The 131,067-nt window shown below is 42.8% G+C and overlaps 1 protein-coding gene and 1 long non-coding RNA gene across 4 annotated transcripts; one reads left to right on the top strand and one right to left on the bottom strand.

Annotated features, from left to right (window-relative positions):
* Positions 1-18,971: 18,971 nt before the first annotated feature.
* LOC110971009 (filamin-B) lies at positions 18,972-114,301 on the bottom strand. 3 transcript variants are annotated; one of them, XM_051948224.1, is made up of 50 exons: positions 113,834-114,301; positions 81,000-81,109; positions 80,754-80,889; positions 80,102-80,199; positions 79,680-79,827; positions 78,240-78,358; positions 78,076-78,150; positions 77,019-77,181; positions 76,722-76,922; positions 76,508-76,645; positions 75,793-75,919; positions 72,936-73,072; positions 72,359-72,552; positions 72,122-72,235; positions 70,777-70,920; positions 63,640-63,763; positions 60,513-60,673; positions 60,320-60,410; positions 55,883-56,037; positions 54,402-54,519; positions 53,419-53,498; positions 53,099-53,284; positions 52,254-52,568; positions 51,703-51,820; positions 50,546-50,746; positions 50,292-50,465; positions 50,051-50,213; positions 49,239-49,399; positions 46,656-46,947; positions 45,983-46,136; positions 45,705-45,894; positions 45,382-45,629; positions 43,325-43,408; positions 40,489-40,579; positions 39,210-39,350; positions 38,599-38,727; positions 38,020-38,193; positions 36,912-37,070; positions 36,626-36,829; positions 36,321-36,473; positions 35,432-35,554; positions 33,775-34,029; positions 32,752-33,018; positions 31,534-31,671; positions 31,333-31,448; positions 23,309-23,441; positions 23,018-23,194; positions 22,479-22,697; positions 21,995-22,204; positions 18,972-20,420 (listed from the first exon to the last, which is right to left on the bottom strand). In XM_051948224.1, exons 1-50 carry the CDS (start codon positions 114,123-114,125, stop codon positions 20,233-20,235), a joined length of 8,088 nt encoding a protein of 2,695 aa, XP_051804184.1. In that variant the 5' UTR covers positions 114,126-114,301; the 3' UTR covers positions 18,972-20,232. The 3 variants fall into 3 exon arrangements, with proteins under 3 accessions (XP_051804184.1, XP_051804185.1, XP_051804186.1); XM_051948225.1 differs by lacking the exon at positions 33,775-34,029 and having other exon boundaries at positions 113,834-114,300; XM_051948226.1 differs by lacking the exons at positions 33,775-34,029; positions 43,325-43,408 and having other exon boundaries at positions 113,834-114,300.
* LOC127534031 (uncharacterized) lies at positions 104,264-107,567 on the top strand. The gene is made up of 2 exons (XR_007941953.1): positions 104,264-105,014; positions 106,900-107,567. It is a non-coding gene; the product is annotated as an uncharacterized LOC127534031 (long non-coding RNA).
* Positions 114,302-131,067: the final 16,766 nt, after the last annotated feature.

Raw genomic sequence — 131,067 nt, 5'->3', positions numbered from 1 at the left:
TAACTTAGCTCCAGAAGAACTAGAAAAACCCCATAACTTAGCTCCAGAATAAGTAGAAAAACCCCATAACTTAGCTCCAGAAGAACTAGAAAAACCCCATAACTTAGCTCCAGAAGAACTAGAAAAACCCCATAACTTAGCTCCAGAAGAACTAGAAAAACCCCATAACTTAGCTCCAGAATAAGTAGAAAAAACCATAACTTAGCTCCAGAAGAACTAGAAAAACCCCATAACTTAGCTCCAGAATAAGTAGAAAAAACCCAGTAGAAAAACCCCATAACTTAGCTCCAGAAGAACTAGAAAAATCCCATAACTTAGCTCCAGAATAAGTAGAAAAAACCCATAACTTAGCTCCAGAATAACTAGAAAAACCACATAACTTAGCTCCAGAAGAACTAGAAAAACCCCATAACTTAGCTCCAGAATAAGTAGAAAAACCCCATAACTTAGCTCCAGAATAAGTAGAAAAAACCATAACTTAGCTCCAGAAGAACTATAAAAACCACATAACTTAGCTCCAGAAGAACTAGAAAAAACCCCATAACTTAGCTCCAGAATAAGTAGAAAAACCCCATAACTTAGTTCCAGAATAAGTAGAAAAAACCCATAACTTAGCTCCAGAGTAAGTAGAAAAACCCCATAACTTAGCTCCATAAGAACTAGAAAAACCCCATAACTTAGCTCCAGAATAAGTAGAAAAAAACCCATAACTTAGCTCCAGAGTAAGTAGAAAAACCCCATAACTTAGCTCCAGAAGAACTAGAAAAATCCCATAACTTAGCTCCAGAATAAGTAGAAAAAACCATAACTTAGCTCCAGAAGAACTAGAAAACCCCCATAACTTAGCTCCAGAATAAATAGAAAACCCCATAACTTAGCTCCAGAATAAGTAGAAAAAACCCATAACTTAGCTCCAGAAGAACTAGAATAACCTCATAACTTAGATCCAGAATAACTAGAAAAACCCCATAACTTAGCTCCAGAAGCACTAGAAAACCCCTATAACTTAGCTCCAGAAAAACTAGAAAAACCCCATAACTTAGCTCCAGAAAAAGTAGAAAAAACCCATAACTTAGCTCCAGAGTAAGTAGAAAAACCCCATAACTTAGCTCCATAAGAAATAGAAAAACCCCATAACTTAGCTCCAGAATAAGTACAAAAACACCATAACTTAGCTCCAGAAGAACTAGAAAAACCCCATGACTTAGCTCCAGAATAACTAGAAAAACCCCATAGCTTAGTTCCAGAAGAACTAGAAAAACCCCATAACTTAGCTCCAGAATAAGTAGAAAAAACCCATAACGTAGCTCCAGAATAAGTAGAAAAACCCCATAACTTAGTTCCAGAAGAACTAGAAAAACCCCATAACTTAGTTCCAGAAGAACTAGAAAAACCCCTATAACTTAGCTCCAGAATAACTAGAAAAACCCCATAACTTAGCTCCAGAATAAGTACAAAAACCCCATAACTTAGTTCCAGAATAACTAGAAAACCCCATAACTTAGCTCCAGAATAAGTAGAAAAAACCCATAACTTAGCTCCAGAATAAGTAGAAAAACCCCATAACTTAGCTCCAGAAGAACTAGAATAACCTCATAACTTAGATCCAGAATAACTAGAAAAACCCCATAACTTAGCTCCAGAAGCACTAGAAAACCCCTATAACTTAGCTCCAGAATAAATAGAAAAACCCCATAACTTAGCTCCAGAAAAAGTAGAAAAAACCCATAACTTAGCTCCAGAGTAAGTAGAAAAACCCCATAACTTAGCTCCAGAATAAGTAGAAAAAACCCATAACGTAGCTCCAGAATAAGTAGAAAAACCCCATAACTTAGTTCCAGAAGAACTAGAAAAACCCCATAACTTAGTTCCAGAAGAACTAGAAAAACCCCTATAACTTAGCTCGAGAATAACTAGAAAAACCCCATAACTTAGCTCCAGAATAAGTACAAAAACCCCATAACTTAGCTCCAGAATAACTAGAAAACCCCATAACTTAGCTCCAGAATAAGTAGAAAAAACCCATAACTTAGCTCCAGAATAAGTAGAAAAAACCCATAACTTAGCTCCAGAAGAACTAGAAAAACCCCATAACTTAGCTCCAGAATAAATAGAAAACCCCATAACTTAGCTCCAGAATAAGTAGAAAACCCCATAACTTAGCTCCAGAAGAACTAGAAAAACCCCATAACTTAGCTCCAGAAGCACTAGAAAACCCCTATAACTTAGCTCCAGAATAACTAGAAAAACCCCATAACTTAGCTCCAGAATAAGTAGAAAAAACCCATAACGTAGGTACAGAATAAGTAGAAAAACCCCATAACTTAGCTCCAGAAGAACTAGAAAAACCCCATAACTTAGCTCCAGAATAAATAGAAAACCCCATAACTTAGCTCCAGAATAAGTAGAAAACCCCATAACTTAGCTCCAGAAGAACTAGAAAAACCCCATAACTTAGCTCCAGAAGCACTAGAAAACCCCTATAACTTAGCTCCAGAATAACTAGAAAAACCCCATAACTTAGCTCCAGAATAAGTAGAAAAACCCATAACGTAGGTACAGAATAAGTAGAAAAACCCCATAACTTAGCTCCAGAAGAACTAGAAAAACCCCATAACTTAACTCCAGAATAAGTAGAAAAACCACATAACTTAGCTCCAGAAGAACTAGAAAAACCTCATAACTTAGCTCCAGAATAAGTAGAAAAACCCATAACTTAGCTCCAGAAGAACTAGAAAAACCACATAACTTAGCTCCAGAAGAACTAGAAAAACCCCATAACTTAGCTCCAGAATAAGTACAAAAACACCATAACTTAGCTCCAGAAGAACTAGAAAAACCCCATAACTTAGCTCCAGAATAACTAGAAAAACCCCATAGCTTAGTTCCAGAAGAACTAGAAAAACCCCATAACTTAGCTCCAGAATAACTAGAAAAACCCCATAACTTAGCTCCAGAATAAGTACAAAAACCCCATAACTTAGTTCCAGAATAACTAGAAAACCCCATAACTTAGCTCCAGAATAAGTAGAAAAAACCCATAACTTAGCTCCAGAAGAACTAGAAAAACCCCATAACTTAGCTCCAGAATAAATAGAAAACCCCATAACTTCGCTCCAGAATAAGTAGAAAAACCCCATAACTTAGCTCCAGAAGAACTAGAATAACCTCATAACTTAGATCCAGAATAACTAGAAAAACCCCATAACTTAGCTCCAGAAGCACTAGAAAACCCCTATAACTTAGCTCCAGAATAACTAGAAAAACCCCATAACTTAGCTCCAGAAAAAGTAGAAAAAACCCATAACTTAGCTCCAGAGTAAGTAGAAAAACCCCATAACTTAGCTCCAGAATAAGTAGAAAAAACCCATAACGTAGCTCCAGAAAAAGTAGAAAAACCCCATAACTTAGTTCCAGAAGAACTAGAAAAACCCCATAACTTAGTTCCAGAAGAACTAGAAAAACCCCTATAACTTAGCTCGAGAATAACTAGAAAAACCCCATAACTTAGCTCCAGAATAAGTACAAAAACCCCATAACTTAGCTCCAGAATAACTAGAAAACCCCATAACTTAGCTCCAGAATAAGTAGAAAAGACCCATAACTTAGCTCCAGAATAAGTAGAAAAAACCCATAACTTAGCTCCAGAAGAACTAGAAAAACCCCATAACTTAGCTCCAGAATAAATAGAAAACCCCATAACTTAGCTCCAGAATAAGTAGAAAAACCCCATAACTTAGCTCCAGAAGAACTAGAATAACCTCATAACTTAGATCCAGAATAACTAGAAAAACCCATAACTTAGCTCCAGAAGCACTAGAAAACCCCTATAACTTAGCTCCAGAATAACTAGAAAAACCCCATAACTTAGCTCCAGAAAAAGTAGAAAAAACCCATAACTTAGCTCCAGAGTAAGTAGAAAAACCCCATGACTTAGCTCCATAAGAAATAGAAAAACCCCATAACTTAGCTCCAGAATAAGTACAAAAACACCATAACTTAGCTCCAGAATAAGTAGAAAAACCCCATAACGTAGCTCCAGAATAACTAGAAAACCCCATAACTTAGTTCCAGAAGAACTAGAAAAACCCCATAACTTAGTTCCAGAATAACTAGAAAAACCCCATAACTTAGCTCCAGAATAACTAGAAAAACCCCATAACTTAGCTCCAGAATAAGTAGAAAAACCCCATAACTTAGTTCCAGAATAACTAGAAAAACCCCATAACTTAGCTCCAGAATAAGTAGAAAAACCCCATAACTTAGCTCCAGAAGAACTAGAAAAACCCCATAACTTAGCTCCAGAATAAATAGAAAACCCCATAACTTAGCTCCAGAATAACTAGAAAACCCCATAACTTAGCTCCAGAATAAGTAGAAAAAACCCATAACTTAGCTCCAGAATAAGTAGAAAAAACCCATAACTTAGCTCCAGAAGAACTAGAAAAACCCCATAACTTAGCTCCAGAATAAATAGAAAACCCCATAACTTAGCTCCAGAATAAGTAGAAAAACCCCATAACTTAGCTCCAGAAGAACTAGAAAAACCCCATAACTTAGCTCCAGAAGCACTAGAAAACCCCTATAACTTAGCTCCAGAATAACTAGAAAAACCCCATAACTTAGCTCCAGAATAAGTAGAAAAAACCCATAACGTAGGTACAGAATAAGTAGAAAAACCCCATAACTTAGCTCCAGAAGAACTAGAAAAACCCCATAACTTAGTTCCAGAAGAACTAGAAAAACCCATAACTTAGCTCCAGAATAAGTACAAAAACACCATAACTTAGCTCCCAGAAAAACTAGAAAAACCCATAACTTAGCTCCAGAATAACTAGAAAAACCCCATAGCTTAGTTCCAGAAGAACTAGAAAACCCCATAACTTAGCTCCAGAATAAGTAGAAAAAACCCATAGCGTAGCTCCAGAATAAGTAGAAAAACCCATAACTTAGTTCCAGAAGAACTAGAAAAACCCCATAACTTAGTTCCAGAAGAAGTAGAAAAACCCCTATAACTTAGCTCCAGAATAACTAGAAAAACCCCATAACTTAGCTCCAGAATAAGTACAAAAACCCCATAACTTAGTTCCCAGAATAACTAGAAAACCCCATAACTTAGCTCCAGAATAAGTAGAAAAAACCCATAACTTAGCTCCAGAAGAACTAGAAAAACCCCATAACTTAGCTCCAGAATAAATAGAAAACCCCATAACTTAGCTCCAGAATAAGTAGAAAAACCCCATAACTTAGCTCCAGAAGAACTAGAATAACCTCATAACTTAGATCCAGAATAACTAGAAAAACCCCATAACTTAGCTCCAGAAGCACTAGAAAACCCCTATAACTTTAGCTTCCAGAATAACTAGGAAAAACCCATAACTTAGCTCCAGAAAAAAGTTAGAAAAAAACCCATAACTTAGCTCCAGAGTAAGTAGAAAAAACCCCATAACTTAGACTCCAGAATTTAAGTAGAAAAAACCCATAACGTAGCTCCAGAATAAGTAGAAAAAAACCCCATAACTTAGTTCCAGAGAACTAGAAAAACCCCATAACTTAGTTCCAGGAAAGAACTAGAAAAAACCCCTATAACTTTTAGCTCCAGAATATTAACTAGAAAAAACCCCCATAACTTAAGCTCCAGAATAAGTACAAAAACCCCATAACTTAGTTCCAGAATAACTAGAAAACCCATATACTTAGCTCCAGGAATAAGTTAGAAAAAAACCCATAACTTAGCTCAGAAGAACTAGAAAAAACCCATAACTTAGCTCCAGAATAAAAGAAAAACCCCATTAACTTAGCTCCAGAATAAAAAGGTAGAAAAACCCCATAACTTAGCTCCAGAAGACTAGAATAACCTCATTAACTTTAGATCCAGAATAACTAGAAAACCCCATAACTTAGCTCCAGAATAAGTAGAAAAACCCCATAACTTAGCTCCAGAAGAACTAGAAAAACCCCATAACTTAGCTCCAGAAGCACTAGAAAACCCCTATAACTTAGCTCCAGAATAACTAGAAAAACCCCATAACTTAGCTCCAGAATAAGTAGAAAAACCCATAACGTAGGTACAGAATAAGTAGAAAAACCCCATAACTTAGCTCCAGAAGAACTAGAAAAACCCCATAACTTAGTTCCAGAAGAACTAGAAAACCCATAACTTAGCTCCAGAATAAGTACAAAAACACCATAACTTAGCTCCAGAAAAACTAGAAAAACCCCATAACTTAGCTCCAGAATAACTAGAAAAACCCCATAGCTTAGTTCCAGAAGAACTAGAAAAACCCCATAACTTAGCTCCAGAATAAGTAGAAAAAACCCATAGCGTAGCTCCAGAATAAGTAGAAAAACCCCATAACTTAGTTCCAGAAGAACTAGAAAACCCCATAACTTAGTTCCAGAAGAAGTAGAAAAACCCCTATAACTTAGCTCCAGAATAACTAGAAAAACCCCATAACTTAGCTCCAGAATAAGTACAAAAACCCCATAACTTAGTTCCAGAATAACTAGAAAACCCCATAACTTAGCTCCAGAATAAGTAGAAAAAACCCATAACTTAGCTCCAGAAGAACTAGAAAAACCCCATAACTTAGCTCCAGAATAAATAGAAAACCCCATAACTTAGCTCCAGAATAAGTAGAAAAACCCCATAACTTAGCTCCAGAAGAACTAGAATAACCTCATAACTTAGATCCAGAATAACTAGAAAAACCCCATAACTTAGCTCCAGAAGCACTAGAAAACCCCTATAACTTAGCTCCAGAATAACTAGAAAAACCCCATAACTTAGCTCCAGAAAAAGTAGAAAAAACCCATAACTTAGCTCCAGAGTAAGTAGAAAAACCCCATAACTTAGCTCCATAAGAACTAGAAAAACCCCATAACTTAGCTCCAGAATAAGTACAAAAACCCCATAACTTAGCTCCAGAAGAACTAGAAAAACCCCATAACTTAGCTCCAGAATAACTAGAAAAACCCCATAGCTTAGTTCCAGAAGAACTAGAAAAACCCCATAACTTAGCTCCAGAATAAGTAGAAAAAACCCATAACGTAGCTCCAGAATAAGTAGAAAAATCCCATAACTTATTTCCAGAAGAACTAGAAAAACCCCATAACTTAGTTCCAGAAGAACTAGAAAAACCCCTATAACTTAGCTCCAGAATAACTAGAAAAACCCCATAACTTAGCTCCAGAATAAGTACAAAAACCCCATAACTTAGCTCCAGAATAACTAGAAAACCCCATAACTTAGCTCCAGAATAAGTAGAAAAAACCCATAACTTAGCTCCAGAATAAGTAGAAAAAACCCATAACTTAGCTCCAGAAGAACTAGAAAAACCCCATAACTTAGCTCCAGAATAAATAGAAAACCCCATAACTTAGCTCCAGAATAAGTAGAAAAACCCCATAACTTAGCTCCAGAAGAACTAGAAAAACCCCATAACTTAGCTCCAGAAGCACTAGAAAACCCCTATAACTTAGCTCCAGAATAACTAGAAAAACCCCATAACTTAGCTCCAGAATAAGTAGAAAAAACCCATAACTTAGCTCCAGAATAAGTACAAAAACCCCATAACTTAGCTCCAGAAGAACTAGAAAAACCCCATAACTTAGCTCCAGAATAAATAGAAAAACCCCATAACTTAGTTCCAGAAGAACTAGAAAAACCCCATAACTTAGCTCCAGAATAAGTAGAAAAAACCCATAACGTAGCTCCAGAATAAGTAGAAAAACCCCATAACTTAGATCCAGAAGAACAAGAAAAACCCCATAACTTAGCTCCAGAATAAGTAGAAAAAACCCATAACGTAGCTCCAGAATAAGTAGAAAAACCCCATAACTTAGTTCCAGAAGAACTAGAAAAACCCCATAACTTAGCTCCAGAATTAGCCACCATTCAGAGCCCACTCTGCTGCTGACACTCCATTACAATGTTCTGTTATCTTCTAGTGAAATGATTCATACATGCATGAAAGTCGTTGGCAGTCATGACTTTAAGAACTGATCATATCGTGATGCACAGAACAGATTTGTTTACATTTTTGCTAGAGTTCTAACTTAAAAAAATTGGACCTTTGTAGATCTATAATGGAGTCTAACTTAAGTCCAGGACTTCCTGTATCATCAGACATCCTGATAATAAGGAATTACTATAGTCCAATCTGGAAGTTCTAAATACATGGACTAGTTTCCCAGCATCACTGCCATAAGATGATCCTGATTTTTACAATATTAAACAGATTCAAGAAAGCTGTCCAACAGGCTTACTTTGTTTTATGTCTGTTGAACAACATATCCTGATCAAAAATAACTCCAGGATTCTTTACAGTAGAACTGGAGGCTAAAGAGATGCCATTTAGAGTAACTATCTGGTTAGATAGTGTGTTGCTGAAGGGTTTAGGTCCAAATCAAATAACCTCAGTTTTGTCTGAATTTAAATGAAGAAAGTTACAGGTCAGTCCAGCCTTTATGTCCTTCAGACATGGTTGAGTTTGACTGATTGATTTCAACTGGTTTCATTGATCTGTGAAAGAAATTAACTTGTCAGTAACTAACAATTTTGAATGAATAATTTCACAGCAAATTTCAGGCAGATGTACTCACGAAGCTCCTCTGATGTTGTGTCGTTTTTCATCATTGATGGATGAACATCAGAGATTACACAACCGAAACACAGACCTTTACCTTTATTATGATGTTTGATTACAGTCATATTAAAACGCATCACACACACAGATTTGTACATTACATAGACACATCAGTATATTTGAATACAGGATTCAAATCAGCTGTTTGCTTTGTGTGCACGTGTTTGTTTTGCTATTGTTCTGAGGACCAGCATACACCGTTGCAGTGAGGACAGATTTGCATTCCATTTTTAGTACAGATCTGTCTTTTATTGGACATTTATTGCATGGCATCAGAACTTCAGAGGTCTTAATGGTTGTAAAGTTTAATTTCAAAACAGTTAATTGCATAGATAAAAAACACCATATTAAATACAAGCAGGTTAAGAGAAACCATCATGAAAGCCTTAGCAACCAGCTACCATCAAGTGTACAGTCATCCTAAACACTCAACACCACGTCATGTCCTCGATAAAGTAAGACTGCTTTCAAAATCTAACATTCACTGTGTTACAAACATCTTCATAAAGTACTCTTCACTCATATAACTTGGTGAGACTCACTATTGACAAATGATCAAACCTGATGCAGTAAAACCAGAGAAAGCGTCTTGCTCCTGTTGAAAACATGGCCTCTTTATTACCCAGAATTCAAATGAACTGCCAGTGCTTGTGGCCACTAATGTGACGTGAAGTCTGATTCAGATTCATGTTAAGCTCCTGTGTTTTATTTGCTGAAGTATCCTAAACTTTGACCCTTCATCGCTTCAGCAACATGACAGCTTTCCTGCCCTGAGTAGGTACAGCAGAGGGGACACCAGACTGCTGGGAAGGCTCAACAAGTTCACAGTCGTCACCAGCAAACATCCAACGTGGTTTTCCAGCAGAGGTGACATGCTTATACCAATGGCAACAAGGATCCCAGCAAACCACAACCACACTGTGGCTGATATAGCTGTGATGGTGTAGAAAGCTCTTTGCTTTGATTGGTCAACGTGCCCCTTTTCCCCACCTCCATCACCAGGACCTGGACGAATCAGAACACAGAGAACCGACAAGCTGCAGAAAGAAATAACTATGATGGAAAAAGCCAAAACACACAGCACTGGGTAGAGGGTAGAGTTACGCGACATTACAGCTGTACCACCCATCAGACCAAAGCTCAGCAGCCAAACACAGCCAATACAGATGTTTCTGATCCTGACCCCACGATCATTTCTCAGCCCCAGGTAGGTGATGGGGTGAACAACAGCCAGGTAGCGCTCCACACAGCTCAGGATGTGGAAGAAACTCTCTCCATAGAATACAATGGAAGAGACACAAGTTCCTACTGCTATCACTAGGAAATGATTAGAGTATGAGCCACCAAAGTAGCAGAAATTCCCCAAGACCCCGATCAGCTCCATGGCAGCCACGTGGTAGGTGAAGATGTCAGAGTGAGTCGCTGCTTTAGAGGAACGCTGCTGCCGCCATCGATGGTGACCCAGGAAGAGGACGAAGGTGGAGACAGGGAGGAGGAGGAGGATTCTCAGCGCAGTGATGGAGGTCGACAAGTACAAGCTAACTTTGGCATTGGCACAGTCGTAGAGCAGGACACTGCCGAAGACTGGTGAGGAGTTATCAAACATATTTGCTGTCCACAGTGGAGGTCTGAGAAGAAAAAGAAAATAGAACGACAAAAAAGAGACAGGAGGTGCAGAGAAAGGAAAGGGGAAAGAGACAGACATAGTTAGGTTATATTTCATCTCCTTAAGGAGCTTTGCTGTCAAACAAGCCCTGAAGTTGAAGGAAACACTGGTTCATTCAGTATTTTACTCCACTTAGAAACAAGGTTTCACAACAATGTTGAAGACAGGAGAGCTGTAGAATTCAGTGTCTTACAGCAAAGCCTCATTCAGCTACCTGCAGCACCGCTTCTAAATATCCTTCACCCTACAAAATGTGTTGTTTCAGAAGTGGATTTATCTGTTTGGACAGCTGCTCAGTGGTTAACAAAAAGTTTTTTAGATGTAGTCTTATCTTTTGGGCACACTTTTTGGAGAAAAGCACAGCTAAACACATCTAGAGATTAAAGCTGAAGCAGCAGTGATCCAGGCCTGCACATCTTCATCCATCTGGTTGCAGCAGAGGGGTTTTATTCGGGGGTCTTAGATGTTTACAGACCTGGACTCTGATCAGATGGTGTACAGACAAGTTACACATCACCTGCTGTATCCACTATGTGGCGCTAGAGAACACTCACCACTTACATGTCATATTGCTGCATTTGATGCGTAGAACACCGTATTCATGTACATCAGATTATGTTAGTCATGACTACCTGTTGTCAGCAGGTGGCGCTGTGACTCAACATATAAACAGAAGCGTTCAGTTCAGGCCTTGCTGCTACAAACACACTGTTCACAGAAAGCTCAAATGTTCACATGTTAGCGTCATAAAGGTCTTTGATCAGAACAGCCAGTTATAATGTTGACTGGATTCATTCTGTGGGAGTCTGGAAAGTCTGGAAAACAAAAAAAAGCCTGGAAATGCCAAAACTGTGTCATGCTCATGGTTTGGATCCCCAACCAGATCAACTTCCACCACTTCTGGTGAGTCTTCCTGCATTTGAGAATTTTTCAGGCTTTTCTCATCCCTTAACCAGTTTTTTTGTTTCACAGCAAAACATTCAGAACCAGCACTTCATCAGAGAAACACCGGGCATCTCACGAGTTTCACAGTAAAGCATTATCGAGGTGTGAAGGATTTTCTCACCACGTCTGAGGATGATTAGATGTGATCTGCAATTAAATGCAACGAGCTCTGAAGAGGAAGTCACACAGAGAGAAAAGAGACTGTTAGAGAAGAAAAGGGTCAGTGGACAAAGTTCTGTGAACTATAATAAGTTACTGACAGAGGCTCAAACAGACCAACGCTTTAAAAAGCAAAGTTTAGAGATTAATTTCAGTGAGTTGTGGGACTAAATCAATTCACTAAATCAGGCACAGAAATGTTAATTAACAAGCAAACTATCCTGAAGAGCCAAAAACAAAAAAAACAGACAACTGTTGGACATAAGCAGCTGTGCTCCACCATCCATCCAGTTTAATATCAACTAGACCTTCTCAGAGGAAGTTTAAAAAACTGCAGAGATGAGACAAAAGTGTTTCTGTGATTGAAATATTCTCTGAAACTATGAGCTCATAACATTGTGAAAAACACTGAACAAAAATGGCATTTATAGTGTTATCATTTACCAGTTTGTCTCAGAGAAGTTCCATTGTTTTATCTTAAAATTACAACTTTAATCTCCTTCAAAAGTGAGAGCTTGTTGTCTCATTTGGTTTCCAGCCAACTCACTGTTCAAAATTCCAGTTAGTTAATAGATTTTGTGATTGTCTGGAAGACTCTAAACTTGTCAGTGACAGTAACTAACAATTTAAACTTGCCTTCATCACCAGGAATCCAGAGTTGAACTTTCAGTGATTCACAGATCTGAAATCACACTGGAGACCCCAGCTCCTTCTGAACACACCTCCACTCATAAAATGATGCCACGATAGTGAATATATTAGAAATAACTCATAGTAATTACTAAGACAAGAAAACAATATGCCACAAACAGTGCATAAAGAGCTCAATGTTCTGACTGGAAGTACAAGCTGAGAAAGATGTGAATGTAAACAGAATGCATTCAGAAAACACCAGCAGTCTATTCAGATGTCTTTAAACAAACTTTAAACAAAAGAAACAGAAAGAACTAAATGTTCTCCGATATTGTTCAAGAAACTCACCTGTCAGCAGAGTTCGTCTGTGTGAACCGACTGAGTGCTTTTCACTGGGATTTGGTTCATATCTGTACATTTTACTATGTTTGCTCAGAGCAGGTGTGTGCAGCACTGTGAAGATGCTTTGCATGAAAACCTGGTGCAGATTCTCTGATTTCACGGTAAATTACAGAAGGCAGATGTACTTACGAAGCTCCTCTGATGTTGTGTCGTTTTTCATCATTGATGGATATCCACATATCCTGTCATACATGTATCCAAATGTGTGTTGTGTTTTCCTTGCTTTCCCACCCCTCCCTCTTCTCCCATCCCTCCCCCTTGCCCTCTTCTGTCCTTCTCAACCCGCCCGGCCAGCAGGCAGATGGGTCCCCCCTATATAGAGCCGGGTTCTGCTCGAGGTTTCTTCCCTGTTAAAAGGGTGTTTTCTTGCCACTGTCGCCTTTGGGCTTGCTCTGGGGGTCAGGCATATGGGTTCTGTAAAGCGTCTTGAGACGATGTGACTGTAATTGACGCTATATAAATAAAATTGAATTGAATTGAATTGAATGGATGAACATCAGAGATTACACAACCGAAACACAGACCTTTACCTTTATTATGATGTTTGATTACAGTCATATTAAAACGCATCACACACACAGATTTGTACATTACATAGACACATCAGTATATTTGAATACAGGATTCAAATCAGCTGTTTGCTTTGTGTGCACGTGTTTGTTTTGCTATTGTTCTGAGGACCAGCATACACCGTTGCAGTGAGGACAGATTTGCATTCCATTTTTAGTACAGATCTGTCTTTTATTGGACATTTATTGCATGGCATCAGAACTTCAGAGGTCTTAATGGTTATAAAGTTTAATTTCAAAACAGTTAATTGCATAGATAAAAAACACCATATTAAATACAAGCAGGTTAAGAGAAACCATCATGAAAGCCTTAGCAACCAGCTACCATCAAGTGTACAGTCATCCTAAACACTCAACACCACGTCATGTCCTCGATAAAGTAAGACTGCTTTTAAAATCTAACATTCACTGTGTTACAAACATCTTCATAAAGTACTCTTCACTCATATAACTTGGTGAGACTCACTATTGACAAATGATCAAACCTGATGCAGTAAAACCAGAGAAAGCGTCTTGCTCCTGTTGAAAACATGGCCTCTTTATTACCCAGAATTCAAATGAACTGCCAGTGCCTGTGGCCACTAATGTGATGTGAAGTCTGATTCAGATTCATGTTAAGCTCCTGTGTTTTATTTGCTGAAGTATCCTAAACTTTGACCCTTCATCGCTCAACAAAGGGACAAAGCTTTGTGGTGTCAATTTAAATGCCCCAAAATGGAGTCCTGTTGCCTCCTGTAGTGGCTACTATTGCAAGACATGGCTGACAGTATCTGTTTTTGGTCAACATCATCCTGTCTGTAGCCAAAATATCTCCATGCATTGCGGAATATCTCTATCAGCATATCAGAATGTATATTGTTGACCCAGCAGGTTTGGTCATATTTCCAGAAGACCTGTAACAAACCAAAGGAAAGACCATAATGCATAGTTGTTTTGTGACACAAATGCATGTGTTTCAATGATTCCACCATAGAACATTTAGAGCTGATTGAAAACACATGAAGAGCCGGGTTCTGCTCCAGGTTTGTTTCCTGTTCAAGTGTGTTTTTTTTCTGCCACTGTCGCCTTTGGGCTGCTCTGGGGGTTCATATGGGTTCTGCAAAGCATCTTGAGACAATTTGACTGTAATTGGTGCTATGTAAATAAAATTGAATTGAACTGAATTGAATTAATGAGCATATTTTAATAATGTATTAATTTCCATTGTCACTCAGTTGTATTTATCTATGAAGCCAGATGAAACTAATCAGCTAGCCAGACTGCTAGACTGTCTTAAGGATATAAAGACCTGGATGACCTGTAATTCCCTACTAGTAAATTCAGACCAGACTGAAGTCAATGCATTTGGCCCCAAACAACTTAAACTCTCTTTCAAAGCAAATAGTTTCTCTGGATGGCATTTCATTGGCCTCCAGTGCTACTGTAAGGAACCTCGGAGCTATCTTGGACCAGGACATGTCCTTTAACTCACACATAAAACTAATCTGTAGGACTTCATTTTTTCACCTGAGAAACATTGTAAAAATCAGGAACATCCTGTCTCAGAGTGATGCAGAAAAACTAGTTCATGCTTTTGTTACTTCCTGGCTTCCATCCATCCATCCTCTATACACCGCTTTATCCTCACTAGGGTCATGGGGGGTGCTGGAGTCTATCCCAGCTGACTCGGGTGAAGGCAGGGGACACCCTGGACAGGTCACCAGTCTGTCACAGGGCTACATATACAGACACACAATCACACTCACATTCACACCTACGGACAATTTAGAGTAACCGATTAACCTCAGCATGTTTTTGGACTGTGGGAGGAAGCCGGAGTACCCGGAGAAAACCCACGCATGCACAGGGAGAACATGCAAACTCCATGCAGAAAGATCCCAGGCCGGGATTTGAACCGGGGATCTTCTTGCTGCAAGGTGAAGTCCTAACCACTTACACCATGTTCGGATCAGCAATTTCAGTTAAATACATCATATAGCAGACGAACACAGTGATATTTGAGAAGTGAAATGAAGTTTATAGGATTTACAGAAAGTGTGCAATAATTATTTAAACAAAAGTAGACCGGTGCATAAATTTGGGCACCCCAACAGAAAAATGACATCAGTATTCAGTAGATCCTCCTTTTGCAGAAATAACAGCCTCTAAATGCTTCCTATAGTTTCCAATGAGGGTCTGGATTCTGGTTGAAGGTATTTTTGACCATTCTTCTTTAAAAAACATCTCCAGTTCAGTCAGGTTTGATGGTTTCCGAGCATGGACAGCCCGCTTTAAATCTCACCACAGATTTTCAGTAATTTTCAGGTCTGGAGACTAAGATGGTCATTCCAGAACGTTCTACTTGTTCCTCTGCATGGATGCCTGAGTAGAATCTGAGCAGTGTTTAGGGTCGTTGTCTTGTTGAAGCATCCAGCTCCGGCACAACTTCAACTTTGTCACTGATTCTTGAACATTGTTGGCAAGAATCTGCTGATACTGACTGGAATCCATGCGACCTTCAACTTTAACAAGATTTCCAGTACCTGCAGTGGCCACACAGCCCCACAGCATGATGGAACCACCACCAGATTTTACTGTGGGCAGCAAGTGTTTGTCTTGGAATGCTGTGTTCTTCATCCACCATGCATACCGCCCCTTATGTCCAAATAACTCCATTTTAGGTTCATCAGTCCACAGCACCTTATTCCAAAATGAAGTTGGCTTGTCCAAATGTGCTTTAGCAAACCTCAAGTGACTCTGTTTGTGGCATGTGCAGAAAAGGCTTCTTCCGCATTACTCTCCCATACAGCATCCCCTTGTGCAAAGTGCACTGAATAGTTGAACGATGTACAGTGAATCCATCTGCAGCAAGATCATGTTGTAGGTCTTTGGAGCTGGTTTGACTGTTCTCACCGTCCTTCATCTCTGCTTAGCTGAGGTTTTTCTTGGTCTGCCACTCCAGGCCTAAACTAGAACTGAGCCTGTGGTCTTCCATTTCCTCACTATGTTCCTCACAGTGGAAACTGACAGCTGAAATCTCTGAGCTAGCTTTTTGTTTCCTTCCCCTAAACCATGATGCTGAACAATCTTTGCTTTCAGCTCATTTGACAGATGTTTTGAGGCTCCCATGTTGCCACTCTTCAGAGAAGATGCAAAGAGGAGAACAACTTGCAATTGTCCACCTTAAATACCCTTTCTCATGATTGGCTCCACCTGTGTATGCAGGTCAAAGGTCAATGAGGTCACCAAACAGATTTTATGTTCCAATAATTAGTCCTAAAGGTGTTCAAATCAGTAAAACAACAAGGGTGCCCAAATTTATGCACCTGCCTACTTTTGTTTAAATAATTATTGCACACTTTCTGTAAATCCTATAAACTTCATTTCACTTCTCATATCACTGTGTTTGTCTGCTACAGTGCCTATCATAGGTATTCACCCCCTTTGATGTTTTATCCTTTTATTGCTTTCATAAATCAATCATGCTCAATAAAATTTAGCTTTTTTAACAAAAAAATTTATTGGAAAAAACTCTTTAATGTCAAAGTGAAAACAGATTTCTATAAAGTAATGTTAATGAAAGAAATTATATAAATGAAAATAATTGTTTGCATAATTATTCACCCCCTTCAAGTCAGTATTTAGTAGATCACCTTTGGCTGCAATCACAGCAGTGAGTCTGTGTGGATAGGTCTCAGTCAGTCTGCACATCTGCCCACTGCAATTTTGCTCCATTCTTCTTTGTAAAACTGCTCAAGCTCTGTCAGGTTGTGTGGGTATCGGGCATGAACAGCCCTTTTCAAGTCCAGCCACAAATTCTCTATAGGATTGAGGTCTGGGCTTTGACTCGGCCACTCCAGAACATTTACCTGGTTCTTTTTAACCATTCCTGTGTAGCTTTTGCAGTATGTTTTGGATCATTGTCTTGCTGGAAAATAAATCTTCTCCCAAGACGTAGTTCTCTTGCAGACTGAAAAAGATTGTTCCCCAGGATTTCAGTGTATTTTGCAGCATTCATTCTGCCCTCTATCTTTACAAGCCTTCCAGGTCCAGTTGCTGAGAAACATCCCCACAGCATGATGCTGCCACCACCATGCTTCACAGTGGGGATGGTGTGTTTTTGGTGATGTGCAGTGTTTGGTTTCCGTCAAACATGACGTCTTGTCTGATGGCCAAAAAGCTCAATTTTGGTCTCATCAGACCAAAGAATCTTCTTCCACTTGACCATGGAGTCTTCCACATGCTTTTTGGCAAACTCTAGTCCAGATCTAATATGACTTTTCTTCAACAGTGGCTTTCTCATTGCCACTCTCCCATAAAGCTTTGACCGGTGAAGAACCCGGGCAGCAGTTGCTACATGCACAGTCTCTCCCATCTCAGCAGCTGAAGCTTGTAACTCCTTCAGAGTAGTTGTAGGGGTCTTGGTGGCTTCTCTCACTAGTCTCCTACTTGTAGGTCACTCAGTTTACGAGGGCGGCCTGATCTAGGCAGATTCACACAAGTGCCATATTCCTTCCATTTCTTGATAATTGATTTCACTGAACTCCGGGGGATGTTCAGTGCCTTGGAAATGTTTTTGTAACCATCCCCTGAATTGTACTTCTCAATAACCCTTTCCCTGAGTTGCTTAGAGTGTTCTTCTGTCTTCATGGTGTAATGGTAGCCAGGAATACTGATCAACCACTCTCTGGACCCTTCAGACAGATGTTTTACAACTCAATCACTTGAAACACACCCACACCACTCAGGTGATCTTCATTTCACTAATTGTGAGACTATTGGCAACAATTTGATGGACCTCTATTGAATTAGACCATTAAATTAAAAAGGGGGTGAATAATTATGCAAACAATTATTTTTATTTATATAAATTTCTTTCATTAACATTACTTTATTGAAATCTGTTTTCACTTTGACATTAAAGAGTTTTTTCCAATAATTTTTTTGTTAAGAGAGCCAAGTTTTATTGACCATGATTGATTTATGAAAGCAATAAAAGGGTAAACCATCAAAGGGGGTGAATACTTATGATAGGCACTGTATATGATATATTGAACGGATTGCTGATCTGAACAACCAGTGATTTATAAAGGAAAACCTTGAAAATTATCAGGGATGCCCAAATGTTTGCATACACTGTATGTAGTGTATTTATTGCCAGAGCTGTACATCATAACAGTAAACTATGAATCAGTTTGCCTGTTAGCTTCTACTTTGTACGTATCATCTGTGTTACTCTGATCATGCATGTATCCATCAGCAGCAGATGTTCCCCCACAGAGTCTGGTTCTGCTCAACGTTTTACTTTCCACTGTCTCCTTAGGGCGGATCTGGGTTCCATATTGGTTCTCTAAAGCGTCTTGAGACAATCTGACCTGTGATTGGCGCTACATAAATAAAACTGAAAAAAACTGAATTAAATCTAGATTAAAGTTTGTATACGTGTTCATTATTTATATTTGTACCCATTCTGAATCTCATTGATCTCTGTCTTTGTCCGAGTTTATCTGAAACCGTTTATGGTTATACATGTAGTTCACATCTAATTATACACAGTTTTTAGTTTTCTCATGATTTTTCATGACTCTCTTTAAATATTTGCTCACCCATAATCAGAGACAATCTGATTCAGAATCCATGACACGAAGAGAAACAGAGTGAAACTTTCATGCTTTGGTCTTTAAGATTTCCAGAAATCTTGTTCTTCAAACAGCCTCAAATTTCAGTTTAGCTTCTTGTTTTTAGATCTCAGAAAGCACTTGATGAATTGATCTAAAACTTCACAGATACCAATTCAAATATTTAAAGTTTATGACAGAAGGTTCCATCACATCAGAGATGGGTGAGTGGTGGAAGAACCTGGATTGGTTTCAGGTTTTCACAGTATCCGGATCTGTGCTTCCAAACTCGGTGTCTGAATGTAGCTGGGAGATAAAACATCAAAGCAAATTAAAGACTGAACTCAGTGTCTGAATTCCAGCTGATTTTAATTATCAAATGTACATCATCTCAGGGTTTTGTTTCATGTAGCACAGCCCACTGCCCAGTACAAAATGAAGCGTTTCTCACCCCATACAAAAACCCAAAAGTATCAAAAGTAGCAGTGATTAGGAGAAAACCAACAGGTAAGACACCATTCCTTCAAGATTCACACACAAACTCAAAGTCTGACCTCATATTCCAGTTCCTATCTGATTCTGAGTGTTTTTTAACGCTTTATGCAGTGATGTGTGCATCACTCATGGATCATCACACTCTTTATCATCACATCAAATCTGGTTCATCAGCATCTTCTGTCCAGGCAGACTAGAACAAAGTCAGATCTGTTTATGTGAAAACAGAGGAAAAGACAGCAGAGAACAGCAGTGAACCCAAAAGTCCAGCACATCATTGAGTAGTCTGTTGAACAGTGCAGGAGACAGTAGTGTGAAGGCAGCTTTACCCGCCGTCGCTTCATTATGGCAGCAGGAAGTAGTGGGATTCTGGTAGCTCCAGTTCAACAACAAGCATCAGTAGTTTCATACAGTTTGACACTTCCTGTTCGTGTAAACAGAGCGTCACACTGACAGAACTCCAGTTCTTCTAACTGAGATGTTTAGTCACTTTTCCGTTCACAGCGCTTTGCTGCATAGGTCTGCTCTTTACTGCTGGTTCCCTATGGCAGCGGCTCATCTGGCTCCCTCATACACAATCAGACATGAAGACACCTCACAGAACTCTCTGCTTTATTCCTGGCACTGTTCTACTGAAGGAAAGCGCTGTATCATAGAATTCCAGTTACATGTGAAAGGTCTGACCTCACTCATTTCAGTCCAAACCTTTTCTCAATCCAGTTTCACATTCTGGAATGTGTAAAAACAGCATCTCTAATCCACCAATTAGGTATGAAAAACATCAACTGTGAAGTTTAAAATTCCATGGTAGCAGTAATTAATAGGTTAAACCTCTGTCTCCATCTGTATGTCTTCCACAGTTTAACACAGAAAAGTAGCAGGTTTACATTCACTGATGTGGTCTTTATGCTACCCTTCAATGCTTTTAGAATTTGACACTTGAGTCCCTCTATTAAGGGCAGTTTGAGAAACATTACAACATGCAAATCAGTTGAGGAAGGCAGAAAATCCTTAAAACATCAGATTTTTACAGAGTTGAGCAGCTTGTTCATTGGACAGTGTCCACTGAAGTGTCCACTTTAACTGGGATGTGGAACGGAGCAGGAGGAGTGACAGCATCAAGGAACAGCGACGTGGAAGGGGGAGCCTGGGATGTGGTCATCGCCCCATTTGACCACCAGCATGTAGTTGCCCCGCTCCTTCAGCACGTAGCTGACGTTGTACTGCAGGTTGCCCAAATGTTTGACCAGAACCTCCTCACAGGGAACCTGAGGGCCGTACACACCCACCAGGAGCATGTTCTTACCTGGGTAGAGGACAGAAAGACAGCAAGTAAAGCAGTAGCTGGATGTGGGGGGACCCTGCCGTTAGGACACATTTCCAGTCTCTGGGATTGACATCATTTTATAGCAAAGGCTCACAGTAGTCACCATGTCCAACAAGCTTCTGACGCTGCTGCTAAAGACAGAACATCACAAACGGTCAGATATTAACTGTGATTAAATCACCTCAAACCTCTGAACTCCAAGCAGTTTCTGTGCTTTTGCTCCTGTTCCATTTCACTGTAATGTGAAGTTCTGCATCTCTATGAAACAGAACCGCCATGACCAGGACAGAGAGCTCAGCATGTTTGTGTGCAGCGTCACACAGGAAGCAGAAAACCTAGAAATGGAAGCTGGTCTGCTTTATTTCACAAAAGCTGTTACCAATACTGGAGGGAAACGGTGGCTCTACAGATAACTCACCACTCACATGTTCACTGTTTCCACAGTAAACTCTGTCTGGTTTGTGGACACACTGCCTGCAGTTCAGCCCAGTTCAAACCAGAACAAAGTGGGTCTTTGCCACATGACTGCTGGCTGCAGGAAGTCACAGTTCCAGCCAGGAAGTCTGGATTTAAAGCTGAAGAAACAGCATGTTTCATGTGAATGTTTAAATGAGAGGAGAGTTCAGAGTAAAGCTCCACTACATTCTTAATTATTCTTAATACTATTTTTAGTGTGCATTTTTCACGTTTTACCTTTACAACTGAACTCCATCCTTCTGTCAATCTTTGAGCCTAATCAATCAGAATTTGATTTCTGAATGTTTTCTAATAATCAAGTCCATTTTCTAACCGAATCAGTAACTTGTCTTTTTTCCACAAGTTTCCATGTTTTTGCAACCAACCTTTGAGTCTGCGCAGTGTAAATAGTTCTATTGTTTGCAGAAATGCTTCGGTCCTGCAGAAACACTTCAAACAGCTTCTGGACAGAGTCAAGGTGACTCGTTTTGATTTGTATCAACTTGCAGCATGTTTTCTGTTCCTTCTGATCCATATGAACAGCTGGTGTTGGTCCGGTCCAGTCAGAACATTCTGCTGGCTTAAGGAGCCACTCTGCAGAAAGGACAGAAGGTGTGTGCATTTACGGCTCATTGTTCATTTAAAGGGAGGATTTCTGGCAGTCTCCAGCTGCTGTGAAGGTGAAACTACGATGGTTTAATCTGTGGTGCTGCATCCAGCTGTTTCAACCTGCAGTGTTTCTGTGACAGAAGTTCTCATTGGTTTATTTAGGAGTTCAGGAACACAACACTCAGCCAGTCAGAGTTCCAACCGTTAAAGAAGGAACCTGACACAGCTGCAGTCATCCTGTCTGTCTCAGTAACAGCTGCTGGGTTCCTCTACAGCACCACAGACTGAACCAGAGCAGCAGAATAAGAAGCAAACAGCTGCAGCTGGATCCTGTCCTTCAGCCTCTGCAGGCTGGAATGATGAGCAGGTTCTTTCTGTAACCTCTGCAGAGTGTCTCCCTCAGCTGGCAGTGTGTTTTCCCTGGACCAGAACCATGTCATTGATCCCAGTGATCAGCAGCGGGTTGTTCATCGGCCAGCCTTCCTCACCAGCTTTGCTGCAGTCGACAGAGAAGCTGCTCCTCTGACCCACGAAGGCCTTGCTGAGTCCGGTTCCTCGGCTCTGCACCTTACTGGCGTCAGACTCGGTCGGTCTGGGCATGGCACTCTGAGCGAAGCTGCTGCTGGATGCCCGAACCGCCGGATCCACCGTCAGGGTCGACGTCTGGCTGGCGTTTGTCACGTTTACAAGGCGAGGACCTGAGAGAGGAGGAGGAAAACATCAGGGGGAGTCATATTTGACTAAACCTGACTGTAAAGTAGGCAGAATGATGCATCCACACGACGGCTTACCGAAGAATTAAACTCAGTCCACTGCTTGATCTTACCCTGAAAAAGTCTTTAGATAAATGTTTGTCTCTACAAAACTCAAGCAGATGCAGCTGCCTTCATTGTAGTGCTACTTTCAGCACTCCTCTGAACAGCCGGTCTGCAGGCTGAGCTTTCAGGAGGACAGTGACGTTCAGCAGCGTACCTGTGACTTTGGCCTTGAAGGGGCTGTCAGTGATGTGGTTAGGTCCTCCATATTTGATGCTGATCAGGTAGTTTCCAGGTGCCATGGGGGTGTACAGCACCTTGAAGCCCTCTGGAACCTCCTGGCAGTCCATCTTCACGTTGGACGGACCCTCGATGGTCACGGCTAAGGTCCCAGGGCCCGCCTTGGTGTTGTTAATGATGAACTCTGACTGGGTACCTGCAGGGGTGAAAGCACACCGTTCTTGTTTTACAGTGGCTGTTCCCCAAACCAAACTGACAAAAGTTCAATCAGATCAGGAATCAGAGAGATGCAACTTTATTTATTTATTTTGCAGATAAATAGTACTTTAGCTTGGATGATTTCCACTGCGGGACTTTATAGTGCAGTAAACATGAAGAAAACCTGCACGGGGTTCTGAGCTACACAATCCTAAAAACTGAAGAATTAATGAGTGGGTTGACAAAAAGGGTTGTGGTTTATTTTGTGTAATTTTCTTATTTTCTGGGGTCACATGTCATCAGTTTCAGGTAACCCACCTGTCGTGCCTCTCTCCAGTCCTGATCCATACGCCGTCACCAGGCTGGGCTCTCCAGTCTGTCCTGGTTCTCCAACTCGGACCTGGAAAGGACTTCCTGGGATGTGAGAGCCGTTGAACTTGACATCGATGGTGTGAATGCCGTTCTCCCGGGGTATAAAGCGGACAGCGTATTTGTCTGGATGACAGCAGAGAGCTTTGTTAACACACACACACACACACACACACACAGAGTAGGAGTTCAGGAACGTACGCTGACATTTCATTTTCAGACACACACACACACACACACCTCTTTCCAGCTCTGAGACGACACACTTCTGCACAGATCCAGAGGGGCTGTGGACTTGGGCGTCCATCTTACCCTGCGCTCCATTCAGAGACACCGCAAAGGATGCTGGGTGATTCACCTTCAGACCAGACTCCTGCAGAGGAGAGACAGCGGGAGAGACAGCGGGAGGGACAGCGGGAGAGACAGCGGGAGAGACAGCGGGAGAGACAGCGGGAGGGACAGCGGGAGGGACAGCGGGAGGGACAGCGGGAGGGACAGCGGGAGGGACAGCGGGAGGGGCAGCGGGAGGGACAGCGGGAGAGACAGCGGGAGAGACAGCGGGAGAGACAGCGGGAGGGACAGCGGGAGGGACAGCGGGAGAGACAGCGGGAGAGACAGCGGGAGGGACAGCGGGAGGGACAGCGGGAGGGACAGCGGGAGAGACAGCGGGAGGGACAGCGGGAGGGACAGCGGGAGAGACAGCGGGAGAGACAGCGGGAGGGACAGCGGGAGGGACAGCGGGAGGGACAGCGGGAGGGACAGCGGGAGGGGCAGCGGGAGAGGCAGCGGGAGGGACAGCGGGAGGGACAGCGGGAGGGACAGCGGGAGGGGCAGCGGGAGGGGCAGCGGGAGGGACAGCGGGAGGGACAGCGGGAGGGACAGCGGGAGGGACAGCAGGTGGAACGACATGGTAAACACAAACACTGACATTTTACCAGCAGATTCCAAGTCTCTTCTCCTTCACATTCTCTGCCCTGGTTGAACAGTGAACTCTTACCTGAGCTCCTGCTGGTGCAGCTCCAGCAGACAGACTCAGGATGCCACAGTAAAGCTAGAGTAAGCTACAATGACCATGTACTACATGCTATGTACCCTACTGCGCATGTTTATTGTGAGTGTTATGTACCCTACTGCGCATGTTGGAGTTGTGTGTTGCCTGTGTGTGAGTAAAGTCGTGTGTAACTTTCAGTCGTCGTCGTCGTGATTATTCTGAGCCAACATTGGTTGCAGAGGATGGCCGCTGGTAATTATAAAGTTCCGCCAGAGTTTGATGATAAAAAAATCTTACGAAAGCTGGAAGAATGAAGTTGACATCTGGACATTTATAACGGACTTGGACAAGAAGAAGCAGGCACTGGCGGTTGCCTTATCGCGAACAGGAAAAGCGAGGGAAAGTGCACTGGAAATAGCCGCAGCGGATTTGAACAAAGATGATGGAATGACTACACTTATGAAAAAGTTGGACTCTGTGTTTTTAAAAGAAGAAAAGGACCGTCAATACGAAGCGTACACGGAGTTTGACTGAATAAGTAAGAACGATCACGTTTCAATGGCGGATTACATTATTGAGTTTGACCGAAGGTACAACAGGATCCGGCAGTTTCGAATGGAGCTTCCCGACGCAGTGTTAGCATTTAAGTTGCTAGACACTGCAGGACTTACCATGAAAGAGAAACAGTTGGCCCTTACTGCTTGTCCGACCCTTACTGTTGATGACATGAAGTCCGCCCTAAAGAGGATCTTTGGCGACAGTACGCCGCGGGGCGGCGCTGATGCAATGCAGGTGAGCGGAAATACAAGTGAAGCTGCTTACTATACAAAGTTTGCCGGCAGAGGAGACAGGAGGTCAAGACTGCAACACCAAGCAGCTGCTCCAGGTACAAATCCACTCGACAGACATGGCAGAAGAACAAGATGTGCCATTTGTCAGAGCTTGTATCATTGGGCGAAGGATTGTCCCCACAAGAATTAACATGCTAAAATGACAATAGATGAGAGCACAGAGCTTGAAGAATGCAATATTACTTTGTTGTCAAAAGAAATATTGTCTGACACTGAGGTGTTCATGGTGGAGTCTTTGGGATCTGCAGTAGTTGACACGGCCTGCACCAGAACTGTATGTGGTAAAAAATGGCTTGATCATTATATTGATCAACTCACACCTGATGAGTTACTGAAAATGACAAAAGCAAAAAGTGCTATTGAAGCTGCACAAGCAGTTTGGACATGTCTCTGTTGACAGACTGCAGAAGCTACTGACCTGCTCAGGTAATAATGACCAGGAGTGCATCACAATTCTGAAGGATATTGTAAAAAACTGTGAGACATGCATCCGATACAGTAAACCAAAGCACAAGCCAGCAGTAGGTTTACCCCTGGCCTCGGCCTACAATGAGACTGTAGCTATGGACTTACATGAACTAGAACCAGGAGTGTGGTATCTGCATGCCATTGACCACTTCACCAGATTCAGTGCAGGAAGCATTGTTACCACCAAGAAACCCAAGGAAATAGTGAAGCACTTCATTCACTGCTGGATTAGTGTTCATGGCCCTCCACACAGACTGTTAACTGACAATGGGGGTGAGTTCAATAATGATGAAATGAGAGACTTGGCTGAAAACTTCAACACTGAAGTGAAAACAACTGCAGCTTATAGTCCATGGAGTAACGGCCTCTTAGAAAGACATAATCAAACCCTTACGGAAATCTTGCTGAAGATAAAGAGAGACAACGGATGTGACTGGAAGACAGCCCTAGATTGGGCACTGATGGCAAAAAATTCTATGCACAATGTGCATGGGTACAGTCCCTACCAGCTAGTGTTCGGGCAGAATCCAAATCTGCTGTCAGTTCTCACTGATAAACCACCAGCTCTAGAAGGGACTAGCATGGCTACTTGGATAGCTCAACACATCTCACCACAAGAAGAGCGTTCACAGAAGCAGAACGCTCTGAGAGGATCCGAAGAGCCCTTCGTAAACAACTGCGACCCACTGATGACCGCTATGAAACGGGGGATAAGGTCTACTATAAACGAGTGGATTCTACAGAATGGAAAGGCCCAGGTGTCGTCATCGGCCAAGACGGTGTGGTGATATTTGTTCTATAGGGGGCACCTATGTTCGTGTTCATCAATCTAGACTTCAGAAGGTTGATGGCTCTCAAGTTATGCTGAAAGAAAAAGATAATCAGTTGGTGGGAGCTGGAAATGCCAAATTACCAGACTTAAGACCACAGAATGATGCTTTAAATGAAAGTGATGAAGAGACACCCTCTGATGATAAAGATGCTGAGGATAACAATGAGCCCACTCACAACTCAGCACACTCAAACACTACCTGTGAAGGACTTAAGCTGAAAATTGGACAAATGGTTACATACATAGATAGTGGAAGTGGCCAAGCACACACTGCAAAAATCCTCAGTCGGGCAGGAAAGGCCACTGGAACGTACAGAAACTGGTACAATTTACAGTACATGGAGCCTGAAGAAATTGCTGGCACAACTGGATCAGTGGATTTAGGACAAGTACACAATCTTCAACCGGGTCCATCTGAGCATGCTGAGTTATATGCAGACTGCCATGAAGATGATGTACTTGTGACTGATGATGCCTTTATGCCTGCCAAACACGCTGAACTCAGCAACTGGAAACAGAACGATGTGTTTGAAGAGGTGAAAGATGAAGGTCAGAAATGCATCTCTACAAGGTGGGTGTGCACACTCAAGGAGACAACAGATGGTGTCGTACCTAAAGCCAGACTAGTTGCAAGAGGCTTTGAGGAAATGAACACTGAGGAGCTTCCAAAAGATTCACCTACATGTGCCTCAGAGTCTCTGAAAATGATAATGGCTGTTATATGTCAAAAGAAATGGCAGCTAAACTCTATGGACATTAAAGCAGCCTTTTTGCAAGGTAAAGAGTTAACCCGAAATGTCTATATTCGTCCTCCTCAAGAAGCTCAGAGTAAAGGAACTGTGTGGAAATTGAAGAAGTGTGTTTATGGCCTGGCAGATGCTTCCCTGTACTGGTACAATAGGGTGAAGGACATTATGCAGCAGTCAGGAGGTACTGTCTTGAAAGTTGACCCAGCAGTGTTCTACTGGTTGGATGACTGTTGCAATGTGACGGGAGTCCTTGCTTGTCATGTGGATGACTTTATCTGGGGAGGTTCAGAGACATTCTCCATGACAATCATCCCTTACTTGAAAGCTGCTTTTCAAGTTGGCCGTGAAGAGCACAACAGCTTCAACTACATTGGAATGGAGGTTCTCTCTGTGGAGAATGAAATACAGGTGCAACAGCGGATGTACATAAAAAAATCTTCAACCCATTCCTGTGGACCCCACCAGAGCTACACAGCGAGAAGCTCCCCTAACAGACACTGAACGTGATATGCTTAAGTCAAAGACTGGCCAAATACTGTGGGTGGCAAGGAAGAGCAGACCAGACAATGTATGACATATCCGTTCTGGCATCCAGTACCAAGCATGCTACTATTCAGACTCTGCATTGTACAAACAAACTTGTCAGAAAATTGAAGTCAGAGGAGGTGACTTTGAGGTTTCAGCACTTGGGAGAGGACAGCTCCCTGAAACTGGTAGTATTCAGTGACTCATCCATGGGAAACCTTACAGATGGCGGGACACAAGGTGGGGACCTAATCATGCTTATGGGAAAGGAAGGAAAATTCTCACCTATATGTTGGCAGTCAAAAAGGATCAAAAGAGTTGTTCGAAGCACTTTAGCTGGAGAGACCTTGGCACTTGGAGATGGCGTGGACAGTGCAGTCTTCTTAGCTACACTCTATTCAGAGCTCACCACAGGTGACTGTACATGCAACAAGTTGCCTATTGTGTGTGTAACCGACAACCACTCTCTTTTTGATGCTATCAAATCCACCAAATCAGTCACAGAGAAAAGACTCAGGCTAGAGATCAGCAGTATCAAGGAACTCATCAACTCTGGGACTATTCAGCAGGTCATGTGGTCAACAACGAAGGAGCAACTCGCTGACTGCTTGACCAAGAAGGGGACATCTGCCCTAGTTTTGCTGAGGGCCCTCAGCGAAGGTGTATGGCAGCTTAAAAACTAAATGGAATGAACAACAAAGACTTTTTCCTTACTGTTCGGCATCAAGGTTGAAACTTTAGTCTGGTTACAGTACATGTTAAATTGACTAAAAAAAGGAAAAAGGAGGAAATGTTTTCTTTACACTGTTTTTCTTTAAAGAGAAAAGGGGAGTTTGTTATGTACCCTACTGCGCATGTTGGAGTTGTGTGTTGCCTGTGTGCGAGTAAAGTCGTGTTTAACTTTCAGTCGTCGTCGTGGTCGTGATTATTATGAGCTAACACTACAGTCCTGACAGTGTGTTAGCACACTGTTAAAGCAAGCAACATAGCTTCTAAACTAGCCCTAACATTTCTGCACTGACGTCTTGTTACTCATAAATCACCACGTATGCTGGACGTGATCCTGCAGAGATGAACTAAAACAACGCAAACATTCTTCTCATTACTGTATCTGCTGACTGTCCTGTAGGATCCAGGATGAAGTGACTGACAGAGGAGAGCAGACTCATAGTAGAGGTTCATCTACATCTAGAGTTGTTGAAGAAAGGTAAATAAACTGGTGAAAAATGGTGAATTAAAATTAAACTGCTACACTGCAGTAAGGGGAGAATTAAAAACTACGCCACTCTCATGACCAAGAATATCTGCTGCATCTAATGTTAATGACTGCAAGAAAAATGATAACAATATGTTGGCTGAAACCTGAGCCACCGACAATTACACAGTGGACACAAAAAACTAGACAAGTTTTCTTGATGAACAGCTGACAGCACAACTGCAACTAAAAATCCCTGTTTTTGAGAGGAAGTGGGGGCCAATGATAGAATTCCTGTCGTAGGACTCAACCTATGCCTGTATTTTCTTTTTCTTCATTTTGTATCTGATTTTGTATTTGGTATGATGCCCAGTCTCAGGACAATGTTAATGTTTTTGTTTATTTCATTGCCCTGTTATATGGCAATAAAGTTCTAAAAAAAACAAAAAAAAACTGCGCCACAGCTCAAGGTCCAGATAAAACTGCTGAAGTAGAAGTAACATGTTACACGGCAGTAACAGCAGAATTCTGGCTCAGCTGTGACACAGCAGAGTTCTGTGAGAATGATCTGGTTGATTATCTGGATGTCAGAGGGCAGTCTGCCAAAGCACCTGGTGTTTACCGACAAAAACTGGTAAAAACTGGTTTTAGCTGGCGAGGTCATGTCAGGACAGGGGGGGGGTTACCTTGGGCAAACATGTATTTGCTGAAGTGTAAAGAGTAATAGAATTGATCTGATGAGGTTCCTCGTGGTAATGTACAGCTCTGATTGGTTGGGCAGTGAGCCAGTAGGAGGGATTTGGCACACCACCTGGTGGAGCTGATCAACTATTGATTTTTGTAGGAAAGTACCAGGAGATCAGACACTATTAATAAATGATGTAATGGTGTCAGACAAGGATGGACCTGGAGGCGTGGAACCCCAGAGCCAGAAAAGTATAAAACACAGGGCATCAGAGGGCAGAGCCAGACTTACCCCGGGGTATCTCTCAGAGTGTTTGGATCTGTGCACGGAATAAACACTTTATTTTGAATCTGAAGACGGCTCCGAGACTTTTCTCTGTTTTTCCTTGGTGAGACTGCTGCAACTATTATTTTAACTGTGTATATTTTTCACTGATTTGGAACCTAAAACTGAGACAGAAGACTTAATCTGAGAAGACAACGTATCCACTACAGAGTCTGTGAGGACAGCAGTCTGTCTGCTGCAGCAGAGCACCCAGGGAGCCGATGATGATGATGATGATGATGATGATGATGATGATGATGCTGTTAAAAGCCTTTAAGTGAAACACAAGAGAAACACCAGGAGTTCCACACCAAACAAAAGAAGGGATGACCAGAGCCAGGCAAAGCAGTTTAGGGAGCTCAGATATCAGCCTCTGACAGCGCTGTGAGAGACTCTACTGACCATTCTCCAAATCTACTCATACAATTTTTCAAAATGTGACACATTAATGAAGAGCAACTGCTGGCAAGTTTGAAGGAAGTTTAAGAGGAAAATGTGTTGCATCCAGAGGATGAATCCTGTTTTTGGTGACCTTTCCTCCAGTGTTAGGATCATCTAAAGCTCATCAGTGGAGTGTTCAGAAAAGGTCTGATACTCAACTGACATTAGCTTTAATAATAAAAAAATCACTTGGTGACCAAGTGAAAGAAACTCTAATTGCTCTGAGCTCCTGTATGCTCATTCCATTTTCTTTTCTATGTTGCAATAAATGTAGTATTTGGGGCTTTAGTTGGTCTTATTGATCAAAACAAACAGTTTCTGGGTAAATAAACAGGGATTTTTTTTCTTGCAGCTGCTCTCAAAAACAATTAGATCTGTGTCCAAAACAGATCTGACACTCCATCACTTTGCCTGGCAGCGGCCATGTCCATGAGGCCAGGTGCATAAAGGAAATTCAGGTACTTCAATGGGATAGATTGATCTCTTTGAAATGAGTTGTCTGACGTACTCGTCCATGGTCTGGTAGTAACTTGTAGTAGATGGTGTTCTCCCAGTTAGAAGATAGAGAAGAGCTGGTAGGAAAACTGAGTGAAACAGAACTTAGCCACCAAAACATCCGTGAGTGAAGCGTACACTACATTTAGAACATTCACACCACTTTACCTTGCTGTCAAACAGCGCTTTACTCTGGCACCATAAACCCACCTGCACCATGCTATGTCCTGAACTAGCAGCAGTTTAGTGTCTGACACAGACGGAGCACAGAATACTGGAACTCATGTAGCACCAAAGGAACACCAAGGTCAGTCTGGTAGAATGTTCTACATGTAGTGTTTATTTTAGTGGATGTACGATTTTAATGTCTTCATTTTTAAGTGGCTCGGTTAATGTTGTGAAGCTGACCGTATTCACACAGAGCTTCCATATCAGCTGTTCTCTCTGCTTCCTCTAACTGAAGGGATGCTGACGCAGTCTACTGCAGGAAATAGACTGATAATGGATCCCAGCTCTTTGTGTTTAAATCCAATTCAGAGTGGAATTTGGGGCTAAAATTAGCATGTTGGGTCTTCAAACAAAAGACCGAACCAGATGAACCCTCCACCCAGGTAATCTATCCTTGAACAGAACGTTTTTATGCAACTGTGCCCCAGAGCCCTTTAAAGCGGGGCAGGTTGGGTGTGGAGGTGTCTCCTCATGCCTCACCTGAAGACCGGCAACAGAGAGACGACGGGCGTCGTTGACTGGAGCCACCACAGGAACCAGGTAGGGGCTGTCAGGGATGTGCTGCTCATTAAACTTGACAGAAATCTCATAATCACCTGGAGAAGACAGGAGAGAGTCAAACCGAGTGTGACAGAGACACGTTAGTGAACAGAGGACAGGTAAACGGTGTGCGTTCTGTACCAGGCTCTTGAGCGACGTAGGAGATGCCACAGGATCCGTCTTTGCGGTCGTCGAAGTCGATCTCTGCCCTGCTGGGTCCCTCCACAGCGATGGACAGACCTCCAGCCCCCGCCTCTCTGGCCCAGATACTGAACTCAGCTGCTCAGAGAGAGGACGGAAGAAATCAGAAAATACACAAAACACAAACCTCTTGCCAGCCCAGTAGTCCAGGCCTTCAGGAGTTATTCTGCAGCAGAACCATTTACCAAACAGCAAGCATTTCCTGTTATCCAACAGTCAGCAGTTTGAAACAGTTAGGAGGAAGTGTTTCATTTGTAAACTCTACAGTTATCACTAACAGGACACATTTATTGCTCTAGTATCTCCATTAGCAGGACAGTATGGGTGGAAGCAAACTAGTGTTCACAGTAATATCTGAACATGAAGGCCAGATGACCAAATACAGCATCAGTGGAGGCAGCTCCTTTATCATAACATGGTATTTAGTGCTATGTTTGAGTGCAGATGTTGTTGCAGCAGATGAGTACTGGCTTTTTTCTGGATCTAATAAAGCGCTACAGTCCAAGTCTGTGCTTCACCTGAATTTGGAGACATCTGGAGCTCTGATGCACAGAAGAGTTGTTTGGATGCTTTCAAATTATTTATGAAGCACGCTTAATAGAGCCGAGGAGCCAACCTGCTTCTATTTCCTCATTCACTGGAATAGTTCACCTTTTCACAATAATCAGTGATGAGCGGCAGCAGGACATCAGAGTTTTAGGTCACGTATGAATGTTAGAGTGTGTGTGTGTGTGTAGGTGTGTGTGTGTGTGTGTGTGCGTGTGTCTTTGTGTGTGTGTGTGTGTGTGTGTGTGTGTGTGTGTGTGTGTGTGTGTGTGTGTGTGTGTGTGTACTTGTTTCTGCTATACCGGTGGGGACTTTGACCTGACTATTTGCTATAAAGGTGGGGACTTGTCTTACGGTGGGGACCTAAAATGAGGTCCCCACGGGTGGCAACACCGTTTTCTTGGCCATATTGTTGTTAATAAAAAATGTAAAAGTGCAAAAACGTTTGTTTAGGGTTAGGCATTGATTTGGTGATGGTTAAGGTTAGGGTTAGGGTAAGGAGTTAGATATGAATGGGAGTCAATGGTAAGTCCCCACCGGTATAGAAAAACAAACATGTGTGTGTGTAGGTGTGTGTGTAGGTGTGTGTGTGTAGGTGTGTGTGAGTCATACCTGGCTCTCCAGCCTTTGCTCCCTCCAGTCCTGGACCTCCTGCTCTCACCTTGGCGGCCCCTCCCTCCCCCAGTGGTCCCACAGTGAACTGGAAGGGACTTCCAGGCACGTGCACGCCCCTGTACTTTACACTCACGCTGTGCACGCCCATCTCTGTGGGGACGAAGCGCACGGCGTAGGTGTCGTTGCCCATGGCAACCAGCTCAGCCGGCTGACTGGCTCCAGACGGTGAAGTGACCTCAGCCGTGACGTCCTTCATGTCGATGGCTGCAGACAGACGGATGGAATCTGCTTTACTGCTTCTGTGTTTGTTCACTGAACTGATTTAGCATTTTTAAGCACGTTCTTTATTAGTCTTGATCAAACTACAACACTAATAAAGCTCTAAAATATAAATGAGGTGAGGGTGAAAAAAAAACAGAAATGCCAAGTAAAAGAAAAATAATCAAAGGAGAAATATGAAGACGTAAAAATTTAGGTTTCAGTTAAAAATAGTTCTCTGGGGTTTGTGCCAGCATGATCGACTTTTTGGAAATTAAATTCTGAGGAATGAGTTTAAGTTTTTAAGTGCAAAAATTGAGCCACTCCAAAAACTCTGTTCTGTGATTTACTCGTTTCCAGCAGTTTAATCTACAGACGTTTCTCTGCCGATGCAGACAGAAAGTCAACAGCAGTGAAGCGCTACAGCAGGCTGAGCAGTCAGGGGACGTCTCTAGAATGTTAGTTCATGAACAAATGTGCCTTTAAGTTCATGAAAAAAAGCAACAGTGACAGCTCCACAGAAAACACAAAGCTGGAATTTTTATCACAGTTCTGAATGTTTTTGTGAAGAAGCAGTTTTAGTTTAGAGTTTTTTATCTTTCTAATCACTTCCACATGTTTATACTTAGATACTGTATTAGTCAGGATTACTAAAGTTCCATCTTGATCAGTGTGCACAAAGTGAAGGGCTCCAAACACAAAGCAAAGCATGGTAAGTGTCCATCCATGCTGTGAATCCCAGAAATGAGCTCTCCTACCCACCCTCCACCCCAGCTCTGCCTGCCGGTCGGTGGGCATCAACCACCCAAACACCCCCTGCTGCTCTCGCTTCACCCGCCAGGACCAGACCAGAGAGGCCAGAGATCAGACAGACCCGTCCAGGGGAGAGGCTCTGATCCCGGGGAATGGCAGAGGGACGAGCCGCACCGGATCTTCTGGACCACCGAAGGGAGCAGTAGGAGCGGGAGGAGGAGTGAGAAAGGAGCTGCTGAGAAGATACCAGGAGGAACCAACTTACTGGAGGAGAGAGAGCAAGAGAAGGAGGAAGACACACAGGGGGAAAGGAGTGAGGAGTAGGAGGAAGGCACAAGGCAGAGGAGGAGACAATGAGGAGAAGCTGAGGAGGAGAACAGACACGATGGAGGAGGAAAGAAACAAGACGGACAAAGAAAAAAGGCAGAAAACCATTGAGACAGAAGATCAGAACAATCAGGCCAAAGACAGAGTGCAGTCAGTACAGAGCAGCAGATAGAAACCAGAGAAACCTAAAGCCTCAGACAGGAAATATGCTTAGAAAAGTAGGAGAAGCAGCAGCTCTGATGATGAAGGAGTTTTAGAGTCCGAACCAGAAGGTCTTAAAGGTCACACACGTTTTCCTTTTGGTGGTTAGTATGAAGGAGGTGTCTGGCTGTCATAGACCTGTTCCAGATGAACCACACCTCATTTAGTCACCAACTGGGATCCAGTTGGTTCCATTTCTGTCCAATCTGATCCCAACTTATTCTGATTTCATGCGACAGTGACATGGAGAGATCTAAACGGCTGGAGGTTCTGTATCCAGATGTGTCTCTCCAGTGATGATGGGAAACATCTGGCTCGTAGCTGATTGGTCTAGATGCAGATTCTCCAATATTATAACTGAAAGAAACTTTTCATTTTAGCTGATTTCCAGAGATTTTAACTTGTCTGAATGTCAGGTTTATTCTACACATGTGGTTGAAGCCTGAGAGGCTGAATACGTTTTAGTAGTCTGTGTGTTCTGTATGTTCTACTGCAGACTCAAGGCTAAAGGAAACTGTCCAGACTGCATATTTTGCAGTTGAAGCCTAATCACAGATGAGACGGCATGAAGAGGAACAGCAGCAGAACGTTTGCTTTTCAGACAGAACAGCCTGCTCAGAACCAGAGCTCCTGGTCAAATTAACCATCTTCAGGACACCTTTAATGCTGAAAGAGTTCAGGAATCATTTGACCAGCCACAGCCTGCCTCCATTGTGACTGGTGCAGTGGTCAGCCAATCAGAAGAGCCTGAATATCAGCACAGCCAGCTTTTGTGTTCTTGTACTTGCTACATGGTGAGAACCATTTTCTGCATTTAACTATCAAAGTGAGGACATTTTTACAAAGTGAGGACATTGTGGCCGGTCCTCACTTTGAAACAGCCATGTTTGAGGGTGAAGACTTGTTTTTAGAGAACAGGTATGAATTGAGGTTTGGTTAGGGTTAGGGTAAGGATTAAGTTTAGGCAATCAGTTGTGATGGTTAAGGTTAGGGTAAGGCTCTAGGAAATGCATTACGCCTATGGATGTCCTCACTAAGATAGAAGTACAAACATGTGTGTGTGTGTGTGTGTGTGTGTGTGTGTGTGTGTGTGTGTGTGTGTGTGTGTGTGTGTGTGTGTGTGTGTGTGTGTGTGTACCTGGTATTTTCAGGCTGAGGTCACACACACTCCCCACACTGGCCACAGATGCCGCCTTCTGTCGTCTGGTGATGCTCTCCCGGATGCGACCTTCGCCGGTCACACGCACTGAGAACGGACTTCCTGTTGACAAACAAACACGTCAGATTATTTGTCTGAAACTACGTCTGCTATCGTTTCCTGACCTTCAGGCAGTTTCTGGGCATTTTTACTCACTGCAGGCTCATTTTTCACTGTAAGAACTTAAAAATGTCTTTTGTGGAGTATAATACAGTTCTAATGCCATCAACCATCAATAAAGTTACATTTCTTTAATTATTTTATGAACATTTAAAAAATCCTTGAATCCAAGTGTCCACAGGTGCTACCAATAGTGGAACAGAAATGCTGGGCCTGTGTACTATACATATTTAGAGCTAGTTTCCATACTATTCTGTCTGTTCTGGTCAAACACTGCCTGCAGTTCAACTGAGAAGTCTCTGAATGTGAATGTTGGGTGCAGCTGATTCATTAACGGCTTCATCATTTTTGCTGAGGTCAAATTTGCAGATTTTTTAGTGCAAGCTGTTTTATTTTTGGTGCCCTTTTAAAGAAGACATGCGCACTAACATGACTGATGAAAGGTCACGCCCAGATCTGCTTCATTTTCTCAACCAAAGGGAAGAAGAGTCAGGAAATTGAAAAATCTGACGGGTCTGTTTTTACAGCATCTTGCTGTGATAATAAATCGTGGAAGTTTACAGATTCTTTAAAAATAAAAGGTCTTTGAAACTCAGCAGCAGGTTCAGGGCTCCTACACATCCTCTACAGGATTATTTTACCTTTCACAGAGCTCCACTCATACATGCTGTGACTGATAGTTTCGTCTTTTTTCTGTTCTTCTTTCTACCTGGGACGTGTTCCTCAGAGAAGCGGACTGAGACGATGTAGTTTCCAGGTTCAGTAGGACAGTAGGAGACTCCACAGGTACCGTCCTCCAGGTCCTCTGTCTGGATCTCCACCTTACTGGGACCTTCGATGGCCAGAGCCAGAGCACCAAACCCTGCACACAGACAGTCCGGACTGGTTTGGAGATTCTTTTATTTCTAGTGACCGTTTGAGTTAACGCTCTGACTCCAGTGTTATTACTGGTGACTTATGGTCTACGTGTGAATAAAAACTAAAAACGAGGCCCGTGTCTGCTGCTGTACTGACCGGCCTCGCGTGTGTCGACCACAAAGCTGGAGTTGCTGAAGGTGGTTCCCTGGACCACGCCGTCACCATAAACTCTGACTCTGCTGGGGTCGCCGATCTCAGACTGGACGACCATGATGGTGATGGGACTGTTGGCCACGTGGCAGCCGTTCTTCATGATGCTGACCTGGTGCTCGCCGACCTCCCGGGGGATGAAGGATATACCTGGAGGGAGAAGGAAACGCATTACAATAAACCTTATTAAAAAATGAGTGCTTCGCTGTCTGTTCTTCACTCTGTGCGTTACCGATGTGGTTGTTTGCCATTCTCTTCAGCAGACAGGGCTCGTCACGTCCAGAGGGCGCCCTGATGCTGGCCGTCAGCAGGCTGAGGTCCGTCTCACTGATGTCCAGAGAGAAATCTGCTGCAGAGCCCAGTTTGACCTGAGAGCGCCGCGTGTTGTCCTCTGAAAGACACGAGTAAGATGAAGCTACGTCCAGCTATGTGGTCTGTTTTAATGCTCTGTGATGAAGATCACCTCCTCCCTGAGCTGCCTGTCTCTCCATCATCATTTTCTTGACCCTGTGCTTCTTCCTGTCACTAGCAGAGCAAACAGTGACTCCCAAATCACACCTGATGGTCTCACCAGTCGCCTCATTCATGAACATGAGGCCAACATGATTCATCACATCAGCTCGTTGCTTCTGCGGATTTCCTCGTGTATAAAAAAGAGTTTTCATTAAAAATAAAGAGTACTGAATTGTAAACTAAAGTGCTCACCAAGAACCAGCTCTTTATTAAATATAAAGCTTTAGATCTTTTCTTGTCCAAAACAAGTTTTTACATGAAAGAATCAAAAAGTTGGTTTAAATGAAGGGACACTCTGGATTGAGAGAAACATGAATTTCAGGATTACTGAGGAATAAAAACTACTGCACTGTTTTTATTGGAAGTAAGTCATTTTACATTGGCAGACTCAATTTTTTGATGGAATTAAATTTTAAATTTTTGTGCATGTTTAGGTTGATGCAGGCGACGGATAAACACTGGAAACTGTTCAGATCCACTGTAGCTGAACAGAGGAAACAATGACTGTTTAAGCCTACAAATAGCAGTTAAATATGTAGAAAGTAGCACCAGTTCTGTAGTTCTAAATGTCACACTGCAGTATTTTAGAACCGTGGAGTCACTGGAACCATAACCTTCATTTAAATGTTAACTGGCTAACAGCATGAATGATGCCGTAGAATTATTATACAAACGCATTCATCATGTTTGCTCGTCACATTAGATTAGTTTACTGTTCTACTTTTCATTCCTAACTGTGTTAAAATCATTTAGAAGCTGTAGAAGGCAGAACTGTTCATGTGCATTATTAAAGGGTCTGTGTTTGTGATCACTGATGCTTTTCTGACCGACGATCCTGGCGCTGAAGGGGCTGCCAGAAATGTGCTCATCGTTGTATCTGACGTGGATGTTGTAGTCTCCAGGCAGCGTGGGCAGGTAGGACACGTTACACAGCCCGTCTTTGTTGTCCACACAGGTGATCTCTGCTTTAGATGGACCTTCAACGGCCAGGTCCAGACCTCCTGGATGGACGGACAGACAAATGATTATCTTATTGTAGGTACAAATGTTACCCTACTCACTTCCTTCTTCTACCGCATTTATCCAGAAACATCTTCATGGTGAGGATTTTATGTTTAATATCAATGAAGCTACATTTTTCAAACGTTAGGCACGCTGGTTTGACAAAAAAGAAACCTTATTTAAAACATCTGATAATTTAAAGACAAAACTGATCAAGCAGTCAAGAAAATGGCTGCTGTCATCAATCAATAATAAAAGTAGATCTTTTCAGCTGTTACTTGTTTCAGATTCAAATATAACACCAACTGGTGTTGCTGAGCTTAAGAACATGTCCTCGTATGAAACTAAATCAGAGGAAAAGTTTAAAAAGCCTTTTAGAAATGGCTGCTCGTGTCCACACATACCCTCAGGGGCGTCCTCAGTGTAGACGGTGAAGGTGGCGGTCTTGTTGGCCACGCCGTAGCTCAGACCAGGACCGTAGGCGATGACGTTGTGACGATTGGCGTGATTCACGTAGAACTGAAGGGGAGACTCTGAAACACACACACTATAAACATGAGCACATCTGTGTGTTTGGGTGGAATTAACCTCGTCTTTATTTGTCTCTGACCAGCCTGGTGGTGGGGCTGCATCCATCCTCCTCCACTGGTCATCCATCTACCAGCCATCAGCCAAACAGCCCCTCAGGCAGGCTGTGATTGTGTGACTTGTTTGTTTTGATTCAGTGTAATTACATTTAATTTAGATAGCGCCAATTAACAGATATGTCATCCTAAGGTACTTAACCTCATGAGGTGAAGACCTCATGAAACTATACAAAGAAACCTAACTAAACCAAAGTCTCCCCATCTTTCCTTTGAGCAAGAATTTAACATCAATAGGAAGAAAATCCCTCGTTTAGCAGGAAGAAGAACCGGGCTTAGGGAGGACGGTCCTCTGCCTCCAGGGAGCTACATGCTGTCTCCAGGTTAGCTTTCTGACTAACAGCACTGGTGTTGCTCAGGCGTGTGCGTACCTGGGATATGTGTGCCGTTGTATTTGATGTGCATTTCGTGCAGGCCGGCCTCAGTAGGAGAATACTGCACTGTGACCGTCCCATCCTGGTTGTCTGTGATGAGCGGTGGAGCAGATTTACCTGAAGGCATCAGCACCTCACCTGAAAGAGACAAAGAGTGAGAATCAGAGAGAGAGAAGGTCGTTTCTCATCTTAATCCCACAGGGGTGTATTTCCCCAGTTTGGGTAAAAACCTGCCCCCTACACGCCTTGTTTTACTGTTCCACTGGTTGCAGATGGAGTTGTACTTCTTCTCAACGTTACACTTTCTCTTTGATGAAAACAGTCTGTTTTCTGCCATCTTTTCGTATATATTTCCATTAAGTTTCCTTGTTCTTATTGTTTACTCTATCCTTCTTTTATTTCTATGGAGACTGCATCTTTTTTTTTTTTTTTTAACTTCTTTTTATTTGGAAATGTACACGCTCATAATGACAAGATGCTTACAATACATATTTCCACTTTTTTTTATAATGAAACAAGGGAACCCCCCCCCCCCCAAAAAAAAAAAAAAAAAAGAAAAAAAAGAACACAAAAGAACAAAAAAAAAAAAAAAAAAAAAAAAAAACCCAGGACACATAATTCAATGTATAAAGGTTGGTATGACAGAGATAACAACAACTAAGCATTTTCAGGTGAGGATACACTATACCTTATTTTATATATACAAATATGTGTGGGATATAACTGTTAAGTATGCCAAGTATACATAAATAATAAAGAGTAAGGTTATAAAACACGACATGTACATACAAGAAACAGATATAGATAGAATGTTGAGATGGACTGGGATTGGGGTAAGACAGGTATCCCTTACAAAAGGAGCCAGCTAAATGCTGTCAGGTAAGACATCTAGTCCCCCTACATATGATAGAATTGGGTCCCATATTAAATTAAATTTACTCTTAGGAGACTGCATCTTAAGTCCAACTAAAACCATTCCTGGTTTGCCGGCCTGATGTCAATAAGCCTCATAGAAGTCTGTGTCATGGGGCTCTTTTACTCACTAAGCTCCCACAATGCTCTCTGGTTTCAGCACAGAACGGCCTGCCTCCTGTGGCTGCTGCAGTATTAAGCAGTAAGCCAGGTACTCCAGCTGTTCTACAGCAGCTGTATATTAGAAATATTAAATGACTCGGATTGAAACGGGAGCCAAAAATACTTGACCAGGCCACAGCCAGTTTAGGGTGGAGACTGAGAATGGGCCAAAAACCATCCAGACCATTAACGTGTCCCTTACCGGTGACTTCTCCTTTCCTCAAGGAGAACGGTATGACCATGTCAAACGGCCTGAAGCCGCTGCCGTTGACGCCATACTTGTCTGATATGACCTGCAGAAGAAGACAGACAGAGAGATGGAGTTTATGGTTTGTTGAAGCTGAAACATCAACTCTCAGCGACCTGCGTTGCAAACATGCTGCTGCTGCATCCAAACCCCGCCCACACAGGGGCATCCTGGGAGGTGCAATGGAGCAGTAAGGAGGAAGATGATGATGATGATGAGGTAATTCTGTGATGCAGCCACAGAGATGAGCAGTGCACTGAGAGAGAGGAAGAAAGACAGAACCACTACAAAACCCCTGCAAGGAAAAACAAAACCCTCAGAACACCCATAACCATAGCAACGCTTTCTGGGGCTTACTGATTTGGTGATGTTAGAAGTTTACTGTGATTCCATTGGCTGAGACAAAAAGAGAAGCAATGGCGTGATGGAGGCGGTGAAGCGGTGAAGCCAGTACGATTTAGAACAGAGAGAGAGAGAGGTCAGGTTGAACCAGCAGCCATTCACCTACAACAGAGAGGAGCGGTGTGTGTGTGAGTGTGTGTGTTAGTGCTGGTTAAAGGTCAGTTTACCCAAACCACAGGAACACAGCACATGTTAAAGTCTGTGTGTCTTTTTGTGTCATCTTTTCCACAGTACTAACTAGTAGGGGGATCGTGAGCCCTGTTTCGTTTGATGAGTTGAACATTTCGTTACACCTCTAGTAACTTGTAGTTTATCTCCACAACACCACTTTGATCCCACATGAAGGTGTTTTCTGCTGCCGTCTCCAAGTTTAACCCTCAAGCGACCAAGTTATTCTAGCGACTAAAATGACCGACTGGGGTTATTTATGACCCACTATATGTTACACAGGAATACGTCTGCTTTAGTGCCTCTTTTTGAGCTTTCTTACCTATTCCACTCCACTGCAGTTTAAGATGGATATTCTAAAGTAACCTTCTTTTATTATTCATGGATTTTAATCATTTTGACTCAGAGCTAAAGTAAAACCAGATGAACAACATGATGCATTGTAAGAACACAGTAACATTTATTTAGACACACTTTGTCTGCCACTTCTTTTAAAACTTTATTCCTTTTGTTTCCTCAATAGTAAATCAAAAGTCCATAAAAACAAAATGTACACAAACATCTTGTCTGTATGTGTGCAATGTAACATGCAGAGAAGTATTTAGATTAGGGGCGGCTGTGGCTCAGGGGGCAGAGCCGTTCGTCCAACAATCGAAGGGACAGCGGTTTGATTCCCTACCAGCTATAGTGCACTGCAAAACACTGAAATACAGCGATTAGAGGTAGAAATAAATAAACTAGAAAAGCACTCAGAGAGTGCAGACCTCCGCCAAGAGGAAAACAGGAAACCCATGCAGTAAAGGATCATGAGCTGGAATCAAACCTGCATCTCAGACACAGTTCTGTTTATGAATCACCTTCTTAACCAGTTGATCTGGACACCTTGCTCCAATTTGTTGGACGACACACTAACCTATGATGTTTTTGTCATATTTTGGACCACATACTAATTTAAAGTGATCCAGAATCCAGGATCCTTTCCGGATTGCCACCAAAATTAAATCAGCTCTTCCTCTTACCATAGTCTACATCCCCTCAAAATTTCATGTGAATCTGCCCAGGCGTTGGTGAGTTATCATGCTAACAGACAGACAGACACACAAACGCCGGGTGTCGCATAACCTCCTTGGTAGAGGTAATAAAACTAAAGCCTACAATAGTGAAAAACCTACACATCTGTCTGGGGTCATAAGTGACCCCAGATAAGTTTCCATTATCCTTGTCACACCAGTTGGCCGATCTCTACAAAAAACTATGAGCAGCTGTATTACAAGTGGACTGACAAATTCATGGCAGGAAACATTTTTCGGATAAAAGATATAAAAACGGCAAATAGAATTATACGGCTGGGGTCAAAATGACCCCACTTGGTCGCTTGAGGGTTAAGGTAAAACACACCAAATGTTCTGAAGAACTGCTTTTATTTTTGATGCTAGTGTCCTCATAATGATAAGACAGTCCTTAGTGTTAACGAGGTGTGGTGCTAATGCGGCTAATGTTAGCATCAGCTCTGACAGGAAGCCCACAGTTCACAGCTCTGTGCAGAGAGATGTTCAGAGATGGTGGGAGCTTTAAATCAGTCTGAAACCAGTGAGCAAGGACTGGGTGGGTTTCTGAGTCGACTGATAATTCATCAAGTCTGGACCCGAGTATGCTAAGTGCAGGGAGATGGTGTGTTGTGAATCTGTGCTATAGAAATAAAACTGAATTGACTGTTGTGTTTCAGTGAAACCTGAACTCAGCCAGACTGCTTATGTCGCTATGGCTGTGAGTGTGTGTGTGCATGTGTGTGCGTGCATGTGTGTGTGCATGTGTGTGCGTGCATGTGTGTGTGCATGTGTGTGTGCGTGTGCATGTGTGTGTGCATGTGTGTGTGCATGTGTGTGTGCATGTGTGTGCGTGCATGTGTGTGTGCATGTGCATGTGTGTGTGCATGTGTGTGTGCATGTGTGTGCGTGCATGTGTGTGTGCATGTATGTGTGCATGTGTGTGCGTGCATGTGTGTGTGCATGTGTGTGTGCGTGTGCATGTGCATGTGTGCGTGCATGTGTGTGTGCATGTGTGTGCGTGCATGTGTGTGTGCATGTGCGTGTGCATGTGCATGTGCGTGTGCATGTGTGTGTGCATGTGTGTGCGTGCATGTGTGTGTGCATGTGTGTGTGCATGTGTGTGTGCATGTGCATGTGTGTGTGCATGTGTGTGTGCGTGCGTTCTGGGATACCCATGGCTGGAAGCCTGCTCCGGGGGGAGCGGCCTGCTGCTGTAGAGACGTCTGCTCTTTCATCATGGGTACCTCATCGGTAGCCTGAAGACATGACAGTAAGGGTCAGCGTTACACACTGAGGTTTGTCCACATTAAAGCTGCGATTCTGGAGAGAGACTCTTCATATGTTGGTAGTTAACATATTTAGATCGTTAGCATGTGAACAGATTTGTGGTCGCTTCTTCACAGCCACCAGCAAGTTTGGAGGAAAATGCATCCGATCTAAATCCCTTTCAAAGTGGTCTCCTTGTGCAGTGATACAGCTTTGTATCACCCCTCTGGAGGTTCTGTTCTGCACCATCTCTGATGAGCCCAGAATCTCTTAAAGCGTGTCAACATGACAACCCTTCAACTCGAATTTCATTTCAAGGAAGAGAATAAAAGGCAGAGAGTCAGCTCTGGTGAGTTGAATGGGTGGACAGCCACGAGTGTGTGGTTGCAGCCAAACAATGAATAACTAAAAATATTATCACATGTAATCAGCACACTATGGCTCAGAGCAAAGTACAGCACAGCCTCCACAGATCAGGTCATCTGTGCTGAACGTTCTCCCTGAGAAGTTCATAGCACAACTTGTCCTGGACAGTCTGACCCTGGTGGACAAGTTCACGATGCACAACTGCATGGGTGTCGAAGGTAACAAAGAACCCTGTGGTTTGGGAACTGCAGGTTCTCCACTGTGAAATCTGGTGTTCCTTCTGTTGGTGGTAGCTGCAGACCCACCTCTCATCACAGTGGTGATCCTCCATATGAAGGACGGATCTTCCGGCTGCTGAATGTAAAATTTTCTTCTCTGCTCCAATTTGTGGTTCATGGAGACATTGGTAATACGCACTTCTAGTGATCATAAACATGTGTAACCCTGGTAGCACCATGACGGTTACGGCTCGCATATCCAACACACACGTCTAAACTTTTTGATCAACACTCCCACAGTCCAGCTTTCTACCAGCACAGCTTGAATCTCAGGAAAGCTGAAAGGTAAACTACCAATTTTATGCCAGAATTTTACGTTGTTTGGCCATTTTTTGTTGTAAAATAAGTCTAATCAAAAACCCTCTCCTGTGAAAACTAGGTTCAACTTGTCAACATGTCCATGTGGTGTTTTATATACAACAACCAGTCTAAAGTTTTACAACGCCCCAATTTTTCCAGTTTTTAATTGAAATTCAAGTAGTTCCAGTCCAATGAAGAGCTTGAAACGGTCTAAAGATAAGTGGTGAACTGGCAGAGGTTAAAAAAGGTCAGGGTAAAACTGAAAATAATGTACATTACAGAATTATAGAAAAAGGCCTTTTTCAGGGAACAGAAATGTGCTAACAACTTAAAGCTGTTCTGCAGCAATGCAGGTAGATCACACCTTGAAAGTTGGAGCTACCAAATCCTACAGGAGTCCCAACTGTTCTAGAGTCAGTTCCATCCCCTCTGTCTGCTTAAAGTAGTGCTGGAACACACCGTGGAACCCTCCAGAACGTTATTTGAACGTAATTAAAAGTAATTTGTTGTTAGGTGAGTAAGACAAAAAACTGAAAAGCAGAAACCCTTCCACTGTGGCGTGACTTCATGAGGAGTGAACCATACTGGCAGACAAACAAACAAACACAGAGAAAAACAATAGAAACACATTTTATCCATCTGTGGCCTCGTGGGTAAATCCTGGTTTGTAACCTAAAGGCACAAGAACAACGTTTTACTGCAACCAACAGCCTCACTGAATGCCTTCTTTATGTCCATAAAGAAGGATGGCTGAACTCAAGCAAGTTTTAATAGTTAGTTCATAGATAATTCATGTGGTGCACTCATGAATGGAACCAGCAGCTGACTGGAAAGAAAAAAATGTAGAGACCAAATATGCAAGATTTGTAGTTAAGCAGAGAAAACTTAACACTAAATGTATTTTGGAAATCCAGTCAGACTACAATAAGGCCAGACAAAGTGCCATCCCATCAGCCTCCATGTCTTTCAAGGCTCATCGAAACCATTTTGGATCCCTGAAATCAGAGTTCTTTTCTCACCATGACATTGAAGGGACTGCACGGGATGTTTTTCCCTCCAAAACGGATGTAGATGGCGTAGTTCCCAGGCGCTGGTGCGGTGTAGAAGATGTCAAAAGTGCCGTCTTCATTCTCCACCACCTCAGCCTCCACCTCGCTGCCGTCAGGCTGCACCACCACGCAGTTCACCTTCCCCTTCCCAGCACCCTTAGTGTTCACCACCAGGCCCAGCTCCTTGCCGATGGCCACCGTGGGACCCACACCTGGACCTGGGAGGGGACATGCCATCAGCTCTCTTTGCTTCTCCTTATGTATTTATAGGTGTTTTCTTAGCTGTCATTTACCAGTGACGATGCATTTGCTGGCATCTCCAGTTGCCGTGGCGCGGACCTTGTAGGGCGATGCAGGGATGTTGTCACCGCCGTATTTTACAGAAATAGTGTAGCGGCCTGCGCGGTCAGGGATGTAAGACACCCGATATGTGCCGTCACCGTTATCGTGGATAGTAGGCTGCTTAGGGACGCCATCCTCATCCTAAAGTGGAAGGAAGAGAGACACGGTTTAAGTGTGATGCATTCCTTTCATGTGTGTGTTTAATTACAGCTGTGGGTGTGGTACTGACTGTAATGAGCACGCTCAGTTGGCCCTGGCCGGCATCTTTAGCATCAATATTGAACTCAACAGGAAAGCTGGCGGGTAGGCCGCTGGTTAGCCCGGGGCCGCGGGCACGAACTTTGCTGGCATCGTGCTGAGGAAGAACCTGAAACTTGAAGGGACTGAAGAGACCAGAGAGAGTTACTACAGACACTGATGGTCAGGGCCAACAGGACAGTGCTGACACTAGTCTGCTAGAATGTGTCATTTAGTTGACAACTATTTGACCCAAATGAATGAGCTCAAAGACAAAAATCTGAGCCTAGTTTTCAAAGGAAACAGATGTGGTTTTGCCTCGTCCTCTGTTGGAACATAGGGTTTCACTCCTGTTTTTCCCCAACATACAGTTGCATGCAAAAGTCTGTCAACACCTGAGCAAGCAGTAGATCTTCATTGAGTTAACTAGTCTGGTTAAGTGTTCAAATGTAGATGAAGTTCTGATGACTTCTGCAGTCTAAATGGATGAAAAGTTGAGGCTGTTGGGAGTATTAACATTATCCTCAGACATTAATTTAGGGGGAAAAACACAGAAACAGCTGAGTTTAAACACATTTTCAAGACAAGCTGAGATTGTGTCATCAAACTGGTCTCTTGGTGGATCTGTTTCTTGCTAAATTAATCTAACATTAGTTCTCCTGTACCTGCTGAGGACGTCTTCGTCTCCATACTTCACAGCTACAGAGTACGGTCCTTCCACAGCAGGAGTGTAGGACACAGAGTGAGTCCCGTCCCCGTTGTCGGTCACCTCTGTGGGCTCTGCCACGCCTTTAGGACCAGTGACTGTCACAGCCAGCGGGGCCACACCTGCCTTCCTGCAGTCCACCTTGAAGGATTGTGGTATGTTGGCCCTGACCTCTGACCCCACTCCAGGACCAGACACCTTGACCTTAGTGGGGTCCACCACGTCTTTAACTGGGACTTTAAATGGACTTCCTGGAAGAACAGTGCAAAAACAAACAAATATGAACCAGAAATCTGCTAAATGACTGCCACAGATCCATAGACTGTACTTCATGAATAGATGCATCACCCACTGGGTTGTGGATTACTGTACTGAAGCCATGAGTTTGGGATTTTGACCGTCCTCATCTTGGTTTGTTGAAACCAGATGTCATGAGTGAGGCGTGGATCTGACACAGAACCCGAGAATCCAACATACACAGTAGTACCCTAAAACACACAGCTTTAGTCTGTTCTGTTTGAAATGGGACCAGAATTTACACAATGCCGGACTGAAGGAGACTTGAAACTAGCAAGTGAGACCAAAACTCAAAAAATGTTTACTGAGCTAAAGAAGTAGGACCATTTATTTATAGATTTCTGTACAATCAGATTTCTTTCTGCAGCCAGAGATGTCGCCCCCTGCTGGCTGTTAGAAAGAATGCAGGGTTTCAGCACTTCCACTGTAAAGGCCTAAAGGGTTCATCCCTCTTAAAAATACAGCCGATGGTTGGGCAGAACGGGGCAGTATTTGTCAGATATGTTACACCGATGTTTTAGTTTGACTAATTTAATGGCTGCAGTAACCAAAAACCAACACAATGGGAACCGTTTTTGGTACACAAAGCAAATAAACCTAATTTTATTGAGGCTGCTTTACTTATTATACTTCACTGAGTTAATGCATTTGAAGACAGCAGATACATTTTATTTAAATGGTATTTTCCAAAAGAGTACTTTAGGCAGTTTCAGTGTGTTTTAATGCAACACAATGAGCATGATCACACAACAATGTTTAGTACTCAGTGCAGAAAATATTTCATTTTTATTTAATCATTATTTGCAGGTACACAGTTGATCAAAATACTGTCACCAAGTTCTCCTCCTGTAGTAAATCTGCCTGTGACTCCCAAACGTACGATCCTGAGACTAATTTACTGTAGCACAGAAGCACAAAGCAACACCTGTCTGACAGGTGTTCAGACCCTCCCACTGAGCCTTTCCTGAACCGAGTCAATTAAACTGAGCTGCAGCTTTTTAACTGGAGCCGGTAACTTCAGCCACATCTTGAAAGCATTAAGCTGAAACTCTTGACAAATCTTTTACCAGCCAATAACATAAACATGCATTTAAGATCAACTGAAGAACATTAAGCACCTCTTTCAACATCAGCGGCCGTTTATAGATGGAAATGACAGAAAAGTCAACAAAATCTAATGAAAGTGGCATTAAAGGCCTTTAGGGGCTAAACACAGACAGTGGGTCTGTAGAAATGTATTTTACTGCTTATTATTCCAAGTTAATGAGAGATATTTGATCAGATTTTTGCCATGAGCTTTCTCACTCTACAAGAATTCATCTTCAGGTGTTATTCTGATCGGATTCTTCTTGTTAGAAGTCAGAAAGCATTTAACGAACAAGAAAAGCACTCAGAGAGCAGTACTCCACCAAGACTGCTGTCGTTGGATCATTTACAACGACTGAAACCTTTAATAAAAAATGACCTTGAGCTGAGTACAGGCGTGTGTTCTGCATGTGTACGTTATGTACGGATACTGGATCATGTGACCTAAATATGTAGCAGAATTGATGGGACTCAGAAACACCCCCACAGTTTAATCAGCTGTTCCTTGGATCATTTCTGATGGATAAGTCCTGATAAGTCCTCAGAGGTGGATTTGTAGTAGGATCACAATCATGTGATCGTCAGCAGACAGATGATATTTCTATTTCTCTATTTGGTAGGGAGAGTGCACATTAATGAATGCACATTTGTTCAGAAATGGGCGTAAATATGCCAGATTATAGCACAAAGCTAATTTACATCTGCACAGACGTAGTGTTCACTGGTTGTCATGGCTACAGTGATGCCGTGCCACTCGAACTGACACAGAAATCTTTAACTAATCCGTGGATCCAGACTATAAGCTGCATCACTGCTAAAATCTGATCACTTGGTCCATGTGTCATTTCTGATCTTCCCTGAAAATTTCATCCAAATGTTAGTCTGTTTTAGAGTGATGCTGCTGACGGACAGACGGACGGAGGCTGATCGTTAAACTCTGCTGTGTTCCTGTGTCAATAATAAAATACTACCAGACTTTTCCTTCTGAGTGAACGTGACAGTACAGCACACACAGCCATACTGCTTTACTAATAATCTTAGGAATATGAGCTAGTCAGGTTTTAAGTGTCTTCGAGGAAGACGTGTCTGTGCTGCAGCTCATCCCATAATGCAGTACAACCAACAGTAAAACAGTGTAAGAAAACAGCCTGAATCCCACCTGGGATATGTTCTCCTCCGTAGGTGATGTTGACGTCGTAGAGGCCGGGTTTGTAAGGAGTGTACTCAACACTGCAGCTGCCATCTTTGTTGTCTATGCAGGACATCTTGGACTCTGATGGACCCTCCACAGTGATGCCCAGATTGCCAATACCTGCCCCTCTGGTGAAGGAACAACACACACTAAATCAGCAACAGTTCAAAACCTTCAAACACAATCAGTGGTTTTCCTCTTTCTGACTCAACAAAGAAACTAATTGGTGGCATTTGTCCAACAACACAGCTCTTAGAAACACTAAGACGTACAGGGAATGTGTGACGGTAAGGGCAGTAACTCTCCAGAGGCAGTATTCTGTGTGACAGCATCACACACATTTTTGTGACCAACTGAAGCTGTGATTCTGCACCAGCTTCCTCACCACTACGACCCAATCATTGCTCTCCACTCGTCCTGCTTGGTTGACTTCTTCACAAAGGTAAACCTCAGGCTGATATTTTGACACAGTTTTGGAGATTCAGGGCTCATTACAAATAATGCTTGACTTGTTTACAGGATAATAATCCAAAGGAGTGTTACAAATGTTCCAGCAGTACCAGGAGCACTCCTTCAAAGGGATAGTGGACAATTTTAAATCAGGTACGGTTTTAAAACTTTAGACACACAAAGTCCAAAGATTCTGATCACATCTTAAACTTTGTTCCTCCGTGTACAAGCAACCTAAATGGGTCATATCATCACATTTTTAGAAAAACTTCTGAGGACTATCTCTGATTCCCCTGAAATCTCTATAATATCGAGGTCAGGCTCAGTACCTGGTGACGACGCTGACGTGGTTGGGCTGCTCGCTCAGGCCTTGTTGGAGTCCAGGGCCGGTAGCCACCACCCGACTGGCCGAGCATCCCTCCGACACAGAAACCCTGAACGGGCTGTTGGGAACCGCAGTGTCGTCATACAGAACCTGGACACTGTGGACACCTAACAGTCACAGAAAGAGCCAGTTTCATCTCAGCCTGATCAACATGTCTGTTCCTTGGTGACTGTCTCGGTGCATACCCTTCTCAAAAGGAGTGTACTCCACGCTGTACGTCCCGTCAGCGTTGTCGGTCACCACACAGTCCGTCATGGCTTTAGACGGGTTCCTGACGTTCACCTTCACATGGTCTCCTCCTCGTGGAGTCAGAGGACGGGCGTCCACAGTGAAATCTGTGGTGGCTTCTAAGAAAACAGCTGGAAGAAACAAAACAGCGTTTCACAAAGGACCTGTTTCAAAGCGGACAGAGATGCTGACTCAGCGGACCCTACTGCACCTTGTCCCTCCACTCCAGGTCCAAACACTTTGACTCTGGAGGTGTCCACAGCAGGGTCCACCTTCACTTTGGCAGGGAAACCAGGCACAGTCTTGCCTCCGTACTTCAGCAGCAGGGTGTACATGCCGGAGGTCAGGGGGATGTAGGTCACCGTGTACGTCCCGTCTCTGTTGTCAATCACCTCCGTCTTTGCTTTCATACCTTCACCAAAGGTGGACTTTTTACATTTCTACCACAGAACTGAATGCGTAAATGTGTACAAAAAGCTTTTTCAAGTTGGAAGAACTGCATCCTCAACAAGAGAAATTATTTCTAAAACTAAGATATTAGGGGATATTTCTATATAGATTATGGTATTTTCCTGTGTGGCTGACAAACACTGAAGCATAGAGCCGCTGCTAATCACAAATCTGACATGTGAATTAATAAGAAGAAGCTTTAGAGGTGCTGGTGAGGTCAGTGTGTCGTCTTTGGACAGAGTATATCCATATGCAGAGGCTAAACAACGGTGCAGTGTCTGTAGTGACATTTGCTCAGATGATCTCCATCTCGACACCAACTGGCTGCACTTGTGTTGAATTATGTCAGTTACTTTACAGGGTGATGAATATTTATGCACTACTTCTTTAAATTTATTACCTTTCATAATTAAGATCTACTAACCAAGAAGTGAGAAGGAAAAGTTGAACACTTTATTAAAAGCAGACAAAATGTTCACCGCAGCACAATTCAAATCTGATTTGGATTTTCATAGAGAGCATCTGTAACCAGTGGCTGTATTTAGTTCTTATTCCAAGATATTTATTTTTTAGGGGCATGCTGATTGTTAAAATAATCAGAATTTGGAAAAGATATACATTTGTAGTAAAAATAAAATCTTTGTGTCAAAATTGAGAATAACAAACAAATTTAAACTCAAAACCTAACTGAAATGCATTCATTTGTGTTTCAGACATTTTAATCAAAGGAATTTTTCACCGTTGATCCTTCAGTGCTGATGATGTGTAACTAATCAGACAGTGTTGTAGGAGGACTGTGCAGCAGCGTATTCTGGATTTAATTACTTTATCAGAAAGAAAGAACGATTTAGGTAAAAAAAACAAGACTGACAACTGTAAAAAGCTGAATACTGGATCCAGTGACTGCCCTGGTGTTACCTGAGCCCGGTGCAGAGCCAGTAGGGCTGGATGGAGGGGAGTCCAGGGCCGCCTCCAGGCTCAGCTGACCCGGTCCGGCCTGAGAACAGTCCACATTCACAACGCTGGTCTCTCCAACCTGCACGAACACAAAAAGCTGAATCCCACTGTGTAAACTGTTCCATCAGCTGCTGGTTGAGCCTTTAGCCGTGGGCTGAAGAACACGAGAGAACTTTTAAATATCAGTGGAGCTGAGAAGTGAGAGGAAAAGGTTTGATATATAGAGCTGAGTTTCTGTCTAAATGGAGCATTTTGACCGAAATCCCAAAAAACCTGTTAAAGAAAATGCAAACTGATGTTATGTTTTACTTTGTATTAGTTTAACTTTGTCACTGAGAAATCCCATTTGGCAGATGTCTCCACCAGCATCCAGAGGCTGAAACCTGAGCACTCAGAGGCTTGGCTGGTACAATCAGGAGCAAAACAAGACGACAGTGGCAGCATTTATCAAAACTGGACCCACCAACTGCTTAAAAACAGCACAGACTTCAGTTCTTCAGGTTGTGTCTCACCTTGCCTCTCTTCAGGCCAGACCCTGAGGCCACCACCTTGGAGGGATCAAAAGGCATCTGGATGTCGGCTCTGAACGGTGAGCCCGGGATGTGGACGTTCTCAAACTGGATGTTGACCAGGTAGTTTCCAGCTTCAGTGGGCAGGTAGGAGACAGAGCAGGTCCCGTCTCCGTTATCAGAACATTCGAGTTTGGCCTCGGTCGGCCCCTCCACTGTCAGACCCAGACCTCCGGTGCCGGCTCCTTTGGTGTCGATGGTGAACTCAGCCGGGTTCCCAACCAAACCTCCCTTCAGACCGGGACCAAACGCCTTCACCTAGAACACGCACACAAATTCAGACTTTTTTTGTCCCCACACCAATAACAAATAAAGTGTGACATGGTTCAGATGTCAGGTCTGCCCTGCTGATGTTTGTCTGGGTCTCCTTTGGATCCGACACAACTGTAGAAACGAGGAATTACACGTACGCCTCGTTTATGACAGGAACTTATTGTTCTGTACACAAGTATTCTAAATATTGAAAACTGTCTAAACTATTTTCTTTTCCAAGTCTACACAGCAGGATGTCAACAGCAGCATTTGGTTAGAATTTAATTTGAGCACTTAAATAATTACAGCATTTTCTAAAACACATAAAATCTCTCATCTCTGATTAACCAAAAAAATAAAGACAATAATGAAAATTGACATTTTACATCGATATGTTAAATTAGAGATAAAATGTTGTGAAAGATTTTCTGTCAGCCCCCAGATTGTCTTTGTCCTCCTGCTAGCTGTCGGAGCATTCAGAGTACAGAGCTCCAGGAACAGTCAGACGGATGTCCTCTTCAGGGATGAGAGGTTACCTTGCTGGGGTCTGGAGGTAGCTGGGCCTCCACAGGGAAGGGGCTCCCAGGGACCGGGTGTCCGTCGTAGGACACGTTGACAGAGTACACCCCCTCCTCTGTGGGGGTGTAGCGGACCCGGCTGACGTCTGCTTTTCCAGGCTGAGCCTCCATTTTACACGGTACGGCCCGCTGCCTGGGACTCAGCTGAAAACAGGATGAGGAGCACTCACTTTGTTACAGGACACGTTTTTACTGTCATTTTCTGAATTCATAAAAAAGGCTAACAGTGGACTGAATCTGAGAATAAATAAAACAACACAGAGCTCCCTGACACTCACCACCGCCACCTCCAGGTGGCCCTGGCCTCCTGCACCCTTAGTATCCACCACAAACTGCTGCTCCTGATCCACCTCCACTCCTGAAACACATTCAGCAGTTCAACACCTCCCTTCAAAGCCTCTGGAAGGTCACAGATGATGGAAAGAAGCTCATTTCTCCGTGGGATATCTTGGAAATTTATGCATCAGAACTGAATATTTTTTGTTCTTAGGGTTAATCTGAAATCATCAGGGGGCTTCATCTTGAGCAGTTTTACATCATACATGATGGATGTTTAAAATTGTGCAAAAGTTTAGATTGATAGATCAAATACTTTCCAAGATTTTATTTTATTTTTTAATGCTCCTCAAAACACTTTCAGCAAGTTCTCACACATTTTAATTTCAGGCTATTTGGATTTCAAATACGGTCTTTGAAATTTAAATTTAAACAGACAATCTTTAACTTTCAGAAATTTCTCATATCTTTATAAATACCCATATTTTATGATATACAAATGTGGTCGAGATGCTGAGCGGAAGTCGTTTTAAATAATGAATGATTTGATTCAGAATGACCTCCAAGTACGTAGAGCAGCTGCCTTTACAAAGTCCATACTAACCCCACAGGGACAATAAAGTCTAAAGTAAGTCTAAAGTTTTCTTGATTTTTTTATCTGGAGCCTAAGAAACCTTTCTTGGTTTTACTTCCACAGGTTCCACTATCCAACATCTCTATTTGCTCCAGTCTTCAGCTCTGCCAAACCAGTTATTGATGTAAAGAGCTACTAGCACACCACCAAGGGAGTGTGACCACAGCGGCCTGATTTAAAGCTCTGCTATAGTGTCATGGGTTTGGTAGAGGCTTAATCAGCGCTGTGTGAACTTCTCTGGTTTGAATGTAACAGACGCTCATTCATTCATACAAGTACTGCACTCTCCCGTTAACACTGCCATTTCTAAGTGGATGAAAAGCTCACTGGAAGCAGAGAAAGGTTTCTTACGTCCATCCAGGTTGTCCACGGTGACCTTGCTGAGGTCCAGTGGGGCAGCCACTCCGACCGTGAAGGGGCTCTTGGAGATGGGATCCCCTCCAAACTTCACCACGATGGTCATCTCTCCCTGCAGACACAAAGCAGCAGCTTGACTTTCTAATTAAACACATGAGATGAGTGCTGCTGCTTTGCTTTGTTTTCAGGTTAGGAAAGACGGCAGCTACTGTGTTATTAGCTTCTGTCACATGTTTACTCACTGTGGGTTCATTTTTCACTACTATAATAACTCCTGCACCTCTGTGGAAACAGGACCATGAATACAAGCACAGAGAACTCAAAGTGTTCTGTGCAGTAAAACAGTCATAATGGCTTAGACCATAAAAATAAAAAGTCACAGTTCTTTGGGTACAGATTTTACAAAAATGGGAAAAACGTATAAACATGGAAAACATTTAGCAAAGAGCTCAAGAGTGTCACCAACACTGGGAAATAAAATGGTGCTTCTACATATGATGGATACTTTACTACTTATTTTTACATTTGTTTCCAAACTGCTGGCAGTTCAGCTGAAGAGTTCCTAGATTTTTTAGTTTTCTAAAATGGATTTATGTTTGTTAACTGAATCCAGTTAGAGCGAGCCGTTTATTCTGTTTGGGAGGATCTTTGCATGAGACATGTCGAAAAAAGCGGCTTGGATTAAATACCACGATCCAAACGTCACCAATGAATTAACATTCTGCCAGTTTGATAAACGGTGAGATTTTGGCACTTTTTAAAAGGTAACGTGCTTTTTGAAGCCACTAGTGGGCTTTCAGAAGGTCAAATACGTGTTTATCGACAAATCTGTTGCACAGCTGTGAATTTAATCGACATTATCTCAACTGAATATTGACACTTTTCAACTTTAATTCCAACTGCGAAAGTTGTCCAAGCTTGTGGTACTCTAAACTTATCTGTCTCTATGGATCATGTTGGGATTGTACAGTCAGGGCTGGTGTTATGACTGTTCTTCAGGTGCATCTCTGACATACCTGCTGTGCTATTTATACACCATTTTTGGCGTATCAAACACATAATTCCTGCTTTCTGGTAAAGATTTACGCACCAATAAGCTATTTCTGCAACAATTAAAGGTGGAAATGTCTTAATTTTGCAAAGGAAATAAAATTCAAACCATGATGTAAATTACCATAATAATTACATATTCCACCTTAGATTCAGTGGGTGGTTGAGCTGATAATTCTTATTTTGGAAGTTAAAAAAAGACCCAGTTCTGAAGAACATATGAAGTCTTGTGCTTCTTGCATGTTTTTACTTGACAGGGAACAAACATTTGTTCTGAATACTGAGGGGAACATATCCCTGGTGTTCCCTGGACGTCCACACCTGCAGAGGTGTTTATTTGATGTTCATGATTAACCTCCAGAACTTGTTTAGATACAAGCTGGATGGTGATGCTATGCAGCTGCAGAGGTGTCTGTGTGGCGTACCTGCAGCCCAGGTGTGTACTTGACCGTCTGAGAGTAGTCATAGTTGTCGATGATGTCAAAGTCTTTTACGGGAGACGAGAAGGAAACATCCAGCGGAGCTTTTCCAGCTCCTTTAGTCAACACTGTGAAATGAGTCGGCTTCCCGCTCTCTACACCTGCCCAGGTAAAAAGAAAAAACAAAGAAATTTAAACACAATAAACAAACATTTGAACATTTCTAAGAAAAGCGTCATCTTGGATGCGAGTCTCATTAATGGTAAATGTCAATGTCAGTGAAACATGAAGATCTGAACACAATACAGACTGAAAGTGACACAGCTGGAGCAGCTAAAGCAGGAAGGAGACTGGACTAGTAAGCTGCTTACATGTAGGTTCAATATTCTGCTTAACTACAATCAAGCGTCACAAGATTGTAGAGCAGAATAGCAGCTGTACTCCCTCTATGCTGCCTACAAAAAGGCAAATTATTTCACGAATAAATAATCCAGTAATTACAGAAACAACTATTTTAATGGTGACATGGAGGATGGATTTAGTATTCTCACATTCAGTGTCATTCCTATGGCTGTAAGACACTGTAAAAGTTGTTCTTTCAGCTGCAACCCTGGCAGTGTTTCAGGAGCAAGTAAGCAACATCCATAAAAACAGAATTCAAACCAATAAGTAGACTCACTGCAGCAGAGAAAAAAGACAAGGCTTTGAAATCCACTGCAACTCTAAAAACTCTTATCAGTCCCTCCAGAAATTCATGATGTTGTGATCGCGCAAATTCACATGAAATCAACCAAACTCTGTGAATTTTGCGCGGCCTTGCAGTTTTGTCCAATCACTACAACTTTCCCACAACTTTGGCCCGCCTCCCGTGAGTTCCACCAATCATAGCAGCTCCCAGCACAAACCTAATCGTACGTCACTGAATTCACTTCCTGTTTCTGGTTTGAAGATGCAGACATGTGAGATACTAATGTCTCTGATTTACCAACAAAAATTACTGCTGAAGACCGTGATAAACAATTAATTCACTGATGTTCTTCACCAAAGCGGAGATAAACTGTTTTACACCCGTGCAATACTGTGGTGGAATACAAAAAAGAAAATCATGGATTGATACACTTAAAAAAAAAAACATGAAACATATCAGAACGACTGAAATGATCAGACAACAGACCACATAAATCACCATGATGGAAACTGTTGCATCCAGATCCATTAGAGCACTGAAAGAATGAAGGTAAATTAGATTAATTATTCCACCAAAGAACACAGTGGAGTTATGTGACGATCAGCGTGTGTGAATCCTTCCTCTGTTACCAACATCACTCAGAAACAGACTCAGAGATTTAAATGAAATTTTCAGGGTCGGTCAGAAATGACACAAGGACCAAATGATTAGACTTCAGCAGTGATACGGCTTAAAGTTTGGATCCACGGATTTGTTAAGGATTCATAGCGGCACGGTAACCATGGCAACAAGTGAACGCTACTTGAGCAGCTCGCTGACGATCACATGATTGTGATCCTGGAGCAAATCTACCACTGTGGACGAATGGGAAATGATACAAGGAACAACTGATTAAATTGTGGGGGTGTTTCTGAGTCCCATCAATTCCTGTCGTCCGCTACATATCATACAATTCGATGTCTGTACATAATGTGCACATGAATAACACACACCTGTGTTCAGCACAAGGTCAGGTAATGAACAGTCTTGGTGGAGGACTGTGCTCTCAGTGCTGTTCTTGTTAGTGGATGTGAAGCTGTGTGTGTGTGTGTGTGTGTGTGTGTGTGTGTGTGAACACGTGTGTGTCAGGATGTGAAATTAACTTTTTAAGCCACTGACAGATATGTCCAAATATGATTCATTCAATAGTAAATTAGCATTTAGTGCCTTTAATCTTACAGCCACTTCATGTTAAGCCAGTATCAGGCTGCTGCTAGTTTTCCATTGTGGTGTGCCAGCTTTTGTGGAAATGAGTTGGAACAGTTGGAATAAATATTGTCAAATACAGTGTTGAAACATGTTCTACAAGCTGGAAAAAATGCAGCTTTTTAGCAGTTGTCACTGTCTCCCATAATTTCATCACAACAAATAAGCTTAAAACATCACAACTTTTATCACACTTTTTTTTAGAAAAGTTGCCGCAAATTCAAGCATTTTCGGCCGCAACAATCACGAAAAACGCCCACGAAATCCTGGAAGGACTGTCTTATCTTCCCCTCTCACTATTTGCACTTTGCAGAATTTTCTATGAATGGTGATGATATTTTCCATGAGAATTGACTGGTGTTAGGTGTCTAGTACACACTGATCAGGTACAACATCAGGACCACTAACAGGTGAAGTGAATAACTCTGATTATCTCCATCATGGCTCCTGTTAGTGGGTTGGATATATTAGCAAGCAAGAGAACATTTTGTCCTCAAAGTTGCTGCTAGAAGCAGGAAAAATGGGCCAGCGTAAGGATTTGAGTTTGTCTGACAAGAACCAAACTGTGATGACGACACGACTGGGTCAGAACATCTCCAGAACTGCAGCTCTCGTGGGTGTTCCTGGTCTGCAGTGGTCAGGATCTATCAGAAGTGGTCCAAGGAAGGAACAGTGGTGAACCGGAGACAGGGTCATGGATCATTGATGCACGTGGAGAGAGAAGGTTGACCCGTGTGATCCTATCCGAAAGAGGGGCTACTGTTGCTCCAATTGCTGAAGAAGTTAATGCTGGTTCTGATAGAAAGGTGTCAGAATACACAGAGCATCAGTTTGTTGTTTATGGAGCTGCAGAGCTGCAGACCAGTCAGGGTGTCCATGCTGACCCCTGTGTACCACCGGAAGACCAACAATGGACACATGAGCATCAGAACTGGACCATGGAGCAGTGGAAGAAGGTGTCCTGGTCTGATTAATCATGTTTTCTTTGACATCACATGGACGGCCGGGTGCATCGTTTACCTGGAGAACACATGGCACCAGAATGCATTATGGGAAGTAGACAAGCCAGCGGAGGCAGTGTGATGCTTTGGACAATGTTCTGCTGGGAAACCTTGGATCCATTCATGTAGATGTTACTTTAACACATTCATCCTTACCCAAGGTATTCCCTAATGGCTGTGGCCTCTTTCAGCAGGATAATGCTCTGTGCCACAAAATGAAAATGGTTCAGGAATGGTTTGAGGAGAACAACAACAGTTTGAGGAGTTGACTTGGCCTCCAGATTCCCAGATCTCAATCCAATGGAGCTTCTGTAGGATGTTCTGGACAAACAAGTCTGATCCATGGAGGCCCCACCTCACATCTTCCAGGACTTAAAGGATCTGCTGCTAATATCTAGGTGTCAGATACCACAGAACACCTTCAGGGTCTAACGGAGTCCAGATACCACAGAACACCTTCATGGTGTAGAGGAGTCCATGCCTCAATGGGTCAGGGCTTGCCTGGAAAATCCAGACTGACTTTATTTATGTATTAATATAAATAGAAATAAAGGCAGTCTGGCATTGTGATGGCAGGAGACGATTTCAAAAAGGAGGGGCTAACGAATGCAGCTTGAACGAGAAAGAACCAATCAGCGTAACACGGATGTGACGCACAAACAAATCGACCTTGAAGTCCATGTAGTCCAAACAACAACGGCATGCAGCCGAGAAAGCGTCGCGGTGAACGATTACTGCCGTTTTTGTCACAAAAATCTGCGAATACATGGGGTACTCTCAAGTACAACACTTATTTTTGAAAAGGCTACGCAACAAAAGACTCCTTAGAACGATTAGCGGTGTTAGGAATTACTTTAAATCGGAGCCAAACCAAGTCAGTGCGTATGTGTAAAAGTTGCTTAAATTTACTCACATGTTTGGAACGGGATTTTCCTCTGTACAAACAATGGCAAGAAGCCGAAAGTAACGAGCCATCCACTGCCTCCTCATCGTCGGAAACGTCAAGTGAAAAAAGGCAACGACTAACGCCATCCAAAACGCCAAGAGACCACAAAAAGATTCGCTTTGGCCCCCCTCCTCCTCCTCCGGCGCTGAAGATGACGCAGCATTAACTCCCGCCTCCCGTGCTATGATTGGTCGTACCAAACTTTCCCGGGAGGGAAACGCGATTCAATTCGCCCAATGCCAAACTGATTCTCCTGTATCTCCTAACATGGAGATAGGAGATTACATGGAGATTCAGCTTGGATTTTCCAAGCTAGGTCAGGGCTGTTTTGGCAACAAAAGAGGGACCAACACAATCTTAGGCAGGTGGTCATAATGTTATACCTGATCTGTGTAAGTTACCATGGTAATGTACCAGGTAACAAGTGAACCACGATCGTAGTCCTGAAACACAGACTTAAACCTGAAGTTACCTCACTGACATCAAACAGTGCTTCGTAGTACCGGCCTCAGGGAACAAGCTGAGCTAATGTCATGTCCTCTGAAGTGGTGTGTGTTTCTCACCAGTGCGAGCCAGTCCAGGACCTTCTGCTTTCACTTTTGATGCATCATGGGAAGGATCGACTTTAATGCTGAAGGGGCTCTGTGGAACCTCCTGTGTACAAAAAATCCACAAGAACCAACGGTCAAGATTTGTTTTTCCCATTAAATCCAGTTGAGATATAAAAACCACCAAAACTTTGAGCTCTTCATGTACTTTGTCGGTGAACAGGACTTTGACTGTGAGTCTTCCAGCAGCAGGAGGGACGTATTTGACCGTGAACGTGTCGTTGGCGTTGGGGATGATGTCAAAGTCCACATCAGCCTCTTTGTCACCGACCATGTTGGCGTCACACTTGATGCCCACGCTGACATCACCTGGATGGACAGAACAGGTGAGCGTGTCAGACGTTTATGAATCAGACAGCCTGGAACATTTTTCAGTCTGAGGACCTCAATGAAATATAACCTCAGTATAATAACCAGCATTATTTTCTAATGTTCTACCAGCCTGATTTTAGCTCATTTGTTTTATTTCAGTAACGCATCATGCTCAAATCTTACAGATTTTCTATTGTTAGGCGCTGCATTATGTGAAGTCATTTAGCTTTTTTTTTTTTTTTTAGCAATATCTGGCACAACAATGTCCTGTGGGATTAATAAAGTTGTGTCTGATCTTAGACTGTGATGATTTCAACGTAAAGACAACGGCTGCCACAAGGGGATGCTGAACCGTTTCTGTTCTCTCCTGACTTTTCCTGGGGGGGGGTGACTTCATGCGTCACTCTCCCAGGCTCAAATGTAAACTACGAACCAACAACGCAGCTCAGACTGCATTACCTGCAGTCATCAGTCACAGCAGAGGAATTCAGAGTCCGATAGGGACCAGATAAGAAACTGTGTTGAGCAACAGAAACCACTGACAACTCTCTTCCTATATGGGTGTGTCCACAGTTCAACAAGCAGCATTTCTTCAACCATTTCAACAAAGTAAAACCAGCAATAAACCAGCCTTAAATTAAAAACTACTCCATTATATGGTAAAGTCCTTCATCCATTCATCTGCTATTCTACAATAACAGTCAAAAATAGAGCTCAGGCTGTCTAGGGTTTGGAGTTCCAGTCTGAAGATGATTCTTAAACTTAGGAAATGTAACCGAGGCCACAGGTTCTGCTGAGGAATGTAGGATTGACCGTTTTATGCAGTTTTAAAACCTTACAATAAGGCTTAAATTTACAGCCTACAACTTAGTGTCATGCTATCATATATATATATATATATATATATATATATATATATATATATATCAGCATTCTTACTCTTCTTTGGGAGTAGAGGTCTCTCTCTTCCCTGCAGCAATGATGTACTTTTATTTCCATATTACAAACTATATCATATTTTAAAGGTTGCATTCTTATTTAAGGTTGGGACCTTGGCGTGTTTCCATGACAACACTAAAGGCACAGTATATTTTATCAGATAAAGTCAGCATTGACAATAGTGATGACTTCTCATACGACAACACAAAACACTAAAATAAAACGCCTTTTAAAACAACAGGACAAAATAATAACAGTTTGTAAGATCAAATCCTAAAATGAAATAAATAAAAAATCATTACAGTTAAGAACTGGCTTAGAGGTAGAAAAACTAAATAAAAATCTGTACAGCTAATCTGAAGAACTGATAAAAATGCATGTAAAATACTAAGACAAAAAGGAAAAAAATTAGATCTATTCCTAAAATAAAATAGAATTTTCAGCAACAGACAAGCCATTTTTTGTGCTGATAAATCAATGGCGCAGTGTCTTTATCACACTTTACACTGGCCTGTAGAGATCACTGCAATAGTAGAGTTTACTTCATTTCAGAAAAAAAAAAAAAACTGCAACAATGTTTTTTGTCATACATCCATATGGTGCCATAATTGGGTCAAAAGTCTCACGCGCGCGAAACACATACCCCGCGCGAGCGGAAAAAAGTCTCCACGGGCGCACAAAACACTCTGCGCGTGCGTAGCAATGTCTCCGCACGCGTAGCAGGCTCCTACACGGCCATCAAGTCTCGTAACACAAAACATACACTCAGGAAACGAGCTAACACCATGAAAGGAGCTAAGCGCGGTTAGTAACTAACACCATAGTCCATGTAGTAGCATTTTACCACGATGTTAACAATCTCACTATTCTCTGGACGCACACATCTCCGAACACCACACGAACGCGACGATCTCCGCCTCTGTCTCTCCGCGACGCAGTCTGCCGTCAACATCAGAGGTCCAGCTTGTTGGTGCCAGCATAGAGCACAGTCCCAAAGTGCCCTCCAGTGGATGAGTAAAACATAGCACCAACCGCAGTCCTCTCTACTGTGACAGGTGACGTCATTTCCTCTCTTGTATACAGTGGCATACCATGTGGGGGGTGAGTTCTTGCTGTCGCAGACAGCCAATCATAGGGAGGTTGTGGCGAGCACTGGTATCCGCCTACAAAGGGTCAAAAGTCTTCTCCCCGCGCGTGTAGATCAGAGCTCCATGCACGCAGGAGGACAGTTTCGTGAGACACTGTGCACGGACGGAGCTTGGTCTGCACATGCGTAGCAATGTCTCCGCACGCTTAGGAGGCTCCTCGCGCGCGGAGACATTGCTACGTGCTCGCAGAGTGTTTATTGCGCCCGTGGAGACTTTCTTCTGCTCGCACGGGGTACGTGTTGCGCGTGCGAGAGTTACGTGTGCGTGACTTTTGACCCAACTATGGCACCATATATCCAGTTCATCCTCTCAACCTTTGATCCATATCTCTCATACTGACAGTTGTAGTTGTCTCTGCATCTGTTGAGTCTCACCAAACTGTTTCTGTTTCTGCATAAAAGTCACTAAAAAAAAAGTGTCTAGATTTGAATGTAGTTTAAGAACAGAAATAGTTTAACTTAATTTCCAGAGTCGCAAACTGTAAAACTCTGCACAGTCTCATAAACACATACATTCACCTTGTATATAGCCCACACACACAGACACACACACACACACACACACACACACTCACAGACACACTCACAGACACACTCACAGACACACTCACAGACACAGACACACACACACACACACACTCACAGACACACTCACAGACACACTCACAGACACACTCACAGACACAGACACTCACACCTTCCCCTGGTATGTCCTGGTGATGATCTCAAGGCAGAAACATCCTGACAGGAAATCACTAACTCTCCTCAATAGAACAAAAACACACCATCACCTACCTACACCAGCACAGTACAAGAACACACGTGAGATTCAATATGTTCCGCTCACATATTAAGGATTATTTGGTTTGTGTGTTACCGTCTCCAGCTCCTGAACAGTCCACAGTGAAGTGTGTCGGCTCGTTGGCCTTCAGTCCACTCCTCTCCACTCCAGGACCAAACACCTTCACCATGTTGGGGTGGCTGCCTTTCCCCACATTCACCTACAGACACACACACTGAATTATTGTCACGTAAAATGTCTATTTAAGGAACACACATGAAGGATTTCAACACTCAGATTATGGGATGTTTAACTCAGCACAGCAGGTAATCAGTTTCGTCATTTTTATCATTAAAAAAAAATGACTATAATGACATGGAGTTCCACAAGGCTCTGTCCCGGATTCACACTTGTCCTTTAATTCTACTTTACTTATGTCTTTGAACATTCAAACATATTTCCACTACAATTTGAAATATGCCGTTTTACCAAATGTACCTTAATCTCACTGTGACAGTTCAACCTCTATGTCAAGTTTAGGATGGAATTTTGGAATTTGTGTTTCTGGTGGAACTGCAATAAACCAGGTTTCTACTTAACAGACTGCAACTTACTAGTGCTCCCAAATGTAAAGTTGCAATTAATATATGCATCAGAACTTAAGATATTTATCGATAGGGAGTCAAAAACCAATGAAACCAAGATGGCATTTCAAGCAGCTCCAACAAAGACAATAACCTTTGCAATGTCGGTTCAATTGTGAGCTACAGCTATTAAATCTGAAATAAAGTATGTTGTGTATGTAAAATATATATGGTGGCAGGATTTACACCCAATAGCAGTTTGTAAGATTGGTCATTTCATCATGAACAATAAATTAATGTGATCAAATAAATACAGTAGAAAGAGGCAGAGGTTTAGAAAGCAGAGACCATGTGGAGGTGTTAAAACGACATACAAACCATCATCTCAACCTCATTCTAAATACATTTCCAAAGACAGGTTAAACTTCAAACCAAGTCACAAATATACACACGTGGACAAAATTGTTGGTACCCCTCAGTTAAAGAAGGAAAAACCCACAATTCTCACTGAAATCACTTGAAACTCACAAAAGTAACAATAAATAAAAATTTATTGAAAATTAAATAATCAAAAACAGCCATTACTTTTGAATTGTTGATTAACATAATTATTTAAAAAAACAAACTAATGAAATAGGGCTGGACAAAAATGATGGTACCTCTATAAAAGATTGAAAACTATTTGACCAGAGTGACATGATTAACTCAGGTGTGTCATTTAATTGACATCACAGGTGTTTCCAAACTCATAATCAGTCAGTCTGCCTATTTAAAGGGAGACAAGTAGTCACCCTGCTGTTTGGTGAAAAGGTGTGTACCACACTGAACATGGACAACAGAAAGCGAAGGAGAGAATTGTCCCAGGACATCCGAAAAAAAATGATAGACAAACATCTTAAAGGTAAAGGCTATAAGACCATCTCTAAACAGCTTGAAGTTCCTGTGACAACAGTGGCTCATATTATTCAGAAGTTCAAGACCCACGGGACAGTAGCCAACCTCCCTGGACGTGGCCGCAAGAGGAAAATTGATGACAAATTGAAGAGACGGATCGTTGGAATTGTATCCAAAGAGCCCAGAGCAACCTCCAAAGAAATTAAAGGTGAACTCCAAGGCCAAGGTACATCAGTGTCAGATCGCACCATTCGTCGTTGTTTGAGCCAAAGTGGACTTCATGGGAGACGACCAAGGAGGACACCACTGCTGAAAAAAACTCATAAAAAAGCCAGACTGGAATTTGCAAAAATGCATGTTGACAAGCCACAAAGCTTCTGGGAGAATGTCCTTTGGACAGATGAGACCAAACTGGAGCTTTTTGGTAAGGCACATCAACTCTATGTTCATAGACTCAAAAACCAAGCATACAAAGAAAAGAACACTGTCCCTACGGTGAAACATGGAGGAGGCTCAGTAATGTTTTGGGGCTGCTTTGCTGCATCTGGCACAGGGTGTCTTGAAAGTGTGCAAGGTACGATGAAATCTGAAGACTATCAAGGCATTCTGGAGAGAAATGTGCTGCCTAGTGTCAGAAAGCTTGGTCTCAGTCGCAGGTCATGGGTCTTCCAACAGGACAACCATCCAAAACACACAGCCAAAAACACCCAAGAATGGCTGAGAGAAAAGCGTTGGACTATTCTAAAGTGGCCTTCTATGAGCCCAGATCTGAATCCCATTGAACATATGTGGAAGGAGCAGAAACATGCCATTTGGAGAAGACACCCATCAAACCTGAGACAACTGGAGCTGTTTGCTCATGAGGAGTGGGCCAAAATACCTGTTGACAGCTGCAGAACGCTCATTGACAAATACAGAAATCCTTTAATTGCAGTGATTGCCTCAAAAGGTTGTGCAACAAAATATTAAGTTATGGGTACCATCATTTTTGTCCAGCCCTATTTCATTAGTTTGTTTTTTAAAATAATTATGTTAATCAACAATTCAAAAGTGATGGCTGATTTTGATTATTTAATTTTCAATAAATTTTTATTTATTGTTACTTTTGTGAGTTTCAAGTGATTTCAGTGAGAATTGTGGGTTTTTCCTTCTTTAACTGAGGGGTACCAACAATTTTGTCCACGTGTGTACATGCAGAACTTCATGCAGATTTTCCAACTTTAAAAACTTGTCAATATGCTAGATTTAACACCGTAAATATAAATGCTATCATCTCTTTTTGGTCAAGTGACGTCAAATCCCACATTGAACTTGAGATACACTACTAGTCAAATGTTTGGACACAGCTTCTCATTTAATGTTTTTTCTTTATTTTTATGACTCTTTCCATTGTAGATTCTCACTGAAGGCATCAAAACTATGAATGAACACATCTGGAATTATGTAGTAAACGTGTGAAATAAGTCAAAACATGTTTTAGATTTCGGATTATTTGCTTTTATTCCTGCTTTGAACACTTGGCATTCTCTGGATGAGCTTCATGATGTAGAACCTGAAATGGTTTCATTTCACAGGTAGTTCTTGTCAAGGTTCATTTGTGGAATTTCTTTCCTTCTTAATGGGGTTGGTACCATCAGCTGTGTTGTGCAGAAGTCAGGTTAGTCCACAGTTGACAGCCCTATTTGACAACTGATAGAATCCAAATTATGGCAAGAACCAGTCAGCTACGAGAAACGACAGTCCATCATTACTTTAAGAACTGAAGGCCAGTCTGGGAGCTTTCAAGAACTTTGAATGAATCCTCAAGGGACCATCTAGGAACTACCCAGGAACCTACCATGAACCATCTAGGAACTACCCAAGAACCTACCAAGAAACCAGAAATGGAAAGTTAACAGCAGCTCAGATTAGAGCCCAGATAAATGCCACCCAGAGTTCTAGTAGCAGACACATCTCTACATCAACTGTTCAGAGGAGACTGACCAATCAGGCCTTTATGGTCCAACAGCTGCTCAGAAACCACTACTAAGGAAAAGCAACAAGCAGAAGAGATTAGTTTGGACCCAGAAACAGCAGGAATGGACATTAGACCAGTGGAGATCGGCACTTATGTCTGATGAGTCCAAATTTGAGATCTTTGGTTCAACCTGCCGTGTATTTGTGAGACCAGAAAAGGTGAACAGATGGTCTCTGCATGCATGGTTTCCACTGTGAAGCATGGAGGAGGAGGTGTGATGGTCTCTGCATGCATGGTTTCCACTGTGAAGCATGGAGGAGGAGGTGTGATGGTCTCTGCATGCATGGCTTCCATCATGAAGCATGGAGGAGGAGGTGTGATGGTCTCTGCATGCATGGTTCCCACCATGAAGCATGGAGGAGGAGGTGTGATGGTGTGGAGGTGCTTTGCTGGTGACACTGTTGGGGATTTATTCCAAACTGAAGGAACCCTGAACCAGCATGGCTACCACAGCATCCTGAAGCCACATGACATCCCATCAGGTTTGGTTTAGATGGACCATCATTTATTCTCCAACAGAACAATGAGGCCAAACACACCTCCATGCTGTGGAAGGACTATCTGACCAAGAAGGAGATGATGGAGATGACCTGGCCTCCACAGTCACCTGACCTGAACCCAATCCAGATGGTTTAGGATGAGATGGACCACAGAACGAAGGAAAAAGGACCAACAAGTGCTCAGCATCTCTGGAACTCCTTCAAGACTGTTGGAGAACCATTTTAGGTTCTACCTCATGAAGCTCATCCAGAGAATGCCAAGAGTGTTCAAAGCAGTTATCAAAGCAAAGAATCTAAAATACAAAACATGTTTGGAATTATTTCACACTTTTTTGTTTACTACATAATTCTATATGTGTTCATTCATAGTTTTGATGCCTTCAGTGAGAATCTACGATGGAAATAAAAAACCATTAAATGAGAAGTTGTGTCCAAACTAAAGACTGGTAGTGTACGTAAAATAAAAATAGTTTGAAAAAAAGGAGCAAAAAATAGTCATTAAATAAAATAACTTACAAAAACATCAAGGTTATGCAAGCTGACAAACTGCAAAGCAAATGAACCAAACAACACAGTAACACATTTAAATGAAATGTCAGAATTTATTTTGAAATCAAACCTAATATAAAGTTGTGGTGACTAAAGTTAGTATCTTTGGATTTTAGTACAGTTTGTGAGTTTCAGTCAACATGTTTGTCACAGATTCACAGTGAGACAATCTATTAAATATGCATGCACAGAAATTCTGAACACAAGTTTAAGAGAACCTCTTCTGACAGATTTTAATTTGAAATGATTTTAACATGTTACAGATCAAATGTCAACAGACTCATGTGGAAGTGCAAAGCTTCGAAACAGCCATCTTCAGTTTATCATCTGTCTTCCAAACACTGTTCTTTAAGTTTGAAATGAAGATTTTCTCCCCAAACCCTCCAGATCAAGATGCAGAGATGTACAGTGACTGCCTATGAAGAAACATAGTGGTGCTACAGCTGACCAGACCACCAGTGGTAGTTAGAACTCTGACCAGATTTACGTTGTCTCTAATACAGTCCAGTAACTGTGCTAGTTCTCCAACAACTACCTGATTTCAATCTGTAATTTCACTAAGATAACTGCACGTGACTAAGCCTATTTGAATGCAAAGAAGAAATAACTCTCTGCTTCAGGTGTAGCTTTTAAATGGATTACAGCCTCGATGGACTTCTATGATTGCACAAACATTAAATGCATTCTTGTTTGCAGCAGACAGTTAGGATAAAGTCAGGCTTCCACTGTGAACCCATTTTCCATACTGGCTTCTTATTGTTCTCACCATTCATTAAAGGTGTCACTGCTGTATCAGTGCTGAGAGCTGGGTGTGACCGTTTGCCTTCTATCCATCTACTGGATCAACAATGAAGTTGCAGAAAGGTGCCGTCAGTGGGAGCAGCCTGCAAGCTGCAGCAGCTCACAACACGTCTGCTGAACCACCACAGACGCTCAGCCAGCTGGAGTCATCTTTTTAAAATCTACAGCCTTCTTTCAACCACTTGAAATGATCTGTGGACTGGTATAAATCCCTTCATTGTTGAAAATGTAAGGACCTTTGTACAAATATTATGAAGCAGTGGCTCAGATCTAAGCACCTAATTTTAGCAAAGTCTCTTAAAAGTGAACATTTTCATTTTGTTTTGCATTTCTTAAACACTCGGAGGTGCAAAAGGAAATCTGTAAGTGTATGAAAACACTACTGCCATTCCTTTATTCACCCCTCATCTAGATAGCCTCCAGCTTTACCAGCTAGTTGGAGTTAACAGCTTCATTTGCTCTGTAGCAAATGTCTCAGAGCTCACCAACTGTTCCGAGTGTTTCCAATGTTCTGCTGCTGGCTAAGAATGAAACAAGAGTCTTCATGCACTCACTGAACCTCCAGTGGATTACTTTTATTTTTGATGGCATTGGTGCCACCACAACAGGAAAGTCCTCAGTGTTGTGTGGCCTCTAGCTAACACTAGTCTGACTGTGTTCTCACGTCAGAGCTCTGTGGAAAATGCAACACTGGAAGGACATTCAGAAATGGACGAAACTTCATTTAAAACCTATAAACAAGGACTGGTTGGGTTACTGTCTTCATGCATCAGTTCAGATTAAATTCAGTCGCTGTTTATATCCGTTAGCTTCTCTCCAGCTCTCTGTTCTCACAAATATGCATTTATACAGCTGAATTCAAAATAAAACTGAACTCATTTATGCATTTTTCAGTTTCTGTTCAAACAAATATGGAATAAAAATGGCACGTTAACCAGCAGTCATGCTCTGCTCCACTAAAATACTAACTTTAGAACCACAACGTTCTCTGACAAAGGTTAAAAAGCAGCATGTATACTTCAGACAGGTTTCCATGTCTGTCAATCACACATGCAGAGAGTTCTTTCTACAGAACATCTAAATCTACAGATACTGAAACAGCTCGTTGTGCAGTCACAGTGAAATGAACCTTCTTTGGGGTATTTTGAGCCGATAGACTGAGGGACATGTTCTTGGGACTTACAGACTTTAATTCACTGAGAAGGGCCACAGTGTGGGACCTGTAAAGCTGTTTGAAACCGTCTCAACTTGTCTTGTCTGAGCAAACGTCTCTGCCAGCTCCTGATGCCTGTTGGCATCATCATAAATTCCTGAACGATCCATAAATGCCTATCCAGACAAATCTGAGAAGATTTATTTATCCTGTAGATGAAACTCTAAACAGCTAGCAGGGAGAGGTGAAGGCAGATGATCAATGCCTTTTCATGCTCAGACTTTGAAGTAGCTGCTTCAGTTTGTCTTTTATTGTGTTGTAATTTTCTGGTTTTGTTGTATTTTTTCTACTATATAACTCTCCAGCACTTTGTTTGACCTCATGTTTAAAATGTTTGATAATTAAATGTGAGTTTTGGAACTAAAACCCTTATTTTTTCCTGTTATTTATTTCTGTGTAACTCAGCTAATAGTTGTATCTCTCCTCGGTATATTTTGTGATGATAATCAGAGGCTTCCTGGTTTTTCTGCTTCCAGCTGGACGTTTCCACTCCACCTCCTTGAACGTTTCCTCTGCAACAGTCGACTGCGATTGGGTGATTCTGATGCTTTCCACCTTCTCTAAAGGCTGTGATTGGACAACCCTGCATCTTTGTGCCTGGACCAGGTCCCGCTCAGATTTGGGGGGGACAACATGACCTCCTGCAGTAACGGGGTGCTGTGATTGGCTGCTTACCCTGAAGGGGCTGTTGTGGACGCTGACTCCTGCCCAGGCCACGGCCACGGTGTGTTTGAGGGGAGAGCTGGGTGTGTAGGAGCAGCTGTACATCCCATCACCTTTACTCCTCACCTTCACCTCCACAGGAAGCCCCTCTGCATCCTGACAAACAGGAAGACGGTTCAGTTAGAGCCACACGACACAGAAGAAGACATTAAGCATGAAGCTGCACTGAATGGTTTGTGAAACAAACGAAGTGGTGTCTGCCTGTAAAACAGACAAGTCCAGCCTCAGTAACACTACTCATTTCTAAACTACAAACCCTGTGATCAGTCAGAAAAACAACAACCATGAAGGCTGACTGCTGTGAAGAGCTGTAGAGTGAAAGTTGTTTTTTTCCAGTGTTGTAACATCTGTGAGCCCTTGTTGTACACGGTGATTACAGGTTTCTCAATTCTGTAAAATAGGTAATCAAAGATATTCAACTTTTTTTCCTTTTTCATGATTTATGCAATTATAACTTTGTTATGCTTCAAAAAAAGAGGAGTTCTCTCTCCTAGTCAGGTCTGAACCGTTTCTATGGACTTTAAAATGCACAGAAAAATGAGTCCACAGTGAGTAAAAATGTGTTCAGAACAAAAGACATCCAGAAAGTGGTTGGAGTTCAGACGGTTCACAGCCATTTACAGACTCTGTGGGCTAAAACTCACAACAGGAGTGGCATCATAATGTATGCCTCCTCAAACACGCCTCTGGAAATCCCTGAATGGCATAAAAACCAAAAACGGTGTTGATGTTTTGGCTTCTTCAGATATAAAAGGATTTACTTGTCTTTGTCTTATTTCCACACAAACTGAAAACCTTGACTCTGTTCAACCAAATAATACCAGCAGAAGTCAGACGTTTTCCCAGAGTCCTCAATCGTTTTCATCTCTGAATGAGAAGCAACATGATTCTCTTTGAATGCAGTCTGTCAGTGTGTGCACTCAGCTTTAAGACTCTACAATTCATGATCAGTCCAGTGACGTTCAGCACGGCAAACTCCATCAGAAAGTACTACCAGATGATCAGATTATTTGCCGCCTGGATCCGTGGTGTGACTGAACTATTCTCACATACTATGTTACTGACTCTCTGCATACATGAGCTCACACATGTTTGTGGTCATTAATTCTGCAGGAACACTGACATGAAGTTTCAGGGCTCTTGGAAAGGTGGAAGCAGCTGGTTATTTCAGCTTAGAAACTCTACAGCTCTACATTATCACAAACATCTCTCCCATGTCTTTTATGAGTGGATCAAACTCTCCTGGCTGTACAAGGAGTGCATGTCTGTAGGAACATGATGGATTTCTGTCCCTAACCTGAGCTGTGATCTTCAGAGCTCCTTTCCCAGCATCCTTAGCGTTGACAGTGAACTCAGCAGGTTGGTTGACCAGGCAGCCACTCTTCTCCAGTCCTGGTCCGTACGCCTGAACCTACAACCACGAAGACAGAGATCATTATAAACCGGCTTCGGTCATATTTATAGCCTATCAAATGTCTGGACACAAGTCAGCATCTCTGCCCAGAACCAAGATGGGATCCCGGTTCTTCCTCACCTTATCCGGGTGGCTGCTGCTGCTGTTAGGGACGATATAAGCCATGAAGGGGCTGTGCTCGATGTCCTCCTCATCGCAGGTCACGTGGACGGCATATTCACCAGGTTCTGTTGGCCAGTAACGGACATCACACGACCCGTCGTTTTGGTCCTCACACTCGATTTTGGCCTGTGAAGGTCCTTCAATGGCAAAACCTGAAGACACAGCAGATTAGATCAGACAGCATGGTTACGGACAGGCGGTGTAGGTTTGGAGAAATTAATGTGTCATCTGGAGGTCGACCCCCCCTGCTATGTGTGCGTATGAGGGGAGGGGAGGAGGAGCAGTTCTCTCCCTGACTGCTCAGCCTGTTTACACAGAAGCCGAGGCAGAGGCGCGAAGAACAAGGAGCATGATGCTGAATGCAGCGTTTAACCGACTAGTAAAATACTAAACGTTTAATAAATGAGTAGGCGGTTAAACGATTAAACAACTAGTCGCCCACATCCCTAAAATAAACAATGCTAACATTAACCGGTTCAGCAGCAGAAGACCACTCTCAGCCTGATAAATAAACCTGCTGTGATTAGAGACTCACCCAACACTCCGGCGTCGGTGCCGATGGACTCCACCACAAAGCTGGCAGGTTCACACACCACACCTCCCTCCAAGCCAGGACCCCAGGCCCGGATCTGCTGAGGCCCTGCCTCCTGACCAACCACGACATCGAACGGACTGAAAGAGGAAAGTGGTAATTTTACAACATGTGTATGTATAATACAGGCATAGGTACCGATTGGGCTGTTTTAAAGCCTCAAGGTTGGAATTTGCCCATCTCCATCTTGTGACTTCTTAACCTTTAAAAAGCCGGGACAGAGTATACTCGTTCACGCTTACTCTATTGGGCGGCATAGCTCAGTGGGTAGAGTGGCCGTCGTGTAACTGGAAGGTTGCAGGTTCAATCCTCGGCCCGTTGTGCTCATGTCGAGGTGTCTGAGTAAGACCCCTAACCCCTAATTGCTCCTGATGGGTCGTGGTTAGCGCCTTGCATGGCAGCTTCTACCATCAGTGTGTGAATGGGTGAATGTGATGTATCATGTAAAGCGCTTTGGGTACCTTGCAGGTATAGTAAAGCGCTGTATAAATACAGACCATTTACTCGAACACACAGCCGAAACCGAACATTCTCGGCTCAACACGTGTGACTTGTTTATGATTGCTAATTAACATAAAATATGCACACAGCAGATCTGAAATTTGGTAAGATATAAACATTGGCCCCAAATTTGCTTATTTCAAACGATAAAGCCGTATGAGCCGTTATAACGAAGCCACAATTACGAAGCTCTTATCGGGGCCGCGTACCGGCCGAAATTCAAAATGGCGGACGTCTACGACAATGCGACCTCCTTGATTGGATTAGGGGGTTTTAGTATATGTACTTCTCCAGAAACATTGCCTTGTAAGGGTTAATCACCAGCTAACCCTGCACTGAAACATAACCCATTTTATCACATATTCTACTATAAATACTATAATTTACTAAATAAACATATAGAATAATAATAATGGATTAGATTTATATTGTGCTTTTCAGGGCACTCAAAGCACTTCACAATGGATCCATCATTCATTCACTCACACATTCTCACTCTGGTGGTGTTAAGCTACATTTGTAGCCACAGCTGCCCTGGGGCAGACTGATGGAAGCGTGGCTGTGAATCCACGCCTACGGCCCCTCTGACCACCACCAACATTCATACACCATACACCAGTGTGAGAGCAGCACTGGAGGCAAGGCGGGTAAAGTGTCTTACCTAAGGACACAACAGCACAGGTCAGAGTGGGAATCGAACCGCCGACCCTTTAATCATTGGACGACCCGCTCTACCACCTGAGCCACAGCCGCCCAATAGAGTATCCAGAAATAGGCCAACTCAAATATCATGATGCCAACAGATGATGCTAGTAGGTAGATGCTGAAGGAGATTTGAAATTAGCAATTCAGACCATAAACACATTAAGGCAATGTTTACTGAGGTAATAAATCAAGGAGCAGTAGGCTCCTTTTCTCACAGACTTCTATAAAATTAGGCTTATTTTTGTAACCAGAAGAGCTGCCCCCTGCTGGCTGCTTTAAATAATGCAAGTTAAAGACACTTCTGCTTCGGGTGTCAGACCTGGAGGCTACGTCCATCTTCTATGTAGAGCCTGTTGTTAGACACAGTAGTTCAGTATTTATCAGACATTAAAGTGTTCCATCAACAATACAGTTTCATACTTTGATTCCAGGGAGTCATTCTCAGCATGTCAGCAAAAATTAGATGTCTTTTCATAGCCGAAGGAGTCAACCCCTGCTGGCTGGTAGAAAGACAGGTTTAGCCCTTTAAGCTTCAGTCAATTCCAGCCGTTTTCAGTACAAAAAAAAAACGGTAATATTCTATTTTTAAATAAAAAAAATGACGAAAAATACGGGGAATATTGGACGCACATTGCGAGGTGCATTTCCTTGAAAACGACCGATTCGTGGATTTTATACCGACTTCAGGACATGTTTTGGATAAAATAGTTTACTGGCTTGTGTCATCTGGATGTCCAAGGTTGGATTATGGCCGTTTTTTGTGGAATCTTTTTTTCTGTGTGTAATAATGAACCCGGAAATGTGAGTCGCGCTGTGTGCGTTGAAGCCGTGTATAGAGAACGGATGGATGAATATTTGTTTTTGTCGGACAAATGTGTTTTTCTCACCCGCTGTGGTAATCGCATCTGAAAGTGGTTTATACCGGCGGATTCATGAGAATCTAAGCTTTCCATCGGTGTATAATGTTTGTATAATCGGGTTTGCAGCCTTCGGACATTCTTGAAATTCCTATGCAAATTAGTACGACGCACTGAAGCGTAAAGGGTTAAGGCACTTCAACAGTGGCATTACTTTTCAAACCCTATTCAGACTATGTCCACTTTTTAAAATATACATCTATGACTACATTTTCCTGCATAAAACGCTCATTTCTGTCCTTTCACTTGCTGTGTGTTCCATTAACTTGGTGAGCTAACAGCCAGTACTGGATGAAATAAAACAGACTTGCTGAAGGAGACCCTCTGAAACCCCTGAAGACTTAAACTGTGGCCTGTGAGGACATCTGCAAAGGTTCTGTTCTGGATTATGATAGAACCGCATACAGTTCAGTGTTGTTCTTGCATTTTAATGTATGATTTCTGAGGACGGTTCTGTTGCTCCTGCTCTGGCTCGACTCTCCTGACTTCTCTTCCATATCCGTGTGGCTGCTCAGAAATATGGGGAACCCCATGTTCTAAAGTTCAAAACACACTATCGACTCTGCAGAGAGGTGACAAAGAGAGCACGAGATCCAGGCTGAGAGTCTTAATTTCCTTGTGGATCCAACCATTCAGATCAGATGAGGTAATGCACTGAAACACAGCGTAGAGCTCACCTCTTTGGGATGTGCTGACCCCCCCAGGTGATGGAGACGGTGTATTTCCCCGGGCTGTTGGGGTAATACTCATACGAGAACACACCGTCCTGACTGGAGATGTGCTTCACTGGCTCTTCGATGCCCTCTGGACACAAACAAACAAACAAACAAACATTGTGTTAATTCTGCATGTCAGATCATTTAGGGGCTTTTCCTTCCATCAATCCAGGATTTAAGGACAGACTGTGTTGCATAGTTTACAGATTGTAAAGCTTCTTGGGGCAAAGTCGTGATGTTAAATTACAACAAATAACCCTCTGAACCCCAAAACCTGCCAGCAGCTTTGCAATGCATGTTATTAAAAAATATCAATAAAAACACAAAAATTTTATCAGAGACTAAAACTGGAAAAAGGGAGACAGTTGTAGGATGTTCAACTCTCTGATGGTCCCAAAACCTACAGGTAACTTTCTGTTTTGTCCAACAAATCACGACTTTTCATCTTTTTTTTTTTTTTTAAATGGCAAATAGAAAGCCTTTGCATCAACATGATTCTGTTCAACACAAAATACTGTGCACTCCTCAGCACAAACATGAAGTCTTCAGCTGGAATAGACCCCAGCCCCCATGACCCCACTGAGGATAAAGATGACAGATAGATGGATGGATGCACTGGTTCTATAAATTCAGAGATCTGAACACTTCCTCTGATATGACTGTAAAGGTCACTCACTGGGTCCTTTGACGAGCACCTTCAGCTCTCCACTGCCGGCGTTCCTGGTGTCCACCTTGAAGTCTCCGACCTGTTTCACCCTCAGCCCGGACGGCTGGAGCCCCCGGCCCGTCGCCCGGCACGCCCCCGGCATGCAGGCTGACAACAGAGACAGTCACATGAACAGGCTGTGGTTTGTAGATCATTTACGGATGCATCTGAAATCACAGCTCACCTGGTCCCACGTCTACGCTGAAGGGGCTCTTAGGGACTCCCGCCCCCCCGAAGGTGACGGTGACGGCGTGCGGTCCGGCCTGGGTGGGTCGGTAGGTGCAGCGGTACATGCTGTCGCCCTTATCCTCCATCATCACTTCCACAGTGTTCTGGCGGCCCTGAGGGTCTCTGATCATGGCTGAAACGTCTCCGGTGCCGGCGCCTACATGGAGCACAGAGAGCAGAGCAGCTTCAGTTGTATTTTTGTGGCAGTACAACACTCCTCCTGTCTTTAATGAGCTCTGTTGGGTTCTCCAACCTGCAGTGTAGATGTCAAAGTAGGTGGCTTTGTTGGCGATGTTGCCCACAGGTTCGATTCCCGGTCCTTTCACTGTGACTTTGGAAGCATCGCCCAGCGCCTTGTCCACGTCCACCTCAAATGGACTTTTGGGAATCTGCTGGCCTGCAAACAGCACGGTCACCTACAAAACAAAGACGCCTGTCCTGACTTAGAAGCACGTCATCCCCCCTTCATCCGTTCACTCATGAAATCATACAACATCCAGGAAAGAGGGATTCTACTTTCTGGAGGTTTTCAGTTTCCTCCAGTGCGTTACAGAAAGTCTAAAAAAGTCCTTACGCTGCCTCAAACACCACATTTTAAGTCCCAGCCTCTCTTCTGCTACTTCCTAGTATCTGCATCACCATGAAAGACTTTTGCATAAAGCAGCAGCTCTCAAACAAAGAACAAACAGCTGCCGTACAGTTGGTCATTGTCTCCTCACCCAGGCTGCTTTGGACAGAGCTGCAGCCCCATAGTCATACATTCTGGGCTGTAGTGCGTAACTGGCGTTGCCTCATTTTCATCAGTCTGGTTGACCAATCAGAGCAGACTGTCTGGATGCACAGTAAAGTCCAGTACGGACAAATCATGTGTTGTTTGAGCATTAAAGCATGTAGACATGTTCTGTTAGAGGATATGTGATCGCTAACAGAAATGACTTCAGAAAGCAATGGATTCAGTGACTTTGGTGTAAATTAAATGCTCCCAGCACATGTAAATACATTTCACTGCACGCTCATGAAATCTGTCACGTGAATTTCTTCTTTGATCAAATCAAAGTTTAAACTCTAAAGAAAGACACCGGAATTCAGCACCAAGGACTGAAATTAAGAAAACATGAGCAGAGCTTGTTATGTTTAAATATACTAATCAGATTTACTATTGAACCTGATATTCAGAATACTGAAGATGGTTATCGGTCTACCTCATTACAGATAATCAGCCCTGAAATAAAACAATAGGAGTCTTTTAAAGGTGCATCTAAATCAATTTCACTTTTATCATATACACGCTGACAGATAAACAAGTTCACCTTGTGAGGTCCCATGACTTGAGGGGTGTAGGTGACGGTGTACGTCTTCTTGCTCTCATTGAGCTCCGTTTTCAGCTGAATGACACACACACACACACACGTTTTATTCAAGCTGATGCATAAACAGGTGTTCCATTAAACCGTTAGGAGGACTGGGTGCGTACCTCCTCTCTGGTGCCGTCCGGATGGTCCAGGTAGACGGTGACGGGTCCCTGTCCTGCGCTGAACGTGTCCACGGTGAACACAGCAGGACGCAGCACCCTGTTCCCTGTGGGCTCGATCCCTGCACAGGATCACATCAGACTGTTCATCGCTGCAAACTAACCACCATGAGCACACTTCTGAGCTCCAAACAGATTTAAGCTGGATTTATATGGATATACATCTACTTTTCTCCCTTTAGTGACAAACTGCCATAATTCTGTGTGGTGCAACATCAGCCCATTCAAACCTGTGTTAGGAATATTCTGTACATTTAACAAACTCTACATACAAACACCACCGTTCAAATGCCTGCAGTCACTTAGGAATGTCCTTATTTTGAAAGAAAAGCAGTTTTTTTTCCATTAAAGATAGCAATAAATGAGGGTAGACATAGTTAATGTGGTAAATGACTATTCTATCTGTAAACAGCTGATTTTTAATAGAATATCTCCATAGGGGTACAGAGGAACATTTCCAGCAACCATCACTCCTGTGTTCTAATGCTACATTGTGTTAGCTAATGGTGTTAAAAGGCTCATTGATGGTTAGAAAACCCTTGTTCAGTTACCCTATTTCACCAACTAAAGCTCAAAATCCAGAAGTCTGAAGGATTATCAGCCTCCAGAACACTTCACAGTGGTTAACAGTGCTATGAAACAGGATTTACAGATCTGCACACACATTTTTAGACTCTGGCATCAGGTCTCATTGAAACCAGTGAGCAGAGGCAGTGAAGCCTGTTTAATGCACGCTAAAAACAGCTACAAGCTGCTGAGAGTGTGTGTTCTCCCTGCAGTCATTTCCTGGTGTTTTCCACCTCAGGGTTACCTCAGTGTGTCTGCCTATTGTTCACACTAACTGCTGCTCACTTCCTCACATTGTCAGACCAGTGTTCCCAGTGTTCCCAGTGAGCATTAAGAACAACAAGCCTGTGCTGTGCAGTCAACAACCAGACGGCCAAGGATGTGTTCTCACAAATACAGTAAAAGCTATTCAGACATTAATCAATAAATAATGACATTACACCAGTCACAATCCAGAGAAACACGTTTGGAGTGTGTGTAGCTGATGTTCATATCAGTCTGAGACAGAAAACTCACAAAACTGATAGAAATCTAAAATGAACAAGTCAAAATGATGTCCAGCAGAGAAGGGAAATCTCTGCTCAGTGTTTAAGGGTTTGTGTATTTGTCTTTGTGTCCTAAAACGTTGATGCTAGCTGGTGTATTTGGTCAGTTTGTGCAGCATTTAAATTGGTTAGTTTGTAGAATTGTGTCTAATATTTAATGTGTCATGACTACATCTAGAAGGTTCATGTAAGACAGTGCAAGTAGACGGAAACTGAACTGCATGTGCTTCAATGTTTGTTTGTGTGTGTGTGTGTGTTTGTGTGTGTGTACCAGGTCCGTATGCTCGAGCCTTCTTGGGGTTCAGTTTGGGCTTCAGTGGAGCTCCAGGCTTCAGCTTGGCTTTGGGGAACTGGGACAGGTAGGTCATCACCGACTGTTCATCCACTTTGGGGTCGATGATCTCCTCTGGAGCGATCACCTGCACAGTTCACCCAAAAGGTTAACCAGCCTGATGGCTCCCGGTGTGAAGACAGCGTTGTGTAAAGGGAAGGATTTATTAGCTGTCAGAGGTTCTGACTAGATGTGGGTCCCATTAATATCTGTGACTGTGGGTGGTAATTCAATAAGATGATTATGTTCACCATGAATGCTTCAAGCACCAACTTAAACAGACCCACAGCTCCAAACCTCAGATATCCCTGGATTATTATGACAACAGTTAAAGGTCAGAGCAGTGTTGGAGGGACTCAGACCTGTGGGATTCCCAGCCAGTCATCAGCCAGCTGCATGGCTTCAGTGGCATTCTCTACTGGTTTCACTGGATCCCAGGTCTCCCAGTCTGGACACAGACCTGCAAACATCAGGAAAAACAACAACAGGTATGAGCTGAGCAGGATGGTACAGCAACGATAAGTGTGAGTCCTGTACAGAAAGCCTTATGACCAACAGAACAGAGCTCCCTCCTGGTGAAGTGTTCAGTGATAAACCAGTGAGCAGCTCCAGGTGTCACATTAACAGGAACATCTCCGTTTAATACATCTGATCAGAGACACTGGATGGTAAAATGCACTCAGTCACCAGCTTATCGACCACATGTAGCTCAAAATAATGACTTCTGAGCTGATTGTATTTGGTTTGGGAATATGTAACTGAACAGTGTTGAAATCCAGCATTTCATTATTCAGGTGTAATGTTTCAGTATCACACATAATACCTGATTATCAGTGGTACCTCTTACTGTTCCATTCTCCTCATACTTTTCTTTTTTCTATGAGGCGCTGCACTTTCTCTTCTTCTGTAATATAGTTTACTGAGCAAGTATTTCCTTCAGGATTATTACAGTTCTGTCCTCTCTGGTGCTTCCACATTAATACTGTTAGACTAATGAAAAGACAAACGGTGTACCTGGAGCACAGCTGTCCACCAGTGCTCCCAGTGCTCTGCCGTTGCTCCAGTCCTGGCTGAAGTTGGTAATGGGCAGATCAGGGACTTTGTGCTGAATCCAGCCCAGCAGACGCTGCTTCGGTGTCTTTGACTCTGACTGAACACAAAAGCACAGTAAAACTCAGAGGAAGCTCTCATGTGGCAGAGTTTCAGGACAGACGCTGTGAGATCAACACAGGTTCATGAACATGCTGATGAAGACGTTACCTCTTCACTCTCACCCTCCCACATGGGCATGGAGATGGAGTAGTGCAGGATCAGAGTCCAGATCAGACCCAGGATCAGCTTCAGGTTCCCGTCTACAATGGCTTTAGAGTCTGAAGGACAGAAACACAAGGTCTCACGTCAGATTCAATCAGCAGTCAGAGCGGCTGTATTACTAAACCTACTGGAAAGGCCAAGAACCTGACACCGAAAGGAAAAAAATGACCCAAATCAGAAATATCAGAGCCACGACTGGAGACCAACAATCTGTGGCTGATAAGCTCATCAAAGTACTGAAGGACAGTGAAGGCCTCACAGCTGTCCCTCTGCTCAGACTGCTTTAAAATCAGACAGGTGTAGTTTGAACCTGGAACAGTTTCTATGGAACGTGTGTGATTTTAAAGCAGTCTGAGCAGAGGGACAGCTGTGTGTTTGTGTCTCAGACAGCTCTTACTTCTAATTCCAGGTATCTGGTTTAAGCATTTATTTTATGCTGGATTTCAGACTTTTCTTCTATTCATAGAAAAAAGAGAAGGGAAAAAGACTGACACGCTTATATTCTGTTTTTCATCAGCAGTATAAAAAACAACAGACTTCACCAGATAACATGAACAGCTATGAAGAAAGAATTACCATGACTCTGTAGCATCTGCATGGAAATAAGACGTTATTTTAAAAAAGAAGGGAGACTTTTCTCATCTGATGTGAAGGAAAAGGAATCCAGAATTGTTTTATTTATTTTGCTTTGAATGGTTTTCAGATCTGTCAGTAAACTAAGTCTTGGAAATAAAGTCAAAGAGAACTCAGTGTATCCAAGAATTCTTAAATGGGAATAAATTATGTTCTGAGACAGACTTCTGGACAAAAAACATTCTCGTGATTTTTTTGTATCAAGCAGCAAAATAAAGTAGTATCATGAAATGTGAGTAAACCTGAGCTCATCTGCTGTGAGCTACCGCCTGCTACAGCAACAGAAGCAGCTGTAACGCAGTGAATCAACCTGGATTCACTAGCACTGGCTCCAAACACACAGATGTGTTCACAGCTTAACCTATAACTGAACTTTAACTGCACGAGGAGACGACACAGACCAAACAACCCTGAGCCAGGAGATTAATGTGTTCAGTGAGCCTGCAGACAAACTGCTCCCACATCACTGTGTGCTTTTAGCAGAGCTGCTCAGGAGTCAGAGCTCTCTGTACCAGCTGGTACCTCACACCACAGAGCTGGATGAGCCCATATCTGGCTTCAGAGCCAAGCAGACACAACCATCCAGAATCTCTCTCATTGTTTCCTCCTGCAGCACTCTCAGGGTTTTTGGTAGAAACAATGATGGGGAGAAATGTCAAGGATTCACTTATCACACCTTCTGTTAAACCAACCAAACCTCACATGGTTTTTAGGCACAACATTAAATAACAGGTGGTGCTCAGTCAGAGAGGACCGTTAGAAATGATGCAGAAAGGAGGTTAGAATAAAATAAGACAAGGTGTAGGCCTTTTCCTTTACCCAGTACAAAAACACATGACAAACCGTTCCTCGTCAGACAGATAATCCATCATACAGATTACACCTCTCACACTGGAGCTGCAGAACTCATGAGTTTCTGTTTGGTGTAAAAGTTCCCAAAGACCCAGAACATCAAATGATCAGAGTAAGAAAGTGTTGTGTAGACTGTGGAAACCTCTGAAAACACAAACCGTTAACTCCTCTCTGCTGCTCACATATCTGTGGATTTTAATCCAGATGAACCCCCAATAAAGCTGCTCTTATTCCTGTTTCTGCTGTCAGATGGAAGAACGTGGATGAACCAGCGACTGAAACTCGGTTCAGTAACACCACATGTTCAGCTGAAGTCACTTCCAGGCGCATGCGAAGCAGCACTGCTTTTAGAACACACACACGTTAAAACCTAACTTAACTACCACCAGAATGAGACAACAACTCCATGATAAGAAGGAAAGGAGCTGTTTTAGCTGCTCTGTGCTTGGACAGGATCGATCTGCTGGAGGTGAACTACCGACTAAAACAACACAACTCACTGATTTTGATCATGTCTGAGCTTAAACCTTTGTGCTGTGTTATATGATTACACACAGATTGTCAAGATGAATGAACTTAAATGTGTTTATTTTATTCAAAGCTTTACTGAACCAGGTATGTCCACTTCTCATTTACAGCCACAGTGACCTGGCAATGACATTAGATTGTCATTTGGCTTTTCTGGGGGACATTTATGATTTAGATTGACAGACTAAACACTGACATAGGAAACAGATTAACTGGTAGAACTGATCACTGATGGCAGCCCCACTTCTAAATCACAGTTTATCGGCCTCTCTTGTCCATGCAGCTGTAGGTCTGTAAATCTGCCAGTCTGTTGAGTTGAGCGGCTGACTGCCTTGTCGCCACGCTGTGGGAAACGCTGCAGCTCTGCTCCACCGTCATCCGTGCTCCAAACATGTTTGTGCAGCTCAGGTTTAGGTGGAGCTTTTGGCTGCTGCCTCATCCACTGACGAAACACTCCGTTCACACACAGACAGGAGAGGAGACGCATCCTGCTCTCTGCGTTTACCACCTCCCTCTGGTCCAGAACCTACTGACTCGTCCCTCCTCCAGGTATTTCCCTCTCTCCACCTGTTTGAATTCTTTGTGCCTCACATCACTGTAAAGCCACACCTGTGTGAGGTTGTGTGTCTACCCCCACACATCCAGCCTCAGCTCATTCATCTACTAATCCAGAGAAGAACCAACAAACCGTTAAACCTCTGACATGGCTGTTGAGTTGGTGCATGAGGAAGGGATGAAAAGTGGACTTTTGTACCTTAAAGCAGCTACTTTTCCCCTTCAGTCACCTCCAGTGCACCAAGTTCCAGCTTTTAGAATCATGAATGCTGAGGCAGATTCAAGCAGTGCTTTCAAGTTCAGGAAGTAGGAATGACATGCCTGTTTTCTTCTCTTTTATTTCAGCCTGTTGTCTGTGACCCGGTGAGTTTTCCCTTTGGAAGGTGACTGAGTCTGCGTGACCTTATTTGACAAAAATTATTCTAACCATTTGATCAACAAAATAAAAGAAGCTCCAATTAACTGAAGTGGTTAAAAAACTGAATAACTGTTTTTATTGTCAGTGCTGGTTTACGTCTCAGTGGGTGAAAAATGACCGTATGCAGGAAAACTCATGTTAAAGTGCGTTTGTGTGCGTCTCCATGCCGACACAGTTTGGTGAGTTATGAGGCTGCTGCCATGGCAACCTATTGTTCACTGACAGGTTGGGGGTGAGCCACAGCAGCGATAAACAGGACTATTAGCGGCATTTACAGAGGTTTGGACAGCTCCACCAGTCTGCTGCTGTAAGCCTCGTACTGATCTGACCCGCTCTGCAGATCCCACATCTCTACGTCCTCCACCACAGAGAAAACCAACATTTTACACAACAAGGCCTCAGCGAACAGCGCTGATGTAATGTTTTGGGTTTGGTCCAAAGAAAACAGCCATAAATCCTCAGCAGCTTGCCAACGCACACACCCTGAGCAGGTAAAGACAAAACGTTATCAGCCCTATCCTCCACAGCCTCAAGGACCGACTGGTCTGCAAAAACCTGACCGCACCCAGCTCACATAGTTCCAGAAAAAAACAACTCTCAGACAGCACATGAACACAGCACTGCTGTAGGACAGAACCGGGGTCAGATACCAGCAGACTGTGTTGGTTTCCTTCACTGTGGAACATTCTGAGAGCTGCAGATTTATCATTTCTTTCTTCCTGCATCCAAGGAATTGCCGAGGAACAGGTATCATTTCAGCTGAGCAGGATTTTCTTTGGCTGAATAAAACAGTGTGTCTGTGGACCAAAGCAGCCTCGATGTGTCTGCAGTCTGAGTACAGAGGTCAGCCTCACAAACATGCAAACCAAAATGAGCTTAGCTTACACTGGTACACACGGATTGTCCACAGTATTCTGATTTTTACACATTTCTTCTTCTACTTTTTAAAAGAGACTGTGAATGCACTGATTATGACAAACTAAGTCTATTCTAAAGGACAGCTTGTCTTTAGGGAAAATACATTCAACAATTAATGATTTGCTGTAAAAAATGTTGATGTTTCTCAAAAAAATAAATTCAAAATCAGTGCACAGCATTTGCTGTCATGACGCCACAGTTTCATCTACAAATAAGATCTCTTCTTACAAGAAATATATGGGTTAACATATCATTTTTGGACTTTTTCCTCTCATAGCCACATTTTAGCTGTTTTCAGGCCTAAAACCAACATGGCCGCCTATAACCAAACACCACATGGCATTTTAGAGAAAGATTCTTCTAAATATTAAGTATACAACGGAGTAAAATTGAAATGTAAAGTTATTTCTAAAGATATTGTAGTAAATCTGTTGACTGCTTTATATTAAATAAGTCAGAAAGCCTTGGAGTCTGTCCAGTCTCTGTGCCTGCACCAGGAATTTGAAATGAAGAGCCACTGTGGCTCACTATAAGAACAACAATGAGCCACAATGAGCCACGCATTTATGAGTCAGTGATAGCAGGAAAAAATGGAGTCATTTTCCTGCATTCTGGTGCATTTTGAGGTAAAAAAAATCCTCAATTAAACAGTTCTATTTTATTTCTACTTATATGTATGTATGCTGTTATTTTCATCGTTTTTACACTCCTCCTCCTCGGCTGCTTAATTCTAAGTCCTGAACATAAATATCATCACAAAGTGTGAGTCTATGTCATTTTGCTAAACTTTCAGATCCAAATTTAATGTTCTTTTGGTAAAAACAGGCAGTCAGGGGTGAAGACACATTCCCATGTATTTGTACATTTGGCCATTTAAGAACCTGTACCTGAAACATGTTCATGATCAAAACTTTTTGACCCATAAAAATATTAATTTCATGTCCAGTTTACCTTCTTTTCCTCCTATGTCCAATTCTTTAACCCTCACTATGAACCATATCTCACAACTGTAGCATAAACTCAACAAAAACCTCCTCTTTCTTTCTCGCTTTTCCTGATCGCAAATGACTCGCCTTGTGGCACACCGTTCAGAGATTTCACGCAGTAAAAATAGCATGCTTTTCTGTGATTGGCCGAGAGCGGGTCATGACACGGGGGGGGGGGGGGGGGGCGTGATCAAGATTCGTGTGGCTCCGCCCATTTCTGACGCCTGCCGAGAGAAAACGTTTGTTTTTCTTATATTATCGCTCGGGCGTTTCGAAGAAAAAGTAAGTCGAACCCTTTTTTGTTGCTTTTTACAAGAAAAATAGAGCAACACTGTGGCTCACACGGTTCAGAATGACTGCACCATCCAGTAAAAACGATGCGCCAATGGAGCTGTGGAGATCAGCTAGCACAAGCCTAGAGCCTTTACTTCAGGAGGAAATGACATCATGTGGAGCAGGTCATGTGATCTGGAATTAACACACTTCCTGGAGAGGAGTTTTTTTCTATTGGGGAGCTTAGTGGAAAGTGATTTAATTTGTTATTTTCCATATAAAATTTGATATATTACCAAAAAAGAAATCTCTGTCATGATTACGTTAACTTAATAAAAAGAACACAATCCAAACTATTTCTGAATAAACTCATTTTATTATTGTTTAGCTCATTAGAAGGTGGTTGGTGTTAAATTATTTAGTTGGTGTTTTAATTAAATCCAGTCACTTTTTATCAGTAAGTGATTTGCTTCCATAATAATTATAGAATTTGCAAAGACATGATCAAAATTAACATAAAAACGCTAGTTTTATATGTATATATATTGACCCATTTCCTTTGAGGGGAATCCAGGTAGTCAAGACACCGCCCTGAACTCTCTCCACCTGCTGTAGAACACGTTACAGCCAATAAATCCATCCTGAGAGCTTCTCCTCACCCCTCAGCAGCTCTGAACACTGCAGTCAGCCCCTTTCATTCACACATCTATCTGTCCTCAGACCTATTCACTTTTAATTCAGGCTGGATCTGCGTCACACAAACACTGTGAGCCTCTCAGTGAGCCTCTCCGTGAGCCGCCATCCCTGCAGATACCTGCTGATTTGTTGACCCTGTCGCTATGGAGACGCAACAATACGGCAACAACAAGCACACAAATGGAGAAGTGGGCGCTGGGAGGGTTAAAGTTTGCTCTGGGAGAGACAAAGAAAGAGCGAGCAGCACCGGAAAGTGAGAGGCAGATAAAGAGTGTGGGTGTGTGAGCAAAGGTGAACTGGAACCAAATGAGTCCTTATCAGCGTGGCACACCCTCACTGCTGCACAAACTTACATAACGCTGCCCCATTCTCTACAGAAATACCTGCTCTATGATCCTGAGCTAAACTACAAACCCACTGACCGTCAGTGATTGGTTACCTCAGACTGGCTGCTAACCACCAGATCAAACAACACCTTCAGCTACAGACGGGACGAAGTCAGAAAGAAAGTCAACACTTCATGTTTCAGCCAAATAGGATGAGCTGAGCATTCATCCAGAGCTGTGAGGGAATCAAACACATTCAATGGAAAATCCTCAGAATTCAAATGAATAATTTAATGATAGATAATTCAGGGTTTCAAAAGACTTAATTCTCTGAACCCCAAAACCTGCCATCTAGAATATTAAAAGAAAACACTATTTGTCAAAGCTAAAAATAGTAGAAACAGAAAGAAATGTCTGCTTGTCAACTTCCCAACAGTCCTTGAATTACTCAAAGCTTAAAACTATGCAACAATGGTGAAGGAATTAGGAACAAAAATACCGACAGGAGACAAATTAAACGTAAGTGGTAGAATGTCCTTAGGATGTAGGGTCAACGTTCCTCATGTGGGATCAGTAGAGTATATAAAATAGAAATAAACGTAAACAGGAAGCTGTGTTTTGGGTTGAATAAACCTGGAAAACCATAACTTGTTCGTTACAAAATATTTAGGTGGCACAAACTTTAAAAACTGTAGATTAAAAAGTAGCATTTGAGGCGGGATTAATCATCAAATCTAAACGTGTGCCGTAAAAAGTGCTACTGTTGTAGAGCAAACTTTAAGCTATACTAGAACAGTCAAACTTCCAGAATGTGGCCGTACTTTAGCCAGGCAGTAGGGTGTTAGGAGTGTGGTCCTGAAACTGCTGCCCCCTGGACTACAGACACATAATACTGGAGATGGAAAAAGAGCCTTTCTGACATGTGAAGAGATTTTAAAAATAAAGAAATCACGTTATACAGACACTAGGCCTCTGTGTGAGTTTTATTAATCCAGGTTTATGTCTTAACTCCCACTCAGACTTCCTGTCTTCAGAACTGGAAAGATTCTCCAAGGTTATGCTCGTCTTAATGGACGTTTTTAATTATTTGATTCTTGAGTAAACAGCTCAGTATTTCCTTTTGATAGAACACAGCATAGCAGGTTTGAATCTGGTCCTGGGATCTTCCTGCATGGAGTCTCCATGTTCTCCTGTACATGTGTGGCTTTTCTCCAGGTTCTCCAGCTTCCTCCCACAGTCCACAAACATGCTGAGGTTAACTGGTGATTCTAAACTGTCTGTAGGTGTGATTCTTCTGTCAGGTAACTGTAGTTTTAATGTTTCCTCTCTCTATGTCTGAACTTCTGTCCCACTTCAACAGCTGTTCTGCTGGATGACGCCCCACAGAGACACATGTTCGGCTTCCTAACCAACAATTTACAGGAGAACAGTACAGAACAGTTGATGCCTGAGGCAGATCATCGCACTGATGTCAGCTAACATACAGCTGACCACGCCCCCCCCTCCCAGAGAAACAAAAACCACATCCTGCACATCCTCACAGCTGTCTGCTCAGTGATTTCTAAATGAAATCAAACTGTGTTTAATGTCTGTAATTCCTGATCATATATGAGAGGAAGTAAGTATAGATTGAGCTCCATTAATGATAAACGCATCAAATATAGCAGCAGCTTTAGAAAAATCACAAACCAAAGCTGTTAGAACCACTAGGAGATGCACTAGAGAACAAAAGAAAAACATTAACGACTAAAATCACAGAAAAACTGTGTAACTTTAAAAAAAACTGGGTGAAAGTGTAAATAACTTTCACATCAAAAATCTGTATTTTCAGAAAAAGTATTTTCTTTTGTACAATATTTGATGGCGAAATAATTCTCTTTACTGCATTTATATCAGCTAAACATCTGATTATTTGACACATATGTGCATTATTTGAAGGAAAAACTGTAACTGCTAAATCATTTTTAATTTGACAGATTTTTACCATTTTGTTAAATTACAGATAATATCTGGTAAAAATCACAAAAAAGGAAGAAATAATTTACAGGACTGCAAAAAATATTTTTAAAAAAATGTTGAAGGCTGCAAAAAGTTATTTTACAATGTTTGACCATAAAATGACTCTCTACTGTGTTCATGTCATTTTTTTACCATTTGACATGTTTTAAAGGAAAAGCAAAATGTTAAATCATTTTTATTACACTTTACACTTTTATTTTACGCGTTTTCACAAATTTCTTGAAAAAGGTAATTTGAATAAAATGTTGGAAAAAAAAACTGGTGAAAATTTTAAATAATGTCCAGATCAAAAATATGTATTTTTACACGTACAGATGTATTCTTTCATAATTTGTGACTGCACTAAAACATTTTTAAATATTTCATGGTATTTTCACAGACTTAAAACTTCACAGCAATCCATCATTTGGATTTTTTGCAGCACTCACTGCCAGATTTCCAGCTTTATTTCTTTAAACGTGATTGTTTTTTCCCGTTAGTTTCCTTTTATAGTTCTTCAAAAAGCTTCCTGCACAGCATGAGTGCCTGAAAGTTTGGAGAAACAAACACACTACAACACCGACACGCCAGAGTGAACAGAAATTGTTGGATTTTTTTTTTCAAAATTCAAATTAGGAAGAAGTGAAGAACAGAAGGTACCTGCAGCGGTAAACAGTGTGTGTGTGTGTGTGTGTGTGTGTGTGTGTGTGTGTGTGTGTGTGTGTGTGTGTGTGTGTGTGTGTGTGTGTGTCCTATGGTACACACAGATTCCTCGGTGGTGAGATCAGAACCCCTCACCCGTCTCCCCTCTGAATGGTGGCTGAGGAACAAAAGCCACACAAACAAACACTTCAGACATGACTTGAACGCACACTCAGACTGCAGTCACATCTTTTACTGCAGAAAAAAGACACACCCCACACAGAAAGCCACACTCCCCCAGAAACATGACATCATTCCACTGTTCTGAGAAGCCAATCGCATGTTAATAAAGTAGACCATCATCATCAGGGTTTGGTCAGGAGGTCGGCTTTAAATCATCAGTGTTGCAATATTCAGAAGTGTCGTCTGGCTTTAACTTCTCCAGTGTTGGTCACATAAGACAACCAGCTGGATAAAAAGGCAGAATTCAGTCCCCACTGTGGATTGGAGGATCATTAACCAAGTCTAACAATCAATAACACTAAAGTTTTTATGGAACAGCTACCAAAATATTGAGCGCAGTGTTCACTGAAAAAAAAAATCTAATTAGGAATGATACCAATTCATTATTAAAAGATTATTGCCTTTAATGGTTTAATCAATTCAAATATTAACCAGGAAGGCAGAAGACGAGGGACATGCAGGTTAGAACATGTGCCACAGTGTCTGGAGCTTCTTCTGTTAGATAAGAGAGTTAAAGGTGTGTTTGCTGAGCGCCTGTGAGGGTCAATAAAAGCAGCGCACCCCCCTGCTGTCTAACTGCCAGTGGTGTTGATGAGCTCTCCATAAAGTTAGAAAAAGGAGTCTGGTGGCTGTCTGATGTTCATGGCAACTCTAAAGGAGCATTTTTAACTTTTCAAAAACTGAACTGACCAACTACTGCTGCTGAAGCCCAGACTACAAGCATGGAGCTGTCAGAATCTTCAGCAGAACATTTAACGCTCCTTTAATATGATGGAGAAAAAAGGTTCTCCACAGAGGATAGTCTGAACCCAGCTGACCTGTTCTGTGGAGTAATGATGACTCACATCGCTTCAACCTCCACTGACCTCTGGGCGGATCTCGTGTCTTTCTGTTTTTAATAATTGACCCTTTAGGCCTCCAGTGCGCTTTAAAATCTACGTTTAAGGTCCAACATTGGATCTGAACATCATATCACCACTCCCAGACCGTGGCACCCACTGATGACATCACTGCATGATGACATCACTGCATGATGCATGGCTGTAACAACACGTCTTAGTTAGAGTCACATGAGTCACACAGCAGCAGCTCAGAGGGGACGACCCCATCAGGATGGAAAAAATCCAGATTACAGACAGAGAAGAAGCAAAGAAGCTCCAAGTGTCTCTGATCAGGTTAATGAGGGGTGAGATCCAGTCTGTGCCCCTCTGTCCCCTTTAATGGGGCGGCATGGATCAGTGGGTAGAGTGGCCGTCTTGTAACTGGAAGGTTGTTCATGTCGAGGTGTCCCTGAGCAAGACACCGAACCCCTGATTGCTCCTGGTGGGTCGTGGTTAGCGCCTTGCATGGCAGCTTCTACCATCAGTATGTGAATGTGTGTGTGAATGGGTGAATGTGACGTATCACACACACATATCATGTAAAGCGCTTTGGATAAAAGCACTATATAAATACAACCATTTACCATTTAATCTGGTTCTGCTTGGATAGATGCGGACTCAGTGAAAGAAGAAAGAAAAAACACTTGAAAAGTGATAAAAATTAGAAGGTGTTGAGTGTTGGTTCAAGGGATGAGCCTGCAGAGGGTTTACAGATCAGGAGCAGCAGAAGACTTCTGTGTGAAACCCGAGTCATCATGGGTCAGGATTTACATGGTGTATGATATATAACATATAATGTATAACAGAGCTGTAGAGTCCAGGCTGACTGGTCACCTGGCCTCATCTCATGTTCTCCCTGGGTGTACAACCATGAATGTTACTGTCAGCAGGAGAAAAGCATGACATCAACAGCATGGAGATGAACCCAGTGATTCTGGTGGCAGAAGAACACTTTGACCTGACCCAACCTACCGGACAGCAGCAGGTCCAACTTATCTACTGTTTATCTGTGTACCTGACATCAGTCTGGCTGAATTTTGTTAAAACAGATGGTCACAAAGCTGTGAGGAAACTTTGCAAATTAGGTGTCGACTGAAAAGCTTGAAATGGTCCAAAGATAAATGGTGAAGTGCCAGAGGTTAATTAAAAAAAAGGTCAGGTTACCCAAAACTGAAAAGTAATGTACATTTCACAAACGCATAAAACACCTTTTTGAGGAACAGAAATGTGCTAACAACTTAAAGCTGCTCTGCAGCAATGGAGGTAGATCACACCTTGAAAGTTGGAGCTACCAAATCCTACAGGAGTTCCAACTTCTCTAGATTCCTTCCAATCCCCTGTGTCTGCATAAAGTAGTGCTGGAACACACCGTGGAACCCTCTGGAGCATTATTACAACAGTACTGTACTGCAGAAAGTGGTGTGTTGCTATAAATATGGAGTGGAAAAGAGAATCAACAATAGAAGAGAGACAGACCATCAGAACACTTAAACATGTAGAGCTTTCCTACAGAGAAACTGAAGAAAGTCCAGGTGTCAGTGAGTCCAGTTTTCTTCACCATCAAAAGGCTCAGAAACAGGAGGAAACTGACAGGAAGAGGTCTGGAAGACCCAAAACCACAACAGAACCAGAAGACCAGTTTGTAAGAGTCAACAGCTTGGAGATAGGAGCTCACAGGACAACAGCTTCAACCAGCTTCATAGTGGTCGTAGGAAGAAGTCTCAGTTTAACTGTGGAGAGAAGACTTGGAGCTGCAGCTTTGACGGGTGGAGCTGCAGCTTTGACGGGTGGAGCTGCAGCTTTGACGGGTGGAGCTGCAGCTTTGACGGGTGGAGCTGCAGGTTTGACGGGTGGAGCTGCAGCTTTGACGGGTGGAGCTGTAGGTTTGACGGGTGGAGCTGTAGGTTTGACGGGTGGAGCTGCAGCTTTGACGGGTGGAGCTGCAGCTTTGACGGGTGGAGCTGTAGGTTTGACGGGTGGAGCTGTAGGTTTGACGGGTGGAGCTGCAGCTTTGACGGGTGGAGCTGGAGGTTTGACGGGTGGAGCTGCAGCTTTGACGGGTGCAGCTGCAGCAGAAAGCCGTTGCTAGACGTCAGAATCAGAAAAAGAGGCTTGTCTGGACCATGAAACACCACCAATGGACTACTGAAGACTGACAGAAGGTATTATGGACTGATGGATCAACATTTAAATGTTTGGTTCATCAGGATGTTTGTAGCCGTCCAGCAGGAGAAAGGATGGTTCCTCAGTGTGGAACATCGACTGTCAAACATGGAGAAGGAAGTGTGACGGTCTGGGTCTGTTCTGCTGGATCCAGGGTGGGTTCTTGTACAGAGTGAGAGGAGCCCTGAACCTAAACGGCTACCACAGCATTCTGCAGCTCCATGCACAATTTACAATTTAAAAATTTGGAAAACCTGTAATGTCCTAAAACTTTTGACTGGTAGTGTACTTCTCCAAAACATTCTGCTGCAAACTTTTTCTGCCACAGTCTGTAATAGAAAATGAGCCGGTGTGTCTGTGTGACCTCAGGTTGTTTATCCATCACCACATGTGCTGTAGATGGACACAGGACCGACCAGAACAGCACGCTGCTCTGGGCTACTATGAAGAATGGAAGCATGGATACTGTAACATGTTCACAGACAGAGACAAAGGAGCACATTTAAATTCATTGGAAACTGTTTTAGAAAATAATAACATACCAATAATCAAGAAATTGGCAATATTCCATCCAACACAGCCAACTTCTCTAAAAACAGCCGCTAACTTGTCTGAGTTATAGTTTTTATTAGATCTTGTTCTGGGATCATTAGATGATGTTCTATTTTCTGAAATCATTTACATTTGGGTAGCTGGTCTCTCTGTGAATTTAAAACAGGTTAAAATGATTTAATTTACTGTAAATCCTGACTTTTTGTATACATTATTCAGGCTACTAAGACTAACAGGTACAGTCCCTTCAGTGGAAAACGTCCATCTAGAGACGGCATGCAGCAGATTTACTGGTTGTATGATTTCAGTCCACCAAGACGTTCTTTGGTTGAACATGGTCCTAGAAGTACAGAGCTGCAGCAGTTCTGACAAGTCTGAGGCTGATGTCAGCGGTGGGTGGTGCTCAGAAAACAAGTTAAAACACAAAAGCTCCAGATGGGTTTATGGTAGAAACAGGATTGGAAAGCGCTATCAGACGTAAAGAGAAGCTGCTCAGGACACCTAAACATGACTGTAGCATCAGCAGAAACCAGGATGGAAAACATCAGTTCAATCTGAAGAATAAAGTCCTGTGAAGGCAGCGGATGCAGAAACATGAGAGCTGAGTAACCAGCCCAGCGCTGCCCTGTCATTACCACACAAACATCTGGCATGACGTCTGCATGCATAAACAGGACACACATGACAAACACTGCATGGCCTCACCCCGCTGTTCCCAGGCTATGATGTCATCACAACCAGAAGCAACATGTGGCGAGGAAGAGGAGGACGAAGAGGAGGGGAGAATGATAGAGAGGAGAAAAAAGAAGCTTGTGAAATGAAAAATACCAAAGAGCAGTGGAGTAGAACAGGAGGCCTTCAGCCAGCATGAAGGAAAAGGAAAACTAAACCCTTTGGTCAAATCAAACTAGAGTATAAAATGTTTTATCACATCCACATTTCCTCTGGGTCCAGAAATAAAATACTTAATGTCGCTTCATCTTGATGGATTCTTTTTAAATTACAGTCGACATCGGACAACAAGCAAAAAGAAGCAAACATTCTCTGAATTCAGCAACTATAACTAAATGTCTTGGGTTTTACACCAGATTTCTGCTTTAATTTGTGGTGTTTGTTTAGACAACTGTGAGCTGACTAACAGAGAAAAAGGTTGCTGGTGATAACAGTTAGCTGCAGCCTTTAATGATTAAATACTTGATTTAAATCAGGTTCTATCCAACCAGAGGAGCACCTCAATGCACCGTCTTTGTCTGTCCTCTTTCTCTCCATCAGGTTTGTCTTTTCTGTGTAATCCTGCTGACAGTGATGCAGAAAAAACAACTGGCAGAAGCAAAGTAAGATTATAACTTAATGGCACCCACAGTGAATAGTTCCTGTAGCTGATCTGCCACGCTGGTTACTGACTGCACTTACTGGATCCCTCTGGAACATCTGCAGCTACGCCGATGACTCTGAGGGGCAGGTTTGGAGTAAAACTTCAGTACATTTAAATCAGTTAGACCGAGAAGTTTCCATTATGGGATTTTCATGGGTTGATTCTGCTGCAAAAATAACCGATTAAACCTGGACGACTGTTAAAGTAGAGCTCTTCTCCTAATGAAAGCAACGGTGCTGAAGGTGGGACCGGTTAAGATCCTACTGACCGACCAGCCAAACAACGTGATAAAGGAGGAAGAGAAGAAGAAAGTCAGAGTAGCAGAACATGAAAGCAGAGTGAGGAAGAGGGTGGTGTTGGAGATGTTTGTAGCTGGGCCAGGCTGCAGGAGGTTCACCGCTGTGATTATCACTCAACGATCTTCAGAAAACCGCTGCAGCCACAAACACGTCTGCATTTCCATCTCTGTGAGGACCCTCACTGACTCAGTGCATTCCATGTTCTCTTTGACATCACAGCTGAATGCCTGACCTCAGCCCTAAACCACACACACACACGTTTGTTTTTCTATACCGGTGGGGACTTACCATTGACTCCCATTCATATCTAACTCCTAACCCATACACTAACCCTAACCCTAAACAAACGTTTTTGCACTTTTACATTTTTTATTAACAACAATATGGCCAAGAAAACGGTGTTGCCACCCGTGGGGACCTCATTTTAGGTCCCCACCTTTATAGCAAATAGTCAGGTCAAAGTCCCCACCGGTATAGCAGAAACAAGTACACACACACACACACACTTCTATCTTAGTGAGGACATCCATAGGCATAATGCATTTCCTAGAGCCTTACCCTAACCTTAACCATCACAACTGATTGCCTAAACTTAATCCTTACCCTAACCCTAACCAAACCTCAATTCATACCTGTTCTCTAAAAACAAGCCTTCACCCTCAAACATGGCTGTTTCAAAGTGAGGACCGGCCAAAATGTCCTCACTTTGTAAAAATGTCCTCACTTTGATAGTTAAATGCAGAAAATGGTTCTCACCATGTAGCAAGTACAAGAACACACACACACACCTCAGTCTGTGTGTTTTGTTGGACTGTCTCTATCATTTTCCTGTCAGTCTGATCATTGTCATTAGCCAAATATTTAACAAACAGCGACTGTCCTGAAGTCTGTCACGTCTGCTGCCTCTGCAACGACAGAGATGTGATTCCAGACCACCACATCAAGAGACAAAAAGACGGCTCAGCACCGACGCACAATGACAATAATTCAGCTTCATAAAGACAGAAATGACAGGCAGTGGCAGCAAACAGAGGTGTGTGTGATGTTGTAACACACAGTAAACGTCTGTCTGGTTTCACTGTACTTGTCTGGAATCAGCAGAAATCAAAACCGAAACTACCCTACCCTGTTTTTACATCATTTAGGTGAACTGAGTTCACCAGACCAGTCAAACCACAGCATAACAACCTTTAAATAACCACAACTCCCAGTGGTTCCTTTGTTTTAGAGCAAAAAGGTTCACATTTAATTATTTTACTAAACATCATGAACAACCTGAAATTTATGAAGAAAAATAAGTTCAGTTTCATCCACATCCATCCTCAGTTTATCATTTCCACATTAAACTTCCAGATCAGAGTGTCTACAAAGAAACACATTTAGTCACCTGGACCTGAACCATGGAGGATTTACTGGAGGATCAGAACCACAGAAGAAGACAAAACATGAACAAATGAGACGCAAAACGACAAAAGAACAATCTAATATTTTCCTTTATGACCAAACAAATTGTCATGGCCTAGAAATGATTTTAAGTTTATACTTTTACTAATTTACAATCTGCAGTTAATGTCTTCTCTGTAATTTTTACACTTTGAGGACCTGATGGACCCTCTGGAGGACCACTTTTGGACCACGGGCCTCATGCTGGACACCCCTGGTTTACAGTTTGGACTGGGGCTTTTCGTTTGTTTTAAAGTGTAAATTAAAACTTTTTGCTGATTGTAGCGAACATGATGTGTAATTTGATAAAACAAGGGAACGTGTGAATTAAGAGTAAAGCGTTCAGAAAAAGACAGAATTAAAAACTGTTCAGCAGAGTTTCTACATCTTCAGCACTAAGGTCCTCCTGTAATGACGCCTCTGAAGGTTTCTGAAGACGATCTGAGGTCACATTTGTTCCTTTACACTGGGAAAAGGTGAAAAAAGCTGCTGCATGTAGAGCTGAAAGCAACAAAGAGGCTTTCTGTGCAGAGGAGGTGCATGTTGGTGTGTAAGTCTATATCCTGGCCTCTCTCAGGTTACCTTTCTGCAGCAGCACGGAGCCTCTCACAGCCCGTTAGCGTGGGAGGGAAGACAAACAGCACAAAGCTCCAACTCTGTGTGTACATTAAACATGGTGGAGTGTCCAGTCTGAGTGCTTTCTGGTCCAGTCACACCTCAATGAGGCTTTTGGCAGCGGTACTTCACCTCTGAGCTCAGCGTGCTGCTTTCAGGACACTCTGGACCTCAGAAATAAAGGATTTAAAGTGATTACAGCTGACTGAGGACAGAAGAGCTGCAGCTGTAGGACAACATTTACTGGGTCAAAAATGGACACAGTTTTTCTAGTATTTGGTTGAACATCGTTTGGCCCTCATCACCTGAAATAGGCACAAACGTCTGGCAAGTTTCTCCCAATTCCATTATCAAGACAAAACAACTGTGTTAGAAAACATCTGGTTTTAAAACAAAAGTCAAACAAGTTGGGTACCAAACTGAAGATAAAACCTTCAGGTGGAAGGTCAGCTGTAGCTCCAGAGGTGCATTTTAACAGGAAACATCCAGCAGCAAAGTCTAGAGTGGAAATACTGAGCTAAAGCACACTAAAGGGTCCCAACGATGGATTTTTTTTGGCACATTTTGAAGTACTGCACCAGAAAAAGATCATGGAAATTTGAAAAAACATTCACAACTTTGCAAAAACTGTTTAACGCTTTTTAATCAGAGATATTTTGCTTGATGGAAGAAGGAAACACCTTTTCCCAGTCAGAACAAGTACATCTTCAACAAAATGTTGTAGACAGACAAGGCAACAGAAAGTTTGTTTCTCCTTTGTCATGGATTTTTTTGCTGCTTCAGATTCATTCAGAAATGATGCAGACACACATTTATGTCATTTTACTGCTGAAATCCATGAAGAACAGCAGCAAAGGCTCATGGGGAGTAAGGTCTGGCTCAAACAGACAAGCAAAGCCTGATAAACAGTTTAAAGAACTAAAAAGGTATCATCAGAACTCCACAAGCTCATCACACATAATTTAACTGAAATGATGGATGGACAGACCAGCGGCCCTCTGTGGTCCCCAACTAAACCATTACAGTGCCTATCATAAGTATTCACCCCCGCTGATGTTTTATCCTTTTATTGCTTTCATAAATCAATCATGCTCAATAAAATTTAGCTTTTTTAACAAAAAAAATTATTGGAAAAAAACTCTTTAATGTCAAAGTGAAAACAGACTGAAAACAGATTTGCATAATTATTCACCGCCTTCAAGTCAGTGTTTAGTAGATGCACCTTTGGCTGCAATCACAGCAGTGAGTGTGTGTGGATAGCAATAAAAGGGTAAACCATCAAAGGGGGTGGATACTTATGATAGCACTGTAAAGCACTGCTGTATCCATTTCCTGAAAACGTCTTTAAATGGCTGTTTCTGTATAAACGGCTGATTAATTGTTCTTGTTTAGACTAAACACTGTTTGCTCTGTAAATGAACCAGTAATGGAACAGTGTGATGTGTTTACATGCTGCAGGATAACTGGATTTAAGCAAAAAAAAACTCAGTACACAGGATTTACAGGAGCCTGAAGGAAACCATCAAATCAACCACAGAATGAGCAGCATGGAGGGAAATATGTTGGTGTTTGTTGCACTGATGGTTGACTGTGTCTTTGCACGATAAAGACCTGAAAGCAGTTCTATTTCATGTTTGTTCCAACGTCACAGGTCCACTTTAATTCCTGCAAAACACCCAAATGAGCTGCAGGAGCTGTGTGGGCCCGTACGTAAAATCTGACTTTCTAGTTTTGATTCTATTGCAGCTGACATGTTGTGATTCATGGTCTGGTTGCACGTTTGATGAAACGCTGATCACGGCTATGAAGGAGCTGCAGCTCATCTGGACAGCATGTTTACGGCCTTCCACCAGCTGAAGTCGGTTTGAGCTGCCTTAGCAACATTTGCAGTGAAAAGCGGCTCTGGAGGAGTGAAACTGAAGGTTTCAGTGAGAACAAGCAAAGACAATCAGACACTGCAGCCAGCTTCACTGCTACTGATGGGGACCTTTAAGACACAGGAGCACATTTATTCTAAAGGAAATAATGATTCACAACCTTAAACAAAATATTATTCAACCTTTTCCTTCAGACTCCTAATTAGTGTATTTTATAATGTGTTTACTGAGCTCACACTAAGATGTGCACATGCATGCAGCAGGCTTGTGAAACCCTACACAGCTGTAATGTGCAAACCTGAAGGCTGGATTGATCAAACACTGAACATGAACTTATGGCCACACAGGAGTTTGAAACTAAGGCCCCATCCACACGAAGACAAAACGCTTCACAGTTTCAAAAACGATCGCCATAAAGACGAAGGCGTCTCAGAAAATGTGTGCGTCTACATGAATGCACTGGATACGCATGGAAACGCTGTAAAACACGTGTCAGACCTCTAGGGGCGCTGTAACGATATGACCGAAACGCGCAAACAGAAGAAAAAAATAGTGGGCATGCGCACTTGCAGCAAAAGTTGCAAACAGAGACCAAGCCGGGAAGCATGAGTGGGCCGTAATGTGTCCTTGATAATTGTTTGTTCACCACCGTGGTGATTGAGAAGAAGGAGATTTTGCTGCAACAGGGACAGTAGGGTCACGAGCTTCATCAGCACATTTGCTCCACTGTACGCCGCCATTGTTGTTGTCGTTGCCGCGTGTGGCGCATGCGTGTCAATGAAGTTATGAAACTGCATGCGTGTCGATGAAGCTATGAAACTGTGCATGCGTGTCAATGAAGCTATGAAACTGTGCATGCGTGTCAATGAAGATATGAAACTGCGCATGCGTGTCAATGAAGATATGAAACTGCGCATGCGTGTCAATGAAGATATGAAACTGCGCATGCGTGTCAATGAAGCTATGAAACTGCGCATGCGTGTCGATGAAGCTATGAAACTGCGCATGCGTGTCAATGAAGCTATGAAACTGTGCATGCGTGTCAATGAAGCTATGAAACTGTGCATGCGTGTCAATGAAGCTATGAAACTGTGCATGCGTGTCAATGAAGCTATGAAACTGTGCATGCGTGTCAATGAAGCTATGAAACTGTGCATGCGTGTCAATGAAGATATGAAACTGTGCATGCGTGTCAATGAAGCTATGAAACTGTGCATGCGTGTCAATGAAGCTATGAAACTGTGCATGCGTGTCGATGAAGCTATGAAACTGTGCATGCGTGTCGATGAAGCTATGAAACTGTGCATGCGTGTCGATGAAGCTATGAAACTGTGCATGCGTGTCGATGAAGATATGAAACTGTGCATGCGTGTCAATGAAGCTATGAAACTGTGCATGCGTGTCAATGAAGCTATGAAACTGTGCATGCGTGTCAATGAAGCTATGAAACTGTGCATGCGTGTCAATGAAGCTATGAAACTGTGCATGCGTGTCGATGAAGCTATGAAACTGTGCATGCGTGTCGATGAAGCTATGAAACTGTGCATGCGTGTCAATGAAGCTATGAAACTGTGCATGCGTGTCAATGAAGCTATGAAACTGTGCATGCGTGTCAATGAAGCTATGAAACTGTGCATGCGTGTCAATGAAGCTATGAAACTGTGCATGCGTGTCAATGAAGATATGAAACTGTGCATGCGTGTCAATGAAGCTATGAAACTGTGCATGCGTGTCGATGAAGATATGAAACTGTGCATGCGTGTCAATGAAGCTATGAAACTGTGCATGCGTGTCAATGAAGCTATGAAACTGTGCATGCGTGTCAATGAAGCTATGAAACTGTGCATGCGTGTCAATGAAGCTATGAAACTGTGCATGCGTGTCAATGAAGCTATGAAACTGTGCATGCGTGTCAATGAAGATATGAAACTGTGCATGCGTGTCAATGAAGCTATGAAACTGTGCATGCGTGTCAATGAAGCTATGAAACTGTGCATGCGTGTCAATGAAGATATGAAACTGTGCATGCGTGTCAATGAAGCTATGAAACTGTGCATGCGTGTCGATGAAGATATGAAACTGTGCATGCGTGTCAATGAAGCTATGAAACTGTGCATGCGTGTCAATGAAGCTATGAAACTGTGCATGCGTGTCAATGAAGATATGAAACTGTGCATGCGTGTCAATGAAGCTATGAAACTGTGCATGCGTGTCAATGAAAGCTATGAAACTGTGCATGCGTGTCAATGAAGCTATGAAACTGTGCATGCGTGTCAATGAAGATATGAAACTGTGCATGCGTGTCAATGAAGCTATGAAACTGTGCATGCGTGTCGATGAAGATATGAAACTGTGCATGCGTGTCAATGAAGCTATGAAACTGTGCATGCGTGTCAATGAAGCTATGAAACTGTGCATGCGTGTCAATGAAGATATGAAACTGTGCATGCGTGTCAATGAAGCTATGAAACTGTGCATGCGTGTCAATGAAGCTATGAAACTGTGCATGCGTGTCAATGAAGATATGAAACTGTGCATGCGTGTCAATGAAGCTATGAAACTGTGCATGCGTGTCAATGAAGATATGAAACTGTGCATGCGTGTCAATGAAGCTATGAAACTGTGCATGCGTGTCAATGAAGCTATGAAACTGTGCATGCGTGTCAATGAAGCTATGAAACTGTGCATGCGTGTCAATGAAGCTATGAAACTGTGCATGCGTGTCAATGAAGCTATGAAACTGTGCATGCGTGTCGATGAAGATATGAAACTGCGCATGCGTGTCGATGAAGACACGAATCTATGACGCAAGCGTATCTGAAAAGCCAGTAAACAACACGGAGCTGCATAAGCGGCGTTTCAAAATCTTTCCACTCTGGAACCTGGTTTCAAAAATGATCGTTTACAGACCCCCAAAACGCCGTCTTCGTGTGGATGATACGCAGATTCAGCAAGAAACTTGTGCGTTTAGACCTCGGTTTGTCTTCGTGTGGACGGGGCCTAAGCTGCAAACTCAGCAGAGACAAGGTGCAGAGGTCATACCAAGGATTCCTAAGCAGACACCTGAACTGGAATCACATTTGAAGATAGATTGTTATTGAAACCAGAAAGTTCTGGTGATGCAGCAGTTTTTTAGTCTTGTGTTTTTAGGTTCAGTCTGTTTTTTTCTTGATGTCTTAGGGTTTTCACAATAGTTGACAATTGAAGTGTTTTTCTATTCAACTTTTTTGATTATCTTGGAGGAGTGAGAAGAGGAAATGGAGCAGAAAAGACCGTTGATCAGTGGAGTTCTACCAGCCGGCTGTTCTTTTCATCCACTTCACATCTGCCTCAATGAACAACAAAACATCAGTGGACGGCTCCTATCCATGTGCTGCAGGACTGAAAGATTCAGGAAATCTTTCATACCATCAGCAGTCAGGCTATTCAATTTAAAATTAAACAGACAAGAACCCTGACATCTGGATTTTCCTTCGGGGATGAATAAAGTGATTCTGATTTACTCCCAACAGGAGGCTCTGATCCCACTGAATTCTAAAACCACCAGGATGTTTAGACATGATATTCTAGAGAAATTACTACAGAAGAAACGTAGAGATGAGCTGGAGTAAAAAGGACCAGGAGGAAGGAGGACAGAGCTTGGAGAGAGGCTTAGACGGTTCTTCCATCTGTTATTGGCTCTTTGGGTGAAAAGATGGAGGAACTGAGACACTCATCAGGAGCCAAAGACTACCAGGAAAGCAGCCTCATGTTTACACAGAAACATGGCAGAAAGACTGATTACCCAGAATACCACCAGAGTCAGAGGCTTCCAGACTATAGAGCAGTAAGAGGAGAGGTGGAGGACTTGGTCTGACGGTGGAACCCTGCTGTAACACGTTACCATCAGAGAACAGATCTGCAGCACACACTGAACTGTTAGCAGTTAGTCTGAGATCATACCATCTGCTGCAGACGTTCACTGTGATCGTCTCCATTCCTCCTACTGCACACGTCCACCATCTCCTCCAAACCAGACTTCTACCTTCATCCTGTCCAGCTGCCCCTCCCCTACAGCTCTGGGACCTCCATCAGCTCAGTAGATCATGATGCAGAATCAGACGGTCATCTGCTAGTTGTAAAGGACAGACACTCACTGGTTCACAGTTTTAACATGGAAGTTTGATTGCAAAGCTCCGTCACTCATTGACAGGTACTGGGTGTGTTCTTTTTACTCATTTGATCTGTTAAACCCCTGGGTTTAAAGACACGTTCAAGAACTGACAAAATTCCAGCCAGAAACAGTAAAAACTGTCTGACAGTCTTTGAACTACCCATCAGTGACTTGGTTTTCTGAAAAGAGAAAAATCACTAAATTATACATGTCTCATTTAACAAATCAGCAAAAATAAATGATTTGATCCAACCAGGCTCTGTAAAAAAATAAATAAATGAACTAAAATTGTGCAACTGAGAATCCAACAGAGACTCAGCTGTGACCAACAATCATGTGACAAAAATTCAGGGAAACATTTGAGACTTGAGCTAATATTTTTTTTCTACAAACTGATCAAAGAAATTAAACTTTGCGGGGATTTTTGTTTTCAATGATTTTACTTCTATCCACGGTTGTGTCATTTCCACAGAGGTCAGGACTTTATACTGAAGAGAACAATGGGGCCAGGGTCAGTAAAATATGACGAAAGAAAAACACTGAAGCCACAGACTGATTTAATCTGTTGTTGTCTGCATCTTTTCACCTCTTTTCTCACAGCACCCAAAGCCGTCATGAGGTCACTGTGAGGCGTCTCCTTGTGGCCACGCCCCCTTCAGGCCACAACAGCCAATAACTGGCTCTGTTTACAGAGGTTACTGTGGCAACAGGTGGAATGTGTCTCACTTCATGCTGACCTTGAGGAGCTTTTCTTTCTTCTCCTGTTATCAGTCACTCCTGTCTGTGTGTGTGTGTGTGTGTGTGTGTGTGTGTGTGTGTGTGTGTGTGTGTGTGTGTGTGTGTACTTGTTTCTGCTATACCGGTGGGGACTTTGACCTGACTATTTGCTATAAAGGTGGGGACTTGTCTTACGGTGGGGACCTAAAATGAGGTCCCCACGGGTGGCAACACCGTTTTCTTGGCCATATTGTTGTTAATAAAAAATGTAAAAGTGCAAAAACGTTTGTTTAGGGTTAGGCATTGATTTGGTGATGGTTAAGGTTAGGGTTAGGGTTAGATATGAATGGGAGTCAATGGTAAGTCCCCACCGGTATAGAAAAACAAACGTGTGTGTGTGTGTGTGTGTGTGTGTGTGTGTGTGTGTGTGTGTGTGTGTGTGTGTGTGTGTGTGTGTGTGTGTGTGTGTGTGTGTGTGTGTGTTCCATTGAATCTGCTCTCTGAGAACGTCGCTGCCTTCAGCTTGCACAGTTGTCCTTCCTTTGTGAGGAAACCAACCAGAGGGAATGTGAAGAATGAAACGACACCAGAATGATGTCACAGAGAGGAAGACGACTGACGGAGCTTCAACAGTTTGTGACTCACAGATGAAATATGCCAATGAGGATTCTACCTCACAAACTTCTACAACAGAAAAGCTTCAGAGACGACAACTCTCTGGGATTAACGGGATTCTAAGACAGCTTTTACTGCACCGTGAACTGTTTGTATTAGGAAGAGGATGTCATCGTATGCAATAGACTGTAGCTGTACACATGGTTAGTATTTAACATGCATTACTCAAAGGTTTTCTTTCATCAGTACATTCCTGTGATCATCCATTTTCACCGTTTACTTTTTTAATTCATGCTGAGTAATGACAGCACTTAAATCAAAGCTGCTTAGAAAAAAAAAGGTCTTTATTAGCAGCAGTCTGGCGAAGCATCAAAGCCACAAAAACAAACAAGCTGCTGCTCTCCTACAAATGTTTGAGCACATTATGTGTAACAATGGGAGCTCAGTGTGAATACTCCCAACAAGAAGTTCACACAAACACAACAAGGTGACGACAAAAATCCAACAGAAAACCTCCTCAGACACACAAAGGCAAAAAGCATCGCAGCAAAGCCTGAACTTTTTAACCAGACATCTATCAGCTGTTCAGCCAGACGGCCACACGGCGCCATGGCAACGAGCGGTCAGAAGACACAGCGTGGAAAAGCAGGAGTGTGTGTGTCTATTATTGTGTGTGTCTGCCAGTGTGTGTTGTGGTCCAGGATGGGGTGAACAGGCAGTTAATCTGTGACAGAAGCAGAGAGCTGCTAAACGTCCTGCAGTAGGTCAAGAAGCAGCAAATTTACAAGTTAATATTTGATCAAAGAAGGCACAGAAAAGCTGTGAAAACCAGGCAGCAAAGGTGCCTGAAGAAACTGGAAAGCAAAAGAAGAATTTAGTGTTTGCATAAATACTGATTTCTGATGAGTATACAGTGCAAACAATAAATAAATAGTAAAGATACAGATTTTTGATGTGGACATGGTTTATTTTTTCTTCCTTTTAAATGTTAGAATGTAAATTATTACATTTTACTACTTATTTAATGGAGCTCACAGGGAATCTAAAATAAGTTTTTTCCAAGCCTTAAGATGCACCATTTTGAAATGAAACCAAACTGAAAAAGTCATAAAGTACATGAATGTTCTTTACATTTCAGCCCAGGGCTTTTTGTTGGTGTTAACACTTAAATACTTCTTGTGATTTTACTGGTTAGCTATCCTTTAACAAAATAGGGAAAATACATAAAATAACAAATTATTTTAAGTTCCAGTTTGTTTTCACACATTATAGTCCTGGACTGGAAAGTCTGTCTTTTTAAATCCACTTGGTTTTTGTCATTGTAAATATTAAATCCAAAGTTTTTACAGGCTTTGTCTGACAAACCAGCGCTCGATCTAGACGGTCGCCAGGTCGCCATTTGCGACTAAAAACGTCGCAAATGGCGACCGTCGAATTCGAGCGCTGCAAACTCACCACACACAGATGTTATGAGAACACCAGCCTTGCTAAGAATTTCACCGTATGTCTTTGTAAAAATTCTGAAGCCTCAGTGTCACAGGTTGAGAAAGGCAGCAAGCTTTTGATAAGACAGATGCTGGAAAGGTCGGAAAAGTCATTTTGACCTTCAACTGGAGGGCGTTAATGTTATTTTTCATAGAAAGCAGCACATGGCACACACGGTTCTGGATGACTGAAAGCAGCAGAGGACACATTAACCCACTTTTTTATTCATTGGTATTAATGATCGCATTAACTCTCTGAACCCCACAGGAACAAAAGCATGTTCCTTTTTTAAATTAAAATAAACCAAACTCACTAAAATCCTCCATTTATCAGAGCCACAAACTGTAAACAGACAGAACTTTACTAGAATTAATTATGAGGTACATTTAACCACATTTAGGACTAAAAGTGAAACAGTTGATGAAGCTCACATTGGATTGTGTCAAACAGAATTTAACTGTGCTCTCCTCACTGAGACAGAAGAGGTTCAGCTGTGACTGACGGGGAAATGAGCAGCTTGGTAGGACATCCAGCAGCATGGTGAAGTGTCTCTGCACTGGTCTTCCTTCTGTCTCACTGCTGGAAACTCATGTCTCCCTGCAGGTTAAAGTCTCTCTGCAGAATCACCTGGAGGCAGAGGCTAACTGAAAAGCAGGTCATTAGTCTGATGAGGGTCTAGCTGAAGCTCCTGATCCTGTCCAGCCTGTTCAGTGTGACTTCGCCTCACTGCCACAGTTACAAAGCTGTTTAAGGAAACGTCACATTACATTCCCTCAGCACAGTTCACCTGCAGGATGCCACATATCAGAGCAGTCAGACCGAAACCGTCTGTGAGAGCCACGCTACAATCTGCATGAATGTTCAAACCGGAGTGGTTAAAGTCCTCCTTATCTGTTAAAGGCTGCACAGACTGGCCTTCTTCACCCACAGCTACCAGAGAAAGCTCCACCTCCATCAGCGACAGAGACACCATGGCTGATGAACTACAAACTGATGACCAGAGAAACCAGGCTCTTCAACCATCAGGACTTTATGGCAGCTCTGTCTGAAGCTCTTTACTACAATGAGAGCACTGTAGGGCAGGCTTCACCCCCACACAACTCCGTTATCATCATACCTGTTATTTTTTATTGCTTTTATAACTCTGTATGTTTTTCTTTAAATTAGCCTTGAGCTAACTTTGGCTCATTTACTACAACTTTGTGTAAACTGCATTCATTAATATGCACTGTCCTGTCCAAACAAATACAAATAAACAGAGCAGTAACTACTATCCTTTGTATGTTTTGACAAAAGACGCGTCTGCTGGAAGCTGAACGAAGATAAATCTGGACTTTACACAAAAAAACACTTGAACGTAAGAAAATTGGAAATTCAGAAATGAAATTCATGAAAATAATTTAAAGCTGCTTGTTGCACTTTCAGCTGTGCAGCACTGCTTGTAGTCTGTCCCAGTGGATCTGTCTAATCGCTGGTACAGCCTGCATGCACTGTTTGACTGAAGCTTTTTCTGTTGGTGGCGTTTTCTAGATTATGTTTCTACTGTTTTCTACTTTCTATAGTAGTCTGATCTCAGGATTTATGCAGCTGATAAACACAGTACACCAAGTTCTCTACAAACGAGTTACAAGCTGATGAAGGAAGCGAAACACATGGGGCTAAAGAGCTAAGGACTTTCTGAGGCGCTGGTGGAAAACCAACAGGAGCGTTTATACTCTGTAAGGAGCAGCACTGGCTCAGACTGACAGGAACAGCAAAAGAATAGTTTAGTCTTTATTTAAGGGACAAAGTACAGAAACATTAAGCTCACATGAGTCAGAGATGTGCTGCACCAGATTATAGCTGAGTAGCTAGTTTCCATCTGACATGTTCTGATCGATCAGTGACTGTTTGATTGTTTCATGACACACCTGTCAACACAAGTGGACGGCCAACACCCTTTTTATAACACACACACACACACACACACACACACACACACACACACACACACACACACACACACACACACACACACACACACACACACACACACACACACACACACACACACACACACACACACACACACACACACACACACACACACACACACACACACACACACTCTAGCATCCCGTCCCTCAGTGAGCGCTGTGCTGCTCTGACACACAAACAGCTGAGATCTCACGTATTAAATGTGTTCCTGAGCATTCAGGCAGACCAACACACCCCTTCTGAAACTACTCCATCCACTTTCATTTACAAGGCACCAGTTTTCAACAGAAATCATGTCAGGGCTCTTCATCACCAGGATTACCTCTGAACAGCTCACCCTGCTGATGCCATCTGCAGAAAACTAAAATCATCAAAACGGCACCATTAATCAGCCAAAAGCTGAGAAAGTACAGACCGTCCTTGGACTCCTTTTCAATGAAAAACTTCACTAAATCGAAGCTTTAAAATGTGACATTCCATCCAAACCTGCTGAATTTAACAAAAAACTGCATTAACCAGATTTTGTGAAAAGCAAAAGTCTCTGTGTTCCTCAGTAGAACCATGAATGACAAGAGATGAGAAACTGCAGGCTGTGTTCACCAAAAGAAAAATAAAAGCAGTAAAACAGCTTCAGCATAGAGAGCCACCGTTTATTTAACATCTGTGGATGCTCACAAAAAGGTTCAACACGGGGCTCCAACTTTTTACAAGTTCTGTAAAGTAATTAATGAATCTTCTTTGATTCTGTCTGTGTTGTAGTGCACAGCTGTAATGCTGTGCTTGTTTAGATTAAACGGCGATTTGTGATCCGACTGCAGCTCTGAAAGCTGGAATAAGAGCAGTGTGTGTGTGTGTGTGTGTGTGTGTGTGTGTGTGTGTGTGTGTGTGTGTGTGTTCTTGTACTTGCTACATGGTGAGAACCATTTTCTGCATTTAACTATCAATGTGAGGACATTTTTACAAAGTGAGGACATTTTGGCCGGTCCTCACTTTGAAACAGCCATGTTTGAGGGTGAAGACTTGTTTTTAGAGAACAGGTATGAATTGAGGTTTGGTTAGGGTTAGGGTAAGGATTAAGTTTAGGCAATCAGTTGTGATGGTTAAGGTTAGGGTAAGGCTCTAGGAAATGCATTACACCTATGGATGTCCTCACTAAGATAGAAGTACAAACATGTGTGTGTGTGTGTGTGTGTGTGTGTGTGTGTGTGTGTGTGTGTGTGTGTGTGTCTGTGTGTGTCTCTGTGTGTGTCTGTGTGTGTGTGTGTGTCTCTGTGTTTGTGTGTGTGTCTGTGTGTGTCTGTGTGTGTGTGTGTCTCTGTGTGTGTGTGTGTGTGTGTGTGTGTGTGTGTGTGTGTGTGTGTGTGTGTGTGTGTGTGTGTGTGTGTGTGTGTGTGTGTGTGTGTGTCTCTGTGTGTGTGTGTGTCTCTGTGTGTGTCTGTGTGTCTCTGTGTGTGTGTGTGTGTGTGTCTGTGTGTGTCTGTGTGTGTCTGTGTGTGTGTGTCTGTGTGTGTGTGTCTGTGTGTGTGTGTGTGTGTCTGTGTGTGTCTGTGTGTGTCTGTGTGTGTCTGTGTGTGTGTGTGTGTCTGTGTGTGTGTGTGTGTCTGTGTGTGTGTGTCTGTGTGTGTGTGTCTGTGTGTGTGTGTCTGTGTGTGTGTGTGTCTGTGTGTGTCTGTGTGTGTGTCTGTGTCTGTGTGTGTCTGTGTGTCTCTGTGTGTGTGTGTGTGTGTGTGTGTCTGTGTGTGTGTCTGTGTGTCTCTGTGTGTGTGTGTGTGTCTCTGTGTGTGTGTGTGTGTGTGTCTGTGTGTGTGTGTGTCTGTGTGTGTGTGTGTCTGTGTGTGTGTGTGTCTGTGTGTGTGTCTGTGTGTGTCTCTGTGTGTGTCTCTGTGTGTGTGTCTGTGTGTCTCTGTGTGTGTGTCTGTGTGTCTCTGTGTGTGTGTGTGTGTGTGTGTGTGTGTGTGTGTCTGTGTGTCTCTGTGTGTGTGTGTGTGTGTGTGTGTGTGTCTCTGTGTGTGTGTCTGTCTCTGTGTGTGTCTGTGTGTGTCTGTGTGTCTCTGTGTGTCTCTGTGTGTGTGTGTGTGTGTGTGTGTGTGTGTGTGTGTGTGTGTCTGTGTGTCTGTGTGTCTGTGTGTCTCTGTGTGTGTGTGTCTCTGTGTGTGTGTGTCTCTGTGTGTGTCTGTGTGTCTGTGTGTGTGTCCCACCCAGCCAGTCATTTCCCTCCGCTGTGGAAAGTCAAACCTCCACCACAGCAACCTCGGCTCACTCCATCAGCAGCAGCCTGAGGACGCTCCCTGCTCACACTGCATACTTTTATTTTCCTTCTCAATCAGAATTCACCCACAGAACTCTGCACATCTGAAGGAGGAAATAAAAAAAGCTTTTGTGGTGTCGACTGAACTCAGAGTCTGACAAAAACAGAGTGAGCAGCTGGTGAGTGGAGAGCTTCAGTCTGCCTCTAATTAATACAGTCTGAATGTGTTCACACACATCCCTCTGGCTGGGAAGCAGGAGAATCAGTCAGCAAACACTCCAGGTCCTGCCTCAGGTGAGCACAGACTGGAGATGATGTGAAGGCCTGAGAGGTTCCTGAATGAAGCCATGAATCAGCTTGTTGATGGAGACACACAGTTACTGTTTGACTCATCAGAGCTGTCTATCCACGTCTCACAACACTAAGAAAACTACTGTACAGATGGCATTGTGGGTAAGGGAAGGAGGGAAGGACACATAGTGACTGATAAGAGCCAATCAGGAAGCGCTCATGGTGTCTGCATCGGTCCAGACAGAAACAACCCTGGAGTTTTCAGAGTAAAACAGGATGGGCAGCGTTTCCAGAAGTCACCACCTTTAGGGTCCTAAAACGGTGGAGTGGTGTGAAAAAGAGCTGGACACACGGCAGAAAAGATGAAAACAGAAGCAGCTGTACTGCTACATCCCAGTGTTTCCTCTCTGATAAGCTCCAGAAACACTGAATCCTTCCATTAATGCAGCTCATTAAACCTGAGCCAGGAGAGCATCCTTCAAACTCCACGATGTGAAAAGCTCAAGCTGACACCACCCTCTTTCTGAAAGGTTACAGGTCTGAGTGTGAGAGGAGCTGTCGTTTACATCAGCGAAGGTCTCGTCAATAAGAGAAGCTCGTCTGTAACGTAGTTTAACACCAACACAAACTTCAGCCTGATCCAACACTTTGAAAACAAAAACCGAACATTATCACCGGCATGAAGGAGGATTCAGAGCAGGACTGATTCATAAAACTGCTCCAGACTTAGAATTATTTTAGCAAAAACAAGCAACACAGATTTATCATCACCTCTTGGTAGTCGGTGCAAAATCTGAAATAAAACACATTCACTGAGAGGAAGCAGTGGCTGTAATTTCCACATCATGTAGGAAGCTGAAGAAAAAAACATCTGTCTTCAAACCTGTTAGAAAAGTCCAGAAAAGACGTTCTGTGAACAACAGGACTCATTTCTATTCACTCATGTACACTTCACTGTTCAAATGTGTATTTAAACACTGTTGACTCAAATTTCACATCATTTAACTTAAAATATTTAGAGTCAGTGACTGTTTTTAGATTCATCTTCCATCAGATTATAATTAAATTGTACTCCAAGTTCAGCACTCATGAATCCACAGCAGGACTATTTGGACACAGTTTGGATCTCAGAACTACAAAAACAATAAAAGTCTTCATATTGTTAAAGTTGACTGCAACATGAATGCATTATTATCAACAAAATATCACAGCAACAGCCCAAAACTGACTTTATAAATAAAAGGAAGAGACACAAAGAGAAGCAATCAAGCAGTGAGGTGATGCATTCAGGTACACCACAGACCCACAGTGGAGTAGGAGCAGAAACCAAGCATCTTTCTCAGCTTAGTGCTTCATCAGTTCCCCAGGGTGCACATTCAGCTGCAGGAACACCGATCAGCAAGACAGGTCTGCTTTAAAGGCACCATGAGGCAGCAGAAACCAACATTTCTAAACATTAGTGCAGCTATAAATAACCAACCACATGATAGGAAACCGGTCAGGAGTTTGTCTGATCAGCAGCCAAACACTGAGAGACACACTGACAGCATCTCTATGATCTGAATGAAAAGGAACTAATGAGAGAGGCAGAGTGGAGGACCTTCACCACTTCAGTCTATCTGAAGACAGGAGAAGAAAGCTGAACCACAGCAAGGACCAGGAGCTCCATCATCAGGACTTCATTATTAAAGTACTTAAAGCTGCTCAACACAACCTTCTGTAAACGCTTCACGGAGCAACATTAACAAAAACACAGACAGAAACCAGCGCATTCAGCCTTACAGCATCTCCATCCAGTGAAAAAATAACACAGATCATTTCCTGAATGTATCAACAAACCAAAACACTAATTTATTAACTGACTAATTATTTAAGCTCCAAACAACCATCTGGAACTAATCTGTATGTGTAAATGCTGGTAAATTAAAATCAGATGTGTGGTAATTCTGTTTGGGACACAACAACAAGCAGCTTGTAAAAGAGAAATATGAAGCAGAAAAATCCTCCACATGTGCTCTGTAAAGGCAAAGCCCATTAACAGCGTTCTGCTCCGGCTCTGTGTGAAAGGTTTCCTCCACTCAGTTCATTAACACACATGTGTCCCTGCTCATTAAAACACACCAAACTCCATGAAGAACTCAGTCAGTTCAGTGCTGCTGGTGAAAACATGATGCATCTTATCAGTAATTACACTGCGGTCTCCAAGTCCAGATGAGGCAGATTCTCACAGAAACAAGGGTGTAAATTAACTCTGGTTTCAGTCCTCAAATCATTCCCAAACACTTTTAGCTATAAATGTAAAGGTTTTCCATTTTTTAAAGACGTGTATTGTCATTCAGATGACACCGATTTGAAGACTGTTAGGTGTAAACCCTATAAATACCCTAAGAAAATGACTTAAATAGTCATAATGTCAAGTAAAGGTAAGGCGACCTTAAACTGCACAATTCTTCAATGGAGTCTGGCACGGAGTTAAACTGATTGAAACAGCAGGAAAATGTAATCAAATCATAATTTTAAGCGACACTTTCTCGTCTTCTTATTTCACTAGCAGGCTAATGGTGTTAATATGACCGGAAGAAACCAAAAAAGCCAAAGAAACGAGCCTGACTGGACTGAGCCGTTTTCTTCTGGTTTGCTTTCACCTACAGCTAACTGAACCCAACCAGGTGAACCACTCGCATAACCTCACATTTTATAGGAAGCAACACCTGCTTTGTGGATTACACCTATGCCGAATTAAAGAGGGGGTCGGACTGATTAATAATGAACTTTTCAAAGTAAAGATAATTTTTTATCCTCGCATGGCAGAGCAATTATACTTAAATCGCTGGTTTGTTAATGGAAGTCTGGTTTGTCCGCAACAATGGACATTAAACTGGGAGAACTGGGAGGAACCTTTACTGGGAGCAGTAATACCAGCAGGTCTGTAGTGTGTAGAAACTCTGTGAGCACATGAACTAATGTGGGCTCCAGACATGAGAGGGAGAAGCTTCCAGAAGACAGAATGAATGGACTCACCAATGGAGACCAGCTTTATGCTCTCCTTGTCCAGGAACTCCAGAGCCACCGACACGTTCTCCAGTTTCATCTGCCTGAAGGTGGGCCTCGAGTGGTACTTTCTGTACATGGTCTTGTGGCTGAGGACCTCCAGCAGGGCGATGAGCCTCAGGCCGTCGCCCAGGTCCAGCTGCAGGTCCACGATCCGCTTGTTGACGCACTTCAGGTGCTCGTTGATCCAGCGGGTGAAGGTGTTCTGCTGGATCTTCTTCCACGGAGCGTCCTCAGCCAGGTCCTTCTCTGTGGCCGGCATCTTCCACGGCTCTTCCCGTCACTTCTCTGTATCTTCTGGTCGGGACTGTGGCTGAATGTGAGAGAAAGCAGGCCGGTGAGTGCGCTGTGTCTTCCCGCTGACTTTCTTCACAACTTCAAGGTTTTCGGGAACTCGCCAGTCTGAGCTGCGTTCAGGTGCGGCTCGGATTTTAAAGCTTCGTCTTCTTCCTGGCTGTCGGCAGTGACGTTTTACCGCCCCCAGTCGATGGAAACGTCCTGTCGTGAGCAGTTATTGATCAGAGTTACACAGAAACACAAACAGGCCAATAAATCATTTTAACAAAGACACAACTGTTTTACAAAGTTAAACACAAAAAGACAATACCCAGAAAACCGAGATTCACAATCCGAGGAGACAGCCAGTCATTCAATATTAAATCAATACAGAAATAAATATTCCTTTGAAAAATAAATGAATATGCCCCTAAAAAGATCTTTTAAATGAGGCAATGACACATAAATGTAATATTTATATCAATAGATTTTAGATTTCTTTTTTTGAACATATGTTTAATTGATTTTTAATTCAAGGTGTACATATACACAAAAAACACAAACGAACATATAACCCCACCCCCCAACCACCCACCCAGATTTTAGATTTCTATTTTTAAAAAATAAGAATACTTTTATTTGTTCTAGATGACTTTTGTTTTACTGTCACATTTATCTATTTCAGGACACATTTCAAAGCCTTGTGTATTATTTCATAGAATTATTTGATATCAAATGGAACAGTATTATATTTGATAGAAGTAAAACTAACAAATTCTATCACTAGCATGGTGACAGGCCTCAGAGAATGCTATGTGTTCCTGGCATTTCTCACAGGCACTGGAAATGAAGTGAATGTCCCCACTCTCCATCCATGAGGATATTATTTTGACACATACCTCCTACCTTAGCATTGCTGCAGATAATGTAGACCCTTTCATGGAAACGGTATTCCCTGATGGCTGTGGCCTCTTTCAGCAGGATAATGCTCCGTACACCAAGGAAAAATGGTTCAAGAATGGTCTGAGGAGCACAACAACCAGTTTTAGGTGTTTACTTGGCCTCCAGATTCCCAGATCTCAATCCAATCGAACATCTGTAGGATGTGCTGGACAAACAAGTACGACAACTTCCAGGACTTAAAGGATCTGCTGCTAACATATTGGTGCCAGATACCACAGAACACCTTCAGGGGCTAGAGGAGTCCAGATACCACAGAACACCTTCAGGGTCTAGAGGAGTCCAGACACCACAGAACACCTTCAGGGTCTAGAGGAGTCCAAATACCACAGAACACCTTCAGAGTCTAGTGGAGTCCAGATACCACAGAACACCTTCAGGGTCTAGAGGAGTCCAGACACCACAGAACACCTTCAGGGTCTAGAGGAGTCCAGATAACACAGAACACCTTCAGGGTCTAGAGGAGTCCAGATAACACAGAACACCTTCAGGGTCTACAGGAGTCCAGATACCACAGAACACCTTCAGGATACAGAGGAGTCCAGATACCACAGAACACCTTCAGGGGCTAGAGGAGTCCAGATACCACAGAACACCTTCAGGGTCTAGAGGAGTCCAGACACCACAGAACACCTTCAGGGTCTAGAGGAGTCCAGATAACACAGAACACCTTCAGGGTCTACAGGAGTCCAGATACCACAGAACACCTTCAGGATACAGAGGAGTCCAGATACCACAGAACACCTTCAGGGTCTAGAGGAGTCCAGACACCACAGAACACCTTCAGGGTCTAGAGGAGTCCAGATACCACAGAACACCTTCAGGGTCTACAGGAGTCCAGATACCACAGAACACCTTCAGGATACAGAGGAGTCCAGATACCACAGAACACCTTCAGGGTCTAGAGGAGTCCAGACACCACAGAACACCTTCAGGGTCTAGAGGAGTCCAGATAACACAGAACACCTTCAGGGTCTACAGGAGTCCAGATACCACAGAACACCTTCAGGATACAGAGGAGTCCAGATACCACAGAACACCTTCAGGGGCTAGAGGAGTCCAGACACCACAGAACACCTTCAGGGTCTAGAGGAGTCCAGATAACACAGAACACCTTCAGGGTCTACAGGAGTCCAGATACCACAGAACACCTTCAGGGTCTAGAGGAGTCCAGACACCACAGAACACCTTCAGGGTCTAGTGGAGTCCAGATACCACAGAACACCTTCAGGGTCTACAGGAGTCCAGATACCACAGAACACCTTCAGGATAGAGGAGTCCAGATACCACAGAACACCTTCAGGGGCTAGAGGAGTCCAGATACCACAGAACACCTTCAGGATCTAGAGGAGTCCATTCCTTGACAGGTGTAATGAAGGTCAGCTTCATTACTAACATGGAGTTCACATTCAAGACATAAGACACAAGACAATGACTGTTTTATTGATTTATTGAGTGTGGTTTTCAGTCTGGCTGCACAGCAACGTAGTGGTTAGCACTTTCACCTTGCAGCAAGAAGATCCCGGTTCAAATCCCGGCCTGGGCCTGGGATCTTTCTGCATGGAGTTTGCATGTTCTCCCTGTGCATGCGTGGGTTTTCTCCGGGTACTCCGGCTTCCTCCCACAATCCAAAAACATGCTGAGGTTAATTGGTTACTCTAAATTGTCCGTAGGTGTGAATGTGAGTGTGATTGTGTGTCTGTATATGTAGCCCTGTGACAGACTGGTGACCTGTCCAGGGTGTCCCCTGCCTTCACCTGAGTCAGCTGGGATAGACTCCAGCCCCCCCACGACCCTAGTGAGGATAAAGCGGTGTATAGAGAATGGATGAATGGATGGTTTTCAGGCTGCCGTGTGCAGCCATGTGCTGTCTGGTGGCTTCTCCTGGCAGCATTGGCTGAAAGCCCTGGTGAGGCCTACAACACAGGAAATAACAGTTTTAGTATGATGAAGTGATTGGACTTAATTTAAAACTGAATGCCTGTTGAAGTGGTTATGGGACATACGTAGTTTTAGGAATTTATAAATTGAAAAGTGTGTCATGACTCACCTCTCTTGTGTCACCACAGGTGTTCCATCCAAAGGAGTCCCCATGCCCTGGAACATCTTTTTGAAGGTTCCAGGAGGAATCAAGTGTAGGTGAGGAGAGGGTGAGAAGAAATCTCTTCAAGTGATGAGATAAATATATTGCTAGATGAGGATGTTGGTAGCTATTTTTAGTAAATGAATATCCAGTTTTAATGTTTGTTATTATAGTTCAAATTACAGACTTTGTATTTTTGTGAAATTCTTGTGTTTGGTTATTTTTGTTTAACCCTTATGTTGGTAGGTCTCAGGGGCTGATTAGGGGGAGGCCTGTCAAGGACTGGCAGTTGAGTGAGAGCGAGAGAATGCCCTCAATGAGATTGTTACGTGAGGTGGAAAATGGGGATTTAAAGTCTCAGTGGAAAAAACTAAGTATGTGATTTTTGGTAACAAATAAACTAAACCTCAAGGGTTATATGTGTGTGTGTGTGTGTGTGTGTGTGTGTGTGTGTGTGTGTGTGTGTGTGTGTGTGTGTGTGTGTGTGTGGTGTGTATTTGGTGTGTGTGTGTGTGTATGTGTTGGGGTTGGAGATGGGGCGGGGGGAGGGGATTGTTTTTAACATGTATAGCACTTTGTGCTGCATTTTAATGTATGAAAAAGTGCTCTATAAATAAAGTTTGATTTGATTTTGATATATGTACGGACAAGCAATTATGAGGGTAAGAGAATTCAAATTTTTGGGTGTTTATTTTGATGAAAAGTTGACATGAAAAAAACATATTGATAATGTTGTGAGCAAATGTGAGAAAGTGGTGAATGTAATGCGTTCTCTGTCAGGAAGCTCTTGGGGTGCTGTAAGGGGCACTCAATTAATGATTTACAGGGCGATGATAAGGTCAAGACTAGACTATGGTTGTATGTGCTTTGGATCAGCAGCAGAGTCAAATCTAAAACGGTTGGATGTAATTCAGGCAAAGGCCCTCAGGGTATGCTGTGGGGCCTTCCGAGCTACACCAATCCCAGCTTTACTTGTTGAAATGGGTGAAACTCCTCTGGCAATTCGGCGGGCTACACTGGCAATGCAGTATATTGTTCAGCTGCAGGCACATCAAGGAGAGCACCCAGCAAAGTCTGTACTTGATGATGCCTGAGAGTGGGGAGTGGGAGGAAAGTCTAAAAAAAAGTTTTATTTTTAATATGTGAAAACAAGTGGAGAAGCTGGAGTTGGAAAAGGTAGGGGTGACCCCTCAGGTTCTCTGGCCAGCTGTGCCTCCATGGCTCCTACCAACAGCAGAAATAGACTTTAGCATACTGGAAACCATAAAAGAACAGGGAAGTGCTGTAGGCCCAGACAGTGTAATGGAAAGACTAAAAAGTAACTGGGAGCACTATCTACAGGTCTATACAGATGGGGCCCAAGATCCCAAAACAAGAAAATCAGGGTTTTCCTATTTCATCCCGGACTTTAAAATTGTTAAGCTCAAGCGACTGGCTGAGGGGGTGTCGGTGTTTACAACAGAGTTGACTGCCATAATATGGACTCTACAGTGGGTGGAGGAGGTCAAGCTGAGGAGGGTAGTCATATGCTCAGACTCAGCTTCGGTCCTAATGACTTTGATAGATAACAATCCAGAAGGCTGACCAGACTAGGTGGTGGAGCTCCTCACTGTGTTATATAGAATTGAGCAGGCCAGAGCCATGGTAGGGTTTCTGTGGGTGCCCGCCCATATTGGGGCAGAGAGTAATGAGATGGCAGATATGGCGGCTAAAAGGGCATTAAGGAGGGAGGTGGAATTGACTGTGGGCATCGGGATATCTGAATGTCGCTCCATCATCAGGGAGGTCGTTACAGCTCAGTGGCAGAAGCAGTGGGAGAATACAATACAAAACAGTGTAAAGGCAGACCAGTGCTACCTTGGACATGAGAGAAATCACTCTCTGCTAATGACGAGACTAAGACTTGGACACTGTGGACTGGCATAGGATTTAGCTAAAATCGGCAAACACAAGGACGGATTATGTGGAGCCTGCAGGAAACAGCAAACTGTGAAACATCTGCTCATGGAGTGCAGCCTGTTTGAGGAGCAAAGAACACAGCTATATGCCAAGTTGTCACATGAGGGAATGGAATCAATTACTATGAGGAGTCTCCTTAATCCCAGAGAGAACCAGGCAAGGATGGTGAACGCAGTCCTTCATTTCGTTAACTCCACAGGATTACATCTTTGGAAGTAGGAATGGTCTGAATTCTGCATTCTCACCCTGACCTGCGAGAGGCAGCAATGTGCCACAAGGCATCCAGCCAGCCGGAAACTCATAAGAAGAAGAAGAAAGTAAGGGAAGAGGAGAGAAGAGTAGGGCTGAATCCCAAATCGCCCCCTACACACTCCCCCTCCACTACCGAGTGTCACTCCAAAAGAAGTCACACTCGCAGCTGTGGAGGGCACTTTAATTGAAGGGGGAGGGTATAAATACGATTGTCAGGAATGGGACGCCCTGTCGCCTCACCGGAAAACGGAAGACGTCATCGCCATGGTAACACAAAGACGCCTACTGTCATGGCTGTAGCGCTGTGGCACAGGTTGCAACTAACAAGGATCGCTGCTGCTTCCAGAAGACGAAAGCATCCCACTTTTTTTTCACTCACATTTTTTCCAATCCTATTATCTGGCATTTCAAATCCAACAAATGAATGAATGAATAAATGAATTCTGTCAGTTGTGTTCAAATTTTAAGGTGTCAGGGGGTGCACAATTAAATCAAACGTCAGCAGAGAAGAAGATTTGTTTCTTTTGATTTATCTTTTTACACCACTCTTTTTGTGATTTTCTGTCAGTGTGAAAAAGGCGTGGGAGAAATAAAGGACGCATGTGGAACTCACATCGATATGTTGTTTCCTCCTCCATTTCAACGTTGCACTTCCTGAAAAAGTTGTCCAGAGTGAGTATCGATGCAGACTCGCTATTTAAGGGCTGAACAGTCCACTCCCCCTCCGCACTACGCGGTTTGGGACGGCCCTTAATATGGAGGACCCTCCGCGGGAACGCATAAACGGAGGGGTAGTGTGTAGGGGGCGGTTTGGGATTCAGCCTAGATGCGCCAGACCGCTGTAGCAGCCGGCTAATCGACGTACCTACGTGGCGGCCATCTTGACGGGGGCAAAGTTCCCATTCAAAGCAATGCATGTACATTGAAAATATATCTTAATTTGCGCATTTCTCAACCGATTTTCATGTGGTCTACTTCATTGTCAACGTCAAAACATGTAGACTAGAACAGGATAGAGTTTATTTACATTTACAATAAACACAATTATTATTAATATTAACAATTTTTTATACCTCTCTTTAGGATGATATATACATATAACAATGAGAGACTAGAACAGGATAGTTTATTAACTTTTAAAATAAACAGCTTAAGTCCATCCATCCATTCGCTATACACTGCTATATTCCTCACTAGGGTCATGGGGGGTGCTGGAGTCTATCCCAGCTGACTCGGGTGAAGACAGGGGACACCCTGGACAGATCACCAGTCTGTCACAGGGCTACATATACAGACACACAATCACACTCACATTCACACCTACGGACAATTTAGAGTAACCAATTAACCTCAGCATGTTTTTGGACTGTGGGAGGAAGCCGGAGTACCCGGAGAAAACCCACGCATGCACAGGGAGAACATACAAACTCCATGCAGAAAGATCCCAGGCCCAGGCCGGGATTTGAACCAGGGATCTTCTTGCTGCAAGGCAAAAGTGCTAACCACTATGTCACTGAGCAGCCCTAACAACTTAAGTATTAATATTAATTAATTTTTATGTAATTATTTCTTTCTTTCTCTCTCTCTCTAGGCTGTTATATACATCTAAGAAGGAGATTAGAAAAAGATAGAGGCAGACTGGAACAGAATACAGTTTATTTACATTTACAGTACACAGGTACTCATCAAATGTTTAAAACGTTTAAAACTCATCAGGTTTAAAATGTTTGCTGCAGAGCACCGACTCATCACTTGCAGCAAACCCCTCTCTCCTCAAAGCTGCTTCCCACTTCCTCCTCAGCCAAACATCTTTGGGAAACCTACATGGAGTAAAAACAATAGACAAAAAAGTAAATAAGTCTGTACACAACAACATATCTAAAAATAAATCATGCTAATAAATTAAGTACAAAGAACTGAATTAGCCAATATACTGGAGACCAAAGTTATTTAATTTGATCAATATAACATTGTTTAGTAACATTTCAATTATGTGAGAGCAGTCCTAAAGAATTGCCTGAAATCCCAATCATAAAATGGGTTTGGAGGAAGAACATAGATGCTAATCTGGATTTATGTGAGTTAGGCTTTATAACTACTATTGGTAGTATTGGTGGTGTTAATAGTAATGCTACTACTAGTGGTAATACAGCAACTACTGCTGCTGATACTGTCACTGCTACTACAACTTGTAATACTATTACACATGCTGACACTTCTACTACTCTAACAGCTATTTATACTACTGCTGCTGCTTGAACTTTTGGTATTACTATTACTGCTGAGTGTACTTTTAGTATTACTACTACTACTGCTTGTACAGCTATACTACAGCTACTAATAATCGTCTGGTGTTTGGTTGTCCAGCTGTTAGCTTGCGTTAGTGTTTTGCTAGCGGCTAACTGGTTAGCTCTCATAGACTCTGAACAAGATTTAACAATGAAAAAAGAACCAAGAAAAATTCTTACCTATGGAAAGTTATTCCAAGTTTCCTTCTCTCCAACGTTCGCCATAGTGTGCAATTAAATGCAGCGCAATGAGCCGGCATTGTTCCTTTTTTGTCTAATGAACACATTAGTCAGTTTTCTGATATATTGATTATATTGATACTCCATACATGATTTAAATATGTAGTATGATTTTCTCTGATATATAACTTTTATCTATTATAGCCTATATATATATGTGTGTGTGTGTGTGTGTGTGTGTGTGTGTGTGTGTGTGTGTGTGTGTGTGTGTGTGTGTGAATGATGTTGATACTCCATCTATGATTTATATACACTGCTCAAAAAAATTAAAGGAACACTTTTTAATCTAAGTATTGCATCAAATCAGTCAAACATGTGGGATACTGATCTGGTCAATAAGTAACTGAGGAGGTTTTTAGTCAGTTTCAGCTGCTTTGGTGTTCATAAAATTAACAACAGATGCACTAGAGGGGTAACAATGAGACAACCCCCAAAACAGGAATGAGTTTACAGGTGAAGGCTACTGACATTTTTTTTCAACAAGTCCTCAAATTCATACGACCGCATCGATCGTATGTAACGTGCACCGGAATACGACCCGTTAGCGCCACTACGGGGAAAAGGAACGCATTACGGGATTTAATTCGAGAAACGGCTTTTCCCTTGCGAAACGGCTTTTTCCTCACTTTCCCAGCACGGGTTTAGGGTTATGGTTATGGTTAGGGTGAGGGAAAGGGATAGTGTTAGATAAAAGTTTGTTCGTGGTGACGTTTCACCTGCGACACCGGAGTGTCGATATTTACTCAACCGCCAGAGGTCGCATAGTCAAAACGTAACACTCGGTCGTAATACGGGCGTGTACATACGACGTATGTGGTCGTTTTTGGTTTGAGGACAGGCTGTTTTTTTCCTTCCTAATGTTTTCTTACTGTTTTTCACTAGTTTTGCATTTGGCTAGGGTCAGAGTCACTTCTGGTAGCATGAGGCGATACCTGGACCCCACAGAGGTTCCACAGACAGTCCAACTCCTCCAGGATGAAACATCAATGCGTGCCATTGCCAGAAGGTTTGCTGTGTCTCCCAGCACATTCTCAAGCGCATGGAGGAGATTCCAGGTGACAGACAGTTAGTCTGGGAGAGCTTGACAGGGCTGTAGAAGGTCCTCAACCCATCAGCAGGACAGGTATCTGCTCCTTTGTGCAAGGAGGACCAGGATGAGCACTGCAATAGCTCTACAAAATGACCTCCAGCAGACCACTGGTGTGAATGTCTCTGATCAAACAATCAGAAAGAGATTTAATGAGAGTGGTCTGAGGGCCCAGCGTCCTCTAGTGCCCGCTGTGCTCGCTGACTGGCACCATGGAGCTCGGCTGGCATTTACCACAGAACACAGGAATCTGCAGGTCCACCACTGGTGCCCTGTGCTTTTCACAGATGAGAGCAGGTTCACCCTGAGCACATGTGACAGACATGAAAGGGTCTGGAGAAGCCGTGGAGAACGTTATGCTGCCTGTAACATTGTTCAGCATGACCGGTTTGGTGGTGGGTCAGTGATGGTGTGGGGAGGCATATCCATGGAGGGACACACAGACCTCTACAGGCTGGACAATGGCATTCTGACTGCCTTTAGGTATCAGGATGAAATCCTTTGACCCATTGTCAGACCCTACATTGGTGCAGTGGTCCTGGATTCCTTCTGGTGCACGACAATGCCCAGTCTTATGTGGTAAGAGAACTCATGCAGTTCCTGGAGGATGAAGGAACTGATACCATTAGCTGTCCCCCACGCTCACCTGACCTGAATCCAATAGAACACCTTTGGAACATTATGTTTTGTTCCATCAGACACCATCAGGTTGCTCCTCAGACTGTCCAGGAGCTCAGTGATGCCCTGGTCCAGTTCTGTGACGAGATACCCCAGGACACCATCCATCGTCTCATTCAGCGCTTGTCCCGGCATCGTCAGTCATGCATACAAGCACATGGAGGCCATACAAACTACTGAATACCATTTTGAGCTGCTGTCAAGGAATTTCAGAAAGATGGACCAGCCTGCCACATCAGTTTTTCACTTTGATTTTGGGGTGTCTTGAATTTTGCCCTCTTGGAAGTTGATGATTTTCATTTCCATCAAACAATGTGACATCTTTTCATTCCTAACACATTATCCAGTCCATATCAATGTAAATATCCAGTTTGTTTTTCCCCACATTGAAATAATGATGTGTTTTCAAAGTGTTCCTTTAATTTTTTTGAGCAGTGTATATTCATTTTCTCTGATATATAACTTCTATCTATTGTTTTATATAGAAATATGTGTTCATTAGTCAGTATTTCATTTATATATGTATATATACTGTAATCATATATTGTCTCTTCAAATTATTAAAATAATTGACTTTACTGCCATTATCTGCTTCTCTAACATACACACGTGGACAAAATTGTTGGTACCCCTCAGTTAAAGAAGGAAAAACCCACAATTCTCACTGAAATCACTTGAAACTCACAAAAGTAACAATAAATTAAAATTTATTGAAAATTAAATAATCAAAATCAGCCATCACTTTTGAATTGTTGATTAACATAATTATTTAAAAAAACAAACTAATGAAACAGGCCTGGACAAAAATGATGGTACCCATAACTTAATATTTTGTTGCACAACCTTTTGAGGCAATCACTGCAATTAAAGGATTTCTGTATTTGTCAATGAGCGTTCTGCAGCTGTCAACAGGTATTTTGGCCCACTCCTCATGAGCAAACAGCTCCAGTTGTCTCAGGTTTGATGGGTGTCTTCTCCAAATGGCATGTTTCAGCTCCTTCCACATATGTTCAATGGGATTCAGATCTGGGCTCATAGAAGGCCACTTTAGAATAGTCCAACGCTTTTCTCTCAGCCATTCTTGGGTGTTTTTGGCTGTGTGTTTTGGATGGTTGTCCTGTTGGAAGACCCATGACCTGCGACTGAGACCAAGCTTTCTGACACTAGGCAGCACATTTCTCTCCAGAATGCCTTGATAGTCTTCAGATTTCATCGTACCTTGCACACTTTCAAGACACCCTGTGCCAGATGCAGCAAAGCAGCCCCAAAACATTACTGAGCCTCCTCCATGTTTCACCGTAGGGACAGTGTTCTTTTCTTCGTATGCTTGGTTTTTGAGTCTATGAACATAGAGTTGATGTGCCTTACCAAAAAGCTCCAGTTTGGTCTCATCTGTCCAAAGGACATTCTCCCAGAAGCTTTGTGGCTTGTCAACATGCATTTTTGCAAATTCCACTCTCGCTTTTTTATGAGTTTTTTTCAGCAGTGGTGTCCTCCTTGGTCGTCTCCCATGAAGTCCACTTTGGCTCAAACAACGACGAATGGTGCGATCTGACACTGATGTACCTTGGCCTTGGAGTTCACCTTTAATTTCTTTGGAGGTTGCTCTGGGCTCTTTGGATACAATTCCAACGATCCGTCTCTTCAATTTGTCATCAATTTTCCTCTTGCGGCCACGTCCAGGGAGGTTGGCTACTGTCCCGTGGGTCTTGAACTTCTGAATAATATGAGCCACTGTTGTCACAGGAACTTCAAGCTGTTTAGAGATGGTCTTATAGCCTTTACCTTTAAGATGTTTGTCTATCATTTTTTTTCGGATGTCCTGGGACAATTCTCTCCTTGGCTTTCTGTTGTCCATGTTCAGTGTGGTACACACCTTTTCACCAAACAGCAGGGTGACTACTTGTCTCCCTTTAAATAGGCAGACTGACTGATTATGAGTTTGGAAACACCTGTGATGTCAATTAAATGACACACCTGAGTTAATCATGTCACTCTGGTCAAATAGTTTTCAATCTTTTATAGAGGTACCATCATTTTTGTCCAGGCCTGTTTCATTAGTTTGTTTTTTTAAATAATTATGTTAATCAACAATTCAAAAGTAATGGCTGTTTTTGATTATTTAATTTTCAATAAATTTTTATTTATTGTTACTTTTGTGAGTTTCAAGTGATTTCAGTGAGAATTGTGGGTTTTTCCTTCTTTAACTGAGGGGTACCAACAATTTTGTCCACGTGTGTATATTAGTGTGTGTGTGTTTACAGTGTTTGCAAAATACCTGTCTACAGTCGAGCTTAATATCAGAATAGTCTATTACCTATTATTATTATTATCTATTATTCCCGCTATGAATATTAAAATACGCCGAACCATTTGTCCTGTATCATAGCTACATGTATGACGTTTGCAGCAAAAAAATAAAAATAAAAAAACGCGTGAAAATCAGTTTAATATTCAGAGTTAAGATGGATTAAATGTGCTATCAAACAGCGCTGAGTGGAGCGGCTAACCGGTCCAAGATGGCGGCCCCACCGCTCGTCAGCCCCAATAGGCAGTAGCGGTCGATGCGGTGTCTACTCTTTATTATGTCTATGTCTGTCACAACATGCCAGTTAACCAACTTTGCTGTTTGTGTATGTTTAATGTTACGTTGGTGAATAAATGCCAGGTTGACCTGCATCTTATCTCGTCTCAAGTCTCCTGTTTTATCCAACAGCAAAACGGCCATCCTAACAACAGGTCAGACCTGGTTTGACCAGGAGGAGGACCAACACAGTATTCGGCAGGTGGTCATGATGATATATCTGTCATTGCAACATGTGCTGTTAACATATTTTGGCTATACAAAAAACGTACTATAATAAAATAAAAATATAATAATTTAATATAAAACATACAAAATACACTTTTGATTTTAAATTCATACACAGCAAGTACTTGTCAGGATTCTGCCTTTTGTTTCTGTTCCTGTGTTTCCCTCTTGTGTTGTCTGGTCTCTCTGTCTCCCTCTGTCTGCTGCTCCCTCCCTACTCTGCACCTGGCCTCTGATTGTTTTCAGCTGATGCAATCAAGCCAATTCATTTCACCTGGTTCCCCATGCTACTATTTAAGCCCTGCCTTTTCCTTCAGTCATCGCTGGCTCATCGTCTTGGACTCACTTTGTTCCCGTCTCCGTTCCCTTCTTACCCCTGGACAACACCCACTCACTGGCTCACGCTGCTTTTTCCCTGTTTATGGATTACACCTTTTTGGACTTTGTAGTTTTGGGATTTGGACTTCAGTTTGTTTCCACCTACAGTCATAGTTCCTTGGTGTGAGTACTTGTCTTCAGCCCGGTTGTTTCGTCACTGTTTAGTTGTAGCCACATCAGTCTTGTTTTCAGTTAGTAGTAGTTTTGTTAAAATAAACCCTTTTTACTATAATACTGGTTGTCTGTCTACTGTGTCTGCACCTGGGTTCTCTACATCCCACATCCCTGACAGTATGAGCCAGCCATCATAGAACCCAGCAGGCACAACCCAAGTTAAAATCAGTATAGTAGTTTAGTGCAGTATGGCAATGTTTGATTACGACAAGTACGCTCCCTTTGCGGGAACCCGTTTGGCCATTAAGTTACCACCCAGGGGACGACGTTCCCGAGGGAGGAATTCCCAGCCATCACCCACTTTTAGTGACTGTAACAGCTTTTGGGTGGACGGAACTCCAGAACCCGATTATTCTGACCCCAGCCTGGATTATTTTTCACCAGAATCCAAACCTTCTTTGTCTTACGAGCCCTTTTCCCAGGGAGATTCTGGACAGAAGCAAGGTTCTAGGAAACCACAGACTCTGCTGCAGTTCCTGTGCGAGTCAGTAACGCTGCCCCAGCCGCAGTTCTTGAGTGGGTCGTCACTCCGGCCGCAGTCCCCGAGTGGGGTTGACAGTTTCCACCCCAGCCAGGACAATTTTCTGCCGGACTCTGAACTTCAGCTCACTGATGAGCCCTCTTCCCGAAGGAAGTCCAGACGGAAGCGGGGCTCTAAGAGACTCTCCGCCTCAGCCGCAGTTCCCGAGCAGGACGACACCGACACCGCCACCTCAGCCTTCGTTCCTGAGCGGGTCGATGTCGCCACTTCAGCCTTCGTTCCTGAGCGGGTCGATGTCGCCACTTCAGCCTTCGTTCCTGAGCGGGTCGATGTCGCCACTTCAGCCTTCGTTCCTGAGCGGGTCGATGTCGCCACTTCAGCCTTCGTTCCTGAGCGGGTCGTGGACTCCGCCGCCGCAGTCCAGATCGTCTACGCCGTCCCTCCAGACGGCCTTCAGAGTGTGTTCGCCACTGACGATCCTCCAGTGGTACCCTCTGTTCCTGAGATAACAGAGGGGTTCCTACGCCGCCGGCCTCCAGCCCGGCCGCCAGAGTGGTTTCGCTGCCGGCCCCCAGAGTGGTCCAGAGCGCCTTCGCCAGAGTGGTCCAGAGCGCCTTCGCCAGAGTGGACGAAAAATATGTTTGGGAGAAAAATATCATTTCTATTTTTTTCATTTATTTTTTGTTCATTCATTTATGTTTTAGGGAAGCAGTTCTTAGCAATGGATTATGGGATCAGCTGCGAACTGACTGGGAACGAGTTCCACCTGACCATGTTCATGCAGGAGAAACTGGCAGGCTATAGATACAGCACAGACCGACCACCATTTCTTCAGACACCGTCAACATTGGGAGGTTTGGTTTTGGAGTAAATGTAATGTATTGTTGGGTAGAGCTGTTGTGATGTTTTGCTTCCATTCACGTTTATAAACTTAAACATAACTTTTCCCTGTTCAATTCCAGAACCATCGTGTTGAGAGGATTTGGCCAGAGGTTTGTCTGTTGACACAAAAGCTTTTTCCATTGCGTAAAAGCATCTTTACCTTTTTCTACAGTTAGTAGTTAACGAGCACTACAGTGCAGGAAATTGGTTTGTTTCTTAGTTTTAACTAGTAACATATAATAATACTGGTCATATAAATTCAGAAATTGATCTTTGACAACATGTATGCTTTCCTTTCTAGGTGAATAATAAAGTCAATTACCCCATTAAGGCCTGTCTGACTCATTTGCTGAATCAAGAGGTCATAAATATGGAGGATCAGACCATCAAATTCTGTGTGTCAGCTTTAGCGTGCTAGTGTCGGCCTGAACCGTTTTGTTGAGTCATGGAATGCCCACAGGGTGCCAGGTGCTCATATTCCCACACTCACTGCCAATCTTCCTCTCTGTGTGTCTTTCTTTTTCTAATTTTGTATGTTGCATGTAGTTTTGGTATTGGAAATAATTAACTTGTAACCTAATATATACAGTATGATTAATATTTTGCAGTTGCTTAATTATTTTCAGGAGTCTGCTCTATAACTTAGTCTGAGGAAGGCTATCCCATTTTGAAATTTACCTGCCTCCTATTTTTTTTAAGCTTTGGATCTTTAGTTTTTGCCTTGTGCCAGTAATGTTATGTGTTCAAATTTCTATCATATTGTAGGCAGAGGGATTCCTAATGCTTTGGCATCAGGTGGCTGTCCAGTCAGGATAGCTGGGGATCTCCTACCCTGTGCTTTAGATGCAGCTGATCTTTATGATGTGGAGAGAGGCTCATCATTGACCAGACAGTCCTCATTCAGCAGAGATCCTTTTGCATCTGAGGAAGAGAGAGATCATGCACAGGGACACTTCTCAGAAGCTTTTGGAGATCTCTCAGCATTGTTTGACCACACAGTCAACAATAATCCTGGGCCATTAGAGAATGCTCTGCAGCATCTTATCCATGTTTCAACATAAAGTATGATACAGGACATAGCAATACAAAGGTTTTACTGGAAGCATTGGGGATATTTTAATAATTTCTGCAAAGACAGCTGAACCTCATTTCTTCTTCAAGGTTGCATTTTTTAATGTAATGTAGGAGCACCAAATCATAGTATGTGTCTTTATTAATTTGAATTACATTGGCTTTCTTTGTTGTGTTAATGTTGTTTCAGCGGAGATGGAGGGCCCTACTCTCTCCCTTTGCTGCCGCAGCCTGATAGGTTGTCAGAACTGTGTGGCAGTCCTCCTAGAAAGGGGTGATGGTTGCCCAAAGTGCAGGTCCCCTCTCAGCCAAGGCCAGACCGTCGCTGTGGCTGGCCTGTCAGAGGCCTTGGCCATTGTGCGAGGCCTCGGCCACTAAGTGTCTGAGTGATGAAATCAATTGTTGTTTCCCGTTTGTTCCTGTCACATACTTTGTTTGGGTTTCTTATGCGCAGGAAGAGTGTCTTTTATGTTAAAAACAGGAAACACATGAATACAGCTACAGTAAATGCAAATTACTTGTATTTGTAAGCCAAAGTACGACAAATAGGGACCAGACAAAAAGGGAAAAAAAGCAGAGATGGCTGCATGGAGCCGTCCCTCAAGACTGTGCCACAGATTCATGGTGAGTGTCCAGCCAACCAAATAGGACAGTTTCAAGCCTGGGCTTAGAGGTAGAGAGAGAGTATGCCATACTGACCTATGTGAATGATGTATGTCCCAGTCTGGAGAGACTGGGAACCACCAGCATTCCGGGATGAGATACTGCAGCATTATGGGCTGGTCAAAACAGAGTGTCAGTAATCCAGTAGAGGTGGTATGTGAATGGACTTTTTGCGGGTAAAAAAAAACGCTCCCGTGCTGCTACAATGACACTTTGACATGACCAGCATACTATTTGCTTCCCCAGCTAAATATCTGCTGCTGATCACCTGCCCTCTTATTGGGTATTAATGATGATGCCCCACCTTGTGGTTAAGCATAAAAATAACACGCTGGCCCCACATTTCACATTAGCTGCAAAAAAAATATTTAGCACTATGGCTGGTAATTAGCCACCACAGCTAGCTAGTTTTATTGATCCTGTCGGATGTCTTCTGATGTCAATAGCGTGGGACACTGCTGGCATATTAGTTACGACTTATGTTAATTATGTAGGATATTGCTGTGCTTTTTTATTTCTTCAACCTTAAACTACGCCGTCTCATACGCATCATTCGAAACGACATGCTTTTATTTTGAAGGCTCTGGACTTCCTTTTTTCAATTTTCATTGTGCAACTTGGATAAGGGGAAAGCGGTCGCTGTGTTGTGCAAAATTGCTTTTCACCCCATACGTCAGTGAAATAGGAAATACACCCGAAAATGAGTGTTTTCTTTGTACAGCGTGAGCAAAAACAACGAATTATACTTCATGCACAGACCCTAAACAAGAAGTAAACTCAGCAGACTGGTCGCCATTACGGCTCTGAGTTGAACACGGCTGCAACGAAAGGGCGACACTGGTCAGAGCCAACATGGCGCCATTCCCCTTTAAATAAGAAGCCAATCGAATTCATGGAAGTGTCATCGGTCCAATCAGGAT

Source organism: Acanthochromis polyacanthus, chromosome 5 (assembly GCF_021347895.1).
Source record: "Acanthochromis polyacanthus isolate Apoly-LR-REF ecotype Palm Island chromosome 5, KAUST_Apoly_ChrSc, whole genome shotgun sequence".
Lineage (NCBI taxonomy): Eukaryota > Metazoa > Chordata > Actinopteri > Pomacentridae > Acanthochromis > Acanthochromis polyacanthus.
Note: the sequence above shows the minus strand (reverse complement) of the source record. Positions and strands in the feature narration are given on the sequence as shown.

Excerpts from the sequence above, each read along its gene's own strand:
- LOC110971009 (XM_051948224.1), bottom strand. The coding sequence starts at position 114,125 with ATGCCGGCCACAGAGAAGGACCTGGCTGAGGACGCTCCGTGGAAGAAG. Across the intron at positions 46,137-46,655 it reads GACGAAGACGTCCTCAGCAG|TCCCTTCAAGTTTCAGGTTC; the intron begins GTACAGGAGAAC and ends TGGTCTCTTCAG. Across the intron at positions 34,030-35,431 it reads CCTCAGCCTGAAAATACCAG|TAAGTTGGTTCCTCCTGGTA; the intron begins GTACACACACAC and ends TCTCTCCTCCAG.